Source organism: Rhinichthys klamathensis, unplaced genomic scaffold (genome assembly GCF_029890125.1).
Source record: "Rhinichthys klamathensis goyatoka isolate OS25496 unplaced genomic scaffold, OSU_Roscu_1.1 h1tg000409l_1, whole genome shotgun sequence".
NCBI lineage: Eukaryota > Metazoa > Chordata > Actinopteri > Cypriniformes > Leuciscidae > Rhinichthys > Rhinichthys klamathensis.
In genome coordinates, this window is record NW_026606909.1 from 124,789 (window position 1) to 268,967 (window position 144,179).

General features: G+C 38.4%; 6 protein-coding genes across 6 annotated transcripts in view; 3 read left to right on the forward strand and 3 right to left on the reverse strand.

Annotated features, from left to right (window-relative positions):
* Nucleotides 1-37,013: 37,013 nt before the first annotated feature.
* LOC130070509 (GTPase IMAP family member 3-like) lies at nt 37,014-53,343 on the forward strand. The gene is made up of 4 exons (XM_056234924.1): nt 37,014-37,111; nt 37,195-37,281; nt 37,690-38,240; nt 53,266-53,343. Exons 2-4 carry the CDS (start codon nt 37,203-37,205, stop codon nt 53,341-53,343), a joined length of 708 nt encoding a protein of 235 aa, XP_056090899.1. The 5' UTR covers nt 37,014-37,111; nt 37,195-37,202.
* A 6,408-nt stretch (nt 53,344-59,751) lies between these two features.
* Nucleotides 59,752-61,878, reverse strand: LOC130070523 (uncharacterized). Its single transcript, XM_056234941.1, has 2 exons — nt 60,201-61,878; nt 59,752-60,036 (listed from the first exon to the last, which is right to left on the reverse strand). Exons 1-2 carry the CDS (start codon nt 61,796-61,798, stop codon nt 59,799-59,801), a joined length of 1,836 nt encoding a protein of 611 aa, XP_056090916.1. The 5' UTR covers nt 61,799-61,878; the 3' UTR covers nt 59,752-59,798.
* Nucleotides 61,779-65,063, reverse strand: LOC130070521 (uncharacterized). The gene is made up of 2 exons (XM_056234938.1): nt 64,637-65,063; nt 61,779-64,368 (listed from the first exon to the last, which is right to left on the reverse strand). The coding sequence occupies exons 1-2, from the start codon at nt 64,701-64,703 to the stop codon at nt 61,859-61,861; spliced, it is 2,577 nt and encodes an 858-aa protein (XP_056090913.1). The 5' UTR covers nt 64,704-65,063; the 3' UTR covers nt 61,779-61,858.
* A 2,543-nt stretch (nt 65,064-67,606) lies between these two features.
* LOC130070511 (uncharacterized) lies at nt 67,607-74,085 on the forward strand. The gene is made up of 3 exons (XM_056234925.1): nt 67,607-67,762; nt 71,294-72,547; nt 74,081-74,085. The coding sequence occupies exons 1-3, from the start codon at nt 67,684-67,686 to the stop codon at nt 74,083-74,085; spliced, it is 1,338 nt and encodes a 445-aa protein (XP_056090900.1). The 5' UTR covers nt 67,607-67,683.
* Nucleotides 74,014-77,129, forward strand: LOC130070512 (uncharacterized). The gene is made up of 5 exons (XM_056234926.1): nt 74,014-74,167; nt 74,470-75,052; nt 76,150-76,269; nt 76,443-76,567; nt 76,810-77,129. Exons 1-5 carry the CDS (start codon nt 74,089-74,091, stop codon nt 77,127-77,129), a joined length of 1,227 nt encoding a protein of 408 aa, XP_056090901.1. The 5' UTR covers nt 74,014-74,088.
* Nucleotides 77,130-113,173: 36,044 nt separating this feature from the next.
* Nucleotides 113,174-144,179, reverse strand: part of coro2bb (coronin, actin binding protein, 2Bb) — a 31,210-nt gene continuing 204 nt past the window's right edge. Inside the window, exons 2-13 of the mRNA XM_056234927.1 lie at nt 136,293-136,351; nt 133,691-133,891; nt 129,892-130,008; nt 129,476-129,625; nt 120,671-120,835; nt 119,690-119,806; nt 119,491-119,595; nt 116,823-116,919; nt 115,683-115,795; nt 113,827-113,917; nt 113,580-113,710; nt 113,174-113,293 (exon numbers count right to left, since the gene is read on the reverse strand). Of these exons, the coding sequence (XP_056090902.1) occupies nt 113,174-113,293; nt 113,580-113,710; nt 113,827-113,917; nt 115,683-115,795; nt 116,823-116,919; nt 119,491-119,595; nt 119,690-119,806; nt 120,671-120,835; nt 129,476-129,625; nt 129,892-130,008; nt 133,691-133,891; nt 136,293-136,307 (1,422 nt within the window). The 5' untranslated portion in view covers nt 136,308-136,351. The remainder of the gene's footprint in view (nt 113,294-113,579; nt 113,711-113,826; nt 113,918-115,682; nt 115,796-116,822; nt 116,920-119,490; nt 119,596-119,689; nt 119,807-120,670; nt 120,836-129,475; nt 129,626-129,891; nt 130,009-133,690; nt 133,892-136,292; nt 136,352-144,179) is intronic.

The window sequence follows — 144,179 nt, forward strand, 5'->3', positions numbered from 1 at the left end:
CCCGTATCCCCCAGAGTTAGATAAGTCCACACACACCTTTCTCATCTCCGTGCGTGACGTAACTCTATCTGACACACCCACCGCTAGCCTAGCTTAGCACAAAAACTAGACGTAAATGGCTCCAGCTAGCATACTAATCCCAATAAGTGACAAAATAACGCCAACATTTTCCTATTTACATGTTGTGATTTGTATAGAGAATATAGTTCCCAGTATTTATAAGGTTAAAAGATGGCTGTGTCTCATATGACCTTGTTATTTGTACATGCTGTGACTATACAAATCACAACATAGGAAAATGTTGGCGTTATTTTGTCACTTATTGGGATTAGTATGCTAGCTGGAGCCATTTACATCCAGTCTTTGTGCTAAGCTAGGCTAGCGGTGGGTGCGTCAGACAGAGTTACGTCACGCACGGAGATGAGAAAGGTGTGTATGGACTTATCTAACTCTGGGGATACGAGGAATAAGCTAAAGTCACAAAAAGTCGGCGTGTTCCTTTAAGCTTGGGCTTGTAATCAAACACTCCTCTTTTTGGAGGTGTGATTTCACACTTTCTTCATTAAATGATACATTAGTTCCTCTATAATTTTAGACTTGCATGGAAAAGTGTGAATAAACGATCCTCGTGGCTAAGTGTACATGCAACCAAATAATCCGTTAGTAATCGGATTGACGGCTCAATCGGACTGAAAAGCCTTCATGTAAACACTTTAAAGCGTTATTTCAACCAAAATGAAAACTCTGTCAGTAATTACTCTCCCTCATGTTGTTCAACCCCGTAAGACTTTCGTTCATCTTCGGGACACAAATTAAGATATTTTTGATTAAATCTGAGAGCTGGATCACTCCTCCATAGGCTTCTTAAGGGATCGAAACTGGCCGGCCCAAAAGTTATGAAAGACATCGTTAAAATAGTCCGAGTGACGACAGTGGCTCAACCTTAAGTTTATCAAGCGACGAGAATACTGTCTGTGCGCAAAAAACAAACAAAAATAACGACTTTATTCAAGTATTCATTTCCTTCTCTGTGGGCCTCGAGATTTCACGTAGTGTAACAGCGCAGCGCTTCTGTGTTGTACGTCACACACACACACACACACATGACCAGCGTCGGCCAATAGTGAGCCTACGTGTGACGTACAACCCAAAGGCGCTGCGCTGTTACACTACGTGAAATCTCGAGGCCCACAGAGAAGAACATGAAGAGTTGAATAAAGTCGTTATTTTTGTTTGTTTTTTTGCGCACAAAAAGTATTCTCGTCGCTTGATAAACTTCAGGTTGAGCCACTGTCGTCACAATGAATTCAGTCTGATTGGAACAAAAGTTGTGCATGTAAACGTCGCCACTGGTCTGATATCATGAGTTCTGGCAGGCATTTATCAGTCAGACCTGATACAGACCCTCAGGCGTACGATTACAGACCTCTTGAGCTTCTCCAAACCTCTTCAGACAATTAAAATACACTGGAAGGAATTCACTGAGGCACAAGTATTATATTCAGTGCATTCGACCCGCTGTCTTTACTCTGACTTTGACTATCCAAACGGTGCATTTTGAGGATTATCGGTAACACTTTACAATAAGGTTCATTAGTTAACATGAACTAAGAATGAACAATACTTCTACAGCATTAATTAATAGGTAATATTAATTTCAACATTTACTAATACATTATCAAAATCAAAGGTTGTATTTGTTAACATTAGTTAATGCACCGTGAACTAACATGAACAAACAATGAACAGCTGGATTTTTATTAACTAACATTAACAACGATTAATAAATAATACTGTAACAAATGTATTGCTCATTGTTAGTTCATGTTAGTTAACTAATGTTAACTAATGAACCTTACTGTAAAGTGGATTCCACACACTTTATTTTTAAGGTGTCATTCATTGTACCAGTGTAATTATATATTTAAGTACTGTGTAATATTAATTCACAACATGTACTTATAGGGTTAGGGTAGGATTAGGTTGAAGGTTTGTTGCATGTAATTATGCATAATTTACTGTTATTACTATGGTAAGTATGTCTCATTTCTCTTTATTTGAAAGGGGACAGTGTACATTAATCAACATTAAAACAATGTAAATGTGCCCGAGTTAGCTCAAAAGTGCTAATTTTCATCGCTAGTCCCTCAAACATATGTAACAAGGACACTGTAAAATAAAGTGTTACCGGTTTATTATTAAAGGACAAACTGTTCTGGAATTAATTGAGCTAAATGTCTAAACGCACGACTCCTGCTGTTTTACTCCTTTCTAGCTTCTGAAATGGGTTTGATCTCTGTGACCAGACCAGAGGATTTGACCTCTTTGTTCCACCAGGTTGTTCCCCCACTTACGGGTTCGATTGGGGAATTAACAGTGACGTGAGAGTTGAAAACCAGACTTAATGATCTCTGTTCTGGAGAAAACCAATGTTCGGGGCGACTGGAGGTCGTGGTTGTGAGGAACAAACTAGGCCAAGTGAATGTCAAGCTTTTCAGAGGAACACTTACGGTCAGAAACAGACTCTCATGTGGCGTGTCGTCGTGCAGGATTTATCTGCGCTGTCTCAGAGCGTCAATCGGGTGGCGTTTATAATGTCATTTCGTTCACATCTTCAGTCCAGATTTCTTTTATGACTGTGGCTTTCCAACGATTCGTTTTAGTGTTTCAATTAGAAATTCGAAGTAATAAATTGCAGTGTTTTTATATCACTGAGGTTCTGTTCGAGTGTGTGTTGCATAACGCATGTTGTTGTTTTTTATGTTGTTCCAACATTACAGTAATAAACCAGATAAATACTCCTCGGGTCAGGAAGAGGATCTGCAGGGAACACAATTATTTATTTATAAAGCGCTTTATACAAGACAGATTGTTTCAAAGCAGCTTAAAGTTGAGGCGGTAAAGCAGCTCTACAGAAGATAATAGTGTCATTATTCAACTCAATTTAGTTTTAGGTATTAGTATTAGGATGCTTGGTCGATCGGATCACAAGTAGACGAGGGAGACACATTCCCGTTTACACCTGGTGTTTTAATCTGTCTCTTTTATCCACTTTAACCACTTCTGTCCTGATTTCTTCGGTCGGTGAATGTATGAGTTTTTCCAGATCTTTCAATCTAATGGACAAAATAAGCGTGTGTAATTTACATATGAACGCGACGGAAAACATACAGAGAACATCAGCTTTAGTTTCTGCTCTGACAGACACAAGATCACGAACGCTGTGAGTGTGTTAGAAATCAGGAATGGAGAGAGAACTTTGTGCTTGTACGTTTTTCATCTTCAAACCAAAATTGTGTCTCCGTCCGACAGGGTTCCCGTCTGGCTCGAGCTCTTCTCATAATGTTACTCATTAGATCAGTAGACGGAGAGTAGACGGTCTTTAGTGGCTGTTTGAACACATTCGATCACATGAGAGTTTACACTGTGAAAGCAATCCGGTCAAATGTGTTTTCAACTACCTCTGGATGTAGTAGAAAGTGGACAAGCTCAAATTGTTTCAGACCCTGACCTGTTTTTAGAGTCGTCCACTTGTGATCCGATCGACCATACGCATCTTAATAACAGGGCTTTAGTAAATACTCAGTAAACCGGGCCTTAGTTCACTGGTTGATAAAGTTAGAGACTTTCACACAGTGAATAATCTTACAAAACACTTTGTTGCAAACCGTTTAGAAATTCTCTTAAGTATTAATTTACTGCTAATAATAAAGGGAAAGTGGATGGTGCTGACATTCCTTGTCGTGGCCGTGAAGTTATAGGAGTTAATATATGCACAGGTCAAGTGCATGATACTGGTAGCTGCTTTTTATGCAAATCACTAAGCACTTTCTTTGCATCAAAAACAGCATCTTATGTTTGTCATTCAAGGTAGAAAGAAGGTCAAGAGGGGGAGAAAATGATGATTGTTAAGATTGTTATCTTGGAGTAAATAAAATGCTAAATCTTTACCTATAGTTGAGCGTTTGATTTGTCTCATTCATTTTTCCTGTGTCCTCTTTTCACTCCTCGTGGGCATTTCTGAGTCAACACATGTGAAATCTCTGGATGTCAGTGTGTTGAAACATCTCTGATCATCAGTGTGTGTGTGTGCAGTTTCAGTTCTCTTGGAATCTCTCCCGGTTTTTCCTTCTGTGTGGATTCCTGCGCTGTTAATCAACTCGCTGGTTTTGCTAAGCGCTGTCCTTTTCACCTATAACACGTGTGCGGCCGCTACAGGCCGGATTCAAGCTGATTTATTGATGTTCCTTGTGCTTCTCATCTGTTTTGTGTCAGTGCTGACAAACCTTAGAGGCTTAGTCCTTAATCTGTTTGAAACAGATGGTGACGTATAATGGAGTATAAACTCACCGTTGTCCACATGTCTTCGTTCTGATTGGACGCAGATGGCAGAAAAGGTCTAGGATTGGCTGTCTCTTGAAAGGAATGCAGATTTACTTTAGCTATGTATATTTATAATTAAACTATATATATATATATATATATTAGGGGTGTGACGAGACGCTTATCTCACGAGACGAGACTAGACACGAGATTGGGTTCACGAGAACGAGACGAGACGAGATTTTTGCACAATTTTTCAGAAATCCTCAATGACAAAATTCATGGCTGGAAAAATAGTATGCAGGTGCATTTTTCAATGTTTTAACTAATAATCTTCTAATGCATGTCATTTCAGGTCTACTTTATGAGTATGAATTATCAAATGCATTGAAAGAAAACAATATTCAAGCACTGTAAAAGGTTTTTATTGACTGGCTTTTCTCCTGTATAATTTCACATTAGTCTCTTCAGACCTTACTGTACATTTAAGAGCTTTCAGAACTTCTGATTGAGGCTGTGTGTGACCTCCTAACTGAACTCCTTTTAACACACATTTAACAGAGAAATAAAAACCGTATAAATAACAAAAATAAATAACTGTTTTCTCTTAGTCTTATTAAGTGCAAACAATAAGTGCGAGTGCAACCATAATCAAAGTTAGCACACAGACTCTTTATAATTGTTGTGAAATTGCGGTTTTATTTTGCACCGGCAGTTATAGGGTTAATGCGGTGAGTTCGGAAAAGGCCGAGAGAAACGAGGCTGTTTGTCTCTACAGTTGTTCTTGCGTTCCGATTATAAGTTCAGAAACGGAGCCTCCCTTGTCTGTTGTCCTTTGTACGTTACAGTGCTCTCTCAATATTCGCAGTGCCAACAGAGACCAGAGCCGCAAATAAACAGTCCAGAGATGGGTATTGGGAGACGGATTATTTTATGTATGCAGCCTAATTTGTGCGCAATGCACATCAGGGAGCTTGTGTTTTACTTTCACTTACAAATTCGTGACCGCGCGTATAGGGAGCAGCGGTGCTGAGCGCGCATTCTAAATGATAAGACATTTACCAGACGTTTAGTCTGTTGCGCAACGAATCCTCCGCCATCGTCACGCGATCAGTGAACTGTGATTCGTGCTGCACTGATTGCAACGGCAACTCGCACTGGATGAGCAGAGCAGACTTTTGCATTAGTTTATAATGGTTTTTATTTTTTTATAAAAACAACAAAACGATAGTTTAGGCGAATGTGAGTGTAGCGGTGGAATATTAATGGGGATATCGCGAGACAGCTTTTTCACTCGACGAGAAATCTCGTCATATTTAGTCTCGCGAGATCTCGTGGCACGAGATCTCGTCACACCCCTAATATATATATATATATATATATATATATACTCACCTAAAGGATTATTAGGAACACCCGTTCAATTTCTCATTAATGCAATTATCTAATCAACCAATCACATGGCAGTTGCTTCAATGCATTTAGGGGTGTGGTCCTGGTCAAGACAATCTCCTGAACTCCAAACTGAATGTCAGAATGGGAAAGAAAGGTGATTTAAGCAATTTTGAGCGTGGCATGGTTGTTGGTGCCAGACGGGCCGGTCTGAGTATTTCACAATCTGCTCAGTTACTGGGATTTTCACGCACAACCATTTCTAGGGTTTACAAAGAATGGTGTGAAAAGGGAAAAACATCCAGTATGCGGCAGTCCTGTGGGCGAAAATGCCTTGTTGATGCTAGAGGTCAGAGGAGAATGGGCCGACTGATTCAAGCTGATAGAAGAGCAACTTTGACTGAAATAACCACTCGTTACAACCGAGGTATGCAGCAAAGCATTTGTGAAGCCACAACACGCACAACCTTGAGGCGGATGGGCTACAACAGCAGAAGACCCCACCGGGTACCACTCATCTCCACTACAAATAGGAAAAAGAGGCTACAATTTGCAAGAGCTCACCAAAATTGGACAGTTGAAGACTGGAAAAATGTTGCCTGGTCTGATGAGTCTCGATTTCTGTTGAGACATTCAGATGGTAGAGTCAGAATTTGGCGTAAACAGAATGAGAACATGAATCCATCATGCCTTGTTACCACTGTGCAGGCTGGTGGTGGTGGTGTAATGGTGTGGGGGATGTTTTCTTGGCACACTTTAGGCCCCTTAGTGCCAATTGGGCATCGTTTAAATGCCACGGCCTACCTGAGCATTGTTTCTGACCATGTCCATCCCTTAATGACCACCATGTACCCATCCTCTGATGGCTACTTCCACCATGTCACAAAGCTCAAATCATTTCAAATTGGTTTCTTGAACATGACAATGAGTTCACTGTACTAAAATGGCCCCCACAGTCACCAGATCTCAACCCAATAGAGCATCTTTGGGATGTGGTGGAACGGGAGCTTCGTGCCCTGGATGTGCATCCCACAAATCTCCATCAACTGCAAGATGCTATCCTATCAATATGGGCCAACATTTCTAAAGAATGCTTTCAGCACCTTGTTGAATCAATGCCACGTAGAATTAAGGCAGTTCTGAAGGCGAAAGGGGGTCAAACACAGTATTAGTATGGTGTTCCTAATAATCTTTTAGGTTGAGTGTATATATATATATATATATATATATTAGGGGTGGAACGGTACATGTATTCGAACCGAACCGAAACGGTACGGGCGTCACGGTTCGGTGCACGAATTTACACGGAGAATACACGGTATAAAAATAAATAAAACTCGCGTGAAAATTAATTAATGTAATGCGGAACTACTGTTAGATACGCGGGTTCTTTAGGTACACATAATCTGTAGCATCGGCTTAGCTCTGAACGCGCGTTCACTTCAAACGTTGGCTTTATACGCGCGTCCTATTCGCTTTGGACTAGCGTCGAACTAGACGCGATAGACGCGAATTTAACGCTCTATTCGGGTTTGGTGTGACCGCATAATGAACACACTGAGTTTTGTCACACTGTAAACTCTTGTCAAACTGTAACCTACAACTGTCACCCAACCAAAATATCTCTCTCTCTCTCTCTCTCTCTCTCTCTCTCTCTCTCTCTCTCTCTCTCTCTCTCTCTCTCTCTCTCTCTCTCTCTCTCTCTCTCTCTCTCTCTCTCTCTCTCTCTCTCTCTCTCTCTCTCTCTCTCTCTCTCTCTCTCTCTCACACACACACACACACATACACTGTTTTAAAAGCAAAACATATTTATCCAACTACATTTCAAAACAGTCTGTGGGTCCCATCTTTTGGACATTCGTCATATTGCATTGGTTTTCATTTCTTGTCCTCGGAGCACTAATCTTACACATTCTACATTGATTAAAAAAGAAAATCGAATGCGTTTTTAATGGTAATATTATTTTATACAGAAATCAATTTATAATTCAGATGAGAATAATGTTACATTGTTAATTAATAATGTTAATTAAAATTAAGGAAAACAAATATATTTATCTGAAATATAGCAAATTAATTTTAAATTAATTCAGGTACAATTACCAAACATATCGCAAGGTCTTTTTGTCTTTTTATTAATTTAATTAATAAACGAATTATATAAAACTATTGTCAGTGCACTACAAATAAACTGGTTCTATGCCTTTATTAATAAAACTTATTTAAAAAATACAATGCCTTCTGCATTTTTGTTTTGCTTTTCCCTCCATTGTACCGAAATCGTACCGAACCGTGATGTCTGAACCGAGGTATGAACCGAACCGTGACTTCTGTGTACCGTTCCACCCCTAATATATATATACACACACACACAAGGGTGAACATATCCACATGTGTGGTAAAAATAGAAAAATAAAGAAAACTTGGAGGAAAGCTCTTTTGAGTACCAACATTTTTGGGGAGGGACACGTTTACTTTCTGGAGAAGGATTTATCTCCGTCTCTGGTAAGATAGCAATTATGATGATAGTGTGTTCATGAATTATTAGCTGTGCAATGGATCGCAGAGGATCCGCACGGACCAGGCCACAGGGTTCGAACGCATGTGATTCGCGGATTAACTGCTAAGTCATAAAGTGAAAGTTTATCATTTGGAAGTGTGTTGTCCTGCCAATTTACACATTCAAACGATTTTAGGCGCAGAAGAAGAGGCGGAAATTGTGACTCGCCGCACGCAGAGAGAGAGAGAGAGAGAGAGAGAGAGAGAGAGAGAGAGAGAGAGAGAGAGAGAGAGAGAGTCAAAATATCCGTCTCGGCAAGTATTCTCTCTGTAATGTCACAAGTGAACAGTTAAGAAAGAAACCGGATGTGTGTCAGTATATTCGGTCTTAAAGTGACAGCAGCCTAATATTCCTGTCATTAATGTTAATGAAAAAAAACCTTATCATCATCATTACCATGTTCGAGAAAAGAAGATAGCGAGGAGTGGAAAACGAGCCAAAACCTATAAAAAAAAAGTATAATTATGTATGTAATGAGTATTTAATGAGATGCCATCTATCATCAGAGGCTAATCTAACTAACTAGCCAGATTTTTAAACTATATTGATATTATGTCAATGATTTGTTCTACCACAGGATTCACATTTCAGTAAAATTGCATCCATTTCAGTAGTAAGTCTTAATTTCTTCTTAATAATCAGTTTCTTGCTTTTGAGTATTTAAAATGTTTCCGTTTCAAGCCGTTTTCATTCTGCATAAATAAAAATGCCACAATAAAGCCATCTTAGACATGCTGTTATAACAATCAGTGAATCAGATCTGGACAAATCAACAATCTACACTCACCGGCCACTTTATTAGGTACACCTGTCCAACTGCTCGTTAACACTTAATTTCTAAGCAGCCAATCACATGGCGGCAACTCAGTGCATTTAGGCATGTAGACATGGTCAAGACAATCTCCTGCAGTTCAAACCGAGCATCAGTATGGGGAAGAAAGTTGATTTGAGTGACTTTGAACGTGGCATGATTGTTGGTGCCAGAAGGGCTGGTCTGAGTATTTCAGAAACTGCTAATCTACTGGGATTTTCACGCACAACCATCTCTAGGGTTTACAGAGAATGGTCCGAAAAAGAAAAAACATCCAGTGAGCGGCAGTTCTGTGGGCGGAAATGCCTTGTTGATGCCAGAGGTCAGAGGAGAATGGCCAGACTGGTTCGAGCTGATAGAAGGGCAACAGTGACTGAAATAACCACTCGTTACAACCGAGGTATGCAGCAAAGCATTTGTGAAGCCACAACACGCACAACCTTGAGGCGGATGGGCTACAACAGCAGAAGACTCCACCGGGTACCACTCATCTCCACTACAAATAGGAAAAAGAGGCTACAATTTGCAAGAGCTCACCAAAATTGAACAGTTGAAGACTGGAAAAATGTTGCCTGGTCTGATGAGTCTCGATTTCTGTTGAGACATTCAGATGTTAGAGTCAGAATTTGGCGTAAACAGAATGAGAACATGGAACCATCATGCCTTGTTACCACTGTGCAGGCTGGTGGTGGTGGTGTAATGGTGTGGGGGATGTTTTCCTGGCACACTTTAGGCCCCTGGTGCCAATTGGGCATCGTTTAAATGCCACGGCCTACCTGAGCATTGTTTCTGACCATGTCCATCCCTTTATGGCCACCATGTACCCATCCTCTGATGGCTACTTCCACCATGTCACAAAGCTCTAATCATTTCAAATTGGTTTCTTGAACATGACAATGAGTTCACTGTACTAAAATGGCCTCCACAGTCACCAGATCTCAACCCAATAGAGCATCTTTGGGATGTGGTGGAACGGGAGATTCGCATCATGGATGTGCAGCCGACAAATCTGCGGCAACTGTGTGATGCCATCATGTCAATATGGACCAAACTCCCTGAGGAATGCTTCCAGCACCTTGTTGAATCTATGCCACGAAGAATTGAGGCAGTTCTGAAGGCAAAAGGGGGTTCAACCCGTTACTAGCATGGGGTACCTAATAAAGTGGCCGGTGAGTGTATAATTACTAACAATGTATGCAATGCATAACAATTCAAAACAATGCAGGAATGTGCCCATAAAATATTTTTTTTTATGTAACAATCAAAACTAATCTGACTTGTAAAATAAATATATAGTTAAAATCATTTGAAAATGAGAAAATAACCTTGCTGTGTTATTCCTGATGGCTTTTTTATAGTAACACATAGTATCAGTATAAACAGCAACTTCCCATGTCCATTATATAGTCATCAGCGAACTTGTTGTTATATGATAATTCCCCTTCTTCTGGTCTGGGCAAGATCCCAGATAAAGTTCAATTTCCCAGCTCGCCTTGGAATTCACAATGTGAAATTTCCGTTAAAAAAAACACGTACAAGGCTAATGCACAGCAACAGGTTATTTTAACTGTAAATCTGATAATCTTGGACACATAATCTGCTGAAGCATGCATGTGTTATTTCATCCTGAAATGTGTCGAAAATCAAAATGTCTTTCGTCACACAAGGGTTGATCAAGGGTTTATGATCTTATGTTCCTCTGACGTTTCGTAATAGTAAAACAACAATTTAAAGGTGCATTCTTTGTGGTGTCGTGTCCCTGTATGCTTGTGCTGAGAGAAAGAGTCCAAGCCACATAATAATGAGTTCTTCCATGACTGGAATCAAAACCACGATATTATTTCAGACAAACAAATGCACTGTTTCGATTTAGAGTTTATAAAGTTCACAAAAATCCCACGACTGGAATGTTATATGCTGCTTTCAGGAACGTTGTCTTCATATTTTGTGCTTAATCCTAACCACATTTGCACAGCTTTCCTCGTTTTATGACTCCAAACCAGATTCACTCAGCATTCCTTCATCATGACTATTCAAAGCAGTTGCTCAAAACACGAAAGACAGGGGAGTGATCATTGGCTTCTGGAAAACTGGTTTTAATTCAACCAGACGCATCTTTGGACTGCTTCTGTTGCATGCTCTTCTTTAAAGTTGAATATAAGTTATGTAAACGAATGTCAGGTCAAAAGGTCATAAGACAAGAGAGTTTGTGGGATACTTCAGGTGTTTACAGCGTATCTTCCAGTGAAATGCACCGACATTCTGCGCTTGGATCAGACAAATAATAAAGTGGCGGAGGAAAGAAAAAAAATCAATGAATGCAATTTAAAACTTCCCACATTCCCCTGAGATTTTCAACCGTGTTTTGAGACATCTGCGAGCTCAATCTCTCTGCCTCATTAATGCAGGTCAGCGTGCCGGACGGCTTCGAGAGTCCTCTTACAGGGTAATGTCAGATGTCACCTAATCCGCGTTGTCATGACTGTAACGACCGGCCTTATTGGAAGATGTTAAAACGTGTCGTGTGTGACAGTGTCTCATGGTGTTGCCCTTCACAGCCTCTTTACACTCAACACTAAATAACACGTCTGGCGATTCTGACGCAAACTATAAGTTTGGATGCTGTATACAAGATAGAAATGTAAATTTAGACCGCATCCAAGTGTTTTTATTTCATTGTAATAAAAGTCTTTTGTAGACATAAATCTGTGCTTTCTGACTATAAGCATATACGTGTAATTTGGTTTTAAAATAAGGTTGCATTAGTTATCTACGGAAGCGTATTGCATTCACTTGAGGAAAAAAATCTACTCTGTTTTTCTGAATTAACGAGTTAATTATCTCAGAATTATGAGTAACTCATTAATTCATAAAAACAGAGTGAAAAAAATGTTTTTCAAGAAAAATGTAATTATAATTAACTCGTTAATTCAGAAAAACAGAGTAGATTTTTTTTCCTCAAGTGAATGCAATATGCTTCCGTAGTTAACTTTGAAAAATACTTATAAAACATTTATTAATCTTAGCTGATGATGATAATTTTGCATTATGCATTATTAAAATCAAAGTTGTATCTTTTAACATTATTTAACGGACCTGAGCTGACATGAACAACCAATGAATGTTAATAAAGATGAATAAGTATGGCTACTATAACAAATTAATTGATCGTTATTAGTTGATTTTGGTTAATGCATAAACTAACACTAACTAAAGGGATCCTATTGTAAAGTGTTATCACACACACACACACACACACACACACACACACACACACACACACACACACACACACACACACACACACACACACACACACACACACATCTATCTATCTATCTATCTATCTATCTATCTATCTGTCATTCTATCTATCTATCTATCTATCTATCTATCTATCTATCTGTCTGTCTGTCTGTCTGTCTGTCTGTCTGTCTGTCTGTCTGTCTATCTATCTATCTATCTATCTATCTATCTATCTATCTATCTATCTATCTGCCTGCCTGCCTGCCTGCCTGCCTGCCTGCCTGCCTGCCTGTCTGTCTGTCTGTCTGTCTGTCTGTCTGTCTGTCTGTCTGTCTGTCTGTCTATCTATCTATCTATCTATCTATCTATCTATCTATCTATCTATCTATCTATCTATCTATCTATCTATCTATCTATCTATCTATCTATCTATCTGTCTGTCTATCTAATAAATGTGAGCGATGTAATTCATTAAACCCTCATCCCAGTGATTCTTTCATGCTACAGACATCAAACTCATAATGGCATTATGGGTTAATCAAGGTGATTTTATACTGTGGCTGGTATTTGAAATTTGCCCCTCGTATTTAAACAGGGCTTCAGGGGTGTGATATTTTAATAAAAACACAGCAACAGATATATCATCCTCTGACGGATGATTTTCCTGTTAGTCACCAGATGTGCTAGCCTGGCTCCGCCCTCCTACGCACTTCCGCTCAATTTTATTTTCCTTCAGTACTACGTCTGGGATTGTGCTGTAGACTTTGGTTTCCAGAAATAATTTTTTTACCGGTCCAATCAGCGAACAGAGGGAGTGGCTGAGAACGATGACGTTGATGTAGCGCGTCAGTTTGAGTTGGAGTTCAGTAACGGCAGCGGAGAAAGACGTGAGAAAATCCATTCGGTCCGTTGTTGCAAAACTGCCGAATATCCAGAAGTTAAAGCCCGAGCAAGATCAATGTTTGCTAAGTGTTGTTGGTGGCCATGATTCGGGAAAAGTTTAATTTTCCAGCTCACTCCGCTAGTGGTGAATGAGTTAGCTAAGGCGAACGATAGGATGCAAAGCCGATAGTTGTTGTCGTCTCTTCTTGTTGCACTAATGGAGGACCAAGTGAGGGAGGCAGAAAGGTTAGGAGTTGGTGCTGGGCAGCTCGGCGTGCACGATGATCACTGTAACGTTACAGCATTTGCGGCAGATCCGAAACGACCGCAGCGGCGTATTGTTAATGATTACACCCAGCTTCGACAGTTGACTGAATACATCACTGTCATTAGTGTCAAATATACATTTAGAATTTAGAATTGTTCCTTGAACTCTTAAATTCGATGAACAAAACATGCAGCTCTCGTTGACAGACATCTTATTCTAAACATAATCCTCTGATCATTCGGACTTGTTTTTTTTATTGCTTAAAACAATACACAAGTAATAACAGAAAACATAATACAAAAACAAACAAAAAATAATAATAAAAACAAAACAAAAATAAAACAGTAGGGGGATAATATAAAATAAACATGAACAAGTTAAGAGAATTACATGACACTGAAAAAAGGAAAATAATTACAAACAGATAATGTTTTTAAGGCTTTTTTTGTTCTCAGACAACTTAATTGAAAAGAGGTATTTTTAAAATTCTTTCACAAATATAAGAAAGAGAGGTTTAGCATTTAGATATTTAGATTTATGAATATGGAATTCGGACTTTCCAGCCGGTTTCGGCGCATGACATACGTCACGACCACACGTTAGCGATTGGCTATGGCAGATCCTGAGTGACGCTGGGCAGATCCAATAGTTTTGAACTTTAACAGAGAACCCGCCTACAAGGAAGTAAACGTTTCTCAATGGAGCGAGGCCAGACTCTCTGTACAAATGAAATGTACGAGAGTCTGGTAGAACCAGGCTACAGATGTGCACTGAACTCATGCCATTATCAATACCAATAGTCAAAAATGGCAACAACACAACATTTCTCCCAGCATCTTGAACGCAACTGAATGCTTTTTCAAGCGTCTCCATACTTGAACAAAACGCGACTAAATTGACTAAATATTTACGTACATGTTTACAGCGGGTCTATTCGCACGGGATTAGTATGGTCATTTTTCCGGACCTTTTTACTGAAGCTGAATGTCGCCGTAATCTTTACTGGCATTGTCTGTGATGATTACTGAGATGCACATTCGGACGGGACTAAAATCACAGAGAAGCTCTGGTTATAATTACTTTATCCCAGCTCTCCATGTTAAACTAGTCCCGTCCGAATAGGGCTTTAATATGTGAAAAAGCTCTACAAAGGTGTTTTTATCAAAATCGTGATTTGCCTCTGAACAGAACAGCCAAACCAAACACGCTAACAACATCTGATCCGCTGGAGCTGAATCATGAGACACGACACAGCGCTGATTCACATTGACACGGCTCATGCTGCATAATTGGCCCAAATTGCAAGAAAAGTCGTCTCCACACATCATTCTAACGAACAATATCAGGTTCAAAGAATGTCAACATTAGAGCATTGACCTACTGTCTGTTTTATTTAAGACCCAACGAAATAATACTTTCCAAAGTCTACACGAACACAGATTTTTAACCGCTGGAGACTTTAGTGCTGTATTTAATCACTCAAAAGATCAAGTCAAAGATCTGGATGTACTTTCTTGAGGATGAAAGATAAGGTTGAAATAAATGATTTTTGATTCACGCATCTCAGATATGTGACCTGACCGTGTGAAAATCATGAAAAACTTAAAACTGACTACCTCCGGGGTGCTTGAAATATGCGATTTGTTAAAAAATTAGAGGTGTTGCAAGCACATAAAAACACATTTAAAACACATTTAAAACCCTAGCAACCACTCAAAACTCTTCAGCAATCCCATTTTGATGTTAAATTGGCATTTGAGAACTCTCTGTCGTGTTTAAACAAACTCTTGAATAGCAAACTTGCACTGCGATTTACGCCTATTTCTCATTTCCTGCATCTTTATATGCAAAGCTGTAAAAATGTTGTATACTGATCAGGCCATCGTGCCAGTCGGCAGGTTCTTTTATGGAGATGAATCTGCAGCTGTTGGAAAAGTCAATATTACCTCCCGCCCCGTATCTTCAGACAGAGACGTGTTACTCCAGCTGAAATTGACTTTCAATTGCTTCTGTCACAGCGATCTCACTAGTAATTGTCAAACTGACATATAAACACCTGTTAAAGGCCATCCACACAGATAGCCGCTCATTTTTTTTGTGTGTTTATGTGAGTAACTCGCCTTAAATGAGAATGTTTACATCTATTATACATTTTCTCCCAGAATTTAAATAGAAAAATGCAAGAGTAAAAGTCAAACAAATAACAAAACATATGCAAAATCTCCAACCAGTAACCTATCAACTTGTATACAAGTGGCACATTCTTTAGAGTGAACTTAGTTAATTTCTTAAAGAAAATTCAGCCATTATTTATTCTACACTGAACACAATTATAAACGCAACACTTTTGTTTTTCCCCCCATTATTTAGAGTGCCTGCATTGCCCCAAACTGCACATTTTAGAGTGGCCTTTTATTGTGGACAGCCCTAAGGCACACCTGTGCAATAATCATACTGTCTAATCCGCATCTTGATATGCCACACCTGTGAGGTGGACGGATTATCTCGACAAAGGAGAAGTGCTCACTAACAGATTTAGACAGGTTTGTGAACAATATTTGACAGAAATAGGCCTTTTGTGAACATAGAAAAAGTCTTAGATCTTTGAGTTCAGCTCATGAAAATGGACATTTATAAGTGTTGCATTTATAAAGTTGTTCAGTATAATATGCAAAATGTGCCACATCAGGTTTGTTATTAACTGCATTTTGTCTCACAATGCATCTGAATTCACTACCTGCACCGTAGACACATTAGAGCTATGATTTTCAGTCAATAAACCTGTTTTTGTGTTTGTTCCTCACATTAAGCATGAAATGAATTTATAATTAGCATGCCTTCTAAAGAACATTGTGTTATATTAACTGTTATGTCACTTTTATGGTGCTTTTTGGAGCCTGACAGACCGTAATCACTATGAAGTTTCTTCAAAACTTTCTCCTGTGGTGTTTCGCGTTTAGAAAACGACACGAGAGTGAGTAAATGATGACTGAACAGGGGAGAAAATAAGGGATGAGATTGAGGTGCCGAAAGGAAGGAGTTTGTTTTTCCACCTGACTGGTGGCTGCTGAATTATCATCCGCTTTTTCCCTCGACTGGGCACAAATTCCCACATGATCAGCCATCAGTGTCTGAGCGAAATGACAAAATCTGCTGCCTTCTGAACCGTGAGACTTCCCTCAAGCAGTCATTTATGACCAGCTTTCTAAATAAGATGCCAAAAGGAGATCCAAATCATTTTTAGAGCAGTTCGGAAAGTTTGCACCAAGTTCTGCCATAATGTCAATGTAAGCGGTAGGAAGAAAAACACACTTTAGGCCGTGAGACAGAGGGTTGATTGGTACCATTTTGAGAGATTAAACCGCATGGTGATTTTTGTGTAGGTATATGACCCTGTATTTGAAAAATGTGTGATAGCATTAGATTCAAGGTAGTTTTTGGTTACGGAGGATGATTTTCAAACATATGTCAAGAAAAAGGATAAATTAATTTATCTTTAAATAAATTTTAAATTTTATATAAATTTTATAAATTTTTATAATAAAAAATATATAAAAATTTTTAAATAAATTTTTAAAATTATAAAAGGATACATTCTTCTCTCTTGTAGTCACTGAACACCTTACCTTGAGGTAGGATGATATAAGTGTTGATTTCTAATGAAAGCTACCATGGATCGGATGCTATCACACATTTTCCAACACTAGAGATGTGTACCTTCATGAAAATCAAAAAGAAATTTAATCCCTCAAAATGGTACCGGTAGCCCAAATTTGGGGTCCCGTCTCATGGCCTACTTCTAAACAAGTTTAAATAAGGAAAACTTTAGTGCATGGTTTCAGAAACTGGGTTTTGTGAGCTAATGGAAGGCTAATAATTAGATAAATCATTAAAATGTAGAATTAAAATAAATACATTCAAAAAAAGAATTCCTTAAAAAAGAATACCTGCATGTCATGTGACCATAAACCGACATCCGAGAACCGTGATTGGGAATGTGTTGTTAAATTATACAATTATTAACTTACAAATCTTAAGAAACCTTCAAGTAAATATTTTAGCTCACACTGTGTTCTAACTAGATGATGCGATAAGAATACAGCAACAATCAATCACAAATTGCAGCCAATCAGGAGAGCGTGTGGGCGGAGTCTCTGCAAGAGCACTGCACTCGCAACCGAGTCAATCACAAATCACAGCCAATCAGGAGATCGTGTGGGCGGAGTCTCTGCAAGCGCACTGCACTCGCAACCGAGTCAATCACAAATCACAGCCAATCAGGAGATCGTGTGGGCGGAGTCTCTCTGCAAGCGCACTGCACTCACAACCAAATCAATCACAAATTACAGCCAATCAGGGGAGCATGTGGGCCGAGTCTATGCTGGCGCACTGCACTCACAACCAAATCAATCACAAATTACAGCCAATCAGGAGAGCGTGTGGGCGGAGTCTATGCTAGCGCACTGCACTCACAACCAAATCAATCACAAATTACAGCCAATCAGGAGAGCGTGTGGGCGGAGTCTATGCTAGCGCACTGCACTCGCGACCGAGTCAATCACAAATCACAGCCAATCAGGAGAGCGTGTGGGCGGAGTCTCTCTGCAAGCGCACTGCACTCACAACCAAATCAATCACAAATTACAGCCAATCAGGGGAGCGTGTGGGCGGAGTCTATGCTAGCGCACTGCACTCAACCAAATCAATCACAAATTACAGCCAATCAGGAGAGCGTGTGGGCGGAGTCTATGCTAGCGCACTGCACTCGCGACCGAGTCAATCACAAATCACAGCCAATCAGGAGATCGTGTGGGCGGAGTCTATGCTAGCGCACTGCACTCACAACCAAATCAATCACAAATTACAGCCAATCAGGGGAGCGTGTGGGCGGAGTCTATGCTAGCGCACTGCACTCACAACCAAATCAATCACAAATTACAGCCAATCAGGAGAGCGTGTGGGCGGAGTCTATGCTAGCGCACTGCACTCGCGACCGAGTCAATCACAAATCACAGCCAATCAGGAGATCGTGTGGGCGGAGTCTATGCTAGCGCACTGCACTCGCGACCGAGTCAATCACAAATTACAGCCAATCAGGAGAGCATGTGGGCGGAGTCTATGCTAGCGCACTGCACTCGCAACCGAGTCAATCACAAATCACAGCCAATCAGGAGAGCATGTGGGCGGAGTCTATGCTAGCGCACTGCACTCGCAACTGAGTCAATCACAAATTACAGCCAATCAGGAGAGCATGTGGGCGGAGTCTATGCTAGCGCACTGCACTCGCGACCGAGTCAATCTCAAATCACAGCCTATCAGGAGATCGTGTGGGCGGAGTCTCTCTGCTAGCGCACTGCACTCACAACCAAATCAATCACAAATTACAGCCAATCAGGAGAGCGTGTGGGCGGAGTCTATGCTAGCGCACTGCACTCACAACCAAATCAATCACAAATTACAGCCAATCAGGAGAGCGTGTGGGCGGGGTCTATGCTAGCGCACTGCACTCGCGACCGAGTCAATCACAAATTACAGCCAATCAGGAGAGCATGTGGGCGGAGTCTATGCTAGCGCACTGCACTCGCGACCGAGTCAATCTCAAATCACAGCCTATCAGGAGATCGTGTGGGCGGAGTCTCTCTGCTAGCGCACTGCACTCACAACCAAATCAATCACAAATTACAGCAAATCAGGAGAGCGTGTGGGCGGAGTCTATGCTAGCGCACTGGACTTGCAACCAAATCAATCGCAAATTACAGCCAATCAGGAGAGCGTGTGGGCGGAGTCTATGCTAGCGCACTGCACTTGCAACCAAATCAATCACAAATTACAGCCAATCAGGAGAGCGTGTGGGCGGAGTCTATGCTAGCGCACTGCACTCACAACCAAATCAATCACAAATTACAGCCAATCAGGAGAGCGTGTGGGCGGAGTCTATGCTAGCGCACTGCACTCACAACCAAATCAATCACAAATTACAGCCAATCAGGAGAGCGTGTGGGCGGAGTCTATGCTAGCGCACTGCACTCGCGACCGAGTCAATCACAAATCACAGCCAATCAGGAGAGCGTGTGGGCGGAGTCTCTCTGCAAGCGCACTGCACTCACAACCAAATCAATCACAAATTACAGCCAATCAGGGGAGCGTGTGGGCGGAGTCTATGCTAGCGCACTGCACTCACAACCAAATCAATCACAAATTACAGCCAATCAGGAGAGCGTGTGGGCGGAGTCTATGCTAGCGCACTGCACTCGCGACCGAGTCAATCACAAATCACAGCCAATCAGGAGATCGTGTGGGCGGAGTCTATGCTAGCGCACTGCACTCACAACCAAATCAATCACAAATTACAGCCAATCAGGGGAGCGTGTGGGCGGAGTCTATGCTAGCGCACTGCACTCACAACCAAATCAATCACAAATTACAGCCAATCAGGAGAGCGTGTGGGCGGAGTCTATGCTAGCGCACTGCACTCGCGACCGAGTCAATCACAAATCACAGCCAATCAGGAGATCGTGTGGGCGGAGTCTATGCTAGCGCACTGCACTCGCGACCGAGTCAATCACAAATTACAGCCAATCAGGAGAGCATGTGGGCGGAGTCTATGCTAGCGCACTGCACTCGCAACCGAGTCAATCACAAATCACAGCCAATCAGGAGAGCATGTGGGCGGAGTCTATGCTAGCGCACTGCACTCGCAACCGAGTCAATCACAAATTACAGCCAATCAGGAGAGCATGTGGGCGGAGTCTATGCTAGCGCACTGCACTCGCGACCGAGTCAATCTCAAATCACAGCCTATCAGGAGATCGTGTGGGCGGAGTCTCTCTGCTAGCGCACTGCACTCACAACCAAATCAATCACAAATTACAGCCAATCAGGAGAGCGTGTGGGCGGAGTCTATGCTAGCGCACTGCACTCACAACCAAATCAATCACAAATTACAGCCAATCAGGAGAGCGTGTGGGCGGGGTCTATGCTAGCGCACTGCACTCGCGACCGAGTCAATCACAAATTACAGCCAATCAGGAGAGCATGTGGGCGGAGTCTATGCTAGCGCACTGCACTCGCGACCGAGTCAATCTCAAATCACAGCCTATCAGGAGATCGTGTGGGCGGAGTCTCTCTGCTAGCGCACTGCACTCACAACCAAATCAATCACAAATTACAGCAAATCAGGAGAGCGTGTGGGCGGAGTCTATGCTAGCGCACTGGACTTGCAACCAAATCAATCGCAAATTACAGCCAATCAGGAGAGCGTGTGGGCGGAGTCTATGCTAGCGCACTGCACTTGCAACCAAATCAATCACAAATTACAGCCAATCAGGAGAGCGTGTGGGCGGAGTCTATGCTAGCGCACTGGACTTGCAACCAAATCAATCACAAATTACAGCCAATCAGGAGAGCGTGTGGGCGGAGTCTATGCTAGCGCACTGCACTCGCGACCGAGTCAATCACAAATTACAGCCAATCAGGAGAGCGTGTGGGCGGAGTTAATATCTGGAAGCACACTGCACTCGCAACCAAATGGATAAGTAGGCCTGCCTACATAATCAAATTAATAAATATTACACAATTTTAACATTAAAAATACATAGTGACTGAAACAATCTCTGTGATAGAATACGCTTGTTTGTTCAAATTGAGTTGACAGTTTGAACGCTCTTGTTTCCTTTCATTCATTTTCAAGATCTGAGGTGAAATATCCATTGTTGCCTTCAGTATGGCTATTAAAGTCTTGCCAAATTCAGACTAATAAGCAAAAATTCAGTACCTGTTATCTAGGCGTCGTGGCTGATTGGGACAAAAACTCTGATTAACATGGAAAAGATATCTTTTATCGTGTGTTGCGTCATGTTTGGTTAGGACAAGGAGTCAAAGGGGTTCAGCTGAATAAATAGTTTGGAAATACTTGCTCTAAAGTGATTTAAAAAAGTGATTAGACCTTTCTTTACTGCTCAACTTCATTTTATAGAGTCGCAGAGTTTACCTCAACAAACATCAATCAGTTCACGACCCAGTTTTCCGTTTAAAAGTATGAAAGTCTTGGAAATGTGTAATCGGAAAGCGAGACCCCTGCTGAGTCTGAGAAGACGCAACTGCGGTAAGGAAAATCTTCCCATTCATCTCTGAGGGGAAAATGTCAAGGTCTAGGGCAGGACACTGGTTTTTCTACAGAAGCACTGAAAGATAATATCTTGGCTCAGAGCTTGAGATTTACAATTGCTTTACTCTGAGATTTTAAATCACTCCAGTTCATTTAAGAAAATAAAAGCGCATCTTAAAGTTAAACACTTCAGGGTTTGCTTTGGATTGTTTCGTAAGCTAACACCCCAACACAAACACCAAAAATGTATGAACAATGATGTTGTAATAACAGCAAAGAAGACATCTTGACCTTGCCCAACAGCATGACTGTCTGGATTATGTAAAGATAAGGTGATGAAGAAAGAGTTGCCCTCAGGCCAGAAAGAGTTGACTGAGCCATCCTGAACAAACATGGCAGGACAATCTGGTCTCAAGACGATGTCCAAAACAAGCCGAGATGAGGACGGTGTCACTTTCACACATAAAAATGGGTCAATCTGAAGAACATATTGCTCAAAGAACTTGAGACATTACGTATGAGAAACTGGAGTCATAATTCTTTAAAAATTATTTGCAGCAGCTTTCATAGATTGTTAATATGACGTAAATGTTAGCAAGGCTTCACCATGGAGAGAGCAGATGTGCGATTGCCTCGTGTTAAATGTATAATGGTTGGGATTGTGTGCGAGGGATTTAAAACAACATGAAGAACATTGGTGGGCTTGACCAATGAAAAATGTTTCTGTACATGCTTATAGTTTGGTTCACTTGGTTCTTATATCAGTATATTGGATCCGTGCATTCGCTCTTAAAGTGACAGTAGCCTAATAATTCTGCGGCTGTCTGTGTTTTTAATGAAAATCAACATGCAAAACAAGGACAAAGAAAATATCACTCACTGCTCTTGACTGAATAACTTTTGTAACTTTAATAAGGATTAATTAATAAGGATGTTTAATTTATTGATTAATTGAAATTTATATTTTTTATGTAGAATGTTTCATTGCATTTTTCTTGCAATCCATGTAAAAAGTCTGGCGAGTAAAAAAAGTTCTAGCCAATGGCGACTCGTAGAGGGTTGCATATATTGACTGACATCTCTATTATTCCCCTATTCTTCTGAAATGATTTTGGCATATGCCAAAAATACAGCTTTTTTTATTTGTTATTAAAAAACAAACAAGCAAGCCCAGCCAAGCTGAGCAACAAAACGCAAAAGTAATGTAACGCATTACTTTCTAGAAAAAGTAACTAAGTAACTCAATTAGTTACTTTAAGGAGTAATGCAATAAAATCACTCACTTCTCTTGACTGAATAACTTTAGTAATTTTAATAAGAATTCATATCTAACTTATACAGTAAAGACCATGCTGTTATTTTACATTTGTTTACTTAAACAATATCTGTACATACCTTATCAGTAAGGGCCTAAACATCTCATCGACTGTTATTAAGGATGTAGCACTGTCTGATCATTTCTGTATTTTCTTTGATATATTGATCTCTCCTGCCATTGAAGCTAGATCTGTGTCTGTCAAGAAGAGATGCTTAAAGGAGAACACTAGTGTGCTATTTATGAAGGCTATATCTTTAAAACCAAGCATATCTGCTGACTCTGTTGATTTTCTCCTTGATTCTTTTAACTCAAAGGTTAAAAGTGTAATTGATGATATTGCTCCTGTGAAAGTCAGGAAGAGTGGTAGACAAAAAGCACCTTGGAGAAACTCAACAGCTGTGCAAAATATGAAAAGAACATGCAGAAGAGGAGAGCGCATGTGGCGGAAGACAAAACTTGAAGTCCATTATAACATCTACAAAGACAGCATCCATGCTTTTAATATAGAACTAGGCAAAGCTAGACAGACTTTCTTCTCAAATATTATAAACAGCAACTTAAACAACACACGCACTCTTTTTGTTACTATAGAGAGACTGACAAACCCCCCAAGCCAGATTCCCAGTGAAATGCTCTCAGACGGCAAGTGCAATGAGTTTACTTCTTTCTTCTCTGAGAAAATCAATAATATCAGAAAGGTGATCAGCTCATCCTTGAGCAGCACTGGGGTCAGACAGATCAGACCACAACCTGAGAAAGTAGTTACTATGTCTGTTTTCGAAGAAATTGAAGGCAAAATTTTGGAAGAAACCGTACAGCACCTTAAAACATCAACCTGCGCCCTTGACGCACTTCCCACATCTTTTTTCAAAAGTGTGTTAAACAGCTTAGAAGCAGATCTCCTAGAAGTGGTAAATGCCTCACTTCTCTCTGGGAGTTTTCCAAACTCCCTGAAAACTGCAGTTGTCAAGCCCCTCCTGAAAAAGAGCAATCTGGATAAGACCATCTTAAGCAACTTTAGACCGATCTCAAATCTTCCTTTCATAGGCAAGATCATTGAAAAAGTTGTCTTCAATCAGCTGAACAAATTCTTAAGCTTGAATGGATACTTTGACAATTTTCAATCTGATTTCCGATCGCATCACAGCACAGAGACAGCGCTCATAAAGATAATAAACGATATTCGCTTAAATACTGATACAGGGAAATTATCAGTGCTGGTACAACTCGACCTCAGTGCTGCATTTGACACTGTCGATCACAACATACTTCTTGACAGGCTGGAAAACTGGGTGGGGCTTTCTGGGATAGTCCTAAAATGGTTCAGGTCATACTTAGAAGGGAGAGGTTATTATGTGAGTATAGGAGACCATAAGTCTGAGTGGACATCCATGACATCCGGAGTCCCTCAAGGCTCAATTCTTGCGCCACTCCTATTCAACCTGTATATGCTCCCAATGAGCCAAATAATGAGAAAGAACCGCATCTCTTACCACAGCTATGCAGACGACACACAGCTCTACTTAGCACTATCGCCTAACGACTACAGCCCCATTGACTCCCTGTGCCAATGCATTGATGAAGTCAACGGTTGGATGTGCCAAAACTTTCTTCAGTTAAACAAATACAAAACTGAAGTCATTGCGTTTGGAAACAAAGATGAAGTTCTCAAGGTGAACGCATACCTTGACTCTAGGGGTCTAACAACTAAAAATCAAGTCAGGAATCTTGGTGTGTCTCTAGAGTCAGACCTTAGTTTCAGTAGTCATGTCAAAGCAATAACTAAATCAGCATACTATCATCTGAAAAATATTGCAAGAATTAGATGCTTTGTTTCCAATCAAGACTTAGAGAAACTTGTGCATGCTTTCATCACCAGCAGGGTGGATTATTGTAATGGACTCCTCACTGGCCTTCCTAGAAAGACCATAAGACAGTTGCAGCTCATACAGAACGCTGAGCAGAACCAGAACATATGAACACATCACACCAGTCCTCAGGTCTTTACACTGGCTCCCAGTTACATTTAGGATTGATTTTAAAGTATTATTACTGGTGTATAAATCATTCAATGGGTTAGGACCTCAATATGTTGCAGATATGCTCACTGGATATATACCCAACAGATCACTCAGATCATTAGGATCACATCAGCTAGAAATACCAAGGGTTCACTGAGTCTGCTTTAGCTATTATACTGGACCAGCTTCCAGAAGAGATCAGATGTGCTCCTAGTATTCACATTCACATTCCAGACTCAAAACACTTCTGTTTAGCTGTGCATTTACTGAATGAGCACTGTGCCAATGTTCGTCCGACTGTTTTTACTGTACTGTACTTTATTTTATTTTTTATTCTAAACTGCTTTAATTATTTGTTTTGATTATTTTAATTTCTTCTATGTAAAGCACTTTGAATTACATTGTGTATGAAATGTGCTATATAAATAAACTTGCCTTGCCTACCTAATAATTACTGTAATATTTACCTGAACAACCTAAAAAGCACTGTTTATTTCATTTGCATCAACATGTTCTGTTGTTTATTTGTGCTATTGCAAATTGTTTATTTGTTCTTATTTGATTGCAGACTGTTTACTAAGTAACTCAATTAGTTACGTTTTAAAGGAGTATCGTAATATTGTAATGCATTACTTTTAAAAGTAAATTTCATTAACACCGCTTGCCGAAAATCCAAAGCAATGCTGTGTGCTGGGTAAATGCGTTCGTTGGCACCACAGTTTGTGTTCATTAAACAACACCTGGCTAAGCATGCTTAGTCACAATCTGGAACTGAGCACATTCCCCAAACACACACACACAGACACACAAAACCTGTCATGCTGGTTAAGTATCTAAACGAACATGTTAACCCTGCTTGTTGAGCAGTTGTTTTAGCAAAGCATGAAACAGGACAGAACTACATTTACAGCGTTTCTAAATACACTGACTGTAAGTAAAAACCTTTTAGTACTTTTGTTGATCTTGGCAATCCGAGTCACAGATGTTTAAAGTTACATTTGTCTACATGTATTCTTTAGGTTGTAAGATGAAACTAACCAAGACAAAACCCAAGTTGCTTTTTACACTGATTCTGTCATTTCACATCATGACTCTACAGGCAGAAGGTAATGTACCTGCTCTTTACTGTTAAACTAAACATGTTTAATAAATATTGTACCTATAATTCACAACTGTCTTCATTTAATGTCATTCCAAACGCATATGAGTTTCCTTCTTCGGTATGGTATGTTTGTCTCGTTTTCCAATATTTATCTAAAAAAAATCAAACATAAAATCGAATTACTCGAGAATCAAAATTGCATAAGACTTGTTTTAAAAAAATATACCTTTCTCACCCTAATTTTTTCTTTGCATGATGGTTTCAGCTTCTCATGATGATGATGATGATGATGATGAAGTGAGGATCCTGATAGTGGGAATGCGAGGCGACTCCAGGTTCAGCGCTGCAGAGATTCTGTCAGGAAGGAAAGCCGGTGGACAGGAGGACAGAGAGATTGTAAAGACTCCAGTAATGACAGACGAGGGTCGTAGAATGATGCTGGTCACTGGACCAAACCTCTGTGAGGACGACACAGCGAGACAGAGCTTCACAACAGCGCTGGTTCTCTCGGCTCCTGGACCTCACGCCGTTTTAATGCTCCTGAATCTGGAAGATCAAGAATCAGAAGAGTGTGATGTTGTGAAACGAGTCCAGGATCTGCTGGGAGCAGAAGTTCTTCAGCACTGCATTGTTCTTCTGCAGCAAAATCACCAGGAACGTTTGACAGGAGCGTCCAGAGGGATCGCTGGAGAAATGATCAACGCATGTGGAGGCAGATTTCACATGATCAGAGACTCTGATCCCAAACCTGCTCAAACAGCAGCTCTCGTAGCGGAAATACACAAGCTAGTTCAGCTCAATGCTCACGGGTTTTACTCGGGATTGACACAAACGTTAAAAACAGAAGAGACGAGTCAAGATGTGCATGAAGAAAATCAGCTCTTGTCTGTAATATATGACACTTTAGGAGGAGTAGCAGGAATCATAGGATGGATTTCCCTTGTTTCACTTACAGCTCTTGTTGTTTACACTGAAGGAACTGACAAAAGGTTGAATATTGCAGCGCTCACATTGTTTATGGTCTTTATAAGACATGTTCTGAGTCCAGATGTTGCTATACCACTAAATTTGGTCTTGATAACATCACTAGTACCAACTATATTTAGAGTAGAGAGTAGACTAATCGACGATTTTATTTGTAGCAGAGGCAGAAGCAGTAGCAACAGTCCAGACTTCATAGATATCATATGGGATTTCATAGAATCTTATTTCATTTTTACTATACTTATTTGGGTAGAATTGATGTCTTTAACATTTCTTCAAGGTTCAGCTCTAGTCTTTGGGACAATTATCAGCGTCAGGTCATTGTCAGATGTTCTTATAGCGTATAACGTGGCTCTTGGAGTCTCAATGGGGGCTTATGTGTCTTCACTTTGCAATCTTCTTCACCAATCGCCAGTCTTTGCCAGTTTTGTCAGTTCATTTCTGTGTTGTTCAGTGGGGGCGACACTCTCAGTGGGGGTTATGAACTTGTATGTGTGTATCTGTGTGTGTGTGGGTTGTATAATATACACAGAAATACATAGCCTAAGACAATAGCCTAAAAAGCTATTGACCACAAAATGGCTAATAATAGTGATGTGTTATAATTTTATGACATTAGCAAAGACATTAAGCATATAAAGTTCTTTCAAAAAGTCTACTGTGGCATTAATATGGAACAGAGATCGCAATACTGTGGTTTACAGATATAATTGATCACCTGATTATTCAGCATCAGGGATGTAGTGGAGGCTAAACGCACGTAAACGCCGTTTACGCACCTCCCAATATTCGGAAATAGCGTTTACCCACCTCCAAAGTGTGTTTATCCACCTCTAAATAGCGTTTATCGTTTATCGTACACGTTTATAACACAATAACCATAACGCGTTGTTCAGTATAAACGTGTGATTATGAATTATATTGAGAACGTCGTACATAGAAAACATGCCGTAATGTATCCTGAGTGTAAACCTTAGACGCATTCATTGTGAAGCGTGCAGCTAGCGATTTGCAAAGATATAAATATTAATATAAAGGTTAATAAAACGTTACACTCACTTCAGTTGTTCTAGAGGTTCAGCAGGAACACGAATAGTTGGTACAGATCCTTTTTTCATGAGCAGCTTCTTAGCAAAACCAGCTTTATATGATTGACAGCTCTCACAAACGAGGGCGGGTCTGTGTTGAAACGCTGCTGTCATTCAACAATCGCGGGAGGGGCGTCCGACCGTGTGACGTCACACGGTCGAACGGCTCGATTTGAGGCATTGGAAAACATATAAGGAGATTAAAACAAAAACACTGGATGGATTTTTATCATTATATGATGGTTGTGTACAGTCACTGCCAACACACATTTCAGTACAATCAACTTGAAAAAGTGCATGTACCATTATATGACCCCTTTAAAACTAAGACGAACTCTTTCATATTGCGCTGCATTACTGTCAGTGTTGTTGACTTTTACTGACGGACCAACATGACATCATGACTTTGCGTAAACATACACGCCACTTTCAATTCAAGTGGCGTGTTATCTATACGCATTTTGAGCTATCCGCGTGTATGTCCACGCCGAAATCTTTTGCGTGTATGTCTACGCCATTAAACGTCCGAGTGATTCCGCGTGTATGTGTACGCCGTTAAATGTCCGAGCGAAACGAAGCAAAATCTATATTCTACATCTGTGGAGCGATATTTCTTTTCCTAGGATGGTAGGAGAAGACTCATAAATGGTATTAACCCCAGTGACGGGTAGGTTTAGGGACGGGGTTGGGGTAGGTCATATATTTATATGTACATAATACAGTAATATAACGTTAAGTCAAAGGCGTTGATAAACACGCTGAAAAGCGATTATGCGTGTTGATAGCACGCCAAAAATGGAAATACGAATTGGCGTGTCATACATACGCCATTTCATGAGATCCGCGCTGTTGACGCTCGCGCAGTCTCTCGAGGAGAAATCTACACAAATGAGCGCACACACACACTCAGTTAACCAGTTAACAACATACTGCTGCCTATAAAAAATCTAAATGTGGAGTTTTTATATTTTTAACATATGTTAAGCAACCTCAATTATTTTTCCTGAACACCATCACATTTGAAAATGTGACATTTCCTACAACAGTTCAATAAACAGTTAAAATTAAGTCACTTACATTTTAGATGCAATATTGGCTGTTTTTGTTCTGTTTCAGCAGCGAAAATAGTTCCAAACAAAAATCACAGCAGAACCACGGCACATCTCACAGGAACACTCAACCTGTTTTTATTACTGAATGATTCAGCATTTTGAACGAATCGATTGAGTCAAAGATTCAATGACCCATTCATAAACATCTGTCTCATTCTTGAATGAATCAGCCGTTTGAACGAATCGTTTGTTTGTTTGAATGAATGAATCAATGACTCACTCATTAAGACGGTCGCCTGCCGCCACCTACTGGCGGTTTAGTGTTATGTTTAAAAGTAGTATCATTCTTTCCAATGTTTCTTATATGTAAATTTAAATAAATTTCATAACATTATTTTACACAATTGTAATTTTTCAGTGTAAATTATTTAATTTGATCAGCCCCTAGGGTAACAGCCCTATAGTGTCTTATTATTCTAAATAATTGAATTTATTGACCAAATTTATGAATTTAAAATGAAAGATGAAGCATACATTTAATAATATTGGGGGAGGGGATGCCCTTTAAAGGTGCAGATATTACAATATGCCGATTTAAATATCAAAGCTGATTGAACACTGATGAGAATAATCAGAATAAATGAGAATATTGTTACAGAATAAATTAACACACACACAAAAAAAAAAAAAAAAAAAAATCCGGACGAGCAATTTTTTTACTCAGACAAGTGAATGACAGATTTACTTGTCCGAAGGAGGCTTAATGTCGAGCAATGTTAGCAATGTCATCAGGTAGGCAGTGGCCCACCTTACCGGGTGACCACGTCGTGGTCCACCAGAATTTATAGTTTACCCACCTCTTTCTTTACCACACCTCTGTTCAGCATGGTATTATGTCTAAAACATGGCATGGTATTTTAAATGTGTTTGTACTTAAACTGTTTTTTTTTTGAAAATGTCTTTACCTGCATGAGTCATTCAAAGAGCCATGCAGATGTTTAACTTAATAAAGACTTTTATCGGCGATTGTAGGTATATATTCCACTTCATCCAGGGATATTAGTGTCCTACAGTATCCCGTTAATGTACCGAGTGTGAAACTATTACAAACGATTCAGCTCGCGAGTGAGCAATCCAAATAATTCAGACTGCATCACCACCATCTGAAAGAGATCATTTTGATATTCAATAGAACCGACTCAAAAGAGTCATTTATAAGCGAATCGTCATCGCTAGTTCTGATAACAAACACACGTCAGAAAATGCACAACAATACTGACAAAATATTGTAGATGACTGTGTTTCCCAGTCAGTATTTAATAATATTGATCGTCAAACAAGGATATTTCTGTAATATTTTACCAGGGTACAGCAGTGTTTTTCTGAGGCGCGCTAAACAGTCCAGAGTTCAGTTGGACGCCGGTCAATGATTGACAGCGACAAGCTCAAGTCCCGTCCATTTTGCTGAAACAGGAAATATGATTGGGTTAGGAAATATGGAAATATGCTGCGCGGTTGAAATGCAAGTTCTGATTGTTTTGTTTTTTTAGTATAGTTTATAAAACTTGTCGTACACAGATATCCATAATAAAGGCTAGATGTCTTATGGCGGAGTCTCTATCAGCTCTTGTCTGTAATATATGACACTTTAGGAGGAGTAGCAGGAATCATAGGATGGATTTCCCTTGTTTCATTTACAGCTCTTGTTGTTTACACTGAAGGAAATGACAAAATGTTGAATTTTGAGGCAAAATTTGCAGCACTTGTGTTGTTTATGGTCTATCTCAGACATGTTCTGAGTCCAGATGTTGCTATACCGCTAAATTTGGCCTTGATAACATCACTTGCAACTATATTTACAAGAGACCGCAGCGTAATCGAAGGATTTCAGCAATTGTTTAGCAGAAGTAACAGCGGTCCACACTCCAGAGATTCCATAGGGGATTTCATAGCAAATGTTTTAATTCTTCAGATAATTGTTTACCCAGCAATTATATAAATTCTTCTGGTCTTTGGGACAATCATCAGCGTCAGGTCGTGGTCAGATGTGCTCATCGCGTGTCACGCGGCTCCTGGAGTCACAGTCGGGGCTTATGCATTCATATTTCACAGTGAAATGACGAGTCATGAATCTCCAGCCCTTGTACTTGAGACATTTCTGTGTTGTATTTTTGGAGCGAGGCTTTCAATGGGGTTTGTGACTGTGTTTGCTCACTTGATGTGAAGATGACAATGATACTGCTAATATTAGGATTTACAATGGCATATTGGCATTTAAAGTGTCATGAAACCACCCGGTTTTAGCCTGGTCGTTCACAATAGCCGCGTTTCCACTGTCGGGCCAGTGCTAGGCCAGGGCTTTAAACGGGCCGTGCCGGGCTAATAGCCTCGGGCCAGTAGCACCTGGCCTGCGTTTCCACTGTCGGGCCAGAAGCTCCACAGCGCGTCACTAAAAAACGCCCGCAACACGCCTCTCTGGAACAACGTCACACTAACCCATCATTTCACCAACAAATGGAAGTTTTACCAGAAAACTAATCAGAAAGAAATCACTGGAAACAGCGTGCATCGCAAAACAAACATGATAAAAGCGGCCGTTTGCTGGCATTTTTGTTGTTTACTTGAATATTTAAAACCCAAGCATCGATGTTTTACCACAGGTTTACAATAAAAGGGATACATTGATCATAATGAATTAATTTATGTCAAAATTGCACATTAGTCACACAGAAATAAACGACCGTTAGGTCTATTTCAAAAAAGAAAGAGGACACACTTACATTATTCAGTCGAGGCTGTTTCTGTTTATTTGGTAGTTACAGGACATATATCACATTTAGAAAGAATGATCATTTCTACAAATAATGTTATAGGCTATGCCACCAAAAATACGACCTGAGGAGCGTTAGCACAGTCTCGACTCCCAGTAGCTACAGATATATTTTCAGTCAGAGAAACAGGAAGCTCCCGAAAAAAAAGTAGATAGTCCGGTATAAAGAGACTACTATGTAGTATATGTAGGCTACTGACAGATAAAATAAAAACATGATTGTGATAGCCTTTATGATTGGTCTGACTTCTTCAAGCGTTCACCATGTTTTTTTACTATGCGTATCTTCAAGCGTTTACTAGGTTTACTATGGTAATGGTTAGCGCGCATAGTCTTTTGCATCGCGTATACATATTTCTACCTTATACGGTGATCAGAATCCACATCAGATCACAAACAGAAGGCATTAAAACATGAAAGTGAGTTAAATTATTTTAAAAGTCTTTAATGCTGACAGAATCATTCGGCGCTCCTGTCTCTCGACTCAGGTAATCCCCGCCTCTGTTCGTAACCACTCCTCTAGCCCGAGCTGGCCCGCTTTGGCCCAAGGTATTCGACGGGCCAGAAATCCTGGCCGTTGGCCCCGAGTAAGCCCCGATCAAGCCCCGGAAGTGACAGTGGAAACGCGACTGGCCCTGGCACGCACTAGCACGGCCCGGCCCTGGCCCGGCAGTGGAAACGCGGCTAATGTCATCTTGTTGTGTTGTTGGGTGCAAGAATTGATGTAATACAGGCTCCAATTTGAAGTTTTATCGCATGTTTTCTAAACTATTGTGATTATTTGTGAATCATATGATCATTGTATACATTTTTGTTTGATTGTGTCTAGACTTTTTGAAGAACCTGGTAAGAAAGAATAATCAAATAGGCCTACATAAAGTTAAAAAATTTGCTGTATCTATAATTTTTATTTCTACAAAATATTCACATCATTAAAATTGCTCTGTATGTCACTCTTTACATGGTCGTTTTCTGGCCTTGGCGGATTGTACCACACAAGTTGTGTATGTGACCATTCAGCAAATATAGTTTTAGGCATCGAAATATTTATATGCCCTCAGTTTTTCTTTATGCTGTTTCTCTATCAGGTAGGTGCAGATGTCAGGCCACTCAACAGGAGGTAGGGTTAACGTTAATCCTGTCAGATCGTCCATCATTGAGTAAGCGTGTAAGGGTCGGCCAATCTGGTTCCGTCCGTTAAAATGAACTTTTGCAAATGTAACAATCGCGGTCCTAGACACTGAGTGACCTTGCACATTAAGATAAAATCGGATTTTCTCCAGTCATTGTTAAAAAGCTAACAAAACTTGCAAACTAACGTTAGTGAAGCGGCCAGAGGGATCGTTCTGCCTCCACCTAAGCTCCGCCCACAAAAAAATGTCACCATGTTTACTAACTGAAACAGGTCTATATGGAGAAAAATCCAGGAATGTTTTCCTCAAAAACCTTAATTTTTTTCGACTGAAGAAAGAAAGACATGAATATCTTGGATGACGTGGGGGTCAGTAAATTATCAGGAAATTTTAATTCTGAAGTGAACTACTCCTTTAAGAATCAGTTTGTGTGTTCTCTGGGAATTAAATCCATGATGATGGCATTAAGACCATGATCGTTCCTATCCTATCATTACAAAAACACCCTTAAGTCATATCCAAACATTTGTGTGATTCACCCCGATATTTCAATCTTTACCTTTCCCGTCCAGCTTCTCACGATGATGATGTAAAAATCCTGATTGTGGGAATCTCTCGTCTCCTGGACCTGAATCTGGAAAATCAAGAATCAGAAGAGTGTGATACAGTTGTTTACACTAAAGCGAGGCACAAATATTTTTATTCTGGGGCAAAATTAGCCTTATATTGTTTTTGGTCTTTCTAAGACATGTTCTGAGTCCAGATGTTGCTATAGCCTACCGCTAAATTTGGCCTTGATAACATCATTAGCAACAATATTTACAAGACCACAGTAATCAAAGATTTTAATTTGAGCAGAATTAGCAGCGGCCTAAACTTCAGAGATAGTGAAACGATGAGTTGTGAATCTCCAGTCTTTGCACTCTAAACAATGCTGGGTTGTTTTAACCCAAATTTGGGTCAAATATGGACAAACCCAAATGTTGGGTTAAAAATGTAATTTAACATTTTAACCCAACTTCAACTTTCACTTTCAACTGTACATTTTTTAATTACATTTTTAACCCAACATTTGGGTTTGTCCATGCATATTTGACCCAAATTTGAGTTGAAACAACCCAGCATTTTTTAGAGTGTGTGCTCGGGTCCTTTCTTTGTTGTATTTTTGGGGTGACACTTTCAGTGGGGTTTGTTTGCTCTACTTGGTGTGAAGATGACATGACAATAATGCTGCTAATATTAGGATTTACAATGGAATATTGGCAATTAAAGTGTGAAACTCTACAGAAAGTGATCGGTTTTACTGTTCTTGCACTGTTTTTGATGAGTTTCCTCAAAGTACTTATAGAAAGCTTAGTCAGTTCTTGTTATGTAGCATTATTTTTAGGAGCATTCATAATTTGGAGAAGAAACAGCAACACCACCACCAAATGACACCGTGTGTGTGTTTATATAATATACACACAAATACATATTTTACATACATAAATATAACAGGAAAAAGGCTGTTGACCACAAAATGGCTAATAATAGTGATATGTTATAATTTTATGACGTCAGCAAAGACATTAAGCAAACAAGTTATTTAAAAAAATAGCCTTCTACTGTGGCAGTAATATACAGAAATGGCAATAGCATACTGTGATTTGGTTATTACCTTTATTGATTAGGTTATTGATCACCTGAATATAGTAGCATGGTATTTATTTATGTCCAAAACATGGTAATGTCATCATTGTATTTTAAATGCTTTCGTGTTGCCTACTGAAACTGTTGTGTTTGAAAATGTCTTTACCTGCAAGAGTCATTCATAGTCATATAGATCCTTATGCAACCAAAGTCAAACAGCTTGGGAGAGATCAGTTTTTACCGAGTTTACAACACGTATTAAAACCGAAGGCACGAGCAGAATAGAAGTTTTATATACTCAAAATCCAATCAGAACATTCATTTCAGCCGCGAGGCATATATATATTTTTGCCAGTATTAACAATATAATACAACAACATCTGTTTATGTCAGGGTTGACAAATACACTACTAAAACAGGCATACAAGACAAACAATAACCATAAAATTTAATTAAATTAAAAATAAAACAAGACCAAATTACATAAAAGGATGCAAATTAAACATATTTAGAGAGTATAAGATCGGTCTTAACCGCGAGGCATATTTCCAAACCAATCATATTTCCTGTTTCAGCTCAAGGGGCGGGGCTTGAGAGTCGCTGTAAATCACTGGCGTCCAACCGGACTCTGCACTGTTGAACGCGCGTCAGAACAATACTGCGGTAACCTGCTAAAATATTACTGAAATACCTTTGTTTGACTATACATTTTTTTCGTATTCCGACTGGGGAACACCGTCACTTATAATATTTTGCCAGTGTTGTCGTGTATTTTGTGACAGCTCAGAACTAGTATCGATGACGATTCGCTAATGAATGACTCTTTTGAGTCGGTTCTTTTGAGTAGTAAAATGATCTGTTTGTTTGGTGATTCAGTCTTAACCCTCAGGTGCTCTTCGGTAATTTTCTGACCGAAATTTTTTTTGTTTTGAAATTTAAAAAATCACAGCTTCATCGGAACGTTACGAAACTTGGTGACTTTTATGGCATTATGTAAACACAAAAAATGTTGCAGGATCCGAGCAGGCTAACTGGTCGTAAAAAAATAGCCACACTTGTGCTCTTCGGTCAAAAACGACCGACCATAGGAAATGAATGGGAAATTGACAAAAACACAAAAAGTGTGTGTACAATCTACAAATCGGCCACGATGCAGAAAAAAAGTGCTCAACAATGAAGGGGTGACACTCTAAAACACCAAGAGTGCAAAACAGACACACACACCCATTTGTCAAATTGACAAACACAAATTCTCTACAAATCGGCCACAATGCAGAAAACAAAACATCAATAGTGAAAAACATAACATCATTAATTATTATAATTAATATATACATAATATAATATATAATTATTATTAAATTTATTAAAATAATAATTAATATAGCCTAATGTTTAAAAATAATAAATTAATATGTTTAAAAATAATAACAATAATAATATAAATAATAATAATGAGCTGTGAAAAAGCATTACTGTTTATTTTTTTTTTATTGAATTGTAATGTTACCTGTAACAAAATGCTTTCTCTGTATTCAGGTTTGACTGTAGTAATAATGCAAAAACGTGTACACTTCACATCAAATTTATTTAATATTTTTTAAATTATAAACCATGGAAAAAAGTATTATTTGAGAATTTAAAAAATAAATACATTCAAATCCACATCTTAAAAGTAAGTAATTTTGTCCAAAAACAACTAGAGAATTCACAAGCCTCTCCATAGACAGCTATACAGGCATCTAGTGGTTACACTATGAAATGACATGTTTTATTTTATTTTCTCTCAACAGATGGCGCTAATCTGACTTCAAAAATTGGATTTAAAAGGTCTGGTCTCTGTATTAATCTGAAATACTGCAATAATTGAACAAATATTTTAAAAAATTAGGAAAACATTTTTTTGTATTATTTTTAATGGCAAAAATTGACCATAAATATTGCATAAATATTAATAAGTAACATCAAATTCTCTCAAAATACAAATTTAAAAAGAAAAAATATTATTGAACAAAAATAAATTGCATTGGTTTTACTGGGATGGAGAAAGTTTCATTTTTAGGTGCCCGGTCACTTCTGACCGGGAAGATAACAAGCTGTGACCTCGAAATGAAGAGCATCAGAGGGTTAAACATTCGGATTGCTCCCTTATGAACCGAATCGATTGTAACAGGTTCTCAACTGTATGACACAAATAGAATATTTACCTAATACAGTCCATTACAATCCAAGTTCAACACTCATTATGAGTGGACATACGACTCCCAGCTAAATATAGCTGGGGAATCACACAGGTGTCAAAAGTGAAAGCAAGCAAACAGGATTCAACTTCACTGTCAGTGCTGTTAAATGAAACGATCGTACTGTAAGTAAATATGCTTCATAATTTAGGGATATCTTTGGTTATACATTTTAAATTTACAGATTAACAGTGGCTTTACTCTGCAGGTTGAAAAATGAAACTAAACAGGACAGAACTGAAATGGCTCTTCACACTGATCCTTGCATTTCACATCACATCTATACATGTTGAAGGTAATGTACAAATGACAATGTCATGTAAATGTATATCTGCTCTTTACTGTTCTGATGCATGCATTATTAAATCACACGTGTCTCTCTCTCTTTTTTTTTCTTGTGCATAATTTCTTAAAAATTATCATAATTTGTTGTAGTTTACTTTTGATAACTGAAAATAAATCTGACCACTTTAGTGGACACCATGCATTCAGGGTGGTAATATAGGCCTAATGTAAGTCAATGGCATTTTGTGGGTAAGCAAATATGTCCTTTTGACCACAAATACAAGCATCAGAGGGTTAACACAAAAAATGGCTTACTTCAGCAATTATATTAGAGACCAACCACTGTAAAGTTAGTAGATCATTCACTTTTAATTCAAATAATACTTTCTGATATTTTCATTTTTAACTTTCTCTTCAGCTTCTCATGATGATGATGATGATGATGAAGTGAGGATCCTGATAGTGGGAATGCGAGGCGACTCCAGGTTCAGCGCTGCAGAGATTCTGTCAGGAAGGAAAGCCGGTGGACAGGAGGACAGAGAGATTGTAAAGACTCCAGTAATGACAGACGAGGGTCGTAGAATGATGCTGGTCACTGGACCAAACCTCTGTGAGGACGACACAGCGACACAGAGCTTCACAACAGCGCTGGTTCTCTCGGCTCCTGGACCTCACGCCGTTTTAATGCTCCTGAATCTGGAAGATCAAGAATCAGAAGAGTGTGATGTTGTGAAACGAGTCCAGGATCTGCTGGGAGCAGAAGTTCTTCAGCACTGCATTGTTCTTCTGCAGCAAAATCACCAGGAACGTTTGACAGGAGCGTCCAGAGGGATCGCTGGAGAAATGATCAACGCATGTGGAGGCAGATTTCACATGATCAGAGACTCTGAACCCAAACCTGCTCAAACAGCAGCTCTCGTAGCGGAAATACACAAGCTAGTTCAGCTCAATGCTCACGGGTTTTACTCGGTATTGACAGACACATTAAAAACAGAAGAGACCAGACAAGATGTGCATGAAGAAAATCAGCTCTTCTCACTAAAATATGACAATTCAGTCAAAATTGCACGATGGATTTTACTTATTTTACTGAATGCTGCACTTATTTTCTCTAAAGGACAGCATGGACATTTTTATTTTGGAAAAATACTGTTTGCACTTGTTAGTTTTACGGTCACTTTAAGATACTTTCTGAATCCAAATGTTGCTGTTCCATTTAATTTAATCGTTTTCTCAACTTTCCCAATTGCAGTGACATACTATGACTTATCGAATTCTCGACACGGACATCAAATCATAATGTATTTGATCATGATCTTTGCATTTCCCAGTATAGTGTTCATATCAGGTCTAGGACTGACCCTAGGAACAGTTGCCAGCGTCAGGTCGTGGTCAGATGTGTTCATCGCGTGTCACGCGGCTCCTGGAGTCGCAGTCGGGGCTCATTTATGGACAATTTATTCCATTAACCCAGAACAAATGCAGACTCAGACAACTCTAGTGTTTGCACTCAAGTTATTCCTGTTTTGTTCAGTTGGAGTGATGCTCTCAATGGGGTTTGTGGCTGTTTTTACTCAGTTTTTAGTGAAGATGACAATAATGCTGCAAATATTAGGATTTACAATAGCGGATTCCCATTTAAAGAGAGAATCTGTGAAGTTTGTTATTTTTTTCATGATTTTTCCATGCTGTTGTGTATTTATTGGTTCTTTATTTTCATTTTTATGCAGTGTATCATTTCAATATATTTTTACAGTAATTTGAAGCCGGTAATAGTGACTACAGCACAAAAGAATCTGACTTTGGATCAAAACAAGTTAATGCTGATATTGATTTTGGTCTAATGTTATGTTAACATTTCAAATGTTTCTTCAAGTGTGCACTTTTAGAAAATAAACTTTCTTACTACATATTTTCACACTAGTTTGTTTAATTTGTCTGCTAACAAACGAAAATTGTATTATTTCTGTACCATCCCAAACATTTATATCATAATGTCATTTACACCATATCTCAATATGTGTGTGTGTGTGTGTGTGTGTGTGTGTGTGTGTGTGTGTGTGTGTGTGTGTGTGTGTGTGTGTGTGTGTGTGTGTGTGTACATACATAATTTAAAAATTCAATTCTACGAACCCCTCCCCCGGGGTATAAATCAGCCTTTAGGCTACATAATTATGCATAAATAAAAACATAAATTACAGAATTCTCTTTATATTAACTCTTTGTTTAGATCTCATTCACTTGCTACTGAAGTGGATCTCTGAGCTGCTGTGAGTGAGTGGAGGCGGGGCTAATTTGCATATTCATCGAACTGCGTATACCAAATGAGGCAAGGGTTTAGTGTTACATTCAAGCTATTTTAAGGTATGAAGAATTTTTGTTCAACGTTTAAATATATAATTTTGGTGATAAAAGATGAGTTTTAAGGGATAAAATGATTGACTACAGGGGGACTTTAATCATTAACCATTTGAGTTGAAATTCTTCATGTTTTTCTTTGGAACGGCTGCCAACATCTACTAAAACAGCAGTTGGAATTGAACAAAGGCAATCGCTCTTGATAATGTTAAATCTGTTAAATGACCATTACTTCAGCTCTGAAGAAAACTGTTTTCTCATTGTTATTTTAGTCGTTTAATAGTTTCTGATGTGCTTCCCATATAATAAGTTATGGATGAAATGTTTTTTCGAGGTTGTAAATGATTACATTCGCTCAAACATATTCTCCAGTTTCCCTCATTCAGAGATTATCTGCAGTCTCACACATGCTGTGGCTTGGCATGTTGATACTTATTTCTGACGTTAAGATTTTTATATTGAAATCTTAAGAGTTTTTAATTCAGGTGGCCAGAAACGAGGCGGAAAAGTGTAATGTATTACTGAATAAAGACTGTTTTTGTTATTAATCTGTTTGTTATTAAGTATGACATAAACCCTTTAACTAACTGAAGAATCTAGGTTGGATTTTTTGGTTTTTGTCAAGTTGAAACAAACTCAATTACTTGCTTCATGAGACACAGGAAAAAAAGATGAAATTAGCTAGAAGAAAATTAAACTGGCTCCTCGTATTGATTCTTGCGTGTCACATCTCATCTTAATATCTGCTCTCTTTCACTATTTAACCAAGAATGAGTTGTTTAAATAAATTTTACTCAAATGTAAACTTCAGTTCCTGCATAAAAGTCAATCACAAAGCATTGACATTTATGCATTTGTAAGATATACTTTTATCTAATGTGACTTATTTTTATCAGTTTCTCTTGGACTTGAACCCACAATAATGGCATGATTGTTCCTCTGATCAAAATATACAGCCAATAAAAAATTTATAGCAAATATGTGAACAGATATAATGTAAATCAACAAAAGAAAAGAGAAATATTGAGATATATAATTTATCTTCATGTTGCCCAGCCCAAATTCACACAGATAGTTTCATTTCCCCTTTCAGCTTTATATCAAACTTGCCAAATCAGATTGTTGTTGTTTACATTCACTGCACACCACACTGTAAAAAGTAAAACATTGGTGTTTTTCGTTTGATTTTTTTTTTTTCATTCCAATAGCCTAAAATTATTAGATTGTTAAGTAAAATTACATTTTGTGATTTGTATGTGTCTTTCAGTCTATTTTCTTAGATTGGTACAATATAAAATTATAACATTACAATGAATTTTAAATTATACATTCGATCAAACGACTTTTATTAGATAAAGCATGGTTTGCGCATGCGCACACGTGAAAACTCGAGAGAAGGTTCTAGAAGAGACCGAGCGCAGAAGTCGGAGAGTCATCTGTTGAACAACGCGAAGCGAACAGGACACGTTTGTCAGGTAAGGGGGTACCATTCAGCATTTAAATACTTGAAAAGTATTAACGTCATATCATTTTAATGAACAGACACGCAGATTAGAAGTTATTATAACATTCATTTTGACATTATAGTGGTAAGTAGCGTTAACGCGCCATTTTACAGCTAGGTGCTAACGATTTTCCAGGGAAATCCAAGAACTTAAGATTATATACCGTTAGACCGATTGAATGGATATTATGAAAGGAAAAAATGATGAATGTTGTTAAAAAAACGATGTATTCATGACTGAGTTTTGAGTAACGACAATTAGCTGCTAACGTTAAATGAATCACCTCAATATGGGAGTGACGTTTAAGTTAGCTAGCTAACAACTTAACGTTAACGTTTCCCGCCCAGAGTTTAAAGTCAGGCTAACTGCCTCTCCCCCGGCTTTCAATATGAACGCAGATTTTATAACGTTATGTTTTATGTATTAAATTTGCGAAGGCGGAAATTAATGTGAGGAAAATAAATTTACACTTTGAAACTGCAAAACTAAAACGGATTAATGACTGTTTGGATTTGAATTTTAGGAAAGCTGCTGCTTGGTTGGCATGGTTCCTAGTTTTGGGCAGTTTTGGTTGTCTGTCAAGTCTTCACTGACACGGGTAAGTTGTTTTTGCGTTCAATACAGATTGCAGGGCAGGAGCAAATGATTATTGGAGAAGTCAAGGTAACTTTACTGTGTTTCAATAAAAACAGTCTTTTTAATAAACTATATGTACACTTACAAAGTTATCAATGCCTTGTTTCAAATGTTAGAACCTTAATTATACTACCAACGAAGTGTGGGGCTACTTTGAACCTTGTTTATGGTTTATAAAACAGTGATTTATACTGAGCATGATGCCCCTAACACTAACATTGTGAGCTTTTTGCACCTTTAGGCTAAATGTGTTCTAAATGTGTCAGGCAGGCATGGCATTATAAAAAAAAATGCTCCATGATGAATGGTCAAATTTTTTATCATGTTTCATTATACTTTGTCTTTTTCAAACCGTATTTCTACTGTATGTGATAAAAAAGGAGCATGTTATTTTAATGAATGCATTTTGTTCAGGTCGTGGACAACACAAGGAGGGAATCAGTTCTTAAATGTTTATTCATCTGCTTTGGTGAATCTGTTCACCATCTCATCAAGAAAATTCAGGTACGTACATCGCTCAGCAATCCACGCACATACTTCCATACTGTACATACAGTACATACAAAAAATTAGAATGTAGTCTAAGTTCAGTAATTTGAGAAAAAAAAGTTACAAAAAAGTGTAACTCATGCATTATATATATATATATTTCACGCAATTATTTGTGCTACTTCTGTTGATTGCAGCTTATAGCTATGTTCACGTATATGCACTAAATACCTGGTATTTTGGCCTCCTTTTGCTTGAATTGCTGCATCAGTATGGAGGCAATCTGCATGTGGCACAGCTGAATGCCCAGGTTGTTTTAAAGGTTGTATCAGCGATTGCAGGCACAAACATAAATGATCATTCATCCTCATGATCCGCTAACTGCACGCCCCATAAGCAGGCCGTCAAAAAAAAAAAAAAAAAAACGCGTCTGTAGGCAGCCTAGGCTACGAGATCTGTACCCAAAAAATAAAAGACGGCAACAGTGCTACCAACCACTCATAGTGGTTCCACAAATAGTGTTCCAAACAATTACTGACGTGGAAAAAATAGTGTTCCAACCAATTACTGACTGAACATGAAAATGCTTTTCTTAAGGCATACATTCTGTATTACAAATCCTTGTTTTTATTGGTTATATGTGATATTTTAATTTTCTGAGATACTCCATCAACTGTTTGGTTAGCACTCTTTATTCATTACTATGTATTGTCTCGCCAGGATATGCCAGGTGATAGCCGGAGCAACCAATGGCCATCTTCATCAGTGAGAGCATTGAGAGCACAGAGGTCCTCAGTAACGTGCCCTCAACTGCAGCTGCTGTAACAGTTTTATTTGGACTGCATGTGCTAAACCTCAAATTTCCAAAAGAACTGAAATTAACTATGTCGCCTCTGCACTCTGCTGCATTGTCAATGAATGACTGACAGCCTCCATTTCAGTACTTTGATGAACACACACACAGGATGGGAGAAACGCCTTTACCCCAGTCTCAACTACATCGTAATAGTAGTTCAGTAGTTGTTTGTTGTTTACTGAATGTGGCAATATCTATGTTTTGTATTTGATTTACATTTATTTCTTCTGACAAAAATTTCTGAGAGAACCAGACCAATTGTTTTTAGGTATTTGTTCTTTTTTCTTATTATTGTTCTTATGATATATTCACATTTTAATACTGCTATATATGAAATTCAATTTGAAATGAACTGATTACTTGAACTGTCTAAGAATTACAAGTGTAAGTTTGTTTTGCCAAAAAAGAGTCTAATCTTAAAAACAGTGATTTTCATTCAAGACTTAATAAATATTTAAAAGAACGTTTGATCTGACTCATTGATGTTATGCCAATTGTGAAGCCTTTTGTATTATTTGGAATGAATATTTCAGATTGAAGAAAACTCAATTTAGATCAAGTCTGCTAAAAACACTTTTTTTTATTTAAGCCAATTTAAAATAATGATTTACACCAAATTCAGAAAAGAGTTTGCATGAAATCAAGTCTGTTAAAAACCTTCTTTTTTCCATTTAAGCCAATTTAAAATATTGATTTACAACAAATTCAGAAAAGAGTTTGCATGAAATGCAGAAAATTAGTTTGAACTGAATGGTTTCTGAACATTAGGCCAATGTAAAATCTTTATTGTGAATGGTTACTTCAATTTTATTAGGTTAATCCAATGTTTCACTTTTTACAGTGCAGGGGCGTCACTAGGATTTTCATTTTAGGGGGGCTAAGCCCCCAATATGATTTTTTTTTTAATTATAAAAAAAGGTAACACTTTAGTTTAGGATCTAAAGATCACTATTAACCATTTTCATTACGATGCAAAGGCACGGTTTTATAATAACTGTGGTCCCAAATGTGAGGTAGGGCAAATAGGGGGTTTCGGGGTCTCCCCGAGAAAATTTTGATTTCTCTGATCTACATATGTGCATTTTAAGATGTTCTGAAGGCCAAAAAACTTGGATAGTAGGCAGCTGATAATTTTTCTCTCCTCATCAGCATCATACTCTTTTTCTCTTTGTTTTTCTCTTGCCCTGTCTCTTCCCCTCCTAAAGCTGAGCTTTGACTGATATAGGCTTTTCATTTTTGTCTGTCAGTGAAGAAAGTAAACATAGGGTCAACTGATAGGTTGATTTTGCCTATGAATCATTTTCTCAGACGCGTTTATTTACTGAAAGCTACTAAAGGTAATTAAGTTTATTAAATAAATTCACAATATGCAGGCTACACATTTATTATCGATCGTATGCCTAATACATGGCCGTAGACAGGGCTTTATAATCACAGAGGTCCTAAATTTAAGGTTGTCGGTGTTCAAATTTTTTATTTCTCTGATATGTGCATTTCAAGAAGTTTGAAGACCAAAAAAAGGATAAGAAATAACTTTAAAACCATGTCAGTGGGCAGTAGATTATTTGTCAATACCTGCTCTCTTCTCATCTCCATCACTCTTTCTTTTTTTCTCAGTCTCTTCATCCCTTTCTCTTCCCCTCCTAAAGCTGAGCTTTTTTAATTTACTAAAGGCTACAATTTGTATTATATACTCAATATGTACACATTCATTATTAATCTTGTGCCTAACATGATGAAAACGGGTTTGTTAATGTTTCTTGTTAACTAATTATTACATTACACGAGTCACGTTGCATAGGCCTATTTTCAGTTCAAAATGGCGAAATTAGACAAAACTATATTAGTTTGCCTGATTATATTTTGTCATTCGTTTAACATTTATGACCTACTAAAATATGAAATGTTAAGTTTAGCTACTTACATCTTATCTCGCACTCGAGTCGCATTGCTCAAATTTGCGCTCAGCAGCGTCTGTGAACATAAAGCTCGCCTACTTTGATTTGATTGGTCATCTCAAATATTCTGACATTGACGAGCAGTGACAGACCAATGAGGCTCAGATGAACACACACATGAACACACACACACATCCTTTCTGACGTGCTCTCTGCTCGGCGCCGCTGCGGATTGAAGATGAAGAACTCGCTGAATCTGATTATAACAAGACTGAAGCGAACACGAATTTGTGTAGCCTACATTAATCTCACATTTTTAGGGGGGCTAGGCAGAAGTTTAGGGGGGCTGAAGCCCTTCTAAAAAGGGCCTAGCGACGCCCCTGCTGCACACTATTACCCTGATATAGCCTACTTATTTATCTGATTTAGGACTCTAGATTTTTAAACAGTTACAGTCATTTTTTCCTTCAGGTGTGCACAATCAATATACGACATCAATCAATAGTTAATGATATTTCATATTCATACAATAAAAAGAGACATACAATACCAGCCTAATTTTGCATTTACAAGACAACAAGGTCAATGTACTTGAATGACTTGTTTTCAGAGAACATATCTTTGATTATTTTCCCTCTGCCAAATTTTTTTCTCTTTGCAATATGGTTTAACTTACTCTTCCAGCTTCTCGTGACGATGATGTGAGAATCCTGATTTTGGGAATCCGAGGTCACTCCAGATTCAGCGCTGCAGATATTCTGTCAGTTTTTTGGGGGGTGCGCCGAATGAGTATTTAGCCTACTGTTCTCATTAGATTTTAGCGCGGTTCTTCGTTGCTAGGACAATTTGTTTTGTTGACTGTGTTTAAAGCACGCGCTGACGTGGTTTGTCAGTTAGTTTGTGTGCCGTGTCCGTGACTTTTGAGTTTCACTTGGCTAAGTAGTAGGACGTGGCCAGCTGTATTCAATAACGAGATATTAGGCGTGTAAGTTACAGTTAGTGCACCGCGGCAGCCCTCGTGTGAAGACCGAAGAGTGTAAAGCCCAACAACCCTACCTGTGCGACTCCACCGAGCAAGGGCACCTACAAGGCACTTGAGTATTCATTTCTTGTTTTTTATAAGGGATGTAAGGGGTTGTATTCGCTATAACAACCACCTCGCTATACATTATCCCGCTTATTACATGGCTACCTACCAAATGAATCAATAATTTGACTCAAAATATTGATTTAAAAAGAAGTTTATTGATTTAAAAATGATTGTATTGCTTCCGCTAAAGAAAATAGTCCATTACGTCTCTACGTTTAGAATCCATGGCAACGCTCTGTTTTTATGGCAACTGGTACGTTCACACCGTGGCCGACTTGAGCGTCAAAGAAGCTCTGGCCGCCCTGTCAAGGACGCTTGTCAAAAAGTACGGGGAAGCTTGTTGACGCTTTGAACGCTCTGACGTTGCAGGGAGAATAAGTGTCACAACATGAAATGTAATAAACAGAAAAAAAAGAAAAAAAAAAGCAATACATTGAAGAAACCTTTTATAATGACAGCATTTGTATAACCCCTTTGGTCGGGAAAAAAAGATTAGTTATTATTATTATTATTATTTGCGTCAAATCGGTGTCACCGAGCAAATTAACTGCATTCCCGCTTTACGTAAATATTTCAAATAAAAGTTGCGCTCATGCAGTCCCTATAAGCCAGGGGTCGGCAACCCAAAATGTTGAAAGAGCCATATTGGACCCAAAAATAATAATAATAATCTGTCTGGAGCCGCAAAAAATTAAAAGCTTTATATAAGCCTTATAATGAAGGCAACACATGCTGTAAGTGTTATAGATTAGCTTTATTAGTATCAAAATGATAAGTAGGCTACAAATTAGAGTTTAGATCGGGCCCAAAAAATCAGGCCCGGCCCGGCCCGACACATTAAACGTAATTATGAGCCCGATTTTAACCCGACCATTTTTTAATGCGTGGGTCGTTATAACTGACGTTCTCAACTTTCTTTCTTCGGCCCGCAACATGCATGTTTTGTCCCGCTCCCGCCCGCAAATACACTTTTTTTCTGTACCTCCAAATACTTTCAAGTTAGCCTACATGTCGCCACCATACATCCTCCTGATAAATTATTTGTTATTAAAGCATTAAACACAAACCACTTTTAATTTAACATAAAAGCAAGCAGTTTACTGCGTGCATGGTTTGCCATGACTGAATGCGCGCAAAGTGCGCTCTCTTAAAGGTGCCCTAGAATGTTTTTTTTTATTATTTTATAATGTTTCCTGGGTTACCCTTATAATGTTAGTATGTTTTTTAGATAAAAAATAATCATAATTTAGAAATAAATGGCATTTTTCCTAGCCTGCTTTTAGCCTCTGATTTGAACACTCTGTTTGAAGGGGCGTGTCTGCTGTGGGATTCAGTGTATCCGCGGCCACTGCTGTGATTGGCTGACATGCTTGCATATGAAATAGCAACGCATTACATGTGAAACTCTCTCCCGAATACTTTTACTACTGCTATTATACGTTTTTACTATAACAGCTATCGAGATTAACGAATCGTGAGATGTTTTTAAAGTATTTAGATCTATTCCCATCACATAAAATGTTGCCGTGATGAGCATTGAGCAGAGGACAGTCTGTTGATCGCGAGAATGAAGATCTTATCATTGCAAAGCAGTTTCTGCACTCTCTCTGCTTTCACCAATGCAAACACGATGATGTAAATACAGTAAGAGCTTCGTTGTGCAGTAACGTGCGTCATTGATTTCATAACGAGTTTGGCAAGTGTTCAGATAAACTCGCGCTGTGTGGAAAGATTGTTCTTTGATCGCTTTCTGTATATAGTTTGTTCACAATTTAAATACGATTATTTTCATCCTACTAAAAGAAACGATGTGAAGCTGATATTTTAGTCACTGGCTTGACTTACTGATGCATAAACAGTATTGAACGATTTTGAGAGAAAGATTACCTGTCTGAACTTGAACAATTACACATCAGAAAGTGTTGCTTGGTAGCTCGATCCGAAGCCAGCTCTGTATTGGCCCAAGTTGAGGAAACAGTCGTCGGTGAAATGTTTGGAAATTTCCAGAGAAAATAAAATTAACCCATTGTTTCTCCAGAGGCTCAGATGAAGGAACTAAAAAATACTTTTGTGTTCATGTGTACATCCACACTGAGCAACTGCCATGCTTCGGCTGCGCAGTTCCGCCTGGCATTGAGGGCTGGCATTATGCAAATATTTGGAGGCGTACATGTTAATGATCCCGACTATTGCGTCACAGTCGGTATTGTGTGGAGAACCGACCGTTTTTCAGGGGTGTTTTTCATAAACGTGAATTAAATGAGAACGCGAAAACAGTCCAGTTTGAGATTCACTCTATGTCATGTCCATGCACTGAACTCTTGTTATTTGACTATACCAAGGTAAATTCAATTTTGAATTATAGGTCACCTTTAATAATTCCTAAAAAGCTGACAGTTCATCGCGATCTCACACATCTCTGTTATTATCAATGAAGCTGACTGCACAATGAATCTTTCATAATATCCACACTTTGTTCGTTATAATTAGAGGATTTACCAGCATACAGAATTCAGCACTGAACAAAAACGTCAGTTTTGAGCGGTGAGGAGAGTCTATCTTAAATGCTTCTGATTGGCCATTGCGTTCAAGAAATCAACACATATGTCTGTGATTGGCTATATCGCTCAACGCTGCAAACACGTTATGAATAGAAATTCTGGCCTGTAAATCGTTTCTATTTTGTTTTAGTAGAGTGAGTGCATTACCGCACGCGCCCGGGCTCGCACTCGGCCATCAAATCTAGTCCCGCGCCGCACTCTATTGCGTTGGGAGTGCTCAGCTATCTTTCTCTTTTTCCCATTGATCCATTGCCCATGACACACCCGCCGGTTTGTTTGTTTGTTTGTCAGCCACCAGTCTAGCATCACGCCGATCTGACAGACACGTGTGTCACAGTCTATATGACGTAAATTCTTCGTTGACAGAAATGTTGAAATTAAATAATTATTATACACATTTTTACAACGTTGAAAAACTTTAAGAATATTTGTCATGTTTTTCCTCCTACAGAAATTATATTAAAACAAAAAATATTTTTTCCATTTTCACATTTTTGAAAAAGCTCCAGGGAGCCACTAGGGCGGCGCTTAAGAGCCGCGGGTTGCCGACCTATGCTATAAGCAAACAACGTCATGTCATAAATGATATGAAACCTGTAGGAAACCCAGCAACGGCGATTATTAGCTTCTCTTCCATTTTCTCGGAACTAATGTTTTGGTAGGTTTTGGTAGATTACATCGTATGTTTCTCCGGAATCAGCCAGCGCGAAGGACGTCTATATTCCGATTGGTTGCTGGCGTTTTGCCGCTACTTGCCGCTGAACCGCATCATAGCTCATTACCATAAAGTTGAGCTTCTTTCAACTTTCTGATTGACGCTCAAAACGCCCAAAACGTGACACTGATGGATTTGACACTCCTTGCAGCTGAGAAAAGCCAGCTTCCATTGAAAATGAATGACTTCCGGGCCGCTTTGGAAGCTCAAGTCGGCGGCGGTGTGAACGTACAGATATACTTAGCTTATCAAGAAATAACAGGCCGGATTCTACATTAGAATCCAACCAAGCCATGTAGCAATTTATTTTATTGTTTCCTTTCTCTTCTACACAACTTTTCATCTGATATGTCTGTTTGTGAGCTCTTTTACACTGTTTTCAAATCCCTATTATTACTAACATCCGTTAAACAAATGTTACAAGTCGAAGGCAGTACAATCCTAACAACCTGCGTACCTTTCCGGTGTCTTCTAGTACTTTATTATCTTTTCCTTTTGGTCTCTGGAACTGCTAGTCAGCTGTAAACAAATGCTGATTTCATTACATCTATTTCTAGTCATTCAGGTCTCAGCCTATTGGCCCTGACTGAGACCTGGATCAGACCAGAGGACACTGCCACATCTGCGGCCCTCTCCACTAACTTTACTTTCTGTACTGGTCTGCTCATCTCAAACGATTGGAAATGTTATCCTTTACCACCTCTGTGTGACAACAGCTCATTTGAATCACATTCAATTACCATCACTAGTCCTATTAAAATCAATTTTGTAGTTGTTTATCGTCCCCCAGGTCAGCGTGGCAGTTTCTTGGAGGAGCTTGATGTGCTACTCTCATCCTTCCCTGAGGATGGTACTCCTCTCATAGTTCTTGGAGACTTCAACATCCACCGAGAAAAATCTCAGGCTGCTGATTTCCACACTCTGCTTGCCTCATTTGACCTTAAACGAGCATTCACTGCGGCTTCTCACAAATCAGGTAACCGATTGGACCTTATTTATGCACGCTCTACTGCTCCACTGACCATACACTGGTCACTCCACTGCACACCTCAGGTCATTTTCGCCTCACTCTCAACCTCAACCTGCTACACAACACACACTCCTCCACGGGTCACCTTTCGGCAGAACCTACGCTCACTCTCGCCTATCCTCTTTGGTCTCATCCACACTTCCTCCACCTGATCAGCTCTCAACACTAGATACTAACAGTGCAACTGATACTCTTTTCTTCACTTTAACATCCTGATTGGACAACTTCTGCCCCCTTTCCTCCAGGCCAGCTCGCACCACACCCCCTCTGCCCCCTGGTTATCTGATGTTCTCTGCGAACATCGTTCTAAATTCAGGGGTGCAGAGAGGAAGTGGCGCAAATCGAAAGATCTTACTGACCTTGGTCTTTATCAATCCCTCCTCTCTTTCTTCTCTGCTGATATCTCTACTGTTAAAATGACTATCACAACAAAATTATCAAATCTTCTGACTCTCGCATGCTTTTCAAAACCCTCTCTTACAATACAATACAATACAATTTTATTTGTATAGCACATTTAAAAACATAACTGACGTTGACCAAAGTGCTTAACAAGGCCAAAATACATACAATACAAGTACAATGTAAAGACACACACATCAAGATATATTAAAAGCTATTGAAAAGAAATGAGTTTTCAAAGAAGATTTAAAAATTGACAGAGTTTGGGCAGATCTGATGTGAGCCGGTAAGCTATTCCATAGCCTAGGTCCGAAGGCTGCAAAGGCGCGATCACCCCTATTTTTTAGTCTGGTTCGAGGGACAGATAGTAAGTTAGAGTTCCCCGATCTGAGTGATCTTGACTGTGTGATTGGGCGAAGTAATTCAGATAGGTACTGTGGAGACTAATTCTGTAATGACTTAAAAACAAATAAAGCCTAGTTCACACTACATGTTTTTAAGCCCGATTTAAGCCCGATTGCTCGTTGAGCTCGCCGACAGGTCAGGGTGTTATCGCGTGCAAATCGCGGGAGATTAGCGGGCGATGAACGCTCGCCAATCTGTTAGTATGAAAGAGCCAACGACGCATCAAAGACGCTCGCAGACGCCTCGCCGAGCCCAGAAAAATATCTAGCATGCTAGATATCCAGAGCTGTCGCACGACTCAAGCTCACGTGATGTCATGAGCTACAGCCAATCAGAGCAAGGCATGCTCGCGTGTTGTGTTCTTCTTTGTCGTCTTCGCTGGGTATTGGCGCGCGTGCTGTTTCGCGTCATTTCCGGTTTCGTTTTATCGCGTGATTTTTCGTGACAAAAGGTGGATTGTAGACAACATAGAATCGTAGGGTGACAGAGTTGTTGTCAACTCGTGTAGTGCGTTACCTCCTGTTGCGGATCAATCACGTTGTGTCGTGTGGTGTGAGCTAGCTCAACAACTTGAACACTCCTGATTTCACAGAGAGCAAGTCATGTAGTGTGAACCGCACAGTTCAGCCCGACGTTTTAAAATCATGTAGTGTGAACTAGGCTTAAGAGAACTTTAAAATCAATTCTGAATTTAACAGGGAGCCAGTGAAGCGAGATCAGCACTGGTGTAATGTGTTCAAATTTACGCTTGTCTTTGAGAAGGCGTGCAGTTGCATTTTGGACTAATTGTAAGCGAGTGATGCATTTCTGAGGGGCACCAATATATAAAGAATTACAATAGTCCAATCTGGATGTTACAAATGCATGTATGGCGATCTCAAAGTGCTTAGCAGACAAGAAGGGCTTAACCTTGGCTAAAAGACGGAGGTGAAAGAAACAGGACTTAACCACAGCACTTATCTGCTTATCAAATTTAAGGTTGTTATCAAACCAGACCCCCAAATTCCGAACACAGGTGGTGCTATATGGTAACAAGGTTTGTAGATCAAAATCATGAGTACTACGATCATTGGGGCCCAAACAAGATAATTTCAGTTTTGCTCTCACTGAGACTCAAGAAGTTACTAGAAAGCCAGAGTTTCAGTTCATCCAGACAGTCCAATATTGGCTTTAAAGCAAGCTTGTCATCCCGCTTCAAAGGCAAGTACATTTGAGTGTCATCGGCATACAGATGGAAAGAAACCCCATGTCTAGATAAAATTGAACCCAAGGGGAGCATGTATAGATTAAACCGTTCCGGGCCAAGAATAGAACCCTGAGGAACGCCAGACCCCAGTTTCATTTCGGAAGAACACTGTTGCCCAATACGGACAGAGTAAGTCCTATTAGATAAGTACGAGCGGAACCATTGTAGCACCGTACCCCGAAAACCCATGCACGCTTCAAGACGAGGAATTAAAATATTGTGATCGACCAGGTCAAAAGCAGAGCTAAGATCTAACAAGACCAAAGCCACAGATTGCCCGGTATCAGTGGTCAGCAATATATCATTCATGACTCTTAAAAGTGCAGATTCCGTACTGTGACGAGATTTAAAACCAGACTGAACTCTCTTCTCAACCCTCCTCCATCAACCCTAACAGCTGATGATTTTGCCACATTCTTCATAAATAAAACCACCATCAGTGGCCAGTTTACCAATCCACAAACTGACACACTTTTCACCAGCTAACACACACATTCTACCCTCCTTCTCTCTACTTTCAGAGGCAGAAGTCTCCAAACTCCTTTCCGCTTGATCCAATTTCCACTAACCTACTTCAAGCCATTTCTTCCTCAGTTGTACCCGCACTCACGCACATCATAAACGCCTCTCTTCACACTGGTACCTTTCCCACAGCTTTTAAGCAGGCTTGGGTAACCCCACTGCTTAAGAAACCCACTCTAAATCTAGCACATCTGGAGAATTACAGACTGGTTTCCCTTCCATTCGTCGCAAAAACACTTGAACGAGTTGTTTTCAACCAGATCTCTTCCTTTCTTACACAGAACAACCTCTTGGACAACAATCAGTCTGGTTTCAAAAGCGGACACTCAACGAGACTGGAGGAGCAGCTGGACACATAGGATGGATTTCCCTTGTTTCATTTACAGCTCTTGTTTACACTGAAGGAAATGACAAAATGTTGAATTTTGGGGCAATATTTGCAGCGCTTGTGGGGTTTATGGTCTATCTCAGACATGTTCTGAGTCCAGATGTTGCTATACCGCTAAATTTGGCCTTCATAACATCACTAGCAATAATATTTACTAGAGACAGAGAAATAGCAGATGGCAGCTATCCAATCTTCGACAATACCATTAAGAATTTGATAGCAAATATTTTTATTATTCCAATACTTATGTGTTTAGCAATAGCATTTATTCTGGGTTCATCTCTGGTCTTTGGGACAATCATCAGCGTCAGGTCGTGGTCAGATGTGCTCATCGCGTGTCACGCGGCTCCTGGAGTCACAGTCGGGGCTTATGCATTCATATTTCACAGTGAAATGACGAGTCATGAATCTCCAGTCTTTGTGTTCGGGTCATTTCTGTGTTGTACCATTGGGGCAACACTTTCAATGGGGTTTGTGACTGTGTTTGCTCTACTTGGTGTGAAGATGACAATAATGCTGCTAATATCAGGGCTTACAATGGCATATTGGGATTTAAAGAGTGAAACTCTAGAGGACGTGATCACTTTTACTGTTTTTACACTGTTTTTTCCATGTGGTTGTGTGCTCATTGGTTCAGTCTTTCTTATTTTAGGGCTGATGATGAGTTCTCAAAGTACTTGCTGAAAGCTTTGTCAGTTCTTTATGTATTACTGTTAATAGTAATTTGGAGAAAGCTGACTGCATCAGTTGAATTCACAAATAGTGACTAAATTATAATTGTTGCTAAAGCTCTGGATCAAAACTTCTATTAAACATCTGAAAATATTGCTTTGTATTATGCGTTTTTAATCAAATATATAGTCTACATTTTAGCAACTAATAAGCTTCAGATTTTCTTTTATATAAATAAGCTTTAAAAAATTGTATATAATATTTGAATATTAAGCCTTTGAAATTACTAGGATTACAAGTTTAAGTTTGTTGTGGAGTTATACAAACTATCGACTATAGTGCCTTTATATATTCAAGATATTTTCTTTCAAACAGTTGTCTCATATTCCTTCATGTGTGGAGTACATTAAATCCTTCATGTTTTTTCAAAATATCTTGGGTTACATTTTTAACCCAATGTTTGGATTTGTCCATATTTTACCCAAAATTGGGTTAAAACAACCCAACATTTTGTGTGAATTGTTTGACCATCTCGATTGGCTGTTCTCTTTAAACATCACACCTTCATGTGAATACAATTCAGAGTTTAGTCACAAACCTGAATATCAAACACAGAATTGACAGAATTGTGAAACGATGGAAAGATTTTAGCTCAACTTGCTTTGTGAAACAGACCTCGAGTTACAAAATGAAATTAACCACGACAAAACCAAAAATGGCTCCTTATATCAATTCTTGCTTTTCATAATGATATCTTCAGATGGTTAGTATCTGCTTACCTCTATGTTGTTTGGTGATTTTTATTAATTTTCCTCGAATTAAGTTTAAATTAAGTTAATAATAAACTTAATTCTAACTTAATTTATAGTTTATATAACTATTTAAATGTATGCTGTTAGATACACATATTCAATGTGACAAACAATCAGATTAAAGCATTAGTTCACTTCAGAATGATAATTTACTCACCCCCACAACATCCAAGATATTCATGTATTTCTTCAGTCGAAAAGAAATTAAGGATTTAACATTCCAGGATTTTTCTCCAGTGACTACAATGGGGTCCAATGGGTTGAAGGTCCAAATTGCAGTTTCAAAGGCTTTACATGATCCCAGCCGAGGAACAAGAGTCTTATCTAGCCAAACCATTAAATTAACATTTATAGACTTTTAACCACAAATACTCGTTTTGCACATCCACGACTTCACACATTACGCATTCACGCAGTTTGTGTGTTCTCTGGGAATTAAATCCAAGATAATGGCATTAAGACCATGAACGTTCTTTTCATAAAAAAAAAAAAAACCTTAAAGTCACATCCAAACATTTTTATGATTAACCCCGATATTTGAATTTTTTACCTTTCCCGTCCAGCTTCTCAAGATGATGATGTAAGAATCCTGATTGTGAGAATCCTTCGAGTGTGGGAATCTCTCGTCTCCTACTCCTCACGCCATTTTAATTGTCTTGAATCTGGAAGATCAAGAATCAGAAGAGTGTGATGTTGTAGTTTACACTAAAGCGAGGCACAAATATTTGAATTCTGGGGCAAAATTAGCTGTAGGCTACTTGTATTGTTTTTTGGTCTATCTCACACACATATGAGTGATATACATATATATATATATGCATGTGAAAAGCTGCTCCATCGTTCCTGTGTCTCTCTGTTCCAGAGGTGGACAGTAAAAAAGTACATTTACTTGAGTACTGTACTTTACTTTAGTATTATTTTTTTCTGGAAACGTTTTACTTGGACTTCACTACAATTTGAAAGACAAATATTGTACTTTTTACACACATTTCTGTCAAGGTCATTGAGTAGAAAGTAGTGTGTGTGTGTGTGTGTGTGTGTGTGTGTGTGTGTGTGTGTGTGTGTGTGTGTGTGTGTGTGTGTGTGTGTGTGTGTGTGTGTGTGTGTGTGTGTGTGTGTGTGTGTGTGTAAAAAGGAAAGTCGGTTTGACGTCAGAACTTGACTGATGTTGGTTTCTGACGTCAACCTGATTTTCATTTTCACCGTTGGGTTTGGTCTTCTAAATGTGAATTTTGTCATTGTTTTGGAGCACACTGGCTTATAGATAACAGTAAGGCTAACATATTCATACTAAAAGGCTTTTTTTTTTTAAATAGGGCAATATTTGTGGAAACAGCCATTTGTGTGTCCGAAACCATTGTGGACGTCATTGAGTCACACTCATCCAATCTCACATTCAATCCCACTACTGGAACTGTGTTCTAGAAATAATGTGATATTGATATGAGGGCAAGCATAGATTCAGACGCATACGGCACTGTAAGAATTACATACAACAATGCAATAATAATAAAACAATGTATTGACATTTACCGTTTACTTTTGATACTTGAGTACTTAACGAGTACTTCTGTACTTTTACTTAAGTAAAAATCGGTCTTTACAACTTTTACTTGTAACGGAGCAATATTTGACCAGTAGTATCTGTACTTTCATTCAAGTAAGGAAGTTGGGTAAAACTTAATATTACGACCCGCAAACAACTGCGTAAGTAAACCGAAATTAATAAGGGGTACAACCAGATATACAAGCAAATTATTTATATAGGCTACGTTTAATTTACAACCCACAGATGTCAAAATTACCCTGTAACTACATTGCACAAGAATATATTTTGCCAGAAATGTGATGATAACTTGTATATACAACAGACCAAGCGTGCCGCACACGCCCTCAAAAGTGAAGCCAAAACGTCTCGATCGCCCCCCGGTGACCGGTCCTAGTATAGGTCATAAACCCCGCCTTCCCATGTTATTCAACGGGACATGAGACCAACTAAACAATTCGCCTTTGGCTAAGCCACACCCTAGAATGTAGATTGACCAATCACAGCGCAGCCAAGAACGAGCTCCCACAGAGGTCCGACACTTTTTCACAGCGCTCCATTGACTTTAACACAGCCGTCTCATATTTTTGGTCTCGGCAGGCTATTACCGTCGTAGTTTTATCAAAAATATGGTTAAACGTTGTGCCTGGGGCATTTGTAACACAGATACGCGTTTCCCAGAGAGGTTGGAGGGGGGTGTGCGTTTTTTTCCCTTCCCAAAACCGAAGTCAAATCCTGACAACTAAAAGTGTCGTCTAGCACACGCTGCTAATAAATACAACGTTATACTCGCGTAGTCCGTTTGCTTTGTAATAACGATTATAGAAGTGAATAGAGACCTACCCAGCTTTGCATGAACAGTGTTGCTCCTTGATATTGTTAGTCCCAGCCTCCGTCTCGATTAGTACGATATGCGGTGGTTCATTTTTTGACTGTGACCGGTATGCATTGCCTCTATTTTGGATGCCTTGTTGTTCCTTGCGTTTCACCTGTATGTCATGAACGTATGCCTTCAAACGTATATCGCAGCCCCTTTTGACTACTTCTATCGGACACTTTATTTGCTGCTTTATAAAAGTTTGATAAAATTTCAGCAGGAAGAGCTGTCACAGCATAAGCCATGTTGATACCAGAGCCCAGATGAAGTTTGTTTGTCGGACGTAGCAACAGTAACTAAGGGGGGCGGGGCCTAGCCAAAGGCGAATTAAATTACACTTCACATATCTTTTTTCTAAAGATAGTTTCTGTCATTTACTGTAGTTTCTATCGCGTTGATGTAATTTTAAGTGTTTGTTTTTAAAATAAGTTTGTTTTTAGTTAGTTATTTGATGCTATAAAAACGGTGCTGTGACATCATGATTGACAGCTTCTCTGTGTGAAGTAGTCACTGAAGCACCAACGGAATTTTTTTCATAATGTTGACTAGGTGGTTAGTAGTTGTATTTACCTTATTTTAACGAGGTACTGCAATCAGCAGACATCATTGGAGAGGAACGGAGCAGATAAGGGCACTTAAGAAAAGTGCGGGGCGTGTGCTTACGATTGATTCAGCGAGAGTGGGGGCGGGGCCTTGATTTCGCGGCTTTACTTCCTGCCAAGGGGGTAATCCATCGACCGGAAGTTGAAGCCGGCCGGGTGTCGCCATGTTGTAGCAGAACTTCACTTGCGTTAGCATTTCCATTGACTCCCATTCATTTTGGCGTCACTTTGACAGCGAATAACTTTACATCGGAGGCGTTTAAAGACTCCATTTGTCCATTATTTATTTCTAAAGAAACACGACAATGTATAAAGGGCTCCATTACCTTCTATGTTACATTATGGCCCCGTAGAAACAGATTTAGTAAAAATAGGCTAACGATTGCGTCATAACCACTCGACTCTCTGTCGCGCTGTACAGAAATGACCGTACAGACAGGAGGAGAAGCTCGCAGGCAATCGGGGGGACGTCCCGTCAAGGGAGAAGCCTATAGATAATGAGTCCATAAAAGCAACGGAATACTTACTCCTGCTCACTCACGCCAAAGAACTCTTTGCTCAAGTTCCCCGTCTCTGCAAGATTAACGTTGGCAATTTTCACGCACAGCTACTAGAAGATTAACGTCTGTCAGACAGGTTGCTCACGTCATCAAGCTTAGTTTGAGTCGGTTTGAGTCTGCGCGTCAGGAACGGAAGTGCTCAGAAATCACTAAAAATGGGCTTCAACTGTCTCAACTGAGTTCCAATGAGATGGCTCTGTCCACTTCTTATACTGTCTATGCTTCCTGCTCACGACTGCGCATGACTGCTCCCGAAAACGCTACTGCGCAAACTCAAATTCCAATATGTCAGCGCCATATCGGGACACTGGCGGCTTCAGTTCTCTCCAATGGAAAAGAGCGAAGGGGCGTCGTCCATCTTTTTTTACAGTCTATGCAACAGACGTACAATTTTTGCCTGAAATAGCCAACAGAATAGGTACCTGTTAGTTTTAAAATAATTACATTATAAATAATTTGCTTGTATATCTGGTTGTACCCCTTTATTACCCAAAACTTAATATATTGTTCCCTTATACCTACACAGAAGTACACTATAATTACAGACACATATAGGCGGTGGGCCAAGTCCGTCTATCTCGTTTAGTTTTTGATTTGATTGTTACCCAGCAGCTGTGTGGCTCATTTTTTTTATTTGTCTGTATGAATAATTCACAAAAAGATTACCGATTGTTTCCAACGCCAATTGTTGCACATTAAAGTATAAAAATAGATTTAATTTCGCTAGCTGATAACAAACGTTGGCCGGAGGGAGATCCAATCAACGCTTGTGTTGTTACCTTGTTGAATTGATTTGGCCAATCACGTTATTCGTTGAACCGGCTTCGCGTGACTCGAGTCAGTGAGTCTACAACCCACCTGGAGAGACCGGTGTGTCTCGGCAAGACAACGTCAAGGTAAGATTTGTTTTATGATTATACACCCCTATATCTTAATGCTTTTCATATAAGTTGTATTTAAGACTGCAAGCTATACTTCGTCGTGAATATATGCGTTGTCGTTGATGAGAACAGTAGCCAGTAGCCACGAAAGATTGTTGGTAGTGGAGCAGTAAAGTTAAAGCTAGGTCTAACGGTATGTTGCGTAGGCTAATCCAAAATAATCATTCGGTACATACACAATGAACTAAGCAAAGAGTATTCAAATACGGGATAATTAGGGGAAAATATTTAAACGGGAAGACAGCAGGAAATAATTTGACAGGTAGCTAACTTATGTCCAGGTTGGATTGGTTACAGCAAGCTACCTAGGCTACAAGTAAGCTAGACTAATTATCAGCTAAAAAAGAGTGCAAAGCAAAAACAAAGAAATGATTTCAAATCAACTTTATAGTGGTAGTCATGGAGTTATAAGCCATTTATGGTTGATTGTCACAGTTTATACAATGACACAATTCTGTGCATGGTAGCTTATGCTTTTTGCAAGTGCAGTTCCCTCCCACACATTTAAGGGTTTTGCATTGGCAGTGCACCAGCTCTAAGACACTCTGTGGTGCTGGGGGCAGTGTCATCCAGTGCACTACCAGGTATTCTCCCTCCATCCTCCATCCATGCTGTACCGGCGGGGGTATGTCAGGTTGTTTTTGTAGACTTCTCCTGTAGAATGAAAAATATGAAAACATTACTTTGGCCTATTAACCTACTGTATCAGTTTTATGTTTCTATTTTGTTTATTATCTTTATGTTTCTAATTTTGTTATCTTTAGAATGACATATTAGCTGTAAACCATTTATTCTTTTTCTGTTTCTTGGTCATGTACCTGTGTATTGCAGCCTGGTAGTTGGCACGCTGAATGTGCTGCTGAAGGGAGTCTTGATTTGGAGGAAGGCTCCTTTCGAGACATTTCCCAGACTTAAACATGTGCCACCTTGCCTGGTTGACACTTTTGACATCTTTTACATCATATAGCTCGCATGTGAAGGCCTCCACTGCTTCATAGAGGTCTGGGGTCACAGTGAAAGTTCTGCCTATTCTCTGGAATGTGTTGCAGTGCTCTTGATTGGATAGGAGTGCCTTCACTGCCTTCACCTTTCCTATGCCATACAGGGAGCTGACAGTGTCACAACCAGTGAAACAGTGAAGACCAATCAGCGCATCGCAGACTATCGCTCCCAGCTGGTCATGGATCTTCTGGACTTCGACTGTGCGAGAATTTCCTCCTTTCCCCGTCTGGAAATACAGGTGAGCTCCGATGTCTTTGTAGAAAGCGAGGGCCAGTACAAACACATCAGTGTCAGGACTTCTGATAATAATATGCCTGCTATAATCGGCAGCATGAGCACAGTGTAGCAGTAGTCTGGTGTCCGCTTCTTCCTGTGTCGTGAACAGCGCTGGCATTGGCAAGGCTTCCAAATCAGTTGTATCTGGGTTTTTTTTAAGAGCATGGCACTCTCCTCCATGTGCAACGATCACAGTCAGGTCCTCAATCATGTGCCCTCCAGATGTACACCATCTATCAAAGAAAAATTGTAGGAGATTTTCCTTATTTTCCCCACATGCCAAGAACTTTGCCCATTGCTTTGGTGTCCTTTGGTTTTCAGAATATATTTTGGTAATTTGACAACCCTTCACTGCACGTCGGTCTCGTTCTGCATTCTTGATGCTAATGACTTTGTAGGTGTCTGGTACAAAATGGATTACTTTGGACTTGCTAGCTTTGGCCACACTGACAATCAGCCTGAGAGCACCGTCAGCAAACATCCCGAAAGTTGGTTGGGGTTTCATCGCTTGTACAAGTGCCATAGCATCCCACACCCACGTGGAGCCTTCAGGAACGTTGTCCACTGTTGCTGGTGGGTTTACAACAGCTTCCAGGAAATGCAACAGCTTTGCTTTGTCCGTTTTCATCAGAGAGCCATCAAAATGAGCTAGTGCGGCAGGTAAGGGCCCTAAACTATGTACAAGCATCTCACTCATGTCAATTTTTCTTGAGGTCCCAACTACAATTAATCTGGCAAAAAGATCACAGTCTGCTTTTAGGGATATCTCTCTACCTTTTGCTTTTGTCACTGTTGTAGTTGCAGTGTCTTTGAAGGTCTTGAGCTTCATTTTTTTTATGGGCTGATAAATGCATACCTCATTACTTTGAAGCCTCTTTTCGCATAATTCTAAGAAGGCTTTCTCTCCTCTCTCTTTTGCTTCATTCAAATCATTAAAAATCAACTCTGATGCAACATGTCCAGATGTTATATGGTAAAGGACCTCTCGATCAATGGAAGGATCAAATGGATTTATCATGTTCTGAATGGTGGATATGATGTTTTTTACATCCCTCTCATCACGTTCTCTGCGCGTGTCATCAAGTTCAGCTCGTTGTTTTGTTGTGGGGCTGTGCCCGGCCATGTCTTTGCACTCCATACTGATAGCTGCACGTTCATGATGTGTGAGTGTCCATCTATGAACCGCACCTTTGTTAAGTTAAAACCCAGTCAGTCCACCTTTAGTTTTGGAGTCACGGTTTGCTGTTTGTTCGATGACTTGATCACATGCGGTGTAAGCAAAGCCATATGTTTGCTGTCTTTGGGCGACAAAATCCCCGGATTGGAGCTGGTGGTTTATGTTTGGATGAGTGTACCCTAAACTGACCATTTCCATCCAGTACGTTGACAGGTAGCGGGCATAGTTGATCCTGTCATAACAGAAGAACCATGGCATAATGGAACGCACACTTGATAGGTGGAGACTCCAGTTTGCCTCTCGTGTTCCTCTGATGAAGAGGAGAAGATCTTCTACCATTGCAATGTATGTGCACCAAAAGTGGAATGTCTTGTTGGTGGTGTTGTCTTTAATGAAATCTTCATACCCTTTCATTACTTTTTGAAAGTTCTCAGACATTACCAGATCATCAAATTCTTCACCAGGGAAAGCTGTCTGCAGACCAACAGCAGTCTTGACAGCAGCTTCACGTCCATCTTCTGGAAGAATGTCCAGGTATGCCTGCCAGCGAAGTCTCTGTAGGGCTTCACACATTAACTTGTGTACACGCATGCTTCGATTGTATTGATGTCCAGATATGACTCCCTCCACAGATCCTGCAGCAACAACTTCAGCTTCTATCATGACATCCTGAAATCCTGCATCCCCAAATCGCTTCCCAATACAGGCCAGGTACGCCATGGCTGTGTGAAATTCCCCCATTCGAAGGACGAGACGTTCCTGAAATGTTTTGTTTGTCCAACGAATCTCTTGGGCTTTCGAGTATATGGCCTGATCCATTACTAACACAATTTCGCTCAGCTTTAGTTTGTCTGCTATAGCTATGGAACGCGTAAGGATAGTGTGCACCGTGTTTAAGTCGGTTGGACTGGCATCAATGACAGGCAGGTAACCGATGTTTGATTGTGGTGGAATTGCACCTCTCTGCAGCAGTGTATTGTAGCCAGTCCATCCAGGAAGAACACTTCTTTGGACTTCTTGGGTCTTCATGAAGAAGTAAGCACTGTCCATTGTCCTTGCTGTTGCCTGCACAGGAATGCAGATCTCACATCCAACTTCAATTCTAGACCTAAAACATTCTGGACCGGCCCTTTTTCCTCTTGTAAAGATGTCAATTTGGATAGGAGGAGTTTTAAGGGACCTTTTCCTGCTTTTCTGCAGCGATACAAATTCTGAGGTAAGTACATCACTGGAGGTGGGCTTCTGAATTATGATGCCGTTGGTGTTATGCGTTGTGCCCTTTCCTGACAGCGTTTCCTCACCAAAGTCATTGTTGTCCCAAACAAGGGTTGCAGAGATTTCAGGTACAATGCTTGGTGGGATGTATGTATCACCTCTTTCAAGCTGCAGCTCTGCGAGAGCAGTGTCATGTTCAAGCACTTGGGAGTGTGAGCTACAGTGCCCAAGACCATTCAAAATCCCAATTACCTGTGCTGAGCCAGTCATATGCCTAACCGCCATGGCTAGCGCAGTATGCTTTGGCATGAGCCACCTTCCTCTCATGGCAAGATTCATTATGTCCTGGCACATTGACCCAATCTTCTGCTTCTCATCCACACCAACACTGACATGCTGAACACCGGATTGAAACTCTGAAGTTGTACCTGTTATCCAAGCAATAACATTGTACAACTGGGGTGGTATCATTCTCAAGGCAGTATCAATGTTTAGGTCTTGGGCTGTTGGTGGCCATGGCAGTTTAGCTGTACATTTGCATTTTTCCTGTATGATCTCCTTGAGAGACATGGCTGCATGATACAGAAGTCTCTCATAAGTCTGCCCCTTCATAACCCGGCTTGGCTCAGTGTCATCCTCATTGTCGTCATCACTTTGGTCTGATGATGATGACTGCTGTGTTGCTACATCAGGGATAATCTCCTCAGCACACAAGTCTTCAACAAACACTAAATAATTTTTTGATGACTTCAAAAACTTTAGGCAAGGATGTGACTTTTGAAGCCTAGCCTTTAAACGACAGACTGTGTATGCTGAAATGTCAGTGCCCTCTCTTTCCTTAACTATTGCCTTGAAAAGCTCATTTAGCCGGGACAGCCTGAGAACTTCGCGCTTCTTCAATAGCCTCTCTTCCACCACTGACTGACAGAAATGGTCGTAGCCTGCCTGATATGGGTTGTCTTCAGAACCTTGAGTGTGTTTTTTATAAAGATAAGATGTGTAGCGTTTGTAACAGCTTTGATGATACATGGCCTCTGAGGCAACAAGGTCTCTCCCACGGATATGGATGAGAACCCTCTCATCCATCTTGTCCTCTGCCGCAAAAAGCAAGTTACCTGCTGTCAGTGTCTCACATTTTGAAAGCTTTTCTTTTTTCCTTTTTCTGTGACTGTCAATAACATACTGATTCTTCCTGCATATTAGGCATCTAGCTGGGAGTAGATGAGATGCTCTCCTTTGTTCGGGGCCATCATCCAATGCAGAGCGCAGAATCCGGACCTTGGAGACACTCTCATCATTGAACGGCAGTGGTTCAGCTACATCTGTCAGTGGTTGGGCTTCACCTACATAACAGAACAGGTATAAGATGGAATATGGTGGAAAAATATTTTATTTAAAGATGGCTGTTTTTGAGCTATTTAACAAAATTATTTGTGGTCAGAACTGCAGTAGTCTTGTCAAGCTCGTTTAAGATGGTTAGCATCTTAATACAAATGTCAAGATGAAAAATGTGATTTAAAATTATCTAGTAATGTGTGCTTTCTGTGTTTATTTATCGGAATATAATTCAGTTGTTTATCTAACACACCGACAGGACAACATCATATCTCTCCACACCCAAATGACTACAGAGGTGATCGTTGACATTCATCACATCAACAGCACCATGATGGAGCAGGTCAAGATCACGGAGTTGCTAGTATCCACATCACAGATGACCCATCTTGATCTATCGACACCACCAACAGAACCTGGCCAAGAAAGTCCAAAAACCTCTGCACTTCCTCCCACAGTTGAGGAAGGCTCATCTCCCAAAAATCCATCCTCTTAACTTTCTATTGGGGAATCATAGAGAGCCTCTTCCTTCCACCCCCACCCTCCAATAACCTAAGGGCAACTGATTGACTCTTGCACAAATACACTGGTAGTTTACACTATGATGCTGCTACATTGGTTTATTTTTTTTATTTTTAAATTTGCTATGAACATTTGACCCCACTTACACATATATTGTACTACTTGTCATGTCATCCACTTGCACTGAAATACTATATTAATTAGGGATGAGTCACGATTTTCGAATATTTGATTAGTTGATTTTATTATAGAATATTGAATAGGATGTGCGGGATGATTGTCTTTAAAATATCCCCATGTTTTAGTTGTGGTTATAAGTTGCAATCCTAAATTCACATAATATTTTTATACATTTTATAAATATATTCTTAATATTTGTTGGTTTTGTTTCTATGTTTGAGCTTATATATCTCAATATTAATAACAGTCTGGTTAATTTTGAGTCTTGAAATGTAAATTCTCAAGGGTTGGCTTTCTAAATATATGTTGGTTATGTGTCTATTCAGAATGACTTCTGAGCAGCAACCTTTTTATTTTGGGTATGTCATTTATGCAGCACTTGCCAAAAATGGGTCTGACTAGTAAGGGGTTAAACGTATATAAATGAAACGTATGTTTAAGTTTTTTAACTTATATTTAAGCGTCACACCGCTCCGCTTTACTCATATGCTCTGGTGTGTGCGTGTGGTGGAGGGGTGCGATTTTCGAGTAATAGCCTACCCAGCGATCATCGAATATTATTTTTTCTTTAAATGCCTATCCCTACTATAATACAGTGTACTTGCAGTCAGTATGTCAATGTTAATGAATAACTGATATACTAGATAGATAACATTTCGGAATAGCCCAGAGTCCAGGCCATAAACCAAATTGGGGTAGAAACCTTAATTCTGATTGGCTGTGTGACGTTGTGGGAATAGGAGGCGTTTCTGGCGCAGCTAGGGGTATAAATTACACAGAGCAGCCACTGCTTGCTCAAATTTAATCGGATTTCCAGCTGGACAACTACTTTCACACTACTGTCTTGAAGTTGTATTTATTTTATATAAAAATTATACATTTGATACAAACCTTCACTTTTGTTAGCTGCCTTTTCTATCTTCTTACGTGCTCTTCTTATGTGTTCTTTGTTGGTGAAGCGCATGTAGCATTCTCTATGAAATCCAACATTAGCCGGCACATCTTGGACGTCTTCGGAATTTAAGTTAAATGCCAATACGGCCTTTTCAGCTACTGTACTCTCTGTGGTTTGCAGGTTCACCCATAAATGTGTACATTGAACAAACTTTGCCCAACTTGTCTGGGAAAAGGGGGTTACAGGGCTTTTTACATTTGAGGCTAAATGGATAAAACACCTCATTTTTACCTCAGTATTACTGAACTACAGAACTAAAATTAAATGTTTAATGATTTACAGCAAAATTGTAATTTCAAGAACGCAGCTTCCTGGTCATCTGTGTTCATTATTTACATTGGTTGTCAAGGAAACGGGAGGTTTTCTAACGTTATGATTAGTACTCCTGCTTATTTGCCGGTTTAAAAAAGTAAGAATTTGTAAGGACATTTTGCGTCAAATGTGCAAACAACAAAGTTGGAAACAATGTCTGTAGTACTTATACGATTTTATTACATGACCTCAGCAAAAAAAGACTTACACAGCTGTGAGGTAAGTATTAAATTCGTAATTTCGAGGTCCGGCCCACCGCCTAATACACCGTAATTTCGGTTTACTTACGCAGTTGTTTGCGGGTCGTAATATAAAGTGTTACCGGAAGTTGTGTACTTTCTCCACGTCTGTGTGCATCAGCTGTCATCCATCTCTTCACCCCCTGTAAGAAGGAACATTACAATCACCGCCAATATAATAATAATAATAATAATTCGTTACATATAATATCCCGCTCTCCAGATTATCTTTGAACTTCTCACGTACCCGTTTACTGCTATTCCGCTCATTGTCAATAAACATCCTGTTAACTTCCTCTCCTGAGTCTGCTTCCATAACATCTCCCATGAAAGTGGATATTGACCTCGAGCCAGAAGTCTTACAGCAGTACAGTGACTTTTGTAGAGTAGATGTGTCACATACTGGGTTTGTTATACACCCTGTGGTGCCGTACCTTGGTGCCCTGACACTAAAGTAACTGAAGATCAGCCCTTTGGGTTAGCTGAAGTGAAATGTCTAAATGTTGACAATATAACAGAAGCTACACACATTCAATTCATAAATAAACAGGCTAAATTGAGAAGTTGGTGGGATTTGATCACAGCTGAGAGAATGTGGCGATGACTCCTTGATCTTGGAAATGAAGAATAAACTTGACCTTTTCTTTTTTTATATACATATATGGAAATCTACCTGAAAAACCAATAAGTTATTTATTAAAAGGGGACATATCTATATACACTCAATGTCACTGTAAAATTCATATACGTACATGTACAATTTATACTTGAAAAGACCATTCAACAAACAATTCTTCAATAGAAAAAGAACTGACATACTCTCTAGTCACCTCAGGATGGACATCCTAGGACAAAACAGAACTAGTTCTGACTGCGAAAGTATCGAAGTAGCAAAACACTGCTTTGATTACAGGAAATAGGAAGTGAGATGTCAAAAGTGAAAGCAAAGAAACAGGATTCAACTTCACTGTCGGTGCGGTTAAATGAAGCGATCGTACTGTAAGTATGTGCTTTATAGTTTGGGTTTTATCGTAAGATCACATTTTAAAAACACAGATTAACGGTCGCTTTACTCTCCAGGTTGAAAAATGAAACTAAACAGGACAGAACTGAAATGGCTCTTCACACTGATCCTTGCATTTCACATCACATCTATACATGTTGAAGGTAATGTACAAATGACAATGTCATGTAAATGTATATCTGCTCTTTACTGTTCTGATGCATTATTAAATCACACGTGTCTCTCTCTCTCTTTTTCTGAAAAAAAAAAAAATCAGTCTTGTGCAGAATTTTGTAGCTTACTTTTGATAACTGAAAATAAATCTGACCACTTTAGTGGACACCATGCATTCATAGTCCGTGAGGCGGGGAGAAAATTGGTATCAAAAAGGGCACCAATTCTAATGGTTATTTTTCAAAACAGGCATGCCCCCTGACCACAAAAATGCATGATAGCAGTGCCATGTAGGTAGCTTAAGCCTTAAGTATGAAAAATACCAATTTTACATTTAATTGTGCTGAAAAATTCTAATTATGCAAACTAAATCTCAACATTGATAAACTGTTATATTGACATATCTATTGCTTTAGATCTTTTCTTTTATGATGAGATATCACTGTGAAATTAAAAATAAAATAAAATATATATGCTCTTTAGGACAGAAAATATACAACAAAATAAGGAAAATATAACACAATTTTGGAATTATATTAACACAAAATAATATTTTGTGCAAATATGGTTCAATATATCTCCCTTCGAACGGTCATATGTGTTGCGTAGCTATACGCTATGGGGAACCAACCCAATCACGCTGTGCTATGATAGGAGCAACGACATCTTCTGATGTCAGGATGCTTGCATAAGGGTCCGAAGCAAGGGCCTTTTGGCATGACGTGTTGAACGGGCAAAAGCCCTAATTATGATGGGCCTGGCTCACTGAGGCTGACTTCATCACACAGAAAGGATATGTGCCTGCAGTGCAGGGACTTCCAAGTTATAAAACCTGGCGTAGATGGACTGCGAGGACCAGCCGGCCACTATACATATATCGCCAATAGATACTCCACTGGACCATGCCCAGGAGGAGGCCATGCCTCTAGTGGAGGGAGCTGTGATGCCTATGGGGCATTGTAGGCCCATAGAGGCATATACTAAAGCCATAGCATCCACCAGCCATCGGCATAATCTTTGCTTTATGATCAAGCACTGTGCGACCACCGAAGCTCATAAATAATAATAATAATAATTCATTACATTTATATAGCGCTTTTCTAGGCACTCAAAGCGCTTCACATGGAAGCGGGAATCTCCTCAACCACCACCAATATGCAGCATCCACTTGGATGATGTGACGGCAGCCATATTGCGCCAGAACGCCCACCACACACCAGCTTACTGGTGGAGAGGAGACAGAGTGATGAAGCCAATCAGTGTATATATATATGGGGATGATTAGGAGGTCATGATGGACAGAGGCCACTGGGCAAATTTGGCCAGGATGCCGGGGTTACACCCATACTCTTTCGAAAGACATCCTGGGATTTTTAATGACCACAGAGAGTCATGACCTCGGTTTAACGTCTGATCCAAAGGACGGTGCTCTTTAACAGTATAGTGTCCCCGTCACTATACTGGGGCGTTAGGACCCACACAGACCACAGGGTGAGCGCCCCCTGCTGGCCTCACTAACACCTCTTCCAGCAGCAACCTGGTTTTCTCAGGAGATCTCCCATCCAGGTACTAACCAGGCTCAGCCCTGCTTAGCTTCAGTGGGCAACCAGTCTTGGGCTACAGGGTGATATGGCTGCTGGTTTAAGAGATAAAGAGCTGCTCTGACTGTTTGTACTGAGCGGAGCGTCTGTACCGGGCAGAGTAGGTGTAATTGCTGCTCATCTTCCGATGTGGGAAGTGCAGAGAGAGTGATCACTTGTGCTTTAAACAGGGTTGAATGAGTTTGGAGAAAAGTATCAGTGACACCTCACATAGGTTTGGGTCCTGGTTTCTTGCTGAGCACCAGCCAGAGAACACAGACTACTTAAGAGCATAGAGGCGTCTTTGTGGATGGAGCTCTAGCCTCATTGATTGTGCTCAGGACACTTGCTGGGAGCTCCACTAGCTCCCGTCGAGGGGCCACACATTGAGGGCCCATAGTTTGGGACGGGGGGTTCCAAATCTTCCTGTTCGCCTAGGTCTTTCCTCATGGGTATTGGCCATGGGGCTGCTGTGAGCAGCAGAATCAACTCGGGGAACCAAGGTTGGGTCCGCCGGAGAGGGGCCACTAGTAGGACTGAGTGTCTGCCCTCCCTGATCCTCTTTATGACCTGAGGGAGGAGCAAGACTGGAGGAAAGGCATACAGGGGAAGGCTGGGCCATTCGTGGGCCAGCGCATTCCTGCTTTTCGAGAAAAATATTGGGCAGTGAGAGTTGTCTTTGGAGGCAAAGAATTTGCCCTCTGCCCTCCTGAAAACACTCCAGATAATTTGAACTGTTTGGGGATGGAGGGTCCATTCCCCTGGGGACACATTGCCCCGGGACAGCATATCTGCTTCCTGGTTCAGTTTCCGTGGAACATGCGTTGCTCTCAGCGAGCGCAGGTTGTTTTCTGCCCATAAGAGGAGACTTCTGGCCAGTTCGTACAGTCATCTCAACCCCCCCCCGGGAGTTTATATAGGACACTACTGTTGTGTTGTCTGTGTGGACCAGGACATGGTGACCTGACAAACGTGGTAGAAAGGTTTTAAAACCACCATAAATTCTAGGCAGTTGATATGAAACCGTCCCTCCGTGCTGGTCCAAGCTCACCCCTGACTCCAAGAGACTGGGTTTCGACCAGGGCTCTGGTGCAGCCGTGGTTTACCCTGATATAGAGATGGCTTTAGCGCCATGATTGGGGGGAAACCTGTGGTTTTAGCCAGTACTGCAGTATGTGTAGCATACTCTGTGGACGTATTTATGAAGCAGAGGCCATGAGGCCTAGCATCCTCAGAAAGGTTCTGTGGGGACTCTTGGTCCCCGCTCTAAACGAGCTTGCGAGTCGCTGAATAGCCAGAGAGCGTTTGTTTGATAGCCACGCCCTCATTGCAAAATTCATTCTTACCTGTTAAACGAAGGCATTTACAGACTGGTCTTAAGTTTAAAACAATGAGTTAAAGCTGTACACCACTATGTTTTCTGCAAAAAAAATAATCACAATAACAATATTTTTTAAACAAGTTAAAATGTCGACAAAATTCCAACCTAGATATCACCAAGTATGAATGTTTTGGTACCAAAAATAATGAATTATAGAAATAACCGACCTTAAATGGAATTTGCCAAATGTTTGGGGGGTCAAACATAAAATTGGCAATTTTTTTACCTTAAGCTACCCACTAAGAATTGCTATCATGCATTTTTGTGGTCCAGGGACATCCCTCTGGTGAATAAAAAAGAGTAGCATTGGTGCCTTCTTATGAGACAAATTTCTGAAATTAGGGGGTTTGCCTCACGGACTATCAGGGTTGTAATGTAGGGCTATTGTAAGTCAGTGATATTTTGTAGGTAAGCAAATATGTCCTTTTAACCACAAATACAAGCATTAGAGGGTCAAACCAAAAATGGCTTACTTGACCAACCACTGTAAAGTTAGTAGATCATTCACCTTTAATTCAAATAATACGTTCTGATATTTTCATTTTTAACTTCTCTTCCAGCTTCTCATGATGATGATGATGATGAAGTGAGGATCCTGATAGTGGGAATGCGAGGCGACTCCAGGTTCAGCGCTGCAGAGATTCTGTCAGGAAGGAAAGCCGGTGGACAGGAGGACAGAGAGATTGTAAAGACTCCAGTAATGACAGACGAGGGTCGTAGAATGATGCTGGTCACTGGACCAAACCTCTGTGAGGACGACACAGCGAGACAGAGCTTCACAACAGCGCTGGTTCTCTCGGCTCCTGGACCTCACGCCGTTTTAATGCTCCTGAATCTGGAAGATCAAGAATCAGAAGAGTGTGATGTTGTGAAACGAGTCCAGGATCTGCTGGGAGCAGAAGTTCTTCAGCACTGCATTGTTCTTCTGCAGCAAAATCACCAGGAACGTTTGACAGGAGCGTCCAGAGGGATCGCTGGAGAAATGATCAACGCATGTGGAGGCAGATTTCACATGATCAGAGACTCTGATCCCAAACCTGCTCAAACAGCAGCTCTCGTAGCGGAAATACACAAGCTAGTTCAGCTCAATGCTCACGGGTTTTACTCGGGATTGAATGAGAAACAACAGTTACATTCAGAAAGGCTGGAGCTTTTGAAAAAACTACAAGAAATAGAGACAATCCTTACAGAAAAGGACAGTCAAAATGTAAATAAAGAAAATCAGCTCTTGTCAGTAATATATGACACTTTAGGAGGAGCAGCTGGACACATAGGATGGATTTCCCTGGTTTCATTTACCGCTCTTGTTGTTTACACTGAAGGAAATGACAAAATGTTGAATTTTGGGGCAATATTTGCAGTACTTGTGGTGTTTATGGTCTATCTCAGACATGTTCTGAATCCAGATGTTGCTATACCGCTAAATTTGGCCTTGATGACATCACTAGCAACAATATTTACAAGAGACCGCAGAGAAATCGAAGGGTTTAAGTTAAGCAGAATTATCAGTGATTCAAACTTCAGAGATATCATAGTAAATATCATTGGGGATTTCATAAGAAATACAGAAATGTCCATACCATTTGTTCTGGGTTCATCTCTGGTCTTTGGGACAATCATCAGCGTCAGGTCGTGGTCAGATGTGCTCATCACGTGTCACGCGGCTCCTGGAGTCGCAGCCGGGGCTTATGCTTTCATATTTCACAATGAAAAGAAGAGTCGTGAATATCTAGTCTTTGTGTTCGGGTCATTTCTGTGTTGTACCACTGGGGAGACACTTTCAATGGGGTTTGTGACTGTGTTTGCTCTACTTGGTGTGAAGCAGACAATAATCCTGCTATTATCAGGGCTAACAATGGCATATTGGCTATTAGATGTGAAACTTTTTAGTAGTGAAACTCTAAAAAAAGTGATCGGTTTTACTTTTCTTACACTGTTTTTTCCATGTGGTTGTGTGCTCATTGGTTCAGTCTTTCTTATTTTAGGGCCGATGATGAGTTTTCTCAAAGTGCTTATAGAAAGCTTAGTCAGTTCTTACTGGTTTTATGTAGCATTATTTGTAGGAGGATTATTAATTTCGAGAAGCAACAGCAACAACAACACAAAATGACAACGTGTGTGTGTTTGTGTTTATATAATATAGACACAACAAATACATATATATTTTACATTCGTAAATATAACAGGAAAGAAGCTATTGACCATAAAATGGCTAATAATAGTGATGTGTTATAATTTTACAACACCAGCAAAGACATTATGCAAAAAAAGTTATTTTAAAAAAGACTATGTGGCAGTAATATACAGAAATGGCAATGCTGTGGTTTGGTAATAATTGATCGCCTGATTATTCTGGTAGCATGGTATTGATGTAGGCCTATATGTCCAAAAAATGTCATGGTATTTTAAATGCTTTCATGTACTGAAACTATTTGGTTTGAAAATGTCTTTACCTGTAAATGTCATTCATAGTCATGTAGACGTTGAACTTAATAAAAAAATTACCTTCATCGCTGCTTGGATTGTAATGGATTGTATAAGGTAAATATTCCATTTTTGTTCAACAGTTGAGAACCTGTTACAAATGATTCAGTTCGTGAGTGAGCTATCCGAATGATTAAGATTGAATCACCAAACATACAGATCCTTTTACTACTCAAAAAGAACCGACTCAAAAGAGTCATTCATTAGCGAATCGTCATCGCTACTAGTTCTGATTATAAACATGTATCACAAAATACACGACAACACTGGCAAAATATTGCAAGTGACGGTGTTCCCCAGTCATAATACGACAAAATGTATAGTCAAACAAAGGTATTTCAGTAATATTTTAGCAGGTTACCGCAGTATTGTTCTGACGCGCGTTCAACAGTCAAGAGTTCGGTTGGACGCCAGTGATTGACAGCGACTCTCAAGCCCCGCCCCTTGAGCTGAAACAGGAAATATGATTGGTTAGGAAATATGCCGCGTGGGTGAAATGAATTTTCTGGTTGGTTTGTGTGTATATTAAACTTGTCTATTCTTCCCGTGCTTTCGGTTTTGATAATGGCTTTGATATGTGTTGTATAATAAACTCAGTAAAAATGCTGTTTCAAAACTCATCTCTCCCAAGCTGTTTGACTTTGGTTGCATTATATTCATTACTCATTATGAGTCGACATACGACTCCCTGCTAAATATACCTGGTGAATCACGAGTATCAAAAGTGAAAGCAAGCAAACAGGACTCAACTTCACTGTCAGTGTTTTTAAATGAAGCGATCGTACTGTAAGTGCTTTATAGTTTGGGTTATATAGTAAGATCACATTTTAAATTCACAGATTAACAATGGCTTTACTCTCCAGGTTGAAAAATGAAACTAAACAGGACAGAACCAAAGTTGCTCTTGACACTGATCCTTGCATTTCACATCACATCTATACATGTTAAAGGTAATGTTCAAATGATAATGTCATGTAAATGTATATCTGCTCTTTACTGTTCTGATACATGCATTATTAAATCACACGTGTCTCTCTCTTTCTCTCTCTTTTCTGAAAAAGAAAATCTGGCTTGTGCATAATTTTGTTTAAATTATCATTTGTTGTAGTTTACTTTCGCTAACTGAAAATAAATCTTATCACTGTAGTGGACACCATGCATTCAGGGTGGTAATTTTTAGGCCTAATGTAAGTCAGTGATATATTTTGAAATAATACTTTCTGATATTTTCATCTTTAACTTTCTCTTTCAGCTTCTCATGATGATGATGATGATGAAGTGAGGATCCTGATAGTGGGAATGCGAGGCGACTCCAGGTTCAGCGCTGCAGAGATTCTGTCAGGAAGGAAAGCCGGTGGACAGGAGGACAGAGAGATTGTAAAGACTCCAGTAATGACAGACGAGGGTCGTAGAATGATGCTGGTCACTGGACCAAACCTCTGTGAGGACGACACAGCGAGACAGAGCTTCACAACAGCGCTGGTTCTCTCGGCTCCTGGACCTCACGCCGTTTTAATGCTCCTGAATCTGGAAGATCAAGAATCAGAAGAGTGTGATGTTGTGAAACGAGTCCAGGATCTGCTGGGAGCAGAAGTTCTTCAGCACTGCATTGTTCTTCTGCAGCAAAATCACCAGGAACGTTTGACAGGAGCGTCCAGAGGGATCGCTGGAGAAATGATCAACGCATGTGGAGGCAGATTTCACATGATCAGAGACTCTGAACCCAAACCTGCTCAAACAGCAGCTCTCGTAGCGGAAATACACAAGCTAGTTCAGCTCAATGCTCACGGGTTTTACTCGGTATTGACACAAACGTTAAAAACAGAAGAGACAAGGCAAGATGTGCATGAAGAAAATCAGCTCTTGTCAGTAATATATGACACTTTAGGAGGAGCAGCTGGACACATAGGATGGATTTCCCTTGTTTCATTTACAGCTCTTGTTGTTTACACTGAAGGAACTGACGAAATGTTGATTTTTGGGGCAATATTTGCAGCGCTTGTATTGTTTATGGTCTATCTCAGACATGTTCTGAATCCAGATGTTGCTATACCGCTAAATTTGGCCTTGATAACATCACTAGCAACAATATTTACAATAGACAGCAGAGAAAAGGATTTTAATGTTAACAGAAGTAGCAGTGGTCAAAACTTCAGAGACAGCATAGGGCTTTTGATAGCATGTATTTTCATTCCTCTAATACTTATGTCGATAGCAATTATATCTGTACCATTTATTCTTGGTTCATCTCTGATCTTTGGGACAATCATCAGCGTCAGGTCGTGGTCAGATGTGCTCATCGCGTGTCACGCGGCTCCTGGAGTCGCAGCCGGGGCTTATGCTTTCATATTTCACAATGAAACGATTAGTCGTGAATCTCCAGTCTTTTTGCTTGGGTCATTTCTGTGTTGTACCATTGGAGCGTCACTTTCAATGGGGTTTGTGACTGTGTTTGCTCTACTTGGTGTTAAGATGACAATAATGCTGCTAATATTATGGTTTACAATGGCATATTGGGATTTAAAGAGTGAAACTCTAAAAAAAGTGATCGGTTTATCAGCTCTTACACTGTTTATTTCATGTGGTTGTGTGCTCATTGGTTCAGTCTTTCTTATTTTAGGGCTGATGATGAGTTTTCTTAAAGCAGTTGTGGAAAGCTTTGTCAGTTCTTACTTGTTTTATGTAGCATTACTGTTAATAGTAATAGTAATTTGGAGAAAGCTGACTGCATCAGTTCAAGTCACAAACAGTGACTAAATTATAATTGTTACTAAACTCTGGATCAAAACTTCTATTAAACATCTAAAAATATTGCTTTGCATTAAGTGTAGCTCATTGTCTGGTCTTGTTTCTACATGAAGTAGACACTTACCTTGTTTCCTCCTGCGATCATACAGATATCTCTAGCGAACTTCTTCCATCTCCTCTCCAGTGTTACCTCGTCTCTCTCCCCTGTATCCCTCTCCAGAGTTCATCGTTCCTCTGTGTCTCCGTTCCCACCTGTGGGCATCAGCTCTGTCATCCATCTCTTCATCTACCAGTCATCATACCTGTAAGAAGGAACATTTCATTCACCGCCAGTATCCCGCTCTCCAGATTATCATTGAGCTTATCACTCCTACCTGTTTGAAGCTATTCTGCTCATTATTGTCAATCAACATCCTGTTAACTTCCATCTTCCTCTCCTGAGTCTGTTTCCATAACAGAAGACTGGACCACAATAAGCTCACCAGAACCACTTCAGGACAACGTTGATCCCATCACCCCAGCTGTCACCACCACTTCTTCCCCGACCACGATCGCCAGTCCCATGGCCAAACCAGCGCCCTTCTCTGGCTCGGCAGAGGAGTGTAACGGATACAGTGTTCGTTGAATGTCATATACACCTTGGATGGCTTCAGGGTGAGTAAATAATGGGCTAAATTTCATTTTTGGGTGAACAATCCGTTCAACTTAACCTCCCGATGACTGCAACCCAGACCTTCTACCAGGTCCAGTCGGTGACTGGACGACCCTTATGCCGAAGACATCGTTTCAGACCACGGACCTAAGTTTATATCCAGGGAATGGAAAGCATTCTTCTCCTTCCTAGGTGTGACCGTAAGCCTCCGGGTACCATCCCCAGTCGAACGGGCAGACGGAGAGGAAGATCCAGGAGATTGGCCATTTCCTATGAACCTTCTGCCAGGGCAACCAGAACTCTTGGAACCAGTTCCTAGTCTGGAGGACCGTCTACTGGACTCACTCCCTTCCAGTGCATACTCGGTTACCAGCCACCGTTGTTCCTATGGTCGGGTGAACCATCCAACGTCCCAGCGGTCGACTACTGGTTCCGAGAGGATCTGGGACGCAGCTCACCACCAGCTTCAACAAGCAGTGCGCCGGCGCAGTATGACAGCCGACCTTCGATGAGAGACTCCCTCCAACCAACCTGGTCAGAAGGTCTGGCTGTCAACCCGGGACATCAGGATGTGCCTGCCCTTCAAGAAGCTTAGTCCTAGATATATTGGCCCCTTTACCATCATCAGACCATCTCAAACTCACTTCACATTGCAGAATTCATCCTTCCATGTTTCCCTTCTCAAACCTCATCACTCTCTCGTTTCTGTTTCCCCAGAGCCTGGCCCCCCTTCCCCCCCTTTCTGTCAATCCTCGAGGACAGCGCAAAATACCAGGTGCACGAGATCCTGGACTCCTGGCGCCGTGGTGGCATTCTAGAATACTTAGTAGATTGGGAGGGTTATGGACCTGAAGAACGATCATGGGTTCCCAGAGACTACATCCTCGATCCCTCCTAGAAGCTTTCCACTCAAGAAATTCCGCTCTTCTCACTAAAATATGACACTTTAGGAGGAGCAGCTGGAATCATAGGATGGATTTCCCTTGTTTCATTTACAGCTCTTGTTGTTTACACTGAGGGAAATGTCAAAATGTTGATTTTGGGGCAAAATTTGCAGCGCTTGTGGTGTTTATGGTCTATCTCAGACATGTTCTAAAGTCCAGATGATGCTATACTGCTAAATCTGGCCTTGATAACATCACTAGCAACCATATTTACAAGAGACCTTCGATGAGAGACTCCCTCCAACCAACCTGGTCAGAAGGTCTGGCTGTCGACCCGGGACATCAGGATGTGCCTGCCCTGCAAGAAGCTTAAGGGTTATGGACCTGAAGAACGATCATGGGTTCCCAGAGACTACATCCTCAATCCCTCCTAGAAGCTTTCCACTCTGCTCATCCCGATCACCCTGCACCCCGAGGAAGAGGTCGGCCACCACGACGTCGGGGTCCTCGGTCCTCAGGAGCGGGCCGTGGAGGGGGGGAGGGTTCTGTTCCGGTTTTGCCAGGCTCAGCACACCAGCCAATCACAGCGCACTCCCTCTCCTGAATACTGATCACACACACCTGCACCTCATCACCCTCAGATCTCCAGATTATCATTGAACTTCTCACATACCTGTTTACTGCTATTCCGCTCATGGTCAATAAACATCCTGTTAACTTCCTCTCCTGAATCTGCTTCCATAACATCTCCCATGAAAATGGATATTGACCTCGAGCCAGAAGTCTTACAGCAGTACAGTGACTTTTGTAGAGTAAATGTGTCACATTCTGGGTTTGTTATACACCCTGTGGTGCCGTACCTTGGTGCTAGCCCTGACACTAAAGTGTATGATCTAAATGTCCAAATGTTGACAATATAACAGAAGCTACACACATTAAATTTATAAACGGTCAGGCTAAACTGAGAAGGCATAAGTATCTCTGGCAAGTTCAATGCCAGTTGGCAATAACTGGTTTGCCTTGGTGTGATTTTATCACATCTACCAAAAGTGACATATCAGTTGAGAGAATGTGGCGAGAGAACTCCCTGATCTTGGAAATGAAGAATAAACTTGACCTTTTATTTTTTAATACATATATGAAACCTACCTAAAAAACCAATAAGTTCAAACATCTAAACATGCACACACTCATAGTGGTAAAGTCCTCCATATTAAAAGGGGACATATCTATATATACTCAATGTCGCTATAAAATTAATATACGAACATGTACAATTTATACTTGAAAAGACCATTCAACAAACAATTCTTCAATAGAAAAAGAACTGACATACTCTCTAGTCACCTCAGGATGGACATCCTAAGATAAAACAGAACTAGTTCTGACTGCGAAAGTATCGAAGTAGCGATACACTGCTTTGATTACAGGAAATAGGAAGTGAGATGTCAAAAGTGAAAGCAAAGAAACAGGATTCAACTTCACTGCCGGTGCTGTTAAATGAAGCGATCGTACTGTAAGTATGTGCTTTATAGTTTGGGTTATATCGTAAGATCACATTTTAAAGACACAGATTAACGGTGGCTTTACTCTCCAAAATGAACCAAAGAACCAAAATGGCTCTTCTTCACACTGATCCTTGCATTTCACATCACATCTATACATGTTGAAGGTAATCTAAATGACAATGTCATGTAAATGTATATCTGCTCTTTACTGTTTTAATGCATGCATTATTAAATCACACGTGTCTCTATTTTTTTTCTGGGGGAAAAATCTTTGTTATAGTTTACTTTTGATAACTAAAAATAAATCTGACCACTGTAGTGGACACCATGCATTCGGGGTTGTAATGCAGGTCTATTGTAAGTCAGTGATATTTTGTAGGTAAGCAAATATGTCCTTTTAACCACAAATACACAAATTTCACGATTTCAATATAAATTAATTCTTGTGATTTGATGCAATATTGACTCATTTGGATAAATAGGTACACAAGATAGGCATTCATTTTTCTCAAGAAAAAAAACATCTCACCCAATGCTGTAAAAATACAGAGAGCCATTTCAGCTGGAAGTATTTAAGGTTAAAAATAGCTCAAATTAAATATAATGCGTGTTTATTACAAATAACAACTTTGATATAAGTAAAAAATATAATACATATGTAATATAGTAGTAGGCTACATACATTTAGAAAAATACTCTCTATAGCTCTTTTTTTATAGCCAACTAACGTGCTAAATGGTCATGAAATGGCTTTCCTGAGGTAACTTAGGCTAAATGTTATGTGATATAATTGTTCTCCAGCTGTTTTATTGACCTCTTTTCGCGGTTGAAAAACACTGATTGATCGAGGAATATACACTGTATCTTTCAACATTGGTCATTCGTGTTTACTTACTATTAGCTAGAGATGATCGGTTCACGTGCCGCTATGTGATCTGTCATGACTCATGTCACATTTACAAGCGCCAAAACGGTATTTATTGTTTGATTTTCGTAATAAAATTGACAGAATCTTAGAGCTGAGATTTTTAAAAATATCATAAGTAACGTGCTCTGTCTTGTCTGTTTCCGTGTCCTCTCTTTGGTGGGCGATATTAACCTGGCCCTAGCCAGATGAATTTCGGTCCGCCTAGCTTCACTCACATCCATCTGGAACCTCTTCCATTGAGAGTGATTTCTCCAACCAACTTTATGGTTTAGCCAATCAGGACGCAGGGCGGGAGTTTCATAGATGTGACGTAGTGGAGAAGCGACCGAGAGACTGTTTTGATTCAGACAAAGATGGCGGCTCGCATCGAGGAAGCAAGCGTTAACATTGATGCTGCTATTTCATCCGTGTTGTCCAATCTACCTAATATTGTTTCATTAAAAGAACATCAGAGAACGGCTCTTAAGGCTTTTGTTGGTGGAAACGATGTTTTCGCCCTTCTCCCGACCGGATTTGGCAAGAGCTTGATCTACCAAATGGCTCCTCTGGTAGTGTGAGTGGTTGAAATAGCACGTCGATAAAGATGACAGACAAGTGGCTTATCCAATCATATGCAAGGATTTTTGATAAGGCCCAGCCTTCTGAAACGCCATTTCAATGGATCGGTTCCAGATGGATGAGTGAAGCTAGGCGGAGCGAAATTCATCTGGCTAGGGCCAGGTTAGGGCGATATTTCTGTGCGTGAGAAAATGGTTGTGTGACGTGAGAGCGCGTGAAAAGTTACAACACACACACACACAAGCGCGCTTTCTCTCAGACACACTCACCGACTCACGCACACACTCCTGGATGCTTTGCATTGATGTGGTACTTTAGAGTTGACGAACTCCGTTTGTTATAAGTAAATGTTCCAAACAATGATCCAAGCAGCGCGTTCTTGTCTCCCTCATTCTTTTTACACGAATGGTGGCTACGGCTAGAACGGCTCCGCAAAGGTCAAAACGGATCAATGGATTAATCTGCGTTATTTTTTTTAACGCGTTATTTCTTCTCAGATTAATTAATCGAAATTAACGCGTTATTTTGACAGCCCTAGTTTTCATAGCATGCTTTGCTTCTATTGGAGTCGCAATCGGCGCTTTTGCATTTTTAAAGTTATCATTTGATCTAAAAAAAATGAACGTCCGAGAATTATTCCTGTTGTTCTTGTTTTGCGGAGTTGGTGCAAAACTCAAGATGTTGTGTGTGTTTGTGATCACCGCTGTTTTTGGAGTGACGCTCACAATAATTCTGATCATAATCATGATTGTAATTGCATCTTACACTTTAGATCCCAACATGCAGAATTTTGAGTTACTTCTACCTTTAGTGTTTTTTCCATGTGGTTGTGTGTTAGTTGGTTCAGTTGTTCTGATGTTAGAGATGTTGTTGAGTTTTTTTAAAGTATGTATAGAATACCTTTTGGGTTCGTACTTGTTTTATCCAGCACTACTGTTTGGTTCTTTAATGATGATAGGACATAACTATAATACAATATAATATAACTCCACTGACAAAGTAGCTGTGGATTCTGATGATCTACAATTTTCTGTGATGTCATCAGCCAATCATTAGTCACATGGTGTCTAACGCTCAGGTGATTGGCTCAATCTGGCTGCAGAACTCAGTGCCCATGTGCAAAGATGGCCGATTTCAAGCCATGTCCGTCCAGTTGGTCCTGCGCCGAATACACTCTACACGCTTCTCTCTGGGTATTATTGTGTTTTCTGTTTTGAGTTTTGATTTACACTTTGATTAAGTGTTTCATAATGTGAAAGTGCTTTTTGAACTGTTGCCAGACAGAATTATTATTCATTTGTTATGCATAAATGTTTGGTTTCTGCCAAAAATAATGCTAAATGTAGATGAATTGAAATGAAGTCTCTTTCTTATAATTAAGATTAAAGGTTCTTGCACACTGAGTCAGAAATTTTTAATATGCATTTTTTCGTATAAGTCTTTCGGTGGCTCTGAATTGTCAAAACACCAAAATGCTTTATTTCAAGAGTATGCATTATAGTCTTTGTAATATTTTACTATATTTCAAGAGTATGCATTATAGTCTTTGTAATATTTTACTATATTTCAAGAATATGCATTATAGTCTTTGTAATATTTTACTATATTTCATGAGTATGCATTATAGTCTTTGTAATATTTTACTATATTTCAAGAGTATGCATTATAGTCTTTGTAATATTTTACTATATTTCAAGAGTATGCATTATAGTCTTTGTAATATTTTACTATATTTCAAGAGTATGCATTATAGTCTTTGTAATATTTTACTATATTTCATGAGTATGCATTATAGTCTTTGTAATAAGAGGGTCATGTGACACTGAAGACTGGAGTAATGATGCTGAAAATTCAGCTTTGATCACAGGAATAAATTACACTTCACATAGAAAACAGCTGATTTACATTGTAATATTATGTCACTATTTTTACTGTATTTTTGGTCAAATAAATGAGCTTGGTGAGCAGAGGAGACTTCTTACCGACCCCAAACATTTGAACGGAAATATAGTTTATGCTAAAACCCTAGTTTTTTCAACGGGGAAACTTCATAGTGGAAGTAGAAGAAAGTCTTGTGAAATGTTGAAGTCATATTGCTTTTTTGTGTTAAAAATGGCACTACAGTTGGCCGGTAAAACTTTAGGCCGGTTTCACATCTTTTTCTCAAGAGTTCAAATCAGAAGTTGGAAACTGTTGCACAATCATCTTTTACGAACTGTTTTCTCACGTGTTTGTGTTTTGACAGATCTCTGAGCTAAATGCTAAATAGACACTGATTTACAGAAGACACATGAAGATTTATAGCTTTTATAAAACTCTCTTATGCAAAACAGAAAACACTTCTTCTCACATACAGGATCTGTTTTCTGTAGCGACGAGAGGTCGAGTGGTCGCTTTGAAAGAAAGCAAAAACTGCTAAAACCATAATGGATTGTCGAGGCGGTGCCAAAAGCAATGTTCAGACGTGAGCTACGAAGTGTTTTCACCCCCGTGAACATTGAGATTATTCCTTTCTTAGTCTCGGGTGCTTCAGGCGGTTTTAATATTGAAGATTTAAGATATTAGAGACGTTTATAATGACTCATTAAAGTAACATTCAAGGCCCAGAGCAACAGTGCAGCGAAACAGATTGGGGTGATAAAGCTTAATACATAAAGTCAGGAAGTTTTTAAAACAGATGAAACAAAAGTGTAATGTTCTTGTTCTTATAATGTCATATGTAATACAAATACAGTGCATTTTGAAGTATATTTTATGAAACTACAGTTCCCTTTCGGAGTCACTCACGAATGGGGGTTTCGCCAGAAAGCCTATCATCTTCGAGTATTAAAAAACGAGCCTATGGCAATGAAATGCCATGGCTCTGCGGAATTTGCATAATGTATCTCCGCCCCACCACGTGGGTATTTAAGGAGAGACACCTGCAACAGCAGATCATGTTTTCGCTTCGGAGCCAAGAGCATCTCTTCACTCCACAAGCCAAATCCTGAGTTTTCTCAGTGACTACATCTCTTCGAGAGGAGCGAACTCTCCGGTGTTGGTGTGACGGCGGTATCCAGCGAGTTTCACATTGCCTGCGAGCTGAGCAGTGGTCTGCCAGTCTGTGTGTTCTCCCTGGTCGCTTCAACATCCGCGGAGTTTTTCCTCTCACTAAAGAGCTGCACGCGGCACGTCTTTTTAAAGACGCGTCTTTCTAAAGACGATCTGCCCATGTTTTTCTGTGTCTCTCCTTAAATACCCACGCGGTGGGGCGGAGATACATTATGCAAATTCCGCAGAGCCATGGCATTTCATTGCCATAGGCTCGTTTTTTAATACTCGAAGATGATAGGCTTTCTGGCGAAACCCCCATTCTCCGTCATCCGACGTAACGTCTCCGTTCCCTACTCAGGGAACGAGGGTTACATCCGTAACCGAGACGTTTTTTGGACTTGCCATGGTAATACTATGTTACCTTGACTGGAGTAAAAACCCCATATGAATATGGAAATCATATTCTTAAGAACGTTTTGCTGACGTTCCCATTAAGTTATGAAAATGTTATTTCTGAATGTTCTCTAGTTTAACATCTCAGTGTCTTCTGTGGAAACTTCAGATCAGTGTCTTCCGCATGTGTTTGCTATAAGCACCAGTCCAGCCTGAGCATTAAACACCAACTGTCCTAACAGATGAAAGTAAGATGTTAGTTTCAGGATCATCTTTCTCCATCATTTCATCTCATGTGATTCATGCTGACAGAAATGATTTGGAAACGCTTGCTTGAATCTGAGGAGAGGGAGTTCATTTTAAACTCATCTCAGAACAGATTAGAGCTGAAGATGTGAAGATCATGTTGTTTAGCCCCTGCTCAGGGGCGGAGTGGGACCAAAAAATCTACCGGGAAATTTCGTAGACCACCGGCCCTCGTCGCCGGCAGGGCCAGATTAAGAGGCCCCTGGGCACAATGTCTTGTAGGTCCCCTCTTAGGCAGGCCAAATGTATATTTTGTCCAGGGACATTTTAATATGGCATTTACAGTTTTACTGATTTAAAAGTAACTTTGTTGTACTATGCTGGAGTAAAGTTCATAAATGGTCGTTCTTTCCCATAGGAATTTGTAAAACTATGTTGGGTGGACCTCTGTGCCTCTAGGGGGGTTCGGGGGCATGCTCCCCCGCAAGAAAATGTTTTACATTTTAAGGTTAAATGCATCAATCTTGTGCTCTTTGAGAGATCAAAATTAAGAGCTTCAACCCATGAACTGCTCGTTGAACAAAGAAAAAGCATTGATTTGTACCAGGACAATAAAGAGGGCATCTTTTTAGTTATGAGAGTCTCCGTCTGCATTACATTATCAATGATGTTTTAGGATGCCAAACAATTATTATAATAATGTAATAATGATGTATATAATTATTCCTATGACGTTAAATCCATTTAGCCTATAAATGTACTATATAAATGAAAATTAATATTTCAAAAGTATATTTTAGCCTACATTACACTATAATATAGGACAATTAAAATATTTTTGTCCTAATTTCTTCACTTGCAAGAAATAAACCCTTGAGCTTTTATTTAGGAGAAAACACCAGATAACCATCCTGATCGCGTGAGCAAAGTAATCACGCAGCGCAGACAGGATGCCTTTTCTTAAAGTCTTGTGCTGTTTTATAAAGACACAAAGCCATATCATGGTTTTAATTTTAGTTCGTTGGCAAAATATAACGCTAGAGACCTTAATGTTAGGTTATACATTTTACATCTTTACATATGTGTTGGGAAAAGGGAGAAGAGAGAGTTCGGTAAAAGGCGGATTCGAACTCGGGTCGAGCGCATCAAAAGCTGCTTTCAAGCACTTTACGACCTACGCCACTGTAGCTATTTCGTAACGGGCGTCTTTTTGCTGAAAAGACAGGCACTTAGTGCAAATATACGCTCCGTTATAGAAAATGTTAAAAAAAAAAAAATGTTTTCTTCCCCTCGCTTGGGCCCCAAGTGCACATGGCAAACTTGCAATGAATACATTTTCAGACATCCCAACCTGCAAGAAGTCATTTCAGGGAGGTATATCTTGGTGACTGGATTGTTGACGGGGTATGGGGGTGTTCGGTCGACCCGATTGTTGGGGGGTGGGGGATGGTGTCGGGTTGACTAGCTTTCGTGAGGCACACTCGCAAGGTCTCTCGCTCTCTCCCTCTCTGCCTTGCACGCGCCGCGCGCTATGTATGTTATGCGCGCAGTCAGAGCCGTTAAATATAAGTTTTTCAACGTTCTGCGCGCAGTATGTTCTATCTCGCTCTAGATTCCGGGAGATTTGAACTAATTTGCGGGCATCAGGGAGAAGCTAGCAATATGCGGGAGACTCCCGGAACTTCCGGGAGACTTGGGATGTCTGCATTTTATCAGACCGGCCCTCGCGGCCTCGAAACACTACCGGCCCACCGGGAAAACTCCCGACTCTCCCGATTGCCACTCCGCTACTGCCCCTGCTGGTCGATGTCGTAACTACACTATCATGCATTGACAGCCATTCAAAAGTAGCCATGCATTCTGATAAAAAAATCGTGCAAAAATGTGCTTATGTAGGGAAAAAAACAAGTGATTATCTTTGAGGAGGTCTTAAAACAGCAGATGTGTAACTTTGCTTATGTATTTTTGTTAAAAAAGTGCTGCGTTCCTTTTGGCAAAGAATTTATTCCACTTCCAGAGCCAGAAGCTTCTGATTATTAAAACAGAAACGCGGGATGATCGTGGCTAAGCCTCTCACTTACAGACTCCGTGCAACATTACGGATAAATCAAATAAACGTCGGGATTTGCCTAATTCCGTGAAGACAAATGTGTCTAGAAATATCGGTCAGACATTTAGCGAGTTTTAATGGAGCTCAAATGTTTTATGAAGTTAGTCTGCCTTTTAAATTATGCACATGCGCTTTAAACCAAAATTTTCAATAAAATATTCTAATTTTGCATTTTAGGGTAGAAAAATAGATATATTTCCCCAGGTTTTTGAAAACATTAAAATTGTACACACATTTGTATTACAAGTCGTCTGAAATACTATGTTTAAATATGCAAATTGTGCATTATCTAGGTAAATATGCACTAATCTGCATAATTTTCCAGAAGCAAAAAAATAGATATATTTATTGAAAACATTAAAATTGCACACATTTTTGTATTACACGTTGTCTGAAATATTATGTTTAAATATGCAAATTATGCATTATCTAGGTAAATATGCACTAATCTGCATAATTTTCCAGACCCAAAATCTGAACATTGGATAAAGCCAGATTCAAAACTATTGTTTCATTTTGTTGAAAGGCTTTTAAAGTAAGGATTTGGGATTTTTCCTGTAGTGTCTCATCCTAAAACCTTTGATTTGAAAGGACACTTACATCTGGATCTCTAACTAATTTTGAGATGTGATATGAGTCTGGAGAAAAAGTACTTGGGAGACTTTATGGGACAAATTTCTTTGAACACCTTTAATCTTTGTAATTCTTTGTAATTCTTTAGAATGTGTATTTCAGTTTATGTCTTTCTTTGAAGTAATAATTGTATTGTATTTCTTTATTCTTTATTTCTTTCACCAGCACATAAAAAAAAATAGACTCTAAAAATGGCTGGGTTAAAAACAACCCAATTGGCGCTGGGTAAATATTGGACAGAACACATGCTGGGTTAAATGAACCCAGTGACATTTTAACCCAGCGCTAGGTTGACAATTGGGTTGTTTTTAACCCAGCCATTTTTAGAGTCTATATTTTTTTATGTTCTGGTGAAAGAAATAAAGACTCTAAAAATGGCTGGGTTAAAAACAACACAATTAGCAACCTAGCGCTGGGTAAATATTGGACAGAACACATGTTGGGTTAAATTAACCCAGTGACATTTTAACCCAGCGCTAGGTTGCCAATTGGGTTGTTTTTAACCCAGCCATTTTTAGAGTCTTTATTTTTTTATGTGCTGGTAAAAGAAATAAAGACTCTAAAAATGGCTGGGTTAAAAACAACACAATTAGCAACCTAGCGCTGGATAAATATTGGACAGAACACATGCTGGGTTAAATTAACCCAGTGACATTTTAACCCAGCGCTAGGTTGCCAATTGGGTTGTTTTTAACCCAGCCATTTTTAGAGTCTATATTTTTTTATGTTCTGGTGAAAGAAATAAAGACTCTAAAAATGGCTGGGTTAAAAACAACACAATTGGCAACCCAGGGCTGAGTAAATATTGGACAGAACACATGCTGGGTTAAATTAACCCAGTGACATTTTAACCCAGCGCTAGGTTGCCAATTGGGTTGTTTTTAACCCAGCCATTTTTAGAGTCTATATTTTTTTATGTTCTGGTGAAAGAAATAAAGACTCTAAAAATGGCTGGGTTAAAAACAACCCAATTGGCAACCCAGCACTGGGTAAATATTGGACAGAACACATGTTGGGTTAAATTTACCCAGTGACATTTTAACCCAGGAGGCTGGGTTGGTGAGAAAACCCAAGATTTTTTTTTTTTTTTTTACCATTAATGGATTTGCTATTCTGGGTTATTTTTGCTGGGTTATTCTTATAATTTCACCTGTGCTTTACTGTAAAACCATGAATTAAGAAATAATGAAGAACATGTTTAGACTGTCAGTTGACAAGCATTAAAAATGATTATTTTAACATTTACAAATGTGTTAAAATTGGAAGCAAAAATGAATAAGATCAGTAGTAAAAAACCATACAAAGACCTGAACAAAAAAACACAAGACAGATTCACATTACATAAATATAAAATTCAGGGTAAGAGGGAATTACTAATATCTCCAACACTTTAGGATGAGGCAGTTCGGGAATTCATAAACATTGCAGACGGGAATCTGCCAGCAGTTCTGAATACATGTGTGAATAAAGCCACACAACCACAGCTGGAAATGTGTTAAGCATCGTGTTTACATATCTGTCCGTCACCGTTCCGGGGAATATAATATTCCATAAGCTTACTCTCAACTTTAGTCTCCATCTGGAATCCATCTTTCTCTGCAGCGCCGAGCTTCATATTCAAATTGAGCTAATTGTTGATACAAGCTTTTATTGTTGTCCCTGAGCAGCTCCTGCATGTTTACTTTGGGTTTCACGGCATTATTCACTCTTTCCCATAGGATGCATTATTATTTCAAGCGATGTCATGTTCTGTAATGGGTTGTTCTGTGTGATGTTTTAAAGATTTGCACAACTTAAACTCAGACCGGAAGATCACAGAGAACATTCTTCATTGAATATATTTAATTCATGTTATTACTGTGAATGACTCATGAGTGCACAATATTGTCCAAAAACAACTTTCCTTTTCAGCTGTTTCATCAATACCTCTTTATTTATTTATAACTTCACTTTCAACATCCAATCAGTTTATCAGAAAATCAAGTCCCATCCTACATTTCTTTCACATTTGAATATCAGACAAAATGGCACTTGTGAATACTTCAGACACCAACTGTTAAATATTACACGATCCTTATATTGTAATTATTATGATCACAAGCTGTAATCATTACCTAACATATTTAGTGTCTGCTTTAATAATAAATTATGTTTCCTTACTCTCGTATTAAATTCTGTAGGCTATATGACTCCCATTACACACACTCACCTCTGACACAGAAGCGTTTTGATTTTGATTGATCTGAAAATGCACTTTCAGATTGACTTTAGGCATTTTTTAGGCTACTAATTGCTCTGTTTTGTGTCTTGAGGTGCTGTCACATTAGCAAAACTTTGCGTTCAAAATAGGTCCATTGTGTAACGATAAATGACACTCAGCTCACACATAAAGCAGCTTTCTGTTGGTCAATGTGGTGAATTCAAATTCTGTCAATTTTATTTGAAAATTCAAACAATAAATACAGTTTTGGGGCTCTTTAATTTGGCATGACAGATCGCTGTAGCTCCTCAAGCGGCATGTGAATCGATCTGTGTTCCTCTTAATTACTACTAGTTATAGCACCAAATAAACATGAATTAACATCAGAAGGTATGTTGAAAAAACTGACTGAAATGTATCATGTCATGTAATGTTCAACGAGTGTTTCAACAGCGGAGAGAATGAAAGCGCTTTTAAATGTCGCTTAAAGCCTTGACCATAGCATGTTAGTTTGCTAGAGAAATAACTCTACACTCTAAAAAATGCTGGGTTGTTTCAACCCAAATTGGGGTCAAATATGGACAAACCCAGCCATTGGGTTAAAAAAAATGTTATAAAAATTTGTAACCCAATGGTTGGGTTCTTCCATAATTGACCCAAATTTGGGTTAAAACAACCCTGCATTTTTGTGTATAAGGTATAAGTGTATAAAGTAAAAAACGTTGGGTTATTTGTTTAACCCAACCATTGGGTTACACATATTGGGTCAATATGTTGGGTTATTTTCCAAAAAATATTGGGTCATTTTTAAAATCGTTGGGTAATTTATAGAAATAACCCGACTGTTGGGTTAAATAGCCTACAGTTTCCGCACCGACGGTTCAGATTTTACGTTTACCGACGGTCCAGTGACTGACAGTCAACACAGAAGCTGATGCTGCATCCTGATTGTGAAAGGTTATATCGTTTTTATGTATATATAACATTAAGTATTGTGTACTGAGACGTTGAATATAATTATTCTAAAACTGAATTTTATATTTTTTTTAAAACAAAGTTCCCTTTAGTCCTTTATAATGATCTCCGGGAAGTGAGATCGATTGGAAATTAATCTCTATAAAGACGAGCATTTTGCTAAATATATGCACTATATTACATATTATATTTTTACTCTCATATCATTAAAAAAGTATTAGAACATTATTATAAAAAGCATTATATTAATTGTATAAGAATGAGAAATTTTTACCTTTAATAATAATAATAGCAGATGACGGGGTTCAAAATGAAATTAAAAAATTAATTGTAATCAAAATGTAATTAAAAAAATTACAGTTGAAAGTGAAAGTTGAAGTTGGGTTAAAATTTTAAATTACATTTTTAACCCAACATTTGAGTTTGTCCATATTTGACCCAAATTTGGGTTGAAACAACCCAGCATTTTTTAGAGTGATTGAGAGAGATTCGACTGTTCCTGATATTTAGCCAAATTAATTGATTTTCGATATTGAATGTAGATCAGAATCCCCCCCATCCATAATTCTCACTCCAAGCGTAACTCAAAAGTTGCTAGCCCTGCCTTTAGCCAACAAAATAATAATGTATTGTTGTACATTAACATGTGTTGGGCAAATTAATTTGAAGTGCAATAATATCAGATAACGCTGATGTTTATTAGTGAGATTGAACCGCATGTCTCTCGAGAGGTTCGACTCGCAGCAGATGATCGTGATTTATTTGACCCCTTGACAAGCTTTTCCTCAACAGGCTTTTGCTTGTTCACAGTTTGATTTAGTGTTTATATTTATTTTGGGTTTTAGTTCCAACCCTCAGAAGGAGACGTACAGTAGGAAATCATAGCTTTGTGTTTACAGTCAAACCAAACATTATTCAGACACCAGATATAATTTTTGATATTTTTTCACTAGTGTGTGCAGGACACTATAGTTCATTTATGTAAGTGAGGAGAGCAAAATAAAGTAAACTGACATATTATACCCAAATATTCTTCATACAGTGTAACATTTATACACATTTGGGAGCAAAAATGATTCCTCCACTTTGAGCTGATGATGTTTTGCTGAAGTGTGTTTTCTGTGAATACATTTTGGTTTGACTGTATATATATAAATATGTTAATATTTAAATTTAATATAGGCAATATATATATGAATGTACTTTACAGTAAGTGATAGCTTGTAATAAGATACAGTTTTTGCCAGTTTGCGCAGCATTGGATGGGAATAACATTCCTCTGGGTTTTCCAACCATACAGGATAACCGTCCGGCTAATCGTCTCCTCATGTGAAGTCTTTAAGAGCATCATGCAGAGGTGGATTACTCTGCAAAACCCTGTTTAACGTATCATTGCCCACTGAATTTCCTTCAGATGTTCACACACACCGCTGAAGCCCGAGCTCTCGTGCTTCTTATATGGCATCTTAATTCTTACGATCTTTCCCTCACAAATTCATTCCAGGTTTTCTGCACAAATCAAAGCGCCTCACGGTCATTCCTCTGAATGACATGGGTTGTAATTCTGTTTAATGGTTCAGAGAATTTGACGCAACCTTTCGTCAGCTTAAGGCACTCACACACTACAAGATAATCGGACGATTTTGGGCCCAATTCATCCCTTCCGACAATCCTTATCTGGATGGTTACAGTGATTATCTTATCAGATTTTCCTGTGTTAAGAGTGATTGCATCGGGGACGCACAATCTCAAAGCGTAAATATCCAAAATGGTCAATATTTACGATCAGAAATCCTGTTGTGTAGGTTTGCAGATCAAAACCCACCCAATAAAAACTGCTGTAAAAATTGCATCCCGGGGTGTAAAAAATCACAGTTATGGATTATGATATTCTTATTTTGATATTCTGTTCTGTTTTCTTTAGATCATGTTTTCCTGCTCTGTTTAGTTTCGGTTATGTTCCAGTTATTATTTGATTGTTGTTGTTGTTGTTTTTAGTAGAGTTTACTGAGGGTCTCAGTTACTGAGGGGGATAAATATGTATATATTTATACATAAATATACATATTCATGTATATTGTTGGTTCTTTGTGTGTACGCATGTTGAAACAAGCAACAAAAAATGCCCCATGGGGTTAATAAAGTAATCAATCAATCAATCAATTACTATCAAATTTAATGTGGTTACTTGTAATTTAAATTTAGCATTTTCTTAATGCAAAATAAAACTCATCTAGGGTTGAACTGTAACCTATAACATGTTCCTGACAGGCTTCATTAGATTGACCCCTGATGTGACGTCCTCATCTCAACTACTCTTTCCCTGGTAAACTGATGTTTTATTTGCACAGTGGACATGACGTTGGACATTGAAACTGTGCGATAAGTCAGATCCCTCTGTCCACTGAGGACGTGTTTCTCCGAGGAGGTTTGGGCCAATCCAGATGCTTCTTTGAAGTTCAGACGCGGCGAAATGCTCCATGGGACGCTGTCAGTTCCCAGTCAGTTTTTACACATTTTTGACTTTTTCCATCTGTGGAGCATATTTTCATCCATCTGCGTGCATGTCTTGCTCATGTGGCGGCTCCTATTTTATGCTTCTTTCCATGTGGAAATGGTGAAAACGTCTCCCGGGTGTTTTGCATGCGAGGGGGACATCAGGTCATATTAATGATATTTTGTAAATATAAACACTATCATGGTGTTTATCTGACACATATTGAGTGGTGATGCAAGTTTAAACTCATCTTCCATCCCTTAATACATTCCCCCAATAACGCCTCGCTATTTACTATTGACGACGCCAACTCTGAATCAACACGCACCAATGCTACATTTGTCAATCATTTCTCAACCAACAAGTATGCATTACTTCAATGAGCTCATTGTTTCTGTCTTAAATTATTAAATTATTTAAATTCATACATTTTTAGCTAACTGTGATTTTGTATATCTACATTTCTGAAATACATAACTAAGAAAGTTCCCTCTGATAGCCGTAATGTGGATGTATAGCTTGTATTGTGAAAAGTGCTATACAAATAAATATGAATGTAATTGAATCACACATCACAGGGTAAAAAAACCATGCAACTCTTTAAAAAAAAACAACAACACAGACTTACATTGACGATAGGATCTCATGTGTCAGTCTCGTTGTGTCTGGCATTAGCCATCTGCTCCGGGTTTGTTTTGGTGATCAGAGAGCAGAACGTGCTTGTTCCGAACATCATCTCATATTAGCGCTAAATGCTCAACCATTAGCATCATGTCCCGGACACAAATTGCAAACTATCTCGTATGAAATGTCCAGGGACGTCAAGCTCTGGTGCTTGACGAGTTTTTCATATGCATTAGTGTCTTAGATGGCAAATCGAGGTTAGGTGTGTTTATGAGAGCAAAGAGGTTTGCGATATTGTTTGGAAAGAGAAGGCTATGCAAATCACAATGGAGGAGATTGGTGAATTTGATGGATGCAAAGAAAAAATGTATTAATCATAATTTACCAATAAAAGGGCTTTGTCGTATTCTTTTTGTGTGTGTGTGGGGGGGAGAGGGGGTTGGTAATATATATATATACACAGGTGAAACTCGAAAAATTAGAATATGGTGCAAAAGTTCATTTATTTCAGTAATTCAACTTAAAAGGTGAAACTAATATATATTATATAGACTCATTACATGCAAATTGAGATATTTCAAAACCTTTTCACAATATTCTCCTTTTGAATTTGGGGTTTTCATAAACTGTAAGCCATAATCATCAAAATTATAACAAATAAAGGCTTGAAATATCTCACTTTGCATGTAATGAGTCTATATAATATATTAGTTTCACCTTTTAAGTTGAATTACTGAAATAAATGAATTTTTGCACCATATTCTAATTTTTCGAGTTTCACCTATATATATATATATATATATATATATATATATATATATATATATTGTAAACTTTATTTAGTTTTCTAATATGACTTTTTTGTTTTTGCCCAAAGGTCCAAAAAATACTACCACAACAAGATACCAATAGTTACGAAGATATAATGCAATATAAAAACCAGTATAAAGTTATCACATTCCCAAGTGATCTAATACAGGCTTCCAAATTTTCCAAAATATATCTAGCTTGTCATTGTTAATAAATCGTAACTTCTCAATATGAATAATGCTCACTAATGTTGGCACAATGTCCAGTTTGCACCTTTGAAGAATCAAATCTCTTTGCATGAATAAAGAAATACACTGTCTTTCAAATTTAATAAAAGAAGGTACAGAAACTTTTTTACCTTCATATTACAAACTCAAAGAAACTATATTAAACCATGTGATTTACCCAAGTGCGTATTGGTGTTGGTAAAACAAAAACAAGCTTCTGAGGTCAGTGGTTTTGGTCGCTTTCATCATAATGCATAAATGTCTGAAGTCTAGGAAACATGAGCAATTGAATCAGGCAAAAAAAATGAACTTCATTGAGGAGGTTGTGTAATAGCCTATAGCATATGACATGGAGAGGCTCAGATAGACTGCTGTGTATTTCTGAGAAATGGGAATCTATTACTACCTGATTGATAATCTGCGAGCGATAGACGTGTCTAACCTGACTCAGCGGAAGGGCTCGCGGTCATTCGGATTGCCTGTCGGGGATAAATCTGATTTGCGTTTCCCTCGGAAAGCTCTCGTTTATCATGCGCTGTCTCATAAAGCAACCGGTGAAAGCTCATGATAAAGTCCACCTTGAGGCACAGTCGGGGAAAACTCGGTTATACTTGCGCTTATGCTCAAAGAAACACACACACATTTTTCTCACAGTGTAATATATGACGTCCATCTCACTACCTTGACAAACAAACCTAAACTCTGTGTTAAAGAAATGATCCTGCTACATTTCACACGAGCAGCTGCGTAAGAACGGCATGATTTATGAGTCCTGGATGAGGACATCTGCACACCTTTCGTTCTGCTGAGCAACTGCGACCTGTTATTATGTACTTTTAATTTCATTTAAACCAGAAATATGTTGTTATTGTTGGTGCCAATATTAAATAAGTAATCATACTGTACTTTGAGGTAAGGTTACTTTAAATTTTTGGTTCTGTGAGAATCAACACCAACATCATTTTGAACCATAGACTGTAAAAAAAAAGAAATACCATGGTCTGGGTGAATACTCGATTCTGATTGGCTCCAGGGTGTCCATTAAAACGAGGACACCTAGTAAAGGAGTTCTGGTGAAACTGATTGTTTACCGTTCGAAATTAATAAATAAATGCGCTGGCTACATCAGCTGTGAGTAACCATAGCAACAGGCAGTCAAAGTATCCGTTTACAATTTATTGTATCAAAACAAACATCTAGTTAGCCGTTATACATAGCCCACTAATACAACAATGAGCGACTATTTCTTTAAACCTTTTTGGAGAATTTGACATAAAATACGTTAACTTTCTGGCTCGTATTAGCTAAACTGAAGGGTTCTCCGAGCTAAGCGGACTATAAATATCTCCCGTTGCTAAATAAACCGTTAGGCGTAACCAGGGAAACCAAGTAAAAACTTGTAAAAACTTTAGATTTCAATTATAAAACTAATTAAAATATAAACTAATGTTTTAAAAATGGGTTATTTGGCAAGTGACCATAGTATAAAGGTTAATGCCCTTCAAGGTGTCCATTGTCAGGTATTAATGGACTTCGGGGGAGGCAACGGACACCTCGTCGGGCATTAACCCTTACATGGACAGGTAGAAATGAAAGTTGAAGCTCCAATCTCCTCCTGAAAATAAAAATAAAAAGTCCGTTGGTGCCTCAGTGACTTCGTTTAGAGAAGCTGTCAATCATGACGTCACATTCACGTTTTATAGCATCAAATAACGAACTAAGATCAGACTTATATTTAAAATAAATGAGCACTTAAACTTAAATCAGCGTGATTAAAAACTACCTAAAATGACAGAAAACATCTTTGAAAACAATACATTTGAAGTGTTATTTGATTGTTTAGTTTCCATCGCGTCCAAGATTAGACTTCATGGGGAGGCGGGCTTTATGAGCTATACTGGGACCAGCCACCGGGGGCGATCGAGGCGCTTTGGCTTCACTTTTCACACACTTGTTTTGAACGGGTAAATACAGATTTAAATGGTTGACTATGTAACTTATTTTGTTTGAAATGAACAATTTTTTATATCAGCGCTCATCAATGTCAAAATAATGACCAATCAGATCAAAGAAGGCAGGGCTTAATGTTCACTGAAGATGAGTGTGAATTCCAACAGGACACTTTTCGTTTTTACAATTAAAGAGTGCATGCGTGGTCAGATATAAGTAGCTTAACATTTAACATTTGACAACTGTTTTTATGATGGCTATGTTTAACGACCCACTGCAAACTACTCAACTTTTTTAATGTAATTTTGCCATTTTTAATTGAAAATAATTAATTTTAATGTCATTCATAACTAAATGTGACGAGAAAATCTTTTAGATTTTTGACATATTAGACATAATAACAAGAGTAAATGTATGCATATTTTTAAATAAAATATTATTTGAAGAGTTTAAATGGATTACTTCACAACTAGGCAATAATTAGACCTTGAACTTCTTTTACCATTATTATTTCTGCTTTATTCCCTTAAATTCCTTTTAATCCTTTAATTATTTAATTTATTTATATAAAATAAAAAATTGGTGTTCCCCCCAATGTTTAAGACATGGTTACAGCCTTGACATATCATATTTATTTATTCATTTTTATTATTATTTCTATTAACAGTGCTGTTTGCCTATTCAAAACTTACCATCATCATGCAAGAGTGTTGTGGATGGTTGCCAAGGCGTTGCTATGGTATTCTTGGTGGTTGCCAAGGCGTTGCTATGGTATTCTGGGGGGTTGCTGAGGTGTTCTGTGTGATTGGCCCTTGTATTGTTTTCTTTCATTTTCTTCAGCTGTCTCACCTGGGTGTCATGTCCTTGGTCACATGGTTTGCAAATACTCATCTGTGGCCGGTTAGCAGATTTCTACACATCTGCAAAGGTTGGTGTACACAACTTTATAGCCTGTTGAACCTCATTCTCAGAACTCCACATGACTAGCAGACACAGCCGTTAATATTCACTGCACATGTACTGTATCCCAGCATGCCGCAGTTGCTAAGTGCCTCTCTGAGGAACATTGACCTCACTGTGGAATGGGGTTTCGTGCTTAGAATAGTCATTACTGAGGCCAGCAAACGCAAACAAAGAAGAAAAACAAGGCGAGCCTGAGGAAACGAGTGTTTATTGTGTGATTTCATGGTTGACTGAGAGAGGACACGTGACATCAGCTTTCTGTCTCTCACAATTTGTCAGTATTTATAACTTTTGGGTCGAATTTGCATCATCTCTACGAATTGGCCGTTAAATATCTCTATTGCAAGTTAAATATACTCCAATGCAAGATGCTAAATCTGTCTTGTTTTCAGGGGTTTTTTTATTTTATTTTTTTATAAACTGTAAAACTAGGATTGATCACCCAAAAATGAAAATTATGTCATCCTTTACTCACTCTTCCAACATCAAATGTAATTTATTATCTTATTTAAATATTTTGTATGGCATATCTGAAAAAGAATTACACTGATTTTTTTCCATTTTCACAAAATGTTAAGTTCAAAGTGGATTTATTCAATCTTATGAGCCTGGATTCATACTCAGACTCAAATTAAAGGTGAACTAAGTAACTTTTTTACCTTAACCGAACAGCTTTGGAGTCATTGTAATGTTTATATTACTGATTAAGGTAATATAATATTACTTTATTACTTTTTATATTACTGAACTGAGGTAACAACAACTATATTGAAGGGGTTTTATATAAACAGCCGTCAACAGACGACCTTATAAAAAATAATAAATCCTTTTGTTAGTTTGTGGATTTGCTTTAGCTAGAAAGAGCTACTGAACATAAAATGTGCAAAATTGAAAAAATACCTTTAGAAAGAGCTACAGTAGAAAGAGCTACTGAACATAAATAAAATGTAAAAAATGTGGATATGAATCCAACTGGAAAAACTTGTGAAAAGATATATTTTGATTAGTCAAATAGCATATAGTGAAGCTCTTTAGCCATCTAGCGGTTAAAGTGATTTTTATTTTATTTTAAAACTGCATTTTCCAAAAAATGGCCAAAAATCTTACATTAAACCATGTAAAATTATCCATTTTATCTCCATGAATGAAAGTTAGAAATCTGGGTCTTTTATAAAGTGAATTTGACATAAAATGCTGTTTTTTTTTGTAAAAAGCCTATTTAAATAAATATTTATTTATTTATAGAAATTTTAAAGATATCATAAATCCTCCCAAAACTACACAAATGTTGAGTAAAAACATTAATAAACAGAGTAAAATTACATTTAAAAAAAAAAAAAAAAAAAAATTCTGTTACAAAATTAAATGTTATTGTCTGGGGTATAGAGCATCACAGTCCCGCCCACAGCCCGAGAGAGCTTCGGTGCCGGAAGTAAATTTCCCATTCGTTTCTCCCATTGACGTTTTGGAAAAAACGTATCTAAAGAGTTTTAGAGCATGTCTGAGGATAACCAGCTACGGCTGAACTCATAAGCATACAACACATCATTTCGAGTGAAAAAACAAAGAGAAAATCCAAATAAAATCAAAGGTACAAGACTGTACATATTTTCATTTCCGAGTGAAGGAACTACTCATCCCATAAACCACCGCGCCTCACTGAAGTCGACTGAAGCCACAACCGCGAAAGAGCCTTTTGAGCGACTTCCAGTTCCAAATCTGACGACGGCCACGCAAACTTTTTCCTCCAGTGAATTTTATATAGTGAATGTGCAGGGAAACTCCTTTTCTGATTTAATGAAGCTTATATGTAAAACACATTGAGCATCTGGCTCGCTCATAGGCTGTACTGCGGCAACTGCACATCCAATGGCGCGGGCGCCTCTGACGTGCGACCAATGAGCTAGCCCTACGTCATTACACGATCTTCAGTCTTCACGGGCCTTCGCGGGGTTTAACCAGACAGTTACACGTGCCGCACTGTGATGCTCTATTTGTATTTTAACCGAGCAGCTAACACTGACAGCGGCAAAAGCGACGCATGCGCTTTTCACTTGTAAAACTCAAGGGTGTATGGGTAATGTAGTCTCTGCTCTCGGTGGGACGAATTAGGAGGCGTGCATTGTGAAGGAAGCTCTGAAAAGTGGCAGCGCAGCCAAAGGATTAAAACAGATGTGCAAATGAGCGTACCGGTACGCTAAAAGCACGTTCTGGGCGCACGGAGAGGTGGCGGTACGCTCAAGAGCTATATTTGGAAGTGGCGGTACTGAGTACCGGTGCGTACCGGCCCACTTAAAGCACTGAGTGTTAGGAAGTATCGTGTGTGATATCAGGTCTCGTGAGGTAACGAATTGCTTTACGGCAAAAAACAGATCTGATAAAATTCTGATAAAATGAGCATCAAACAGAAATAACCCCGCGCCGTATACATGTGGTGTTGGGCGCGCGCAGCTCTTAAAGGGGCCATACCTTATTTCCACTCGTTACAGCATCCATCCTACTGAACAGGTACCGGTGTACAGGGGGAGGGGATCCGGCCGTGAGTGCAGAGCCATCTCTGCGTGAGTGCTATTCACGACAGTACAAGTGCTCCACAGCGACTCTAGGGGTCGCTGTTTGACAAAAACGGAATTCTTACTGAGTGCTGCTTTAAAGTCATTTTCAATGGCAATGTTCCCTCAACTGAAGCTATAAGTAGGCTACATGTTAAAAAAAATGCTGCATTTATATTTTGCACCATATTTTATGCTAAAACACCTTTATTTTGAATAAGTAACATGAATAAAGACATAAATCCTCAAATGTCTGGTCATAATGCTCCCCTCCATTTTATGTTGTGAACACAACAAAATACACATAAACATTTCCTTTAAATAATAGCCTACAATAAATGTCAAGCAATTATGAAATTAATGAATGCATGAACTCGCAATTCTACAAAATGCCTTTTAAACTTGATGGAGGGTGATAAACTAAAACTTTGCTGAATTATTTTAGTGCTCACAGCTAAATACTCACCATAATGTCTTGAAACTTGTGACGATGAATGTCTGTATTATATTGGGAATGTTTGTCTCAGTCTTCAGCACCGCTGTTTCGGTTTCACTCGCTCTCCCGCGCATCCGCATTTGAATTCTCCGCACCAACGGTTTTCCTCATCTGGCTCATTTTGCGCATGCGTAGCCTACACAATTTTTTGAATGTAAGACTTGTTCGGTAAAAAAAAAAAAAAAAAAAAAATCACTTCGACTTGATTGACTGAGCACAATTCAATATTTTCAGTGAATATACATTTTACATTTTAAGTGAATACATTAATTAGTTGGCCTACAATTCATCTTTTTGCATGGGGATATTATTTAGTCATTTATTAATTGAGCCAATGTGTAATTTTGAGTTTCCACAATTTTCCTAAATTAATTTTTACAGTGCAGTGCAAAACAACATTTATCTCGCTTCGTCCTCCATGTTGCATGATTTTTGCTATTTATTTATTTTTCCTTATAATGAGGAATCACGTTTTCATTGATCTTATGAGGCAAGAATTACTAGCATAACTTTCAGAACTGCCTTCTCTTAAATTAAGACCAAAACTTTTGACTAAATTTGATATTTTTAGTCATTTTATATTTTAATATTTAAATAATATTTAACACATTTTCCGACCCTAATAAAATAATACTAAAACAATAAATAATAAATCAGAATATGTCTGCTTTAACATTACAAAATGGCTTTGGGTGTTTTAGTGCCATGAAATTCAAGTGTTTATAGCCGTAGGGGCACCAGAGTGCTCAAATCGAATTGGCCAGCATGTTTTTAATTGTTTGATTACCTACATGCCTTAATATACGGCCTAGGCAGCTACTACAGCAGGAACACCATATTAGTCCTCCTTCATTTAAACACACATTGTGCAACATCACTTTACTAATGCCGAAGAAGCCGCTGAAATCAGTTCTGCCACCTTTAAGAGTATCAAAATTATCAAAAGTTTCAATCCATTTTTAACTGCTTGTGTGTTTGTTGCCTCACTCACTATAGTGTATGTCTCACCTCAGAAGCTGCATTGATTCTGTATTATAAATCAACATTGCATTTTGCAATAACAGGTGTTTCAGTGGACACTTAGACTCGATCTCATCAGCGTTTCGGCACAGTTTGATCGATAGACTCGTCTGCTACGCCCAGCACCATTTTCCTCCCCTGCAAAACAGCATCTGCATGTAAAGCATGCTCTTTTCTCCTCCGTGGCCTGCATAATCAATCACAGGCCCCCTCACCTCCGTAAATCAGCTGGAGCTCCAGGCTCCCTTTATTTCATTTTGCAGGAATCAACTACAACTAATCATATTATGCTCTCCTGTTATGGCGTGATATATCAATGAGTCTAGTGTAAAAGAAAAGTGTGAATTTTAAATGCCACTTACATAAGTTAAAATGGATTGAAATGGCATTTTTTCCCCCCATATAACAAGGATTTCAAATTGATCTTTTGAGGTAAGAGTTCATACTAGTTCCAGTTAAATTAAGACTGTTTTTGGCCCAAAAAAACCTTGACAATAAAATAAAATACAATTAATAAATGATAATAAATGTTTATTTAATTATACATTTTCTAACCCTCATAAATAATAATAATAATAAACTATTGGCTGGCATGTTTTTAATTATAGAATATTTTAATGAAATACAACTCGTCCCTGGTACAGTATGAACAGGAATATCAGAATGGATTGCTTCACTATTGTAATGAATAAGCCTTGACATGTTTAGATAAATTAACTGGCAGCAGCCAAAACCCCCTTTTTTATTAAATATTAGTATTTGATTATAGATCATATAAAATAGATTGACAGGGACATTCCGAAATGTTCCCATAAAACTCCCCCAGCTCATGTTGCAATATTATAAACCAAACTGGTGAAGTTTGCATAATAATTCACACAGTTGAGTGACTTCGTAAAAACTGAAAATGTCCAAAAAGTTGATGCATTTTTAGCTTCAAAACCTTCAAATAAGCAGGAAAACTGGAGAAGTTATTTCACAAAGGAAATGTTGACCTGTGTTTAAACACATGAAGTGCTCTCTTCCCTTTTATTTTATTGAAATGCAACTGGTCCCCGGTACAGTGTGAACAGGAACATCAGAATGGATTGCTTCAGTATTAAAATGAATAAGCCTTGACACGTTTAGAGAAATTAACTGGCACTGGCAGCAGCCAAAACCCACTTTTTATTAAATATTAGTATTAAATTATGATATAAAATAGATTAACAGACAATGTTCCCACAAAACTTCCCCAGCTCATGATGCAATATTACATTTCAAAAGAACACGCTGAGGTCATGAAATGCACCGTTTCCCATCAGACTTGAGTTTTGCCATTTTATACCTTGGACATTGATTAAAATCAATAGCACATCTATGAACGAGCCACCAGCCACAAAAGAGATCTAACAAAGTTATGAAAGCGCATTTGAAGCAGTGCCAGCATCCGTTCAGGCCTTTAATGAAGTTCAGAGAGGTTATTAGGACAGACGGTATCGATTCAACAGCGCAAACTGTAGAAGACACAATAGTGGCCGCTGGACAACAATGTCAGTCCGTGTCTGAAACTTGGAATGTATTCTTGGTTAAAGGTACATCCTTCCACACATTCTTGAATTCAAAGCGAACGCCGTCAAGCACAATGCCTGGAAAAAGGATATTTCAGGCCTCACTTCCTGTTCATCCGATGTCATCACGACGAGGTCGACGCTGTGGAATCGACCCGACCTTCAAGAATTCCGTTTGGAATCTGATTTCCTCTTGAAAGTTAAAAGACGTTAAAATCCAGGGAGAGAAATCACTGTAACTGGTGAAGTTTGCATTGCATCTTGGCTTTATAAACAAAATTAATGTATGGAAAACTCCTGACTGTCTGTATAGGCAACTTACTCTGAGTTCTAATGTACATACATATCTCACGAGGCATGCCGTCATTGGTAAATATATATTATTCCAAAATACTATTCCGTAAAGTGCTGTATAGAGCTTGTTGAATGGAACTCTCTTCCAGGTCATATTGTTAAAACTCAAAATAATATTGGTTTTAAAAAACAAATAAAGGAATTTTTTATGTTAGCTTAGTAGATAGAGCATTTCATATGTGTATGTGTATGTATTTATGTGTGTTACACTCTAAAAAAATGCTGGCTTGTTTCAACCCAAAGTTGGGTCAAATATGGACAAACCCAAATGTTGGGTTAAAAATGTAATTTAAAATTTTAACCCAACTTCAACTTTCACTTTCAACTGTACATTTTTAATTACATTTTTAACCCAACATTTGGGTTTGTCCATATTTGACCCAACTTTGGGTTGAAACAACCCAGCATTTTTTAGAGTATGTATATTCGTATTCCATGAGAATTTGTTGTTTCAGTGTATGATTGGTTGTGTATGTTTTGTAATATGTTAATCTGTGCATTGATTGTGTAGTGCGTTTTTATTCGTGTTATGTGTTGTGTGTGTGGACCCCAGGAAGGGTAGCGGATGGATTTTGTTGCTAATGGGGATCCTAATAAATTAAATTAAATTAAATTAAATTGTAATTCAGAGTGACTTGAAAAATGAAAATGTCAAAAAGTTGATGCATTTTTAAAACGCCCCGCTTCAAAACCGTCAAATAAACAGGAAAACTGGAGAAGTTCTTAAAGGAAATGTTGAGCTATATGTTTTTACATGGAAGTGCTCTCTTCCTCTTTAGGACTTGTGTTTATGAATATTTTCCTATAGTATGTGAAATACCAACCTATGGCTTATGTAACTTGCTACTTGAACTTTGTATAAAAACAAAACACAAAAAACAAGAATCAACACATAAACTTGGTGGACAATCAAACATTGAGAGATGGTTGCCAAGAAACATAAAATTCAAAACATTTCTCTAGTCTTAGAGTATCAACCTAATGAGAAATTCCTCAAACAGCCTGTTGAACTCGACCTGCCCTGTCATTCTCCCCTGGCTGTTGAAAACATTCCCAGTAAAATCTTTTCGCACCTCATAAACTGTTTTACACAGTGTAAGCACCTCATATTCACTTTTAAGACGGGCCTGCGGAACGGCCTTCAAATAAAGGGTTTGCTAATAATGCAAGGGGTTACGACGAAAGTATATAAACTTTAAATGCAAGTTGAACAAATGCATGACATTTTAACTCGACGACTCAGAAATGGCACGGCAAATCAAATCAGACTGCTCTGAGAACATTTGAATCAAACTACAATCAAATTAAATGACGCGCAACCGTTATTATTTCATCAGCTTGTAATTTGAAGGCGGTGAGATGATCTTTAAAGGCTCATATGCAGATTAGCATATTCTCGGATGCTTGGAAGTCTAGAAAAGAACATAGATTTGAAAGGAATTGTTCTTTAAAACAACTTAAAGAAGAAAAAGTACAAAAAAATAACTGCATAAATAACTTTAATATTTCATGTATTGTTTTCGCATTAGATTGATGAGGCAAATTTTTATTCCCAAGACTGAGATGACATTAATCTTTCCTCCAGCGCCTTCAACAGTCGCTAAGATTGATATTGCTTAAGCTTATTACTTCAATTATGCTGTCTAGCTGGGTCTGAACAGTTTCCCATGATGCAATGCGTCAGTCACTCTGGTCATTATTTCCGTCATTACCAGACGTCTAATAACATTGATAACATTCACATAATCTTCAAACCGGCCGAATGTAAGCAGATCAAGTCCCCGACGATATGGTCATTGCGCATTTTTCCACAGAAAATTAAGTGCTCTGCCTACATTTATGCGTGAACAATATGGCTTGTTTTTTTTTGTGCCTCGGAACAGATGAAGCTTTTATCCAGCCCGTCTCATAACTAAAAGCTCACTAACTCATTACAAAGACATCGTGACATCTTCTGCCGTCACAAAGATCGATTACACCAATGTAAATGTCTGTTTCTTGGCGGACAGTGATCATATTAACTCTGGAACGCAGAGCAATGTGTGCCTGAGCGACATTAAAGCAGCAACACTTCCAGTTTCTAGCCTTTCATCGGTACGCCATTAAAAAGTGCCCCCATATTTAAGGGTGAAGCACTGAAGGTGTGATGGCGTTCTTCTTCTTCTTTCCGCTCTGAAAGTCAACGGCAGCCCATAGAATCGCTTGCGGGAAAGTAATGTAATTTGGTGCACAGATAGAGGACAGTCTGAACTGACACCATAGCAAATTTGGAGTCTCTAACTCAATCTCTCTAGCGCCACCAACTGTCCAAATTTGCACTCACGTTTAAACCGTAAGGGCTAGAAACAAAATATTTTTTTCCTCTGATTGCGTGGCCCTAGACGATTTGATTCCCGCAAAATGCACTAAAATTTAACCAGATCACCTTCAGACCATGCTGACAAGAGTTACGGAATTCAAGTTGATTTGTCGAACCGCTTTTGAATAACGCACAACGAATTTGACAAAGAGCACGCCAAAATGAATGCGAGGCTATATCTCGGCAACGCTTTAGCGTATCCTGACCAAACTTGGTGTGTGTTATGACAACCATGACCTTAGGCTACCTGCACAGTTTCAGCACAGTGCCACCTAGTGGTCAGGAGATATGAAAAAAAAAGCATACAGAGAGTTGAACAAGACCCAATTTTCCTATATTAGCCTTTATGAATTTTCTCATAAAATGCTGAATTCATTGGCGTATCGGTACAAAACTTGGTGCGTGTCTTCGGCACCATGCCCTGAAGATACTCGGGGCAGCGCCACCTTGTGGTCAAAAGTTTCAGTGAAATTTCCAAAAATACTAATAAATGAGCCTATTGTAAAGATTGGGTTATGCCAAGAACATAGATACCGATTTTGCCATAGTTGGCCAGACTTCCTGTCCGCCATTTTGACTTTCTTTAAAAACCTACTTTTCGAACTCCTCCAAGACCGTTGGTCCGATTTTCACCAAAATCGAATTGTATCATCTTCACACCAAGCCGGGAAACATGTCTGGATTTTGTGTCGATAGACGAAACTGTTTTCATATACCACATCAACAAATTTGATGGCATGATGTTAAAATGTCATTCTTTGTGCTTGGCACAATATTTTGATATCACTTTTTTTTAAACTGTTTTGAATATTTGGATATAGCCTAAAATGGCATGGTGAAGGAAAAAAATATGAGATGGGAGGAAAAATTATGTCAAAGGTTTTTTGACGAACGTAAAGTTTCTCGGTGGAACGCAAAACTTTTGTGAGCGAACGCAAAGGCATTAAAATTCCTCCCATCTCACATTTTTCCACCATGTCCCGTAAAAATGCAATACAGAGTGGCTAATAAACGGCTTAAATCATTTTTTTCTAACTTATGTTATGCTGTGAGAAGCTACAGAATACATCACGTGAGTGAACTGTTCAAGTGAATCAAACTGAATCGCGAACAATTTCACACTTTTTCGTGAACCGTTTGACCGATTAGATCCAAAGAGTGATTCATCCCCGATCTGGCATTGCTAAATCTAATGCTAAACAGCGGATAGAAAATTCACTGTGGCATGATTGCTGAAAGATTATCAAATAAATGTATCTCAGGTCGTTAATCTCTGGATGTTTACATGCTAAAATAACACATCAAATAAAAGAAATAGTAACTCAAAAAACATTAGGCTCGATTCTTCAGTAAATGAACATTATTAGTTATTTCGGTCTATCATGCAAATCCTTTTGTGTTCTAAAGAGAATAGCAATGCAAAATTAAATTTAGGAAATATTTTACATTGAAACATTACTCTTAACATTTTTATTTTATATCCCAAGGCCCAATGCACTCGTAGCTTTTCTTAATGACCCTGATATTGTGGTAGCTCTGAGAACGAAAGATATTGCTGATGTTCATCTTCTGATATTGGATTCCAGCCTCAAATATTCAACTGGAGGTGATTTCATTCTGGCCACATAGACAAATGACAGAAATCTCTCAGTTTTATGTGAAACCGGAGCTCTATCGTTGACATTTTCTGCAGATCTTTGGCAGATGTTCTCAGAGCGCTTTGGTCGTGTTTCAGGACACATGCTGTGGGAGGTTACAGACGTTGCATGACGGTTTACAAGGATCTGTCATTCATTGTAAATGAGATGAGAGATCCACATTCAGGCCACGGATCCTGGAGGTAAATAAGAGCTTTTGGATCTTTTCTTTTGAACCCTGTGAGTCGGTGATTTTCTCTTCTCAGCTTTAAAGTCCCCCTGTGGTGAAAATCCAGCTTTTAATGTTGTTTATGTGTCTATATGGTGTTTTTAATATGCTTTAAGACAAACCATGTGTAAGTTCATAAGTCGACAGCATTGCTGAGTATTTTCTGCTTAAAACTGCAGTGAATCAAAGACAGTCTCAAAAACACGGTTTGAAATCGCTGGTGTTTCTGACGTCACAAACGACCTTGTAACCAATCAGATCAACGTGTGATCGTCAACCAGTGGATCTCTGAGCTGAGTGAGTGAGTAGAGGCGGGGCTCATTTGCATATTCATAGAACCGCGCATACTAAATGAGGCACGGGTGTCGAGTTACATTCAAGCCGTTTTAACCTCCTGAGACCCGAGAGTTTGCCTGGTGTGCATTTTATAATTGTTCTTGCTATTTGGGATAAGAAGGACCTAATAAATATAATAACTAAAATTTGTTTTTGTACAGGAAGTAGTTTTTGCAGAAAATGATGTCCTCGTGTGAGGACAGTGGGTCTATGATGTACCATATGATGTCCTCGTATGAGGACAAAGTACTAGCAATAAAAAAAAAAAACTTGTGGTTGTAAAATGGTTGTAATTCAATAATGCTTTGGAATATAGACATATGGTTGGTCTTGTTTTTAAGAAGACATTTGCCAGATTATTGTAGAAGTGAAATAAATTATGAAAGTGAAACAGAAAAAAAGTTATATAAGTTTGAGTTTATGAAAATATAGAATGTAAAAATATAATTATTTATATTTTATATAAAATATATATATTATAAAATATATTTTACTCTAAAACTGCTAGAAAATTAAAGCCAAAAATCTAAACAAGTTGTGTTCCAAATTTTAGGTTGATATCTCAAAAAATGAGCTTTCAGTAAGATTTTATTTGGGCGTAGTACCAAACTTTTTCACTAGATGGACAGCCAGCTTCCTTACTGACCATATAAGGGTGTCTCCATTTTCATATGTTTTGAGTGATCTGAACCATGTCTTTCCATAATTTCATACAATTTATTAAGTATACATCCTATTCAGAAATAGTATGGGTGTTTTGGCAGTATTTGATTTGATTTCAACCTCTAATAAACATAAAAAGAGCACATATGTGCGTTATAGCTCGCTGCCGCATCAAAAATCGAGAATTCATAATATTTTTCTTTATATTCTAAAAATTTTCAGACCTTTTTTTCTCATAACATTTAATTAGTGTTATCTTTTGAACTCTTGGCATGAAAACTTGAGGTTTCTACCAATCTTTCATGATTTTTCATGTTTTTTTTTTTCTATTTCAAAATAAAGGCCTAAACACGCCTAATGAATATGAAATATTCTTGTTGCAAATTGATAAATTACTGCTATTCTGTAATTTATTTTAAAAAACAGCCACCAAATATGAAAACTAGAGATTGTAAGCTTTCAAATGATATTTAGTTTGTCAATATTACTTTAGGTTTTTACTAAGATATTATTGTTCTAAATATAAATGGGCAAACGTCCCACGTGGGACGGTGACAGTTAAGGGGATTACGTAATATAGTCCCAATGTCCTCAAACGAGTAGCCTACTTCATATTTACTGATGTCCAAGAGTGCTACTATTACTAAAATATGTCAAATTTTAATCCCCATATGATGATAGAGACAGTATTGTACATAAATACATTTGTTTCATTCATATAATTTGAATCGATTTTTTACCTGGGTCATTTTTCTTTCGGGAACTGGTGTAGAAGTGTTAAGGTTAGGGTTAGGGTCATTTTCTTCTCACTGACATTGGTGTAATGTTGTGATATCACTACAAGATGGTGTGGGCAGTGCCCCTAAATGTGGCCAACATGTCTAAGATTTACAAATTTGACTATCATTGTGTCAAGAGGCAAAAATGTAATGTCCTCATATGAGGCCGCAGGGTCTCAGGAGGTTAAGGCACGAATAATTTTCTTTCAAGGAAAAAACGTTTAAATATGTAACTTTGGTGATCAAAGATGAGTTTTAAGGGATAAAATGATTGACTACAGGGGGACTTTAACAATCTGGTCGTGGTTAACTAACTCTACAGATAATTTAAAAAGAAATAAATCTCCTGCCCTGCAGGACAAATTCTCAAATGAACTCATTTGTAGTAAACATGAATGAGTCACTGTTTGTACTGAAGAAACTTAATGCTTATTTGATTATGCCGTTTGATTTAGTACTTCCATATATTTGTTTTGTTTTCTTGGTATTTATGTGGATTTTAGTTAATATTACCATTTGAAATGTGATCTCATTTACCAGTCCGGGTTAGGGCTTGCACAACTACTCATGTTTACTAATCAGCTTTCAGAAAAGTAGAGTAAAACTTGAAGGCCAATTAGTGGAATAAGGAACAGACTCCATGATAATGTGGTTGAGCAATATTTTATTTCTTAAGGTAAACATGTCATACTTACAAATATATATGTACACGCCGGCAATGACAAACGCAATCATCGAGTATAAACATCTCATGTGTTTGTAGAGCAGATTGAGAGTTTGAGATGAAGGTCTTTGCAGTTTGTGCTTTCCTCTAGCGCCATCTTCTGGCAGAACTTCATAAGCAAATCTGCTTCTTAACCATATTTTTGTATTCAAGCAACATACATTTTGTACATTATATTAAACATTATGCATACAATATGCGTCTTAACAAATGTTTGTGAATGGACACATCAAGACTTCATTTGTACATTATCTTAAATGAACAGTTTACCAAAATCTGAAAATTCATAATTTACTCACCAACATGCCATCTTAAACCTGTATGAGTTTCTTCTGTGAAACACAACAAGAAATGAATATGTCTAACAGAATGTTATAAAATAGTCTAAAATGAAAGTAGATACTAAATAATAGTGCAAAACTCTAAGACATCGAGGGTACACTGTTGTTTCCAGTCCAAATATCTGACATTTTTTTAATCAAGATTTTTACCAGACGAGTAAAGTGTTATAAGATATTATAATGGGGGGGTAAGTAAATAATAATAATAATAATAATAATAATACATTTTATTTATAGGCGCCTTACATGACACTCAAGGACACCTTACAAACACAATAAAACAAATCAACAATAATCAAATACTCATTATTACAACCTTAGATACAAGTAAAATAAAAAATAAAAAATAAAAATAATCACATAAAAGCCTGCCGGAAAAGATGGGTCTTAAGGCGAGATTTAAAAACATGAATACTTTCACTGTTTCGCACATCCTGTGGCAGCAGGTTCCATAAATAAGGAGCTGCAAAGCTAAAAGCCCGGGACCCCATAGAAGTAGTGCGGGTTCTAGGGAGAACAAGAGTGAGCGAAGAAGACGATCTTAAAGTCCGAGATGGAGTATAGATATTAAGAAGGTCCAATAAATATGAAGTAGCAAGGTTATTGAGTGCTTTAAAAATAAGAAGAAGAATTTTGAAATCAATACGATATTTTACCGGGAGCCAGTGCAAGTGTTTTAGTATGGGAGTAATGTGTTCAGCAAGGGGAGTTCTGCTGATGATGCGGGCAGCCGAATTTTGTACTAACTGAAGTTTATTGAGTACCTTAGAAGGCAATCCATAATAAAGACTGTTGCAAAAATCAAGGCGGGACGTAACTAGAGCATGGACTAGAATTGACGTGCTCTTTACTGAAAGAGCCGGACGAAGTCGATTGATGTTGCGTATATGAAAATAAGCAGAGCGGATGAGACTGTTTATATGTGCTTCAAATGAAAGAGTACTGTCCAAAATGACCCCCAGACTTTTAACTTGTCTAGATATAGAGACCGGTAGATCGTCAATTTTCACAGATGAGCATGAAGATTTAGACAGATTGTTTTTTAAGCCAACTAGAAGAATTTCAGTTTTACTGGTGTTAAGTTTAAGAAAATTTAAAGAAAACCATTCTTTAATCTCAGCCAAACAGTCTGAGAGGACCGATGGAGGAAAATTAGCGGAAGGTTTAGAGGACAGATAAAGTTGGGTGTCGTCGGCATATAGGTGGAATTGAATGCCAAATTTCCTAAAAATATTACCAAGGGGTAAAAGATAAATTATAAATAAAAGAGGACCCAATACTGAGCCCTGCGGGACACCTGTTTTGACATGCGAAGTCTTTGAGCAGAACTGCTTCAGCTGAACAAATTGAGTACGGTCCGAAAAATATGATTGAAACCAAGTCAAAGGGGTGCCAGTAATTCCAATAGTCTCCAATCTGTGCAACATGATTCTGTGTGATACAGTATCAAATGCTGCACTTAGATCAAGTAAGATTAAGATAGATAAAAGTCCAGAGTCAGCAGCTAACAATAGGTCATTAGAGATCTTAACTAAAGCAGTCTCAACACTATGGTAAGGTCGAAACCCAGATTGAAATTGCTCGTACAGACCATTGTGAGACAGATGACTCTGGACTTGAGCTGCAACACACCTTTCCAAAATTTTAGAAAGGAAAGGAAGAGTTGAGATGGGGCGAAAATTATCAAAGTTACTTGAATCAGCCCCCGGTTTTTTAAGTAAAGGAATTATCACAGCAGTTTTCAGTTGAGATGGCACAATTCCAGAAGTAAGTGAAGAATGTATCATTTCCATAATTAAAGGAGATAGAGAAGACAGGCAGGATTTAACCAGGTACGTTGGAATAGGGTCCAACTGACATGTGGTAGATTTACTCTTATTAATAATAGTACTTACTTCCTCGATGGTTGGTAGTTCAAAAGAGGTAAGCATACAATTAGGAGGTTGATCAGAGCAAGGGTTAAATTGACAGCTGTCTAACTTTGTCACAGACATTTGTTGATGAATGTTTTCAATTTTCCTTATGAAAAACGACATAAAACTTTCACAGAGATCAGCAGAGTAAAGATGTGAGGGAAAAGAATCAGGTGGTTTTAAAATATTATTTAACACAGAAAAGAGAGTTCTTGAATTCCCTTCGCCAGAACTAATCACACTGGCAAAGTAATCAGTTTTAGCTGTAGTAAGGGCAACCTTATAATTTTTCATATGCTCAGAATACAGTTCTTTATGCACCACAAGTCCAGTCTTAACATATAATCGCTCCAGGCGTCGACCTTTAACTTTTAATATGCGTAGTTCTGGAGTAAACCAAGGAGCAGACTTAACAAATGAAACCGACCTGGTTTTTAATGGAGCACAAACATCTAAGATAGTTTGCAATCCATTATTGTAATGTAAAATCAGGTCGTCTGGGGTGGAATAGTGAACATTACTACAAAGGTTGGAAAATGATTCAGCAAAGATCGTAACATCAATGTTTTTTATGTTCCGGAATGAGATAGAACGGCATTGATTGTGCTTAAAAACAGGTAACTGAACATTAAACGACACCAACATATGATCGGATATGGACAGATCAGAAGTAGTACAATTATGAGGAGTTAGACCTGAACAACACACAAGATCCAGGGTATGACCTTTTACATGGGTAGGTGAATTGATAAATTGATGTAAACCAAAGTTGATCAAAGTAAACCAAAGTTGAACCAAAACTAAATGCATCTTGATTTAAGAGATTTTAGATATTTTGGACTGGAAACAAGACGAAAATACTGAGTAAGAAAAGCATTTTTGCAGGGTGAAAATATCAGCATGGGAGTGAGTAAATAATGACTGAAATTTCAATTTTGGGAGAATTAGCACTTCAAAAAAATCACATCCATCTTCAATAACGTTATTAAATTTAAAAATAAATCCATAAAATATTAATAAAACAATTATTTACGGTTTATAGCGGTCTATCGGCTGTTTAGTCGTCACGTGTTCCTCAGGTTCTTGAGCTCCAGCTCCAGTTGCCGGATTCTCTGGTCTTTCTCTGCGAGCTGATGTTTGAGCTTCCTCAGCTCGTCCTGCTGCCTGTAGACCGTCTTCAGCAGCTGCAAAACACACACGTCATCTCCACGATATCTCGTTTACACAAAGCTTAAATAGAGCAAATGGAGAAGTTCACTGATGTTTCTCCTGGGAAAAACACCCTAATAATCTCATATTGGGCTACAAGATCTGCATTGAGGTCACACACACACACACACACACACACACACACACACACACACACACACTCACTCACTCACTCACAGACTCACACTCTCACACAAACAAACACACACACACACACACACACACACACAAAAACACACACACACACAGACTCACACACACCTCTTTGTCTGTGTTTGAAGTGTTCTCCAGTAAGTCGATACCCTTCACAGTGCGTCTGTCTCGTCTCGATGCTCTGAGTCCTGCTGGATTTGGACGTTTATACGCTTCTTTAAGAGAAATCAGCACTGGCCCTGTACACACACACACACACACACACACACACACACACACATCTATACTTTAATGACCTCAGATCATGTTTATTTATGCATTTATTCCCAGATATATATGTGGATAAAGACGTCACCCCTGTCGGTCCCACTGAGCCACTCCTCGGCCGACAGAGCCGGCTCTGAGCCCGCCGTCATCGGGAAAACATCCTCCTGAAACGACTCCGACTGCAGCACACACACACACACACACACACACACACACACACACACACACACACACACACACACACACACACACATCACAGAAGGTCTTTCAGTGTGTAATGGCATTGTTTCAGTGACTTTAAATATTTCCCCGCCAGCATTTTTTATCATTTTCACAAAACTTTAATGGCCTGAACATGCAATATATCCAAAGAAAGAACAGAGCCTCTGCTTTTAAACAGCAGATCCTGTCAATAGCAGAGAAGTGTTGTGTTATAAATACACGCTCGCACACACACACACACACTTGGACACAGACACTCGCACACACACACACACACACACACACACACACACACACACACACTTGGACACAGACACTCGCACACACACACACACACACACACACACACACACACTTGGACACAGACACTCGCACACACACACACACACACACACACACACACACACACACTTGGACACAGACACTCGCACACACACACTTGGACACAGACACTCGCACACTCGCATACAGACACTCACACACACTCCCATACAGACACTCACACACACTTGCACACACACAAACAAACTTACACACAGACACTCGCACACACACAGACACACACACAGACACTCACACACACACTCGCTCGCACACACACACACACTCGCACACAGACACTCGCACACAGACACTCACACACACACACTCGCACACCTCACACACACTCGCACACAGAGACACTCACTCACTCACACACACACACACACACACATACAAGTGGAGCTGAACACACACACACACACACACACACACACACACAGTATATGACATGTGGAGCTGAACACACACACACACACACACACACACACACACACACACACACACACACACACAGACACAGTATCAGACATGTGGAGCTGAACACACACACACAGTATCAGACATGTGGAGCTGGACACACACACACAGAGTATCTGACATGTGGAGCTGAACACACACACACACACACACACACACACACACACACAGTATCAGACATGTGGAGCTGGACACACACACACACACAGTATCAGACATATGGAGCTAGACACACACACAGTATCAGACATGTGGAGCTGAACACACACACACACATTATCAGACATGTGGAGCTGGACACACACACACACACACATTATCAGACATGTGGAGCTGAACACACACACACACACAGTATCAGACATGTGGAGCTGGACACACACACACAGAGTATCTGACATGTGGAGCTGAACACACACACACACACACACACACACACACACACAGTATCAGACATGTGGAGCTGAACACACACACACACACACACACACACACACACACACACACACACACAGTATCAGACATGTGGAGCTGGACACACACACAAACACAGTATCAGACATGTGGAGCTGAACACACACACACACAGTATCAGACATGTGGAGCTGAACACACACACACACACACACACACACACACACACACACACACACACACACACACACACAGTATCAGACATGTGGAGCTGAACACACACACACACACACACACACACACAGTATCAGACATGTGGAGCTGAACACACACACACACAAACACACTCACACACACTCTCTCACACATACACACATGACAGAAAATTTCATCAATGGCGGGGAAAGAGTTAAAAGCCACTTGACATCATTTCTTCTCACTCAGAGAAGCGTCTCATTCCATCTTGTCTTTAAAGCTGAACCCAAGTTAAATCGTGGCTTCTCTCACCCTGCGCGGGACGATCATGGAAATGGGCTCCACCATATTTTTCAGAGTCACCAGCTTATAAAACCTGAAGATCTCGCACTCGCCCACATCGACGCCGCGCTTGGGCATCACACCTGCATGACAACATCACACTCGTTCACCTCCACCCTCCACTCATCACTCCACCTTTACATGATCACAGAAGCGCTGGATAAAAGGTTAGAGTTCGGATATAAACACGGATGTCTACGAAAGCGATCAAAATAGAGCAAATCACCTTTTGAAAGTAACATGGCGCCTAAAGTAACAAAATTATATTGATTATTACATCGTTATATCGCGACAAGTGACTTTAAAAAATCTATTTGTCATTGAATCATTCACTCAAGTGATTCGTTCAAAAATACTGATTCATCCAGTAATGAAACCAGTTAAAGTCCCCCTGTGGTGAAAATCCAGCTTTTAATGTTGTTTATGTGTCTATATGGTGTTTTTAATATGCTTTAAGACACACCATGTGTAAATTCATAAGTCGACAGCATTGCTGAGTATTTTCTGCTTAAAACTGCAGTGAACCAAAGACAGTCTCAAAAACACGGTTTGAAATCGCTGGTGTTTCTGACGTCACAAACGACCTTGTAACCAATCAGATCAACGTGTGCTCGTCAACCAGTGGATCTCTGAGCTGAGTGAGTGAGTGGAGGCGGGGCTCATTTGCATATTCATAGAAGCGCGTATACTAAATGAGGCACGGGTGTGTCGAGTTACATTCAAGATATTTCAAGGCATGAAGAAATTTTTTTCCGAGGAAAACACATTTCAATATGTAATTTTGGTGATCAAAGATGAGTTTTAAGGGCTAAAATTATTGACTGCAGGGGGACTTTAAGTGTTTATGAGTGAGTCATTGAATCATTTATTCAAGCTGACTTTAAAAAAAAAGAATTAATTCAGATTAATTAAACGTTTGAAATAAACTGCAGCAATTTACATTTAGTCAGTAATTACATTATTTTGTTTAGTTGTTAGTTCAGAATCGAGATCTTTATTTGAAACATAAAAATTGCAATTCTCGATGTGACCAGATGGTGGCGCTCTGTGCCGTGTGTTGAGTGTGTGTGTGAGTGTGTGAGTGACAGTCTGTGTTGATCATAAACTCACCGAGACCCTTCTGAGGAGCCGGAGACCTGAACTCCATCAGCAACTGCAGGAACGGCTTCTCCGCACTGACCTCGTAATACCGGATGTTTCCGTCGCCCTGTGGACGCCACACCACCTCCAGTCAGATCACACATGCAGGTCGGCACATGTTCACACGTAATTTACTTTGCACAACTGTAAATAGTTTGTTAGATGCTATATATAAATACAATTTGCATTCAAGTTTTATCAAAAGCTTGGAGTGAGATCACATGCGGTTCTAATGGATCCTGATGGAGCCCCGCCCCCGCCCCAATTTTACCCATTGTTCATAATTAACCAGCACAAATTGAAATTATAACAATTGGTAAATCTGATAAATGACAGAGCAATTCATCACATCAAATATACTCTTTAATGTTATATTTCAAAATTACAAATATACAAAAATATAACAAATTGTTCCAAACAGTTTGGAAAAACAAATCTTTTTGCATTTTGAATGTGTCTAGTCGAAATAGTGTAATGATTTATTGTGTGGTGGGACATTGTGAACAAATGGACATATTAGAGTATTAAGGTGTGTGTGTGTGATGTGTGATGTGTGTGTGTGTGTGTGTGTGTGTGTGTGTGTGTACACAAGAGTACACACTCCAGCTTATGAAATGTGTTTTGTGTTGTCGTCTGCTTTAATACATGTAGCCTTAATGTAACTAGAAAGACTATTAATACTTCATTCCTTCCCATACCCGCTAACATTTCCCTTAGTTTGAGATAACGTTAGCTAGCCAAACTGAGCCAAAGCTTCTGGCCTGGTTGCAAAGTAGTTGTAGATTTTTTGACTGCATCAATAATAATGTATACGATTGGCTATATATTAAATGTTCTAGCCTAAAAATGTTAGACGAGCTTTCTTCCAACTTACCTTCTCCATCACGACGTGTGTGCGCGCGATGTTGTTGGTTACCTAGCAACGAACGTACAGTGGCCGAGAATGTTCCGTCAACTTCCGTGTGTTCGCGCATCTATGTTGCCTAGTAACGAACGTACAGTGGCCGAGAATGTTCCGTCAACTTCCGTGTGTTCGCGCACCTATGTTGCCTAGCAACGAACGTACAGCGGCCGAGAATGTTCCGTCAACTTCCGTGTGTTCGCGCATCTATGTTGCCTAGTAACGAACGTACAGTGGCCGAGAATGTTCCGTCAACTTCCGTGTGTTCGCGCACCTATGTTGCCTAGCAACGAACGTACAGTGGCCGAGAATGTTCCGTCAAGTTCCGTGTGTTCGCGCATCTATGTTGCCTAGTAACGAACGTACGGTGGCCGAGAATGTTCCGTCAACTTCCGTGTGTTCGCGCATCTATGTTGCCTAGTAACGAACGTACGGTGGCCGAGAATGTTCCGTCAACTTCCGTGTGTTCGCGCACCTATGTTGCCTAGCAACGAACGTACAGCGGCCGAGAATGTTCCGTCAACTTCCGTGTGTTCGCGCATCTATGTTGCCTAGTAACGAACGTACAGTGGCCGAGAATGTTCCGTCAACTTCCGTGTGTTCGCGCACCTATGTTGCCTAGCAACGAACGTACAGTGGCCGAGAATGTTCCGTCAAGTTCCGTGTGTTCGCGCATCTATGTTGCCTAGTAACGAACGTACGGTGGCCGAGAATGTTCCGTCAACTTCCGTGTGTTCGCGCATCTATGTTGCCTATAGGGGTGGAACGGTACACAGAAGTCACGGTTCGGTTCAGACATCACGGTTCGGTACGATTTCGGACGCGCGTTCGGACGCGCGTTCAGAGCAAAGCCGATGGTCCAGAATATGTGTCCCTAAAGAACCCGCGTATCTAACAGTAGTTCCGCATTACATTAATTAATTTCCACGCGAGTTTTATTTATTTTTATACCGTGTATTCTCCGTGTAAATTCGTGCACCGAACCGTGACGCCCGTACCGTTTCGGTTCGGTACGAATACATGTACCGTTCCACCCCTAGTTGCCTAGTAACGAACGTACAGCGGCCGAGAATGTTCCGTCAACTTCCGTGTGTTCGCGCATCTATGTTGCCTAGTAACGAACGTACGGTGGCCGAGAATGTTCCATCAACTTCCGTGTGTTCGCGCATCTATGTTGCCTAGCAACGAACGCAATCTGGCCGAGATACGGACGCGCTGGCGGCAGGAAACTTCACTTTGTGTGCCTGCGCCTCGTATACAACGTTATAAAGCTTGCAGGACAACTTGGTTGCCATTGCCTTTTCAGCGTGAGAAATACACGGTGTGTGAGCGTGTGAACTGGTTGAATTGCGTGTCGTGTGTCTCACGGCCAATGCGTGAGACTTGAGAACCCTGAGTATGCAATACAATCCAAGGTAACACTTTATTTCGATAGTCCACTTTAGACATTCTACTAACTATGAGTAACTTTGCAACTACATGTCACCTAACTGTCGCCCCCGTTTGTCGTGAGCAGCCGCTCATTTGCATTTAAAGGGACAGACACAAAAACTGTGCGTTGTTGCTCAATGCTCACCCTCAAAAAGGGACAACTTTAACATGCTTTATAAAATATCTGTGGTGTATTTTGAGCTAAAACTTCACATACACACTCATCAGAGACTTATTTTACATCTTGTGAAAAGGGCATTACACCACCCCTTTAATAAAGAAAATATTTGCACTTGGCTCGCTCACCTTCCCGGCCAGATAGATCATGTGTGTGTCGGGATCATAGAACGGGAAGAGGACTCCCGACAGCCCATCGATCTCTTCCTCCATGACGGGTGCAGACAGGTCCTCCTACATATAAACAAATATCCAGATTAATCTGTTGACTTATTCTAGTCGGCCTAGAGACATAGAGGATGATGACCGTCAACCATTTAGACCCTACCTGATCCCATAATGCAATCTGTCTGGTGTTCCACCTGGAGACGCCTGTGGTAAGGACACGTTTCAGATTACCCAGAAACACCACGCGGTTCACTCTCGTGCTTTTACAGTCTGCTTCCTGTTTGGATGTACAAATTATATAGAACTAAACAAACAGGTTCGGTTAAAATATAATGTAGAGTTCAAATATAAGCTTTAAAATAAATTTAGTTTTAAAGCTAGTAATAAAGCTAGTTTTGTATTTTATTTTAAAATTTTGTGCTCTTTAAAATGCACAAAAATAAAATCAAAATGCTTGTGTTTTTATTCGTTCCATTTCTTTTATTGTAATTTCTTTTTACTTGAATAATAACTCGTAAAACCCGAAACAGTGTTTGATTAATTGGGAAATTTTATAATATTATAATAAGAATTCATAATAGTAATATTTTAAACAATGACATTACATTAATATTTATACTATTTCAATATTAAATAAGCCAATTCTAAAAGAAAATTATAAAAAATTATAAAATTATAAAACATTTCGTAAAATATAAATATATATATATAAATAAATATAAATTTTCTTTATTTAAATTAAAATATAGATACTGTATATTTTTATTTATTTATTATAAAAACAATAATGTGTATGGTAAATCAGCGACACCAAATCAGAATGATGCAAAAATAACATTTATTTTCGACAAAATGTATTTAATTAAACAAACTTTTTCATTTAAATATAGTGTACAGTTAAAATATATAATTTAAAAATAAAATATAAATCGTTTTTATTTAAATTATTATATATATATATATATATATATATATATATATATATATATATATATATATTATTTAAATAAAAAAAAAAAAATTTATTTTTAAATTATATATTTTAACTGTACACTATATTTAAATTTTAAAATTTGTTTATATATTATTATATATATATATATAATTTATTAGCATTGGCTTGTGCTGGTATAAGACTCACCTGAAGAACTTTCCCTGAACGCGGATCAATAATCCGCAGTTTTTTATCCTTGCAGCTCGTGGCCAGTAAACTTCCATCAGTGTTGAAGGACATACAGAGGACAACATCTGGATGGCTGTCAATCATCTTCACAGCCACGCCCTCTTCCAGATTCCAAATCAGAATCTGCATCGTCAACAACAAATATATCACTATTGTCAGTCATGTACTCCTTCAGTTCTCTGCGGGTTAGTTCCGGCTGTCTTGGTCAGTGTTGGGGAAAGTTACTTTGAAAAGTAATGCATTACAATATTGCGTTACTCCTGTAGTGGCAATTTTAATGATATTCATTGATCTTTAGTAAAATATAGATGATTCAAAGAATGTCACATGTGTGTCTCTCACTTGTAGTGAGAGAAGATTCTGTTTATGTACCTGGGGAGGCAGAAGAGGGAGACACTCCAGAGAACAGACGAACAAGGACCTCTGACCTAGATGTCAGAAGGCCATTTGGTGCAGGGGGGCTTAGTGGGCCAACTAGTGACGTCTATGGAAAACTACTGGGAGGAAGGCTCTGGGGGGAAGAAGGCCTTGAAACTAAGATAAAAGCTAGTTCAGTCTGTCTGGGGGTGTGTCACTCTTCTGCACAGGGTAACAACTGTGTATTAGACTGCTCCTATTCTTGCAAGAATAAATACTTCTATTTTATATAATTTGACTCTGAGTGTCTCTTACGCAGTGATGTTTGTCTGAGATGAATTTTTGCCACAACAGTTTTGGTGTCAGAAGTGATATTCCTTGGACGTGCCTCCTGGACCTGAGATCGGACGGTGTTTGGCCACCTGGACTAAGTAAGTTCCAGCTCTACCTCGTAAACTTGAGAGAGAGGGGCCGACCGATATCAGGGCCGGGAGAATCGACCACTGGAATCTAAAGAACCCGCAGGTGGCAACAGAAGCATCTCTGGTAAGAGACAGTTCAATTTATTTTCTTTTGGGTAAGGAAATTAAATGGTTTAATTGGGAGAAGAGTGAAATTGAACCATATTGGCTGAGGGCTGTTTCTGTGGTACGTAATCTGAGATTAATTGAGATCTATATATAGATCAAGAGGTTTCAAACAGATACGAGAGAAAATTATCTGAGATTAATTGAGATCTGTAACAGATCAAGAGATTTCAAACAGATAGGTAACCTGAAAATCAGTTGTTCCACGACGGAGCAAATTGTTTTTAGGTACTGAGGCTAATTAGGGGGAACCAGAATTTTTTGGTAAACCGTAATTAGGAGGGCACTAATAGTGCAACCCGACCGATTTGGGTTAAAAGAAAGAATCGGATTTGTTTAGGGACGCCTAACAGATTAAAGAAAACGCGCGTTGAAGAGAAATCCACAGAGAACAGAAAACAGCCGGTATGGGGATGTCTCAAAAGCAAGCTTGCGAAATTTGATACACCGGTTTTCTGTAGAACTAGGAAAGTATGGGGGAAAATGTATGTTTTAGATATTGAAAAAACTGGGAAAATACCATGATTTCCCCAGGGAGGGAACACTGAGCACAAATAGATTAAGAGTGTGCGAGAATCAGTGGAACAGGGCAGCGGGACAAAAGGTTGTTGTGGCTGCGTTCAACATGTGTGTAAAAAATGTGAACAGATAATGGATGCATGACATTAGATGTCTATAGAACTTAAATTTATATGACAAGGATTGAAGTAGCAAGAAGCAATAAGCCTGTCTGTGTTAAATAGAGGGAACTGTAAGTGAGACTTGGTGGAAGAGGGAAGTGAAAAAAACAAAAAGGTTGGTGTGTGAGATATGTTTTTGTGGGGATTGTGCAAACAATCATGTACTGGTTAGATAATGAAGGAACTGGCATGTTTGAGAAAAGAAAGGAGAGGATAATGAAGGAACTGGCATGTAGGGAAAAGAAAGGAGAAATATAGTAGAAAACTATATGTGATGAAAATAGACATGGTCTGACAGAATTTATGGAAGTCAAAGTAACTGTTTAAATGATATGAAAAGTTTTAGAATAAAATAAGGCATTGTATGATTGACAGGGATTAACATGATATGAAGAATGTTTTAAGCAGAATGGGGAACAATTCTAGATTTTGATAAAATAATGATTGAAATGATGATATATCTGCTTTATTTTATTAATGTTAAGAAAATAAGGGTATTGAAGCAAGTAGCTATAATGGTTGTCTGTGTCATTTACGGACTGAGTAATATAATCTGTTTTGGAGAAACAGTAGAGATAAGACTGAGACAATAATGATAATATTAAGTTGAATCTGCAGACTAACCATGTGGTGGAAGAAAAAAGGCTTCAAACCAGTTGTAATGAAAATAATGATGTACAAATTGTTACACTTTATGAAGAGTAACGGAACAGTCCGGGAAAATAAATAAATAAATAAATAGTGAGACAGAAGAGAGCAAATGCTGTAAACAGCTCTGCTCTGAAGATCTCACTTTGAAGAGATTTGCAGATGATGTTTTGTAAAAGATAAGCTGGGATAACAGCAACAGTACTTGTAAGGTGTAAAGACAGCTATGTCCAAAGATTCTGGAAATCAATAATGTATAATGTTCTGCCAATAATAATGATGAAGATTATGATTTGGCTATTGTGATTAAATCCGCCATTGGTGGACTGTAAAAAGAATACAGAGAACTGCTTATCAGTGGCTCTGTTTACATTCCTGAATGGGACACACACTGCTTCAAGGGCGTGTTAAGTTGAAGCCCTTCACAGTGATCAAACTGCAAGGTGTCTGATGCTGTAGTTGAGGCTGACACACGAACCAACCAGATGACAGAGAGTGTCTGGATTGTGGTCAGTAGGACCATTTAACACGTGACACATTTCTGATAATAATGTAGGGTTGAAAATAGATCAGTGTTTAAATGACGACAGTGACAATTTTTGGTCTGAGAAATAAGAGATAAAAAACAAGGTTAAAAGATTGAAGTCTTAAAGTGAATCCTTTTGTGACTCCAACAAATGTGAGTTGCAAAATATGTAAAGGTAATATAGAGAGACAGATCTCAAAGATGATTTATAATAACTGCAAAAGATGCAGAGTAGCCTTGTCAAAGTTAGTGTGAATCCTGATTGGAGACTGATAAACTCCTAGAAGAGAAAACTTTGAAGTCAGAGATTAAGCTATGGTAATTGAGATTGAGAAATGTGAAATGTTATTGAGAACTAGAATAATTACCATTATGTAAGAACAAATAAGCAGAAGCAGTAGGCTACTGAATTAACAGTTGCTAAATGTAAAATATGTTGAAAGGCATCTGATTAAACAAACGGCTTGAAAAGTTGACCATGAAAGAACTAGAAGCTGATGTTTTGCTTTCAAAAGATAAGTTTGTTATGGGCTGTATTGAAACAGTTCGCTTATCTAAAATCTGATGTGTGCTGTGCCTGAAACTGCCAGTGCGACAGAGACTCAATCTGAGTGGAAATTTGTAATGTCTAAATTCCCTGAGGTGGACAAAAGACAAATATAAATAATATGTTTATTTGAAACCGTATGTAATTTCTGGCAAAGATGCCTTAAGCTGGGATAGAGTTAAAAGATGATAGATAAAAGTTTGATGTTAGAAGTATATGAGAGAGCAGTGTACCATCCAATAGAGTCTCAGAGTCTCTCTCATTTAATGAATCAGCTAAAAGCTGGTATCTGTGATAATAAGTAAAGCACAGTGTTTCAGTTGAAGGATCATAGACACAGAGATGTTTTAAAAATAAAACTGAATGACTTTAAAGAAGTATTTAAAATAATAATACAGATAAAGATGACATTTTGATTAGCTTATTTTAGGACCAGTAACTTCTTTGTCTCATTTAGTCTCCACCATTCAGGACCGATGGCTCCGGCTACAGATGAAGTACACTGAATGTACGGTTGTGATCTAAATTCACTGAGTATAATCCAAGTAGCTAGGTTTCTGCTTTTAAGATGGTTAATGGATTTAAGTGATTAAATACTGTTGTTATTGACCTGTCTCCCTGTGTGAACACTATTAGGCAATCCGAATGGCTCTGGTGACTCTTGAACGTGCCTTTCCTAAGCTCTAGAAAACAGCTGAGTTCTGTTGAAGCAAACAGCCTGTGATGGGAAAGAGCTGTCACCAGTGGGCACGAGTGGCCATCTCTATGACGGGTAAGACCTTCTATTGGCCAGACAGGGGGCAACCCAAGCCAGAGTGGATCACGTAAAGTCACTGGCATCTCAAGATGGAGGTGTTTATGTGAGAAAGGTATGAGAGTGGAGCGGATGACTGTGAGGCCAGCAGCATCCTTTATCGTTAGGGCGGATGAGCTGTGAGGAGTTACAGGCAGTCTGACCCAGAAACGTGAGTGTTCCTCTAATACCAATCACCAGAAACCGCATTCATTGTATGGCTTGTTTTTTTGTTTTTTTTGTGACAAGCGTCTGCAAATATGCCAGGGGAAAACACCCTGATGGAGATTATAGATAAAGGGCTAACAGGAGTGGGCTTTCAAGAGCCAGCTGAGGCCATGAAGTGATTCCCATTAGTTGTTGTGGAGACAGTAGCAAAACTTTTTATGTACTGGTTTGCCTTATGGGCAAGGAAAATCATAGTGTTGATTTTGAACTAATAGGTCTATGACATAGTTTTAACTCCTGAAGGTCGTTAGACATGGTGGTGGCTAAAGATGAAGACAGCTCTTGTAGATTTGAGAAAAGTCTGGATAACAAGGTGAATGGTCAAAGGTTATTGTAATTAATTTAATATTACATTTTGTCTAAGTTACAGCCTTAGAAGGCTGTTGAAAAAGATTATTTATTTATAGTGAGAGAGACTGCCTGAGTTGGAGGAAGGGATGGTAACTGTGTCTGTCTCTCTGTTATCTGCCTGCTAGAGCAAGCTGAAGCAAAATAATGATAATGAAACAAAACAACCCAGCTGACTTGTCTAAAAATCAAATGAATAATGAACAAGACATGCTTTGAAAGTGGTTAAGATACCATGTAAAATTAGATAGAAGCTACAGGAAAAATGGAAAGGTTAAAATCTTATTTAAAATTTAAATCTTTTAGCAATAATATAAAGAAAAGTGAACATTGAGAATGAGCAGTTAACATATGTGTGTCTAGAATGAGTGTGTGTGATGGTGACAGCACTTTATGTCTTGTATGTATTAGTTTGGGGCACTAATATTCCGCCTGAATGGTGTGTATATTGCGTCATTAACCTCTGGAATGAGTTTATCATTACAGATGGGTTAAGGCAAATGAAAAATTTTAAAGAAGCTGATAATTCTGATGAAAAGACAATACAGAACATGGGACAAGCTTTAAGTTGATTGGCCATCAAGCTCTGTCTGGTAGTAATACTTTTGTCATACATAATGTAGATTTGAAGATCAGTTTAAGTAAATTGGAATTGTGTAGTTGTAGATCACCATCTGGCATGGGCTGAGATAAATGAAAATGTTGAAGATTTGAGGGAAACAACAAAGTGACATATTGGCTAAGTCAACATGAAATTATCAAGAGAGCCCCTCACATTTATGATTATTGTGAACAAAGGGGGAGAAATGATTGACTGACATTGACCAAGATTGCACAGCACGACCTGACCTGATAGGGAAAATTGATGACTTTGGAAATGTTTGTAGATGACTGACTTGAGAGACCGAACAACAGGCCTGAAAAGCAGGATTCGCTGTGAGACTGAGGGCCGTTGCCTTTCAAATACTTCGAGAAGAAGATGAGATTGTGGCTTTAAGTGAAGAATGTAATATTTTTGTTTCAGAGGCAGAGAAAGATGTCTGGAGGGAATTTGTCTGAAGGACAACGTTTGGGTTAGTGTTGATGGCAAACTTTATAAAAAAACACTATGTTAAATGTTATGTTAAATTGATGCTCGAGTTGTGTCGTGCATCAAGAGGGAGATGGTATAACAATTGCCAAATATGGTTTATTAAGGGGTTCACAGTTGCTGAATAAATGTTGGGAGAACACTAGGGGTAATTTGATAAAAGCCCTGAAAGAAGCCATTTTTCTGCCTAACAAAATGGATGTCTGTGAGTGTGCCACACACACCAATAACAAAGATTGTTTTCAACAGGAAACGCCAGGGCATCGAAGGACACGGGAGAACAGTAGACAAAAGAAACTACGTACTTTACTATCTGACAATAACCTCGAAATTTGTTTCTCTTTACAGAGAGCATGCAGGATTGGGAGACAGGGCAAAATGTGCCAATAAAATGATGGTTATGGATGAATTTGGCTAACTATCCTGGCCTGGGTTATTATTGTGGCAGAAAGGTGCTACACCTGCGCAGCGCATAACTTAAAATTTTCCTTTTACAGAATGTCAGGATGGATTGGATCAAACAGAACTAATTCTGTTCCAAATGTATAAATATTGTGTGGACATGAGCAAATTGGGTTGAGTGTTTTTTCAGGGTAAAAGGACCCCGAGTGCTATTAAGTGAGCAAGAAATTATCCGGAGATAATGTTTCAGATTGTTGATTCCACAGGTCACACCAAAGGGGACGAGCGGTTGTCAAGCGGTCACTAACAAAATACTTAAGGTCTCCATTCACAGGTGACAGTTCACTCCAGGGGGGGTGCGGTCGTGATTTAAGGGAAAACCTTATAAGGATCAGAAAATGGTTTGAGAGTGTGACACCTGGGTCCAAGCCTCTCACCTACACCAACAGGCCACAACCATCCCATAGTCCGTGGGGCGAACGAGATGATCAACACAACTGATGGTTTAAGTTTAACAGAAGAATCTGGTTTTGTGATGATTTGGTTTGATTGAATCAAACTAGGTATTGATTTGATTGTAAATGTAGAAAATATATTGATTGTGTCCGTAATGGAAATATTAGAGTTAATATTGAACAACTGCATTGGTTAGAAGAATGGATAAAATTATAAGACTTCTCTGGTTAGATTTTGTTAAATATGGCATTAAATAGAGCTTACTAAATTGAATTAGAAGTGAACAAAATATGGTTAGGAAAACCGAGGTGAAATATGGAGATGGGCGTAGATTAATTGAAAAGGCTTAATGATAGGAGTTAGGATTGTTATTCTAATTATTTTGTTATTCATGGGGGAATACGATTACAGTGACAGGTGAAACATGCTGTCTGTTCAATTGGTGAAAATGACAGTCTATCCCAAGGATGAACAAAATTATGTGACGATACGGGTAGCGGGAGCTACAGTGAGATATGTGTTAAATGTATGTTCTGTTTGTTTTTCTTCTATTTGTTTATTTTCTGAGAAAGATTAAGGGCAAAAGATTTAAAGAAGGTTACAAGCAGCGGTCATCCGTGTTACGAGATGGCGTACAAAGATAGGGTTTGAAACTGAGTGATTTTAATTATACTTTATCTGTTTGTTTCCTTACTATGTTATAACTACCTTTTTCCTTACTGGCGTGACTGAGGGTCTGTTTATAGGAGCGCAGGAACAGTGATTTCTCGTTTAGCCAGGCGTCGTAAAAATGTTTACTTGCTTGCTAAAATATTACGGGGCCTTTCCCCCACAAAAACAGCCTTATGCTTCTTCATTCTAAACTTTTCTTCACAGGTTCAAGGAGAGTGATCATTTATGCAAAAAATCAGAGATGAAGAGTATAAGTGTGATGATATGACTTAAAATTTGTTTTATTGTTTATTATTGTGATTATGGGTAATCAGAATGATAAAAAGTGAGGAGTTGTAGTGGCAATTTTAATGATATTCATTGATCTTTAGTAAAATATAGATGATTCAAAGAATGTCACATGTGTGTCTCTCACTTGTAGTGAGAGAAGATTCTGTTTATGTACCTGGGGAGGCAGAAGAGGGAGACACTCCAGAGAACAGACGAACAAGGACCTCTGACCTAGATGTCAGAAGGCCATTTTGGTGCAGGGGAGCTTAGTGGGCCAACTAGTGACGTCTATGGAAAACTACTGGGAGGAAGGCTCTGGGGGGAAGAAGGCCTTGAAACTAAGATAAAAGCTAGTTCAGTCTGTCTGGGGGTGTGTCACTCTTCTGCACAGGGTAACAACTGTGTATTAGACTGCTCCTATTCTTGCAAGAATAAATACTTCTATTTTATATAATTTGACTCTGAGTGTCTCTTACGCAGTGATGTTTGTCTGAGATGAATTTTTGCCACAACACTCCCTTAATTAAATTGCGTTACTTTGTTACTTTTCAAGAAAAGTAATGCGTTACGTTAATTTTGCGTTACTCTTTTTCACCTGGGCTGGGCTTGTTTTGTTTTGTTTTTACAAAAAAGTGTTATTTTTGGGCAAATGTAAAGGCCCTTTCACACCAAAATTGAAATAATAATCCTCAGGCTGAAGGAAGTGTCCAGTGCCGCTCAAACAAATCTTTCAACACTTACTTCACAAATAAAAACTAAAAATATAAAGTCATTTTTAGTAGTCAATATAAAGTACATTGGTCATTAAAGTGAGATTAACTGCATGAGTTTGCATAATCTGATTTTGCGTTTCACTGATTTTGTTCATTTTGAGGAATATTGAATGTTTTTTTTGCAAGTGAGATGCAAATGCACACACACATTTAGTGTAGAACTACAATAACCATCATGTTCACACACAACGCCTCTGGACAGGAGAGCTGTCAGTCAAAAAATGGGAAAACAAAGTAACTTGCGTTACTTATTTGAAAAAGTAAAATCAGATATTTTGTTGTAAATTTGAAAAGTAATGCATTACGTTACTAGTTACTTGAAAAAGTAATCTGATTACGTAACTCAAGTTACTTGTAATGCGTTTGCCCCAACACTGTCCGGTCACCTTGCAGTCGTAGCCGGCGCTGATGAGGATCCCGCTACAGGAGGGATGCCACTCGATAAGCCCCGCCCTCCGGCTGTGGCCAATCAGGATCATCAGAGCTTCGGTCATGTTCCTCCTCAGACCGCCCTCAGGAATCTGCCAGATCCTCACCTGAGGTTCAAAGTCAAAGGAACATTTATTTCAGTATTATTAGACATTATTAGATGCCAGATGAGAAGTTTACCTATGTATCCCCTTTTAATTTTCCTTGCTTTTATTTTGTGATTATTGTAAATTAATTCCTTTCTGTGTAAATCACTTTGAATTACCGTAGTGAATGAAATGTGCTATATAAATAAACTTGCCTTGCCTATTATATTTATCCTGACCCTGGTCAAGGCTGCATTGGCATCATTATATCTCAGGTTATTTCTCACCGTACAGTCCTCAGAGCTGGACGCGATGATGTTGTCCATGAACGGGCTCCACTTGATGTCCATCACGCTGCCCTGGTGGCCACACACCTTTGGGTGATGAGGGTCTATTCGCCCTGGCTGAGAGAAAATGAGCTCATATTTAGACCGGGGCAAGTTGTCAGACAGGAAAGGTATGAGAATTTTGAGTCAAACGTTTTCTCTAGCAGTTGTTGTGTATGTTGGTGACAGTTAAGGCCTAGCTGGCTAAAATTAGAATATTTTTTGTGTGTTTTAATTCTCTGAAAAATCAATATCCTTATGGAATTGTTTATATGAACATAAAACAACACTGACCTACGTTAAGACCAGACTCCCTCAATAACAGTCGGGGCAAGTTGTCACGTACGTTTTAATTGCTGTAAATTTAGACATTATAATTAATTACTTTCTTTTGATCAAAACAATGGTGTGATTTTTTTTTTGCATGCTATGTTTTTCTTTTTTTTCTATATTATGAGTATTTTTTTTGCTTTTGTTTTATGGATTACTTTGGTCAAAAACTCAATAACATTTTAAATACATATATGCTGCACAAGATGGCTTGATATTTCATATTTACAAATAATATATATATATATATGTATATATACTCCCATCTTAAAATTATACACTACTATAGTAAAAGTGTAACAACTTGCCTCAATTTTATTTACATATGTAAATACTTGTAAATCTAAATTAAAATTTTCGTGGCTGCAGTTCTTATTTCTACCACAATGTGGCGTTACAAACAAACTATCCATTGTGGTTCCACAGAAATCTGAGCAGCCACATTACCCAAAATAAATTCACTACACCGTCTTTAGTTCCATAAAACACATTTCTGATGAAACTTTCATAAAACACGTTTGTGTACGCTTGAGGACTGAACTAACTAGTATCAGAACTCTAACAGAGGACTGATTGTGTGTCTGTACCAGTCACATGTGTCTCACACATCTCTCTCTCCCAGCCTGACATTGATATCAATACATCCTCCAAACACTGAACACACGTGTCTGAACACACACGCGTCGCTTATGGATTACTGTCTTTCTACTGGCATTTGCACATGATCTCTGGTTAAACAACATTACTGTGATGGTACTAAGACCGAAACCTTGGCACAGTAATGCTTTGATTGCATATTAAAACTAACTAGTTTTACCAACCAGGCAAAGTACGATTATGTTTCAGTTGGTTAGTAAAACTAGTTAGTTTTAGTATCCACAGTATGATTATGCTACACTTGGTTGGTTAAACTAGTTAGTTTTAGTATGCAAAGTACGATTATGCTTCAGTTGGTTGGTAAAACTAGTTAGTTTTAGTATGCAAAGTACGATTATGCTTCAGTTGGTTGGTAAAACTAGTTAGTTTTTTAGTATGCACAGTATGATTATGCTTCAGTTGGTTGGTAAAACTAGTTAGTTTTAGTATGCAAAGTACGATTATGCTTCAGTTGGTTAGTAAGACTAGTTAGTTTTAGTATGCACAGTACAATTATGCTTTGCTTGATTGGTTAAACTAGTTAATTTTAGTATCCACAGTATGATTATGCTACACTTGGTTGGTTAAACTAGTTAGTTTTAGTATGCAAAGTACGATTATGCTTCAGTTGGTTGGTAAAACTAGTTAGTTTTTAGTATGCACAGTATGATTATGCTTCAGTTGGTTGGTAAAACTAGTTAGTTTTAGTATGCACAGTATGATTATGTTTCAGTTGGTTGGTAAAACTAGTTACTTTTAGTATGTACAGTACGATTATGCTTCACTTGGTTGGTTAAACTAGTTAGTTTTAGTATGCACAGTACAATTATGCTTCACTTGGTTGGTAAAACTAGTTAGTTTTAGTATGCAAAGTACGATTATGCTTCAGTTGGTTAGTAGGACTAGTTAGTTTTAGTATGCACAGTACAATTATGCTTTGCTTGATTGGTTAAACTAGTTAATTTTAGTATCCACAGTATGATTATGCTACACTTGGTTGGTTAAACTAGTTAGTTTTAGTATGCAAAGTACGATTATGCTTCAGTTGGTTGGTAAAACTAGTTAGTTTTTAGTATGCACAGTATGATTATGCTTCAGTTGGTTGGTAAAACTAGTTAGTTTTAGTATGCACAGTATGATTATGTTTCAGTTGGTTGGTAAAACTAGTTACTTTTAGTATGCACAGTACGATTATGCTTCACTTGGTTGGTTAAACTAGTTAGTTTTAGTACTATGCACAGTATGATTATGCTTCAGTTGGTTGGTTAAACTAGTTAGTTTTTGTATGCACAGTATGATTATGCTTCAGTTGATTGGTTAAACTAGTTAGTTTTAGTATGCACAGTACAATTATGCTTCACTTGGTTGGTAAAACTAGTTAGTTTTAGTATGCACAGTACGATTATGCTACACTTGGTTGGTTAAACTAGTTAGTTTTAGTATGCACAGTATGATTATGCTTCAGTTGGTTGATTAAACTATTTAGTTTTAGTATGCACAGTACAATTATGCTTCACTTGGTTGGTTAAACTAGTTAGTCTTAGTATGCACAGTATGATTATGCTTCAGTTGGTTGGTTAAACTAGTTAGTTTTAGTATGCACAGTATGATTATGCTTCACTTGGTTGGTTAAACTAGTTAGTTTTAGTATGCACAGTATGATTATGCTTCAGTTGGTTGGTTAAACTAGTTAGTTTTAGTATGCACAGTATGATTATGCTTCAGTTGGTTGGTTAAACTAGTTAGTTTTAGTATGCACAGTATGATTATGCTTCAGTTGGTTGGTTAAACTAGTTAGTCTTAGTATGCACAGTACGATTATGCTTCACTTGGTTGGTTAAACTAGTTAGTTTTAGTATGCACAGTATGATTATGCTTCAGTTGGTTGATTAAACTATTTAGTTTTAGTATGCACAGTACAATTATGCTTCACTTGGTTGGTTAAACTAGTTAGTCTTAGTATGCACAGTATGATTATGCTTCAGTTGGTTGGTTAAACTAGTTAGTTTTAGTATGCACAGTATGATTATGCTTCACTTGGTTGGTTAAACTAGTTAGTTTTAGTATGCACAGTATGATTATGCTTCAGTTGGTTGGTTAAACTAGTTAGTTTTAGTATGCACAGTATGATTATGCTTCAGTTGGTTGGTTAAACTAGTTAGTTTTAGTATGCACAGTATGATTATGCTTCAGTTGGTTGGTTAAACTAGTTAGTTTTAGTATGCACAGTATGATTATGCTTCAGTTGGTTGGTTAAACTAGTTAGTTTTAGTATGCACAGTATGATTATGCTTCAGTTGGTTGGTTAAACTAGTTAGTTTTAGTATGCACAGTATGATTATGCTTCAGTTGGTTGGTTAAACTAGTTAGTCTTAGTATGCACAGTACGATTATGCTTCACTTGGTTGGTTAAACTAGTTAGTTTTAGTATGCACAGTACGATTATGCTCCACTTGGTTGGTTAAACTAGTTAGTTTTAGTATGCACAGTACGATTATGCTTCAGTTGGTTAGTGAGAACGCCGTCATCTTAGTGGCCCCTAATGTAATAACAAATGATAATTTTGCTGGAAGTGAATCAATCAAAACCAACTTTAGCCGGAAATATCATTATTCAAAATCGCTATAAAGCCAAAACAATCTCTGTTACCGTAAATTGTATGTTTATCTCTGTAAAGCTGCTTTGAAACAATCTCCATTGTTAAAAGCGCTATATAAATGAAGATGACTTGACTTGACTAAAACTAGTTAGTTTTAGTATGCACAGCTTCAGGTGGTCGATCAGTGAACTCTACCTTGTGAAGTGGGATAACGATGAACGCTCCTCCTCCAGCGCTCTCTGTGACCACGGCGAGGAACTTGGGGTTAACGGCACAGAAGTGGTTGTCATGGACGCTGTGAGTGATGGGAATTCCCTCGTAACACTGTTCCCTGCTTCCCACTTTTCCGTAAACATGCCGGAACTTTGAGCTTCTGTACGTCGAGTGCCACGACATCTATAGAAGACGAACACAGCGCGAAAACACCAGTTACCAGAGCAAGCACTTATCAGACGAGAGACACAGACTAAACCAGCAGTGTTGATAATATATATCACACACACACACACACACACACATATACAGTCAAACCAAAATGTATTCAGACGCCTTCAACATTTCTCACATTATCTCAGTTTATTCGCTATAGTTTAGAAAATGGTAATAAACTCAGAACTCAAACAATATTTCGCTGGTTTTGTCCGTCCTTCTGTTAGACTCTCACACATGAATTATGTTGAATATCTGTCAGCTGTTAAATTTAACTACACAATTAGATAATACCAGTTTAGCTCAACCAGTGACCAAGCAATGCTTCATGTTGTTCAGTCTGTGTGTAAAAAGAGCATTAGCAATTACAGAAAACACACTTCAGCAAAACATCATCAGCTCAAAGTGGAGGAATCATATTTGCTCCCAAATTTCATAAATGTTACTGGTAGTCACTGTATGAAGAATATTTGGGTATAATATGTCACATTTACTTTATTTTGCTCTCCTCACTTACATAAATGAACTATAGTGTCCTGCACACACTAGTAAACAAATATCAAAAATGATATCTGGTGTCTGAATAGTTTTTGGTTTGACTATTTATATATATATTATCCCATATATATTTTATTATATAGTATAATAATGATCTGCACCGATTCCGATTACACACACACATTTATTATTCAAACAATCTATTTATAGTGACACACACATTGATTAATCCGAGATTATTATTATTTCCCCGCATGATGAGCATTCAGCTGAACAGTTCTGGCATGTTTCTGTTGTGTGTCTCTGAGGTTTATAACACGCGTCCCACATGTTCAAACGCCACCAATCACACAGAGAGCGAAAACATGACCTATTTTCTCTCTCTCTCTCTCTCTCTCTCTCTCTCTCTCTCTCTCTCTCTCTCTCTCAGCGGTGACGTTGTTCGCGTTGACGGCAGGGATTGTGTAACTCGATTTAATGAGTTGGAGGATTTGCAGGAGAAAGATGTGCTACATAATCTTCTTCAGGCGTTTGCACCCTATATAGTGGATGATAAGAAACGCCGAATTAATGTTTCTCACATGTTTTATTGTCCATAGGTCAAAAAGCAGAACTTTAACTACTTCACATGTGTGTTCAAATTTCTGAAGTGACTGATCCTGATCCTCTCATCCTGTGGTTTGCGTTTCATTGTTTGCTATTGTTTCAGCTCAATTCCTGCTTTGCCCTCGTGCGTTTCCTTCTTTTGCTCTCAAACACACACACACACACACACACACTCAGACTCGAACCGAATCTTCAGGGATTCAGACACAATGGGGATCCACCCGCAGCTTCTGCTCGAGACCGGACGAGGATTATATTAATATCTTCATATAAAGACAACATGAGCACCGAATGCACGATTAACCATCGCACTTTAACTCAAGTGTGTGTGATTGTGATTGTAAAGAAAGTTAAGGTTGTGTGTTTCCTGCAAGAATCCCACACATTCCCCGTTGCTTGTTTTTATTGGATAATCAGTTTTTTAAAAGATACACTGGAAAAAAGAAAAGGTGAAAAACACCTTTTAATCAGTTTTGTCTCATTTATTAGTAAAATGTCTTTAAACAAGATGCATTTTATTTGTACAAAATATTAAAAATGTTGTTTATTTTTCGTACCACATTGGTAAATTACTTTTACTTGTTTTAAGCATTAATATAACACTAATGAGCGAGTTCTGTGATTAAAATTAGAGAAAAAGTTTGACACACTGTAAAAATTATTGCTGGTTTAACTTAAGTTTTTGAGTTCATTGATATTAAAATGTTTAGTTAATTAAATGAAGGAGATTGTTTTAATCAATAGAAACTCAAAATATTATGTTATCTGAACTACATTAATTATCTTAGTTGATTTGAGAAAAGAAAAAAAGTTGTGATAAATCATGAAAATATTTGTTTACAGTGCAGATTAATATGTTTTACTACGAAACAAGACAAAAAAGATTTTGCATTGTATACAACAAAATAAAGTCAAATATTTTAAGCTTTCTTCGATATTTCTCTTATATAATTTGCTTATATAAATACAAATTTAATTGGTGATATTGTCATATATAGCGAGTTGCATGTTTAAAACAATGTATACATATATAAAATATTCTTCCAGTTACCGTATACTAGAAATGCGTATCTATATATAAATGTGTGTGTATATATATATATATGTGTGTGTGTGTGTGTGGTGTGTGTGTGTGTGTGTCTATTTATGAATTTCTAGCATAACTGGAAAAAAAAAACTTTTTTTATTAATTTCCATGTTTCCTGTCAGCCGAATTGGATTATATCCGGCATCTTCATTCAAACCCAGGTGTCAGTCTTCTTACCGTAACTTTGGTCATGAAGATCTGCTCTTTTGGTCCCAGAATGCTCTTCTGCTGCTGATCTAATGAAGGAGGAAGACAGACAGAGAGTAAACGACACACGACACACATCTGCTGCTGTGATTGAAACACACACACACACACACATCATCATCATGCTGGAAACACGACTCCTCCCTCCTGTATCTCTCTCTCTCTCTCTCTCTCTCTCCTCTCTCTCTCTCTCTCTCTCTCTCTCTCTCTCTCTCTCTCTCTCTCTCTCATCTCTCTCTCTCTCTCTCCTCTCTCTCTCTCTCTCTCTCCTCTCTCTCTCTCTCTCTCTCTCTCTCTCTCTCTCTCTCTCTCTCTCTGTCTCTCTCTCTGTCTCTCTCTCTCTCTCTCTGTCTCTCTGTCTGTCTCTCTCTCTCTCTCTCTCTCTGTCTCTCTGTCTCTCTCTCTCTCTCTATCTCTCTCTCTCTCTCTCTCTCCTCTCTCTCTCTCTCTCTCATCTCTCTCTCTCTCTCTCTCTCTCTGTCTCTCTGTCTCTCTCTCTGCTGATTATATAACACATGCCGTGTCTGACTGTCTGACTGATGAATCTGCGTGTTCAGTTCACAGGTGAATCTCGCAAAAAAGCTTCATTCTAAACTCCAAATGTTGATGTTTTTTTCTTTTGGATTTACAGTACAATGTAAAATGCAGAGTTCAATATGAAATATGTCTCCAAACATTAATCTATAGAACTGAATGATCCTGAAAGCCCTGCATGTAAAGGCCACGTGTTGTTGTGTATTATGATAGAATTATAATAGAATTCATGTCAGTGCAGGAACAGTCCAGAACTAAATGAGGTCAATTTGCCTAATTTGGGAAAGATTCACATCATATATTGAGCGTATACTGTTCATCATTCAGCTTCATAATAATAGTTTTCATAATAGTAATAGTAAATTCCCAGGGAAAGCAGGAACTGATAAGAATGTAAATGTGTACCTTGAAATGCAAGGATAACAGCGTCTGCATAATTGTAAATGTAAATGTAAATGTCAATATAAAAGTGGTGTGACGCCCTCGGTGTGGCGGTGAGATGAAACACGCCTTCCCATCAAGCCACTGCAGGTGAAGTACACTTGGCCTGCGTCTGAAATCACACACATATAGTATGAATGTATTACATCGGCCATGTTGTTATTATCATGTGACCTACGTGTACTTTTCCCCTGTTTCTATGAGTACAGTGAATTCAGGCTTTCTTCTTTCATCACACACTGTTTATCGCCCACTATATAGTAGGGAAGTGTGCGATCTCAGATGCTGAATCCAAAACTGCACACTAGTGTACTGGCTGTACAACTTTTACTATGTCGTTCATGGCAAAAATAGTAAGAGTAGTAAGCTACACTCTAAAAAAAAAGTGCTGGGTTGTTTTAACCCAATTTGGGTCAAATATGGACAAATTTTGGGTTTAAAATGTAATTAAAAAATGTACAGTTGAAAGTGAAAGTTGAAGTTGGGTTAAAATTTTAAATTACATTTTTAACCCAACATTTGGGTTTGTCCATATTTGACCCAAATTTGGGTTAAAACAACCCAGCATTGTTTAGAGTGATAGCATTCATCAGCTTTTATTTGAGTATCATTGATATTTTGATTTAAATATTACATTTAGTTTAAGTTTTAGTCATTTTGTTGTGTGTTTTGTTATTTTTCTATGCCACTCTAAAAAATGCTGGGTTGTTTTAACCCAAATTTGGGTCAAATATGGACAACCCCAAATGTTGGGTTAAAAATGTAATTAAAAAATTACAGTTGAAAGTGAAAGTTGAAGTTGAGTTAAAATTTTAAATGACATTTTTAACCCAACATTTGGGTTTGTCCATATTTGACCCAAATTTGGGTTAAAACAACCAAGCGTTGTTTAGAGTGTAGATTTTCTATATAGGTTTTAAAAATATGAATTGCTTTTTCTTGCAGAAGTAAAATATCTATTTATTTCAGTTAACATTTATTTCATTTCAAGCTACTTTTTTATGGTTTTATGTGTAATTTTAGCCTCAGTTAGCGATAATAACCCTGGGCACTAAAATGGAATTAAATGTATTCGGCGAATAAAAATGAATGTTTTGAAGTGTCTGGAAATAAACTAGACTGGGGCTAGTTGTCACAAATTGCAACTACATAAATCTTCAGCTGTGTTACTATTACTTGAAAATCTTTGCTGAAGGAAATTCTTAAATCAAAACTCTTCATGAAAAATTCTATAATTTAATAATATAATTCCTTTTTTTCAGCCCTGCACACTTCCTCACACAAGCACTAAATAATCTAATGTAAAGCTGGTGAAACTGGGTTTTAAAACACTCAACTTTGGTGAATTCAATATTTCTCTATATGAAATTGAAAGTGAAGCGTTCAGATTTTATTGGCTTCAGATTCAGAAATGATTTGGACAGAATTACACCATCGCACAAGGCACACACTGAGAAACAATAACTTCTGGATCAAATAAGATCCATTCAGTTCTATTTAAAAACAGATTACTGAAGCGTTTGACTGTATATGAACCAAATCCAGTTCAACAAATATTACTAAGATGCATAAATAGTTTACAAATGAAATTCAGTGTTATTATTACTTGAAAAGGATATATATTTATATATCTGGTCAAGGATAATTGACATCTTAAACTTTTATTAAAATATTATAAAAATGTGTCAAATATTTTATAAGCATATTGTGCTTGGAGTCAATTGATTTATTTGTGATAATAAAGCAATGAAATATGACAAATTGTGAAATATTTGTACCCGGGTTTCATACAAAGAAATTACACATGCAAAAAAAAAAAAAAAAAGAGAACCAATGGAATTATTAAAAATGTATTATGTTATAGTCAATTTATACTTTTTGATTTTCTATGCAGTTTTTTTTTTGCATGCTAAAATAAAACCTGTTTGCCAAATAATTTTGTCAGATAAATACCTTAACCAAGTTAATGTTAGTTCTTCCCTCATACATTTTTTTATATTTTTCTCATATTTTGACACACACTCATTCATAAGCAAGCACACACATACACAGACTCACTCTCTCTCTCTCTCTCTCTCTCACACACACACACACACACACACACACACACATTCATAAGCAAACACACACTCACACTCACTCACACACACACACACACACACACACACATACATTCATAAGCTAACACACACACTCACACTCACTTACAAACACACACACTCTCTCTCTCTCTCTCTCTCTCTCTCTCTCTCTCTCTCTCTCTCTCTCTCTCTCTCTCTCTCTCTCTCTCTCTCTCTCTCTCTCTCTCTCTCTCTCTCTCTCACACACACACACACACACACACACACTGACTTCACTTCTGTCTGATGTTATTTTAGCATTCTGAGGTTAAAGTGACGCAGGTTTCATGAGCTCGTGTTTTGGCTGTGAACATTATGAGTTGAAACACTCCCACAAAGTCTATATTTAACGGTTTATGGCGGCCTGACGTCTGCCGATCCATATTACAGATTATTTCCATGGGGTTTTTTTGCACCAATTTCTTAATCACTTGTTCTTCAACAAAATACACACTCTGCAATTAAAATGACCTGTTCTTAAAATCCTTAAAACAAGATAGCAACACTTAGATATTAGTACATGTTTTAGATCATATCTTTCTTGAATATAATTATTTTTTGTCTAACTGCACTGGTACATTTTTTTTTTTTTACACTTTTTTATACTTAAAACTAGTAATAAAAGCTTATATCAAATATATATTCTCTAAAAATCGTATGCATTGTCTTACTTTTAATTTGTTTTTAACTCGTTTAAACTAGTTAGAAAAGACAAGTATTCTCTGTAATATCTTTTGCTTGTCAAGTACTTCTAGTTTTAGGATTTGTAGATGTTTTAAAGGTGCACTATGTAAAAACGAAACTGCAAAAACTTGTTAAAATGCAAAAATATATGCTCTGAAAAGTGTAATATCGTACGTAGTTTTGCCTCAGAGATGCATTTATCTTGTTTAAAGATTGTTAAAGATGTGATTTTAGACATTGAGAACATGCACTATATGTGTATTTTGTCTTTTTCTGTAGAACACAACAGGTCAATTGTGTTATTGTCCACAGAATGAAAGTGGAGACAAAAAAAAGAAAAGAAAAAACATAAATTATGACTTAAATTTGGATCTGTTCCTAACATAGATAGATTCCTGATATAATTAACTCGTTAATTCAGAAAAACAGAGCAAAAACTTTTTTCCCATGAAAAATTATTTCGTAATTCTGAGATAATTAACTCGTTAATTCAGAAAAAGAGCAAAAACTTTTTTTCCATGAAAAATTATCTCGTAATTCTGAGATAATTAACTCGTTAATTCAGAAAAACAGAGCAAAAACTTTTTTTCCATGAAAAATTATCTCGTAATTCTGAGATAATTAACTCGTTAATTCAGAAAAACAGCAACATTTTTCATGGAAAAAAAGTTTATCTCGTAATTCTGAGATAATTAACTCGTTAATTCAGAAAAACAGAGCAAAAACTTTTTTCCCATGAAAAATTATTTCGTAATTCTGAGATAATTAACTCGTTAATTCAGAAAAACAGAGCAAAAACTTTTTTCCCATGAAAAATTATTTCGTAATTCTGAGATAATTAACTCGTTAATTCAGAAAAACAGAGCAAAAACTTTTTTCCATGAAAAATGATCTCGTAATTCTGAGATAATTAACTCGTTAATTCAGAAAAACAGAGCAAAATTTTTCATGGAAAAAAAGTTTATCTCGTAATTCTGAGATAATTTAACTCGTTAATTCAGAAAAACAGAGCAAAAACTTTTTTCCCATGAAAAATTATTTCGTAATTCTGAGATAATTAACTCGTTAATTCAGAAAAACAGAGCAAAAACTTTTTTCCATGAAAAATGATCTCGTAATTCTGAGATAATTAACTCGTTAATTCAGAAAAACAGAGCAAAATTTTTCATGGAAAAAAAGTTTATCTCGTAATTCTGAGATAATTAACTCGTTAATTCAGAAAAACAGAGCAAAAACTTTTTTTCCAGGAAAATTATCTCGTAATTCTGAGATAATTAACTCGTTAATTCAGAAAAACAGAGCAAAACTTTTTTCCATGAAAAATTATTTCGTAATTCTGAGATAATTAACTCGTTAATTCAGAAAAACAGAGCAAAAACTTTTTTCCTTGAAAAATTATCTCGTAATTCTGAGATAATTAACTCGTTAATTCAGAAAAAACAGAGTAAAAACTTTTTCCCATGAAAAATGATCTCGTAATTCTGAGATAATTAACTCGTTAATTCAGAAAAACAGAGCAAAAACTTTTTTTCCATGAAAATTCTCTCGTAATTCTGAGATAATTAACTCGTTAATTCAGAAAAACAGAGCAAAAACTTTTTTCCATGAAAAAATGATTTCGTAATTCTGAGATAATTAACTCGTTAATTCAGAAAAACAGAGCAAAAACTTTTTTTCCATGAAAAATGATCTCGTAATTCTGAGATAATTAACTCGTTAATTCAGAAAAACAGAGCAAAAACGTTTTTTTCCAGGAAAATTATCTCGTAATTCTGAGATAATTAACTCGTTAATTCAGAAAAACAGAGCCAAACTTTTTTCCATGAAAAATTATTTCGTAATTCTGAGATAATTAACTCGTTAATTCAGAAAAACAGAGCAAAAACTTTTTTCCTTGAAAAATTATCTCGTAATTCTGAGATAATTAACTCGTTAATTCAGAAAAACAGAGTAAAAACGTATCTCGTAATTCTGAGATAATTAACTCGTTAATTCAGAAAAACAGAGTAAAAACTTTTTTCCATGAAAAATGATCTCGTAATTCTGAGATAATTAACTCGTTAATTCAGAAAAACAGAGCAAAAACTTTTTTTCCATGAAAATTCTCTCGTAATTCTGAGATAATTAACTCGTTAATTCAGAAAAACAGAGCAAAAACTTTTTTCCATGAAAAAATGATTTCGTAATTCTGAGATAATTAACTCGTTAATTCAGAAAAACAGAGCAAAAACTTTTTCTCCATGAAAAATGATCTCGTAATTCTAAGATAATTAACTCGTTAATTCAGAAAAACAGAGCAAAAACTTTTTTTCCATGAAAAATGATCTCGTAATTCTGAGATAATGAACTCGTTAATTCAGAAAAACAGAGCAAAAACTTTTTTCCATGAAAAATTATTTCGTAATTCTGAGATAATTAACTCGTTAATTCAGAAAAACAGAGCAAAAACTTTTTTTCCATGAAAAATGATCTTGTAATTCTGAGATAATTAACTCGTAATTCAGAAAAACAGAGCAAAAACTTTTTTTCCATGAAAAATGATCTCGTAATTCTGAGATAATTAACTCGTTAATTCAGAAAAACAGAGTAAAAACTTTTTTCCATGAAAAATGATCTCGTAATTCTGAGATAATTAACTCGTTAATTCAGAAAAACAGAGTAGATTTTTTTTCTCAAGTGAATGCAATACGCTTCCGTATTTTGGGATCTTGACACCTTCATGTTTTTTGTTCCATGGAAGAAGCTCATATGGTTTGTCATATAAACTTTGTTTTTTCTGTGAACTGGAAGATTATTCCAGTATGAAGAGCATCTCTATAGAGTTAATCATCTCCTGCTTTGCTTTTCTAGTGTATCAAACGTCTCCTCGTGTCTGGAGTCTCTTAAACGCACGAGTCATGAAGGTCAGCGGTCTCTGCTGTGGTTGGGTTTAACTGTGTTATATCCCCCCCGCCAGCTTCCAGGATATTCATCTGTTTACTTCGGTTTCCAGAAGAGTGACGCCCACTTTCGGCAAACTATAGAAATCACTAGTAAATTTCACATAAAAATGACCGAATGGCAAGCAACACTAAATTGCACATGAAATTTTGAAGAAACTGTTCTGTGTTTCGGTCTTGTTTTCCAGTATAAATATCTAAACGATCTTAAAGCAAGATACTTTTACTTTCTTGTTTTCTGAAAAATTTATCAAAATGCTGAGTAAATATACTAAGAATTTCTTTTAATGGGAAAAAATAATGTTTTCTTGTAAAATTAATCATTTTCACTGTGAAAAAAATTATATGATCAATAAGTTATGACTGTATGTTTTTACATTGCTTTAACTCATGAAAATAAATTAAGCAACTTTTAACTGTTTTTTATTAGTTATACAAGATTTAACTCATTTAAGTCAGTTTAATGTAATTTAAGTTGAAATTACTTTAACATCCAAGTTGATTGTCCTTAAAAATTTAAGCAGCAACTTTTTAAAATCTGTTTTACTTACACTGTAAAAAATATATGATCAATAAGTTATGACAACATGTGTTTTTACATTGCTTTAACTCATCAAAATAAGTTTTTTAACTTTTTTATTAGTTATTCAAGATTCAACTCATTTGTTTTAAGTCAGTTTAATGTAATTTAAGTTCAATTCAAACACGTTTGAAATCGCTGGTGTTTCTGACGTCACAAACGACCTTGTAACCAATCAGATCAACGTGTGATCGTCAACCAGTGGATCTCTGAGCTGAGTGAGTGAGTGGAGGCGGGGCTCATTTGCATATTCATAGAACCGCGTATACTAAATGAGGCACGGGTGTCGAGTTACATTCAAGATATTTTAAGGCATGAGGAATTTTTTCAAAGTTGAGTTAAGTGATAAATATGATATGATCAATAGGTTATGACAACATATGTTTTTACGTTGCTTTAACTTGTCAAAATAAATTAAGCAATTTTCAACTTTTTTTTGTGAATAAGTTAAACAAGATTCAGTTTCATGTACTTTAAGTTAAAATGACTTAAACATCCAAGATGATTTTACTACAAAAATAGTTTTGAATATCATTTTTTATAGTGCAGAGATCACATT

Coding starts and splice junctions, on each gene's coding strand:
- LOC130070509 (XM_056234924.1), top strand. CDS start 37,203: ATGAAACTAAACAGGACAGAACTGAAATGGCTCTTCACACTGATCCTT. Junction 37,282..37,689: donor CACATCTATACATGTTGAAG/GTAATGTACAAA, acceptor CTTTCTCTTCAG/CTTCTCATGATGATGATGAT. Junction 38,241..53,265: donor ATGCTCACGGGTTTTACTCG/GTATTGACAGAC, acceptor TTTCTTACACAG/AACAACCTCTTGGACAACAA.
- LOC130070523 (XM_056234941.1), bottom strand. CDS start 61,798: ATGGAGTGCAAAGACATGGCCGGGCACAGCCCCACAACAAAACAACGA. Junction 60,037..60,200: donor TACCAGGCTGCAATACACAG/GTACATGACCAA, acceptor TTCATTCTACAG/GAGAAGTCTACAAAAACAAC.
- LOC130070521 (XM_056234938.1), bottom strand. CDS start 64,703: ATGAATGTCAACGATCACCTCTGTAGTCATTTGGGTGTGGAGAGATAT. Junction 64,369..64,636: donor TGATGTTGTCCTGTCGGTGT/GTTAGATAAACA, acceptor TGACAGATGTAG/CTGAACCACTGCCGTTCAAT.
- LOC130070511 (XM_056234925.1), top strand. CDS start 67,684: ATGAAACTAAACAGGACAGAACTGAAATGGCTCTTCACACTGATCCTT. Junction 67,763..71,293: donor CACATCTATACATGTTGAAG/GTAATGTACAAA, acceptor CTTCTCTTCCAG/CTTCTCATGATGATGATGAT.
- LOC130070512 (XM_056234926.1), top strand. CDS start 74,089: ATGAAACTAAACAGGACAGAACCAAAGTTGCTCTTGACACTGATCCTT. Junction 74,168..74,469: donor CACATCTATACATGTTAAAG/GTAATGTTCAAA, acceptor TTTCTCTTTCAG/CTTCTCATGATGATGATGAT. Junction 75,053..76,149: donor TTAAAAACAGAAGAGACAAG/GCAAGATGTGCA, acceptor TCTCCTCTCCAG/TGTTACCTCGTCTCTCTCCC.